The sequence below is a fragment of the Coregonus clupeaformis genome, chromosome 33 (assembly GCF_020615455.1).
Source record: "Coregonus clupeaformis isolate EN_2021a chromosome 33, ASM2061545v1, whole genome shotgun sequence".
NCBI lineage: Eukaryota > Metazoa > Chordata > Actinopteri > Salmoniformes > Salmonidae > Coregonus > Coregonus clupeaformis.
In genome coordinates this window covers 16,308,863-16,453,041 of record NC_059224.1, presented here as the reverse complement: position 1 = coordinate 16,453,041, position 144,179 = coordinate 16,308,863, and the positions used below count along the sequence as shown (strand labels likewise).

At 44.0% G+C, this 144,179-nt stretch overlaps 3 protein-coding genes across 7 annotated transcripts; 2 read left to right on the top strand and 1 right to left on the bottom strand.

Moving 5' to 3' along the window:
* Positions 1 to 59,138: 59,138 nt before the first annotated feature.
* On the top strand, positions 59,139 to 68,112 carry znf512 (zinc finger protein 512). 4 transcript variants are annotated; one of them, XM_041860539.2, is made up of 15 exons: positions 59,139 to 59,261; positions 60,010 to 60,163; positions 60,406 to 60,461; positions 63,044 to 63,102; positions 63,208 to 63,530; positions 63,635 to 64,054; positions 64,286 to 64,410; positions 64,508 to 64,594; positions 64,673 to 64,771; positions 64,972 to 65,139; positions 65,428 to 65,622; positions 65,731 to 65,832; positions 65,950 to 66,012; positions 66,210 to 66,308; positions 66,467 to 68,112. In XM_041860539.2, exons 2-15 carry the CDS (start codon positions 60,037 to 60,039, stop codon positions 66,899 to 66,901), a joined length of 2,358 nt encoding a protein of 785 aa, XP_041716473.1. In that variant the 5' UTR covers positions 59,139 to 59,261; positions 60,010 to 60,036; the 3' UTR covers positions 66,902 to 68,112. The 4 variants fall into 4 exon arrangements, with proteins under 4 accessions (XP_041716473.1, XP_041716472.1, XP_041716470.1 ...); XM_041860538.2 differs by having other exon boundaries at positions 59,139 to 59,502; XM_041860536.2 differs by having other exon boundaries at positions 59,139 to 59,826.
* Positions 68,113 to 68,321: 209 nt separating this feature from the next.
* Positions 68,322 to 94,397, top strand: gtf3c2 (general transcription factor IIIC, polypeptide 2, beta). 2 transcript variants are annotated; one of them, XM_045210163.1, is made up of 20 exons: positions 68,322 to 68,453; positions 69,194 to 69,645; positions 69,950 to 70,075; positions 70,220 to 70,550; positions 70,896 to 71,217; positions 71,385 to 71,479; positions 71,806 to 71,883; positions 72,011 to 72,109; positions 72,229 to 72,456; positions 72,600 to 72,711; positions 72,895 to 73,012; positions 85,239 to 85,270; positions 85,469 to 85,598; positions 85,776 to 85,920; positions 87,981 to 88,142; positions 88,349 to 88,436; positions 88,651 to 88,779; positions 89,262 to 89,432; positions 92,134 to 92,241; positions 93,522 to 94,397. In XM_045210163.1, the coding sequence occupies exons 2-20, from the start codon at positions 69,210 to 69,212 to the stop codon at positions 93,735 to 93,737; spliced, it is 3,126 nt and encodes a 1,041-aa protein (XP_045066098.1). In that variant the 5' UTR covers positions 68,322 to 68,453; positions 69,194 to 69,209; the 3' UTR covers positions 93,738 to 94,397. The 2 variants fall into 2 exon arrangements, with proteins under 2 accessions (XP_045066098.1, XP_045066097.1); XM_045210162.1 differs by having other exon boundaries at positions 70,199 to 70,550.
* An 8,948-nt stretch (positions 94,398 to 103,345) lies between these two features.
* Positions 103,346 to 135,456, bottom strand: LOC121548891 (zinc transporter 2-like). Its single transcript, XM_041860531.2, has 9 exons — positions 135,218 to 135,456; positions 133,288 to 133,397; positions 114,025 to 114,236; positions 106,602 to 106,748; positions 106,258 to 106,411; positions 105,819 to 106,062; positions 105,307 to 105,412; positions 104,969 to 105,103; positions 103,346 to 104,795 (listed from the first exon to the last, which is right to left on the bottom strand). The coding sequence occupies exons 2-9, from the start codon at positions 133,371 to 133,373 to the stop codon at positions 104,650 to 104,652; spliced, it is 1,230 nt and encodes a 409-aa protein (XP_041716465.1). The 5' UTR covers positions 133,374 to 133,397; positions 135,218 to 135,456; the 3' UTR covers positions 103,346 to 104,649.
* Between the last annotated feature and the right edge of the window lie 8,723 nt (positions 135,457 to 144,179).

The window sequence follows — 144,179 nt, the reverse complement described above, 5'->3', positions numbered from 1 at the left end:
TCTAAGAGAGGGGAGTGATGAGTACTTTAAAGCCTATTCAGCTGCAAGAAGATTTCAACCTTGAGCTAGGCCTCTGGTGCCCGAAGAGATAAGGAGCCAGCAGCAAATCACTCCTTTGTGAACTGTGAGAAGAGGAACACAAGAAAGTCATGGAAAATTACCAGTTGAATAGCACTATACAACTCAAGCATATTCATAGCATTTAAACTGTAACAAAACCATTTTAAATAGCATTTAGACTGTAACAAAACTATTTTACATAGCATTTAGACTGTAACAAAACAATGTTTTCCTCAACAACTTAAATCCGGTACACTCAGATTAGTATGATATGTTACAGTACATTTGGGATGGTTACATAAGACAGATGGTTTCTTAAGGCAAAACAAAATATAGAGTGGGTGGATTTGTGGACATATGACGCGAACATCTAGCAACCCAAAGGTTGTAAATACGAATCTCATCATGGACAACTTTTGCATTTTAGCTAATTAGCAACTTTTCAACTACTTACTACTTTTTAGCTACTTTGCAACTACTTAGCATGTTAGCTAACCATTCCCCTAACCTTAACCCTTTTAGCTAACCCTGCCTTTGAACCCTTTAACCTAATTCCTAAACTTAACCCTAACCTTAACCCTAACCCCTAACCTAGCTAGAATTCGTAACATATACATTTAGCAAATTCGTAACATATTGTATGTTTTGCAAATTCGTAACATATAATACAAATTGTAATTCATATAATACGAAATGGGTGATGGACATCCACAAATTAAATACATACCATACGAAACGTAACAAAGCAAACTAGATAAGTATCTCGGATTTACGTACAGAATAATATGAAATGCTCTGAGACCAGGTTGAATTAATGGGAACTGTACAGTAGTAAACCAGATTGTTCTTTATTCCACGATGCTGTTGATGATGAGTGATGATGACTTTGAAAACATAAAACGCATCCATAATTGCATCAGACACGGGAAGCTGGGTTACCCCTCCAAAATAGCATCTGGTTAGCATCACGTTAGCTAGTAAGCTAGCCTTGTTTGCTTAGCTAATCTAGCTAATGTTGATAACACTTTACCACAATTGATCAATGTGGATACGCAAGACCTGTAAACGCAACATGCAACAATTTCAAAGATTTTACTGAGTTACAGTTCATATAAGGAAATCATTCAATTGAAATAAATAAATTAGGCCCTAATCTATGCATTTCACATGACTGGGAATACAGATATGCATCTGTTGGTCACAGATACCTTTAAAAAAGGTAGGTGCATGGATCAGAAAACCAGTCAGTATCTGGTGTGACCACCATTTGCCTCATGCAGCGCGACACATCTCCTTCACATAGAGTTGATAAGGCTGTTGATTGTGGCCTGTGGAATGTTATCCCACTCCTCTTCAATGGCTGTGCAAAGTTGCTGGATATTGGCGGGAACTGCTACACGCTGTTGTGCACATCAATCCAGAGCATCCCAAACATGCTCAATGGGTGACTTGTCTGGTGAGTATGCAGGCCTGGAAGAACTGGGACATTTTCAGTTTCCAGGAATTGTGTCAAGATCCTTGCGACATGGGGCTGTGCATTATCATGCTGAAACATGAGGTGATGGCGGCAGATGAATGGCACGACAATGGGCCTCAGGGTCTCATCACGGTATCTCTGTGCATTCAAATTGACAAAAATAAAATGTAATTGTGTTTGTTGTCCATAGCTTATGCCTGCCCATACCATAATCCCATCGCCACCAACCCTCAGCTGGCTAAAAGTATTTCAATGGTACTTGTTGAAGAATTTTGTGGCAGTTATAGCTTAGAGATGTCTTCAAAAAAGTGCAACTCATATACAGTGGGGGAAAAAAAGTATTTAGTCAGCCACCAATTGTGCAAGTTCTCCCACTTAAAAAGATGAGAGAGGCCTGCAATTTTCATCATCGGTACACGTCAACTATGACAGACAAATTGAGAAAAAAATTCCAGAAAATCACATTGTAGGATTTTTTATGAATTTATTTGCAAATTATGGTGGAAAATAAGTATTTGGTCACCTACAAACAAGCAAGATTTCTGGCTCTCATAGACCTGTAACTTCTTCTTTAAGAGGCTCCTATGTCCTCCACTCGTTACCTGTATTAATGGCACCTGTTTGAACTTGTTATCAGTATAAAAGACACCTGTCCACAACCTCAAACAGTCACACTCCAAACTCCCCTATGGCCAAGACCAAAGAGCTGTCAAAGGACACCAGAAACAAAATTGTAGACCTGCACCAGGCTGGGAAGACTGAATCTGCAATAGGTAAGCAGCTTGGTTTGAAGAAATCAACTGTGGGAGCAATTATTAGGAAATGGAAGACATACAAGACCACTGATAATCTCCCTCGATCTGGGGCTCCACGCAAGATCTCACCCCGTGGGGTCAAAATGATCACAAGAACGGTGAGCAAAAATCCCAGAACCACACGGGGGACCTAGTGAATGACCTGCAGAGAGCTGGGACCAAAGTAACAAAGCCTACCATCAGTAACACACTACGCCGCCAGGGACTCAAATCCTGCAGTGCCAGACGTGTCCCCCCTGCTTAAGCCAGTACATGTCCAGGCCCATCTGAAGTTTGCTAGAGTGCATTTGGATGATCCAGAAGAGGATTGGGAGAATGTCATATGGTCAGATGAAACCAAAATAGAACTTTTTGGTAAAAACTCAACTCGTCGTGTTTGGAGGACAAAGAATGCTGAGTTGCATCCAAAGAACACCATACCTACTGTGAAGCATGGGGGTGGAAACATCATGCTTTGGGGCTGTTTTTCTGCAAAGGGACCAAGACGACTGATCCGTGTAAAGGAAAGAATGAATGGGGCCATGTATCGTGAGATTTTGAGTGAAAACCTCCTTCCATCAGCAAGGGCATTGAAGATGAAACGTGGTTGGGTCTTTCAGCATGACAATGATCCCAAACACACCGCCCGGGCAACGAAGGAGTAGCTTCGTAAGAAGCATTTCAAGGTCCCGGAGTGGCCTAGCTAGTCTCCAGATCTCAACCCCATAGAAAATCTTTGGAGGGAGTTGAAAGTCCGTGTTGCCCAGCGACAGCCCCAAAACATCACTGCTCTAGAGGAGATCTGCATGGAGGAATGGGCCAAAATACCAGCAACAGTGTGTGAAAACCTTGTGAAGACTTACAGAAAACGTTTGACCTGTGTAATTGCCAACAAAGGGTATATAACAAAGTATTGAGAAACTTTTGTTATTGACCAAATACTTATTTTCTACCATAATTTGCAAATAAATTCATTAAAAATCCTACAATGTGATTTTCTGGATTTTCTTTCCTCATTTTGTCTGTCATAGTTGACGTGTACCTATGATGAAAATTACAGGCCTCTCTCATCTTTTTAAGTGAGAGAACTTGCACAATTGGTGGCTGACTAAATACTTTTTTTCCCCACTGTACATACTTTGTGTCTTTCTCCACCACGGCGTTCAGGGGCATATTTTAGGACTTTCCAGAGGGCCCGCAAAACATCAACCTCCTGAGTTTTCTGGTTTTTCATGACACTTCCTGTAAGCATAAAAAGAGAAGAAAATAAATTAACGATTGGTATATTGTGGGCATGCAAGACACGACAGAACAATAACTTGTTATATGACGTCCAGACCAGATTTCAACCAGTAAAATATCGTCTTTATCACGTCGTATGCCTACTGGGATACGATTATATTGGAGACAGGTTTATAGCAGTGAATGTCATCTATTAATTTACTGTTATAGTATTTCTAGGTAGAAGCCATATCAGCCAGGGAAACTAATTGTTCTCACTTGATAGAACATGATAGAACATTCAGATTTTTCTGCCTGACTGTGGTGTTCTTTACCTGAATTGTTAGGATTTTCTTGTGATCACAACAAAATTACTTATTTTGCTCAAATAAACCATGTTTCCATCTTCAATAGGCTCTATGCACGCATCACTTCCGCATTGGTGTAAGGATGCTTGGGCATTGCCGGTTACCGGAAAAAAACATTAGACAGTGACAGTAGACCGTTATGATGGCAGAGATGAAGTTTGCTGGAGTTGCCTAAAGTATCTGTTAATGATATACGGAGGGTCGTCCGGACATCCAGTACGACACCACGTAGCAAACTGGATAAAGGCTTCAAATTTTACGTTTCTTCTTTTCTTTGCAACTTTGAAGGTAATATGCTAACGCTAGCTAGCCTGAGGTAGAAGCCTTGCTTTGGTGTTTTAAGTCATGACTCTGTCCTGCTTCAGGTTAATCATGCTTTAAATAAAGTTTAATCATGTGTATATACCTCTCACTTCATGTATTTGTACTTTTATGAAAGTATCAGGTAAAAACAGGGCTACAAATGAGATCTCTGTGAGAGCCCACTGCTACCGCTCAATGAAGATACTAAAGCCACCACACCAGCTGAGAGTAGGACTAGATTAAGTGACACGTTCAAAGTTCTGTTGAACTTGTTCAACACATGTTTTACTCGTTTAATATTACCACAGCTTTGATTGCCATTGCTAAGAGAACACTTTAGAACTTTAGTGGTTTTCACGATAGCTGAACAGTGGTAGCCTAATACAGACCAGGGTAGCTGAGTGGGAATTGCCATGCTTTGTTGTTGGGTCTGTTGTAAACAAATTGGAGTTTAGTTTGAAATGTAAACAATAATGAGATTACTACTTTTTCCTGACTTGATGACTGCAATGACAGTAACATATTCCACTCAGCTATTCTTCAAACTGCTGATGTTCTACTCAAAACTGTCCTGTCATCTTTACTTCTTTCTTTGTAAACATATGGCCCAACTTCCTTGCTTTTGTACTTGATGTTTCTACTTTTCAAGAGGAATTAGGAGCAAAACCTTCACTCTACTGTTGTTATTGGTACTAGGCTACAATGTTGCACCACTCACCTACTGCTCTGCCAATACTGTTTGAAGGTAGGTAAATGGCACAAGACAATAGGGAAGTGGTGGGAGACAGTATAGCCAAGTGGTGCAAGACAGTAGGAACGTGATGCAGAAAGCACAAAAGTGACACGAGACAGTAGATAAGTTGCTTACACCAGTAAAAAGTAGAAAGAACAAGTTTTGCTCCTACTCCTGCTGCTGCAGACCCTCGTCTTTCAAAACCCATTAAATTGTGCTTCTGTGTATTTCAGATGACATTGCGTGATTCACAGCCAGTTGTGCTTGTTAAAAGCTACTGTTCCTGTGTGGCTGGGTGTGGGATATGCAATCATTTGGTTGCATTACTATATCAGACTGCCCATTACTCTGAATGTGGCATGTCTGTCGTCCCTCCTGTACTTTCGTGCACTGAAACAGAGCAGAAGTGGCATAAACCACGAACAATGGTTTGTATCATTTCAATACCAGACAGTTGTGTCACATGCATACTAGCATCTCTCCTAATACCATCTCATAAATAAATAGGGAGTGAAGCCAGGACCTGTGGATGCCATGGTTGTAGTGAAGCCCAAACCAGATGCTACTCCGGCAAGCGAAATTAGGTATGCAGAGTCCAATTAAATAGGCAGACTACAATGTGTTTGCGAAATAAATGTTATTAATCGCTGTTAGATTCTGGTGTATTTCCTAGTGAACCCTATACTTTTCCTGATATTGTTATTGCTGATCTACACTTTACAAGGGCTACAGCGGTGAGCTACCAGACCCATCAACCCTCAACCCACTACCTGCCTATGCTGACATGTTACATTTCTATATGTTAAGTGTCCATACACAACATTAACTTGCAAGCATGTTAGCATCCTTATTGACAGTTATACAACATCTTAGAACATTTGGCACTAAGGTCAGAAACTGGACCACGCACACGTCAGTCCTTTTGCTTACTGCTCTTCTCAGTATTTTAAAATACAATTAATGCGCTAGTAGATAGCCTAGATCTAGATAGTTTTAGATAGATACTTTACTCATCCCGAGGGAAAAACAACACACATCACACATGCAACATTTAAACAGATAATAATCCTAGTCATTGTTGACAGCTCAAATACATAGGCCTATATATTAAACACATTGGACATTTTAATTTACCTTGTGAAAAACCTTATGTCATCATCAGATCCAGCAAACTGCTCCAAGCAGAACTTGCTGCTGATAGTTATCTCCTCAATTTGATTTCGGAGCCTTGCTATCTCTACACTAAGTTCTTCATTGTGGTCAAGGGACATATCCAGCGCAGCAGGTTTAGTACTGTTGCAGTAGTCATGGTCAGGAGGACAGTCCAATTCCACAGACGGATCATTCATGGTTTCTGTGTTGGGACGCTGTCTTGTTTTGTATGCTTTGTACAAAATAATAAAATGCAGGACGACAGGATATTTATAAACGTAGCTCTTTATTAACTAGCTAAAACTGCCATGTCCATGTGTCTCTGGCCATGATCATCTTTAGAATGACCTCACCACCTGGGTGGTCTTAACCAATCATAGCACAGTATGATATGACAGTATAAATGGATAAAGTAATCCTTCTACCCCCCCCCCTTAAAAAAATAAAATAAAATAAATAAAAATTAAAAAATAATAATAATAAATAAATAAAAATTGTGAAGTGGTTATCCCACTGGCTATAGGGTGAATGCACCAATTTGTAAGTCGCTCTGGATAAGAGCGTCTGCTAAATGACGTAAATGTAAATGTAAATGTATAATGCATCCAATTACAATTCAGTATGCTGACACATATGAATATTACATCCCCCTTCTTTTAAAAAAAAGAAAAAATATGTAGAACAATAAAGTGTTTATTTTGAATATATGCTCTGTAGTTTGAACTCGAGGTAAGTAACCATTTAAACTGCACCAACTGCATCAACATAACAGACAAACAATGATTCAGCATACTGTTACTTTTAGAACAAATATTTCTCAGCAACTCAGCTTTTCACTGTAGCAATGACATCTCAACATATCAAACAAATACCATACCAAAGCATTTCAAGTTAACTTTCAATAACAAGTTTACAGTCTGGAACTCTTTTAGGGCAGCGATCCGCCTACACCCTTTGACATTTCACAGGTCTAGGACAGCTCTAGGCTTGACCTCTCTTCCTGACCTTGTGTGATATGAAGCTGAGCATGCTTCTGTGTCAGTCAACAGTTCTTGTGGTGTTGCAGGTAAGTATGGTGTATGTTGTGTTGTGTCTGTGTTTAGTCCACCCCGTTCTCTTTCAGGGGAACAGTTCATCTCGTCAGTGTGTTGTTCTTTTGTGTTCAGTAGGTGACGACGATTGCGGCGGTACACCGCTCCTTCTGCGGTGCGAACGAGATATGAACGTTCAGTGTCAGCTGGTTGGATGACGACTGCTGGCTTCCAGTAGCCATGCTACTGGGGTCTCTCTTGTCTGCTTTTGCTTTGTCCATGAGTGATTTAGCGATCTGCACAGATTTTTCAGCAAGGCCATTACTTTGAGGGTAATGTGGGCTTGTGGTGACGTGTGTGAACTCCCATGCTTTTGTGAAGTATTCAAACTCATTTGATTTGTAACAGGGCCCATTGTCAGATATTAAAGTCTCTACAATGCCATGCCTGGCAAAGGCTGCTTTCAGCTTGTGTATCACAGCTGCAGATGTGGTGCTGTGAAGCTTGTCGAGTTCATAGTATCTGCTGTAGTAGTCCACTGTTATAATGTAGTCCTCGTTGTTCCACGTGAACAGATCGGTTGCCACGACCTGCCAGGGTCGGTCTGGGATACGGTGAGGTAACATTGGCTCTTTGGTGTTTGAGGGGCGTCGTTCAAGACAGGTGGGGCATTTACCAACCATGTCCTCTATTTGTTTGCACATTCCGGGCCAAAACAAAATGTCCCGTGCTCTCTGTTTGCACTTTTCCATGCCCATGTGTCCAGCATGGATCTTTGTCAAAATCTCTTCTCTGAGACTGGTAGGAATGATGATTTTCTCTCCTTTGAAAATTATTCAGTTGATCTGTGATAGTTCGTCACGATGGTTCCAGAACTCTGAGACGCTCTGAGGGCATTTTCTCCTCTCCTCAGGCCATCCTGACTGTATGACTTTCCTCAGCTGTGTGAGTTGTGTGTCTTTTTCTGTTTCTGCTCGGATCTCCTTCAGTTTTGTGTCACTAACTGGTAAGTTGCTGTACACAGTGTGCACCTGCATGTCCATGCCTTCACTGAGGCTGCTGTCCTTGTAGGTAAGAAACTTCCTGGAGAGTGTGTCTGCGACAGGGATGTCTTTGCCTGGACGGTGAGTGATTGTGAAGTCGTATTTTTGTAGTTGAAGGATCATTCTCTGTAGCCTTGGCGGGGCTGCGGCTAACGGTTTCCTCATGATTGACTCGAGGGGCTTGTGGTCTGATTCCACAATGACTTGTCGTCCATAGACATACTGATGGAAACGCTTACATCCGAACAGAATGGCGTACAGCTCCTTTTCGATTTGAGCGTAGTTGATTTCACAGTCTGTGAGAGATTTGGAAGCGTAGCCGATGGGTTTTCCTTCTTGCAGTAGCACTGCCCCTAGTCCATACTTTGACGCGTCCACCTGGAGTCTGAGCTCTTTGTTGGGGTCGTAGTAGGCAAGGATTGGTCCTGGTTCTCTCGTGATCAAGTCTTTCACTTTCTGGAAAACTATGTCGTGTTGGTTGTCCCAGAGGAACTCACTGGACTGCATTAGCAGCTGACGCAGGGGTGCATTAGCATTGGAGAGGCTGGGTGCGAACTTGGCTAAGTAGTTGACCATGCCAAGCACTGTTTCCAGCTCTGCGCGGTTCTTCCATGATCATCTTTAGAATGACCTCACCACCTGGGTGGTCTTAACCAATCATAGCACAGTATGATATGACAGTATAATGCATCCAATTACAATTCAGTATGCTGACACATATGAACATTACAGACGCTCGGTCCTTTCCCAAACTCCGGGCCGTGGGGCTGGAAGACTGAAATTGTTCCATTGAAACAGCACTGGAACAGCTCCCTTCTTCAGACGTCTGCGCCCAGCTGGAGTCGGAGGGTCTATCACATCTTAACTTAGAAAGTGTCGGCTGCAGACTCGTGTGTATGTTGTAAGAAGGTTGACTCGTCGAATGCTAATCACCCACCGTTTATGTAATTCACTGTCTTTGGGAAAAGTAAAAACACTAACAGAAGAATTGCATCTGGCAGACACTGTACATTGCGGCACACAGCAGTGATGGCTGGAAAAGCTGTCATCCCGTTTTTGAAAGGACACTTTCGTACGTTTACACGTCATCGTGTTATAAGTCAAGACAAAGTATTACAAGTAAAAACATTAACATAAATATTCAGATAAACAACAACAACGACGAAAATTAACCGTTTCGGATGTTTTTGACGACAAGCATTCAATGCTAGAATACGGTAGCACAGCATTCTACGATAACCGGAAGTTTACATCCATCCTGAGATTGAACCGGAAATACGTCATGCTCACCTGTGCATATCGCCTATTAAAGTAAAATCATACACTATAAAAAAAGATATTGAAAGCTGTGATGTAAACAGGAAGTTTCGGTACAATTTTATAAATGCCGACAGATAATTCCTTCGTTCGACATGGTGTGATCTTTTTGTGTCTGTAAAATTAATTATGCGAGAAATGGCAGTGGAAATATTGATATAATAACAACCATCACATCAATGTAAACTTAGAGTCACGCAATGATATATTGTGTGGTCTTCCCACTACGACTAGGGAAACCATGCAGTTTATTAGTTTACAGATTGAATAATTTATGATGAACTTCACAGGGCGGTGAAAGTGCACAGTGATCTTGATGCTCCTTTCCAATAAATATCGAGGGTCTGATTCTGGTGACATGATGATCGATGCTTGACTGCCGTTTGACAAATAAAAATATTCTTGCCCTTATTCATAATAATTTCATCATGTAGACTACTTGTATCTGCGAATTGGCTAGAGCACACGTGCCAAGACCAGAGTTTTTGTGACAAAACTATCTATAGAGTTAAAAATGCGATGGAAACACATTGAACTTTAGATTTTTATTCGGTACATGAAAACTTAAGCGAAAAAGTACATTTTGTGTGAACTACGTCATCACGCACTGATTTTTATCTACAAGTCTGTTTGGTGGAAAAATGCGCATATTTTCTTTATGCAGATTTTAGGATATTCGCATGAAAATATGTACCCAATTGGATGGAAACCTAGCTATTGAGTTATAATTACATTGTGTTTTCTTTGAAAAGATGGGCCTGGCTGAGAATATTCAATTTTTTGCCTGAGTGTGCCACTGTTTACCGCAATTTTCTGGATTATCTTGTGACCAGAACAAAACGATTTATTTTACTAATCTAAAGATTGAAATAAATGTTGCTTCTTTAAAAAGATGGGCCTGGCTGACATGGACTGTTTCCTCACCTTATTCCCATTGTGGTTATTCATGGTTGTTGGTTATTTACCAGGAAACAAGAAGTAAAAACGAAACAAGGACTGAAGCAATAGCCTCCTTATTTTACTCATCTAGATATTTAATTAAGGTGTTTCTTTGAAAAGATGGGCCTGGCTGACATGAAAACTACATTAAGGGGAAAGGATTCACAGACACAGAGGCTGATTATCTTTCTGCACATCTCTTTATTTACAATGCTGGCTGCCATGTTTAACACAAAGCCTGGACATTGAATGCTATCTCAATTTACTCAGAAAAGTAACATAAGTAGGCCTACATTATCACAGTGAGGTCAAACAGATGTGTGTGTGTGTGTTAGTCAGATTACCCAGTGTCCACAGCAACACTATTGATTATTCTGTATCCCCAGTGCATGCTCTCACTAACTGTCATCTTTTCTCTGTCTCCCCTTCCGGGGGGCCTGAGGCTCTTGGACCGCAACTGAGTGCACCCTGGCCTGACACCTGGACGTGCCTGGCCCAATCCCACCTGGCCCCCCTCTACCTGCTACCTGCCAGTTTCTGCCTCCACTGGTTATTTTCCTGGTTATTTTACCTCAAGTCGCTGACTCCCCCCACACACCCACACACCCAGAAACTTGGATTCCATGACTTACTATGACATCTTTATGAAAAGCCATCTGACCATAGGGTCTTGAATGTATACTTTTATACGGTCTGTATCTTTGTAATACAGCAAGTCAAATAAAGATGGTCTGAAGACAAACTCTTATTCCATCATGTAACCTTGCACTGTTGAAGAGCAGTCTCACTTTTGGATGTGATGCATTGGTGCAATTATTTATTTATCCCAGGAATTAAGGCATGTCAAGGAATTAAGGCTTAATGTCTGCTTATCTGCACAACACGCTATGTAGGATACTTACCATTCTATAGGCTACAGATTTGAGTCACCACTAGAAAAGTTATTTTTGTTATAGTGCATTCGGAAAGTATTCAGACCCTTTGACTTTTTCCACATTTTGTTACGTTACAGCCTTATTCTAAAATTGATTAAATCGTTTTCCCCCCTCATCAATCTACACACAATACCCCATAATGACAAAGCAAAAACGTTTTTTTAGAAATGTTTGCAAATGTATAATTTTTTTTGTTGTTGAAATATTACATTTACATAAGTATTCAGACCTTTTACTCAGTACTTTGTTGAAGCACCTTTGGCAGCGATTACAGCCTCGAGTCTTCTTGGGTATGACGCTACAAGCTTGGCACACCTGTATTTGGGGAGTTTCTCCCATTCTTCTCTGCAGATCCTCTGTAGCTCTGTCAGGTTGGATGGGGAGCATCGCTGCACAGCTATTTTCAGGTCTTTCCAGAGATTTTCGATCTCCACAGAGGAACTCTGGAGCTCTGTCAGAGTGACCATCGGGTTCTTGGTCACCTCCCTGACCAAGGCCCTTTTCCCCTGATTGCTCAGTTTGGCTGGGCGGCCAGCTCTAGGAAGAGTCTTGGTGGTTCCAAACTTCTTCCATTTAAGAATGATGGAGGCCACTGTGTTCTTGGGGACCTTCAATGCTACAGAAATGTTTTGGTACCCTTCCCCAAATCTGTGCCTCGACACAATCTTGTCTCGGAGCTCTACGGACAATTCCTTCGACCTCATGGCTTGGTTTTTTCTCTGACATGCACTGTCAACTGTGGGACCTTATATAGACAGGTGTGTGCCTTTCCAAATCATGTTCAATCAATTGAATTTACCACAGGTGGACTCCAATAAAGTTGTAGAAACATCTCAAGGATGATCAATGGAAACCGGATGCACCTGAGCTCAATTTTGAGTCTCATAGCAAAGGGTCTGAATACTTACAGAAATAAGGTATTTCTGTTTTTTATGTTATAAATTTGCAAAAAATTCTAAAAACCTGTTTTTGCTTTGTCATTATGGTGTACAGTGTGTAGATTGATGAGTGAAAAAATGATTTAATCAATTTTAGAATAAGGCTGTAACGTAACAAAATGTGGAAAAAGTCTGACTACTTTCTAATTGATCACATTATTAATTAACCTTGGTTTTCTGCACGTTAACATCAGAAGCCTCCTTCCTAAATTTGAGTAATTCACTACGTTAGCACACTCCGCCAACCCTGATGTACTAGCAGTGTCTGAATCCTGGCTTAGGAAGGCCACCAAAAATTCAGACATTTCCATCCCCAACTACAACATTTTCCGTCTAGATAGAACTGCCAAAGGGGGTGGAGTTGCAATCTACTGTAGAGATAGCCTGCAGAGCTCTATCATACTATCCAGGTCTGTGCCCAAACAGTTTGAGCTCCTACTTCTAAAAATCCACCTTTCCAGAAATAAGTCTGTCACTGTTGCCGCTTGCTACAGACCCCCCTCTGCCCCCAGCTGTGCCCTGGACACCATATGTGAATTGATTGCCCCCCATCTATCCTCAGAGTCCGTACTGCTTGGTGACCTAAACTGGGATATGCTTAACACCCCGGCCATCCTACAATCCAAACTAGACTCAATCTCACACAAATTATCAAGGAACCTACCAGGTACAACCCTAAATCCGTAAACATGGGCACCCTCATTGATATCATCCTGACTAACTTACCCTCTAAATACACCTCTGCTGTCTTCAACCAGGATCTCAGCGATCACTGCCTTATTGCCTGCATCCGTAACGGGTCCGCGGTCAAACGACCACCCCTCATCACTGTTAAACGCTCCCTAAAACACTTTAGCGAGCAGGCCTTCCTAATTTACCTGGCCCAGGTATCCTGGATGGATATCGATCTCATTCCGTCAGTAGAGGATGCCTGGTTGTTCTTTAAAAGTGCTTTCCTCTCAATCTTAAATAAGCATGCCCCATTCAAAAAATTCAGAACTAAGAGCAGATATAGCCCCTGGTTCTCCTCAGACTTGACTGCCCTTGACCAGCACAAAAACATCCTGTGGCGTACTGCATTAGCATCGAATAGCCCCCGCGATATGCAACTTTTCAAGGAAGTTAGGAACCAATATACACAAGCAGTTAGGAAAGCAAAGGCTAGCTTTTTCAAACAGAAATTTGCATCCTGTAGCACTAACTCCAAAAAGTTTTGGGACACTGTAAAGTCCATGGAGAATAAGAGCACCTCCTCACAGCTGCACTGAGGCTAGGAAACACTATCACCACCGATAAATCTACAATAATCGAGAATTTCAACAAGCATTTTGCTACGGCTGGCCATGCTTTCCACCTGGCTACCACTACCCCGGCCACCAGCTCTGCACCCTCCGCTGCAACTTGCCCATGCCCCCCCCCGCTTCTCCTTCACATCAATTCAGACAGCTGATGTTCTGAAAGAGCTGCAAAATCTGGACCCCTACAAATCATCTGGGCTAGACAATCTGGACCCTTTCTTTCTAAAATTAGCAGCCGAAATTGTCGCAACCCCTATTACTAGCCTGTTCAACCTCTCTTTCGTAACGTCTGAGATCCCCAGAGATTGGAAAGCTGCCACGGTCATCCCCCTCTTCAAAGGGGGTGACACTCTAGATCCAAACTGTTACAGACCTATATCCATCTTGCCCTGCCTTTCGAAAGTTTTTAAAAGCCAAGTTAACAAACAGATCACCGACCATTTCGAATCCCACCGTACCTTCTCCGCTATGCAATCCGGTTTGCGAGCTGGTCATGGGTGCACCTCAGCCACACTCAAAGTCCTAAACGATATTATAACCGCGATCGATAATAGACAGTACTGTGCAGCCATCTTCATCGACCTGGCCAAGGCTTTCGACTCTGTCAACCACTGCATTCTTATTGGCAGACTAAATAGCCTTGGTTTCTCAAATGACTGCCTCGCCTGGTTCACCAACTACTTCTCAGATAGAGTTCAATGTGTCAAATCGGAGGGCCTGTTGTCTGGACCTATGGCAGTCTCTTTGGGGGTGCCACAGGGTTAAACTCTTGGGCCGACCCTTTTCTCTGTGTATATCAATGATGTCGCTCTTGCTGCTGGTGACTCTCAGATCCACCTCTATGCAGACGACACCCTTTTGTATACATCTGGCCCTTCATTGGACACTGTGTTAACAAACCTCCAAATGAGCTTCAATGCCATACAACACTCCTTCCGTAGCCTCCAACTGCTCTTAAACACTAGTAAAACTAAATGCATGCTCTTCAATCGAACGCTGCTGGCACCCGCCCACCCGACTAGAATCACTACTCTCGACGGGTCTGACCTAGAGTATGTGGACAACTTCAAATACCTAGGTGTCTGGTTAGACTGTAAACTCTCCTTCCAGACTCACATTAAGCATCTCCAATCCAAAGTTAAATCTAGAATCGGCTTCCTATTTCGCAACAAAGCCTCCTTCACTCATGCTGCCAAACATGCCCTCGTAAAACTGACTATCCTACCGATCCTTGACTTCGGCGATGTCATTTACAAAATAGCCTCCAACACTCTACTCAGAAAATTGGATGTAGTCTATCACAGTGCCATCCGTTTTGTCACCAAAGCCCCATATACTACTCACCATTGTGACCTGTACGCTCTTGTTGGCTGGTCCTCACTACATATTCGTTGCCAAACCCACTGGCTCCAGGACATCTATAAATCACTGCTAGGCAAATCCCTGCCTTATCTTAGCTCACTGGTCACCATAGCAACACCCACCCGTAGTATGCGCTCCAGCAGGTATATCTCACTGGTCATCCCCAAAGCCAACACCTCCTTTGGCCGCCATTACTTCCAGTTCTCTGCTGCCAATGACTGGAACGAACTACAAAAATCTCTGAAGCTGGAGACTCTTATCTCCCTCACTAACTTTAAGCATCAGTTGTCAGAGCACCTTACCGATCACTGCACCTGTACACAGCCCTTCTGAAATTAGCCCACTCAACTACCTCATCCCCATATTGTTATTTATTTTGCTAATTTGCATCCCAGTATCTCTATTTGCACATCATCTCTTGCACATCTATCATTCCAGTGTTAATACTAATTGTAATTATTTTGCACTATGGCCTATTTATTGCCTTACCTCCATAACTTGCTACATTTGCACACACTGTATATATATTTTCTGTGGTATTTTTGACTTTATGTTTTGTTTTACCCCATATGTAACTCTGTGTTGTTGTTTTTAATCGCAGTGCTTTGCTTTATCTTGGCCAGGTCGCAGTTGTAAATGAGATCTTGTTCTCAACTGGCTTACCTGGTTAAATAAAGGTGAAATTAATTTTTTTAAAATTATCTAACAATTAAAATCCTTATTATTTTGTAAGAAATGTAAGGTATTTTTACATGTTGCAATGAAGTTTACTAAAGTAGAAGCTCATCTATTGTTTGTAGGTATTTTCACTTGGTAATCAGTAGTAGACCTAAGTAAATATATAGACATTTCTAAATCCTGTGTAACACCTAGTAACTACATTGTATTTATGCAGATATTACATGTACTCTGTGGTATACTAGTGTGTCTATTTTTCACTTGGATGGTGCTTTCAGAAGCTGACGATTAGATTGTCAGGATGGGTAACGTACTTTGCAGGTACACTATAATTACAAGTCAGTACCCCTCAAGATAAAATGAAGTGTAACTAACTAAATCCTGTGTAACAACTTGTAATTACAAGGCTTCCCTTGACACTTTTTTTGGGTGCGCCAGGACCATTCGCAGTTGAGCTTGCCCAGTTTAGCTCAACGCTGATTGGAATATTTTTAATACTTTTTTTGTCAAGAGAGGCCAGATGCTCGCTGGCTTCCCTTGCCTTCAATGCTACGGGCGGCAACAATGTCATACTTGTTTGGACCAGACAGCATTAGACAGATGGCTACACGTTGAGAGACAGAGGGGTGCTGTTTCGCTCGCTAGGATGCTTTGTCCTGTGAGATACATTCAGCCTCTTGTGAATTGAAGAGAAATTATGAAACACAGAGAGACGAAAGATTTTTATTTTTATTTTAATATTATTGGTAAATTTTTGGGGGAAGCCTGGCTTCCCTTGGCATCCATGAATGCACACCACTAGTTGTTACAGTTAACTACAATACTTGTTACAGTGTAATTACACATGTAATTACACTGTAATATGGACCTCTTAAAAGGAAGTGTTACCCAGTAGGCTATAGGCCCAATACATTATCACTGCAAATAGGCAGTGCTTGAATTGCCATGCTATTGTTGTTCTTCTCAGACCATTTTGAAATTATACTTTTAAAATGTAGCAGTGGAGGCTGCTGAGGGGAGGACGGCTCATAGTAATGGCTGGAATGAAGTCAATGGAATGATATCAACCACATGGAATCCACATGTTTCATACCATTCCATTGACTCCATTCCAGCCATTATTATGAGCCTTCCTCCCCTCAGCAGCCTCCACTGAATTGTAGGTATATGATCACACTGGTAATAGATCATTTGTTGTATTACTTGTGAGGCACAGCTGAGTTAGCATAATAATTTGCTTTATTTTTTACTGGACTGATGGCCTACATCTGATGGTCAGTCTGAGGAGAGGGAGCAGCGACTCACCGTCCCTCCGCTGAGAAAAGGGGACACAGTCTTCCAGCTGATGGAGAAACTCAAGTCGCACATCATTATTTTTGCCTCATGCACCAATTCATGTTGTTACTCCTATGACCAGAGAAAGTGAAATACTTATAGATATTAAAAAATACACAAGTCGCTAATAACAACACAAGCTTATCGGAACACTTTGCTATAGTCATTCATTGCAGCTGCAGTGCTGGTTGTAGCGTGGGTGGAAGTAGGGAGAACACGCATTGTATGGCTTATTAAAGTGTTGAACAAAGTGTAGACAGTGCTGAATAACAACTTAAACATGAACTTACTCATAAAAACAGCAGCTCTTTGCTGTATTCGTTGAGTCTCTCTCTTGTCATGGTTTTAAAAGTTTTGAAATCGCAGTATCAACTTTGCTGTGCGTTCAAGCTTCTTTTATACATTTACAGTCTATGGCTCAGGGAAACTGTGCAGACACGGTGATCTGCGCTATCTGATTGGCCAGCGGTAGCCCTACAGGTGCACTTGATTTGCTCTCCGAGCCTGCCAGATAGGCGGAGTTCTACCTTCAGACACATGAAATGGTTCAAAATGGGAACACTTTACCTTCCCGGCGCTAGGGCTGCTGAATCAAGTGCACCTACTGCCAACAGCGCGAAACAAATACAAAAAATAGGACCGCAAGGCTTTATCATTGGGTTGGTGACCACTGCCTTATTCCAATCAGGTTATCTCACCACACCGGCCCTTTGATAATCTAGCTAACATTAGCTAACGTTGGTGATGATGTCAATGTGAAATAAGAACCTTAGCTAACTGCTTTCGGGACTTCAACATTTCAATGGATAACATTAAATGGAAAGTTCAATGTAATAGCCTACACATTCTTACCTTGGAAAGCGTACCTGCATGGTGTGTCTTTGTGTTGTGTGTCGTTGTCTTAAGTGTTTTCCTGATGGTCGGGATTCAGGAATGGGTGGTGGTGGTGTGTCTCTCTAGCTTCTTGGGACGTTTTACAATTGAGCTCGTTTTATAAATCATGAGCAAGTTTTACATCAATTCATGCACACATTTTAGTAATTTGTGAGCATGTTTTATAATTCGTGAGCTCGTGTTATAAAATCATGAGCATGTCTTTTTTGTATATACAGTGAGGGAAAAAAGTATTTGATCCCCTGCTGATTTTGTACGTTTGCCCACTGACAAAGAAATGATCAGTCTATAATTTTAATGGTAGGTTTATTTGAACAGTGAGAGACAGAATAACCACAAAAAAATCCAGAAAAAAACATGTCAAAAATGTTATAAATTGATTTGCATTTTAATGAGGGAAATAAGTATTTATATAAGGAATTTTTTGTTGTTATTCTGTCTCTCACTGTTCAAATAAACCTACCATTAAAATTATAGACTGAACATTTCTTTGTCAGTGGGCAAACGTACAAAATCAGCAGGGGATCAAATACTTTTTTCCCTCACTGTACTTTTGTTTTTATTGAAGAACACACACACAAAAAAACGGTCTGGCAGGTACAGCACACATCATACATACATCAGGTTAGTTACAGTAACATCATCTTTGAATTAGACAATTTTCAAGTACGAATCCCATTTTTCCAGTATTCCTGGCCACTCTCCCCATGTGTTCTTAAAGCAAAGGTCATACGCTCCATATAGTGTATTTCTTTAACAATGTCTACCCATTGTGTCACGGTCTTTTTGTAGCCATTTCCTGGTGATAGCCTTTTTACTGGCTGCCAGTAGGACCTTCAACAGTCACTTGTCTCTATTGTTTAAGTTATCAGGTATTTCACCCAAATACAATGAAATGAATGTTTGTTCTATGTCAAAACCCATTATATTTGCAATGTTAGATCTTATTTCTCCCCTCAATAGTGGGGCAGGACCAAAATATATGAGAGTGATCTGCCCTTGATAGCCCGCATTCTCTCCAACAAGGGTGTTGGGAGCCAGTCTGTTTTGATTTCAGTTTAGGTGTTATGAAGAAACGTATAACATTCTTCCAACAGAATGTGAGTTGGTAGAGCTTAATTGAGTCATAAATGTTTCATCAGTTATTTAAATGTTAAGTTCCTCCTCCCATTTCTGTTTAATATATTTTGTAGAGGGTTTATTTGAGGATAGAATACCCCGGTAAAGATTTGAAATAGTTTTTTTGATACTCCCCAAGTTGTATGCGTTAGTGAATATTTGGATCAATTTCTGAGGTGCCCGAGGGTCAATCACTTTTTTTTATTTTAAAAAGTAGTGTCGAACCTGCAGGTACCTGTAAAAATCGTGTTTTTCCAAGCCATGTTTTTTACTTTGGTATCATGAGCAGTGGCAATTTTAGCATGTAAATCTTGGTGTGGCAAACTCAAAATAAATGTTTAAATGAATGCCAGCAAAGCCACAACACAACACTAAACAATACATTAATTGGACTATAACGGTGACAAACGGTGCCCACAAACTGTTAGAGCCTACATAATGCTATCCCAACAGCAGTCCCAACACCTTACCACTGCTACACCTGGCTACCAGCGGAGCCTTGTCTGGCACTGAAACAGTTCATTCAGCCTCATTTACTGCCTTTTAAGAAAACATAGCTGATATGGCTGACCTGCTTAAACAAATGTGGTTTCTACTGACCATTGAGATGTACAAACTATGGCATAAGGGGACCACGAGCGGATAAGAGGCAATCTGTAATTTTGATTAAGACATGAATGAGCGAGCTAGGACGGACGTAGTCAATATAACTATGTTTTCAGCACTTTTGAAATGTACAGCGACAGAATTCAGAATATGGGCCGTTCTTACAGTATACTCCCTGTACACCAAGTCAGAACCATATGATAAATAAAGAGGGCATATAAGCAGCCAATGAAAGCTCTTACAATATTCGATGATGACATTTCTCTAAAACAGGCTATAGGCTACATGTGCACCACCAAGTCAGAACAGCAGGCTAAGTTATGAGGGGAAAAGGGACCAAATGATTAGGGTGAGGCACATGGGCTACTAACAGCTTACTACACAACATACACTTAGTATTACTTTCTTAGCTACAGTATAAATATCTCCTTGGCATATTACATAATTTATGCAGCAGCATACAATACATTTTTGGACTCACCTTGATGTGCTGTGCTCGCACAGGAAGGTGGGCCAGCGGTCCTTCGTGGGCAAATTTTGTCATCAAACTTTGTTATCAAAGTCTGGCATTCTCTGGATTTATGGTGCTCTCAAGACAACTGGGAAATCTGAAAAAAAAACAAGGTAGAATCATGCCGATCTTCAGGTCGGAGCTCTAGAAATAGGCCTGAATTCCCGACTTGGAATTCCGAGTTCAAAACGTATTTTCTCAGTCGGAGTTCGTTGTTTTGCAATGCTTGCAGTTAGCCACTGATTCCTTCCAAACCACTCATTGTTGAATTTGCAATTTCCAACTTGTTGTGTAATGTTTATGTCCAATGGCCAATGAGCACCAATATGTTTTATGTATAATTTCTCTTCATAATTTCTCTTCATAAGGATTGAAAAGGATTTGCCAGTAGATTGTCTACTTGATTCATGATGATGACTGCAAGCTTGCAAACATTTTGAAAGTATGATGTTGACATGATCAGTCCAATCAAAGCTACTGTAGATGTAACGTGATTTGACGTACTTTTATCTGTGGCAATGACCTTGAGCCTTCTTGGATGGGCACTTCCAAAGTAACTCAATGGCAGCACACAAGGGGTTTGAATTTTTCTGCTCTCCCCGTGATTTTGCTGTGACGTAGTGTCCCCATGAGTGACACAAAACTGAGCCAATCACGGCGCAACTAGAGAACATTACCAACCCCTACGCTCTGTATTTCCGCTGGCTGCCCCACCACCACAGAAAGCACTGAGCTAGGCTGAAACACCTGCATTTTGGAGCTGCCTTACTCAAGAAAGCAAAAAAGAGCCCATGCGGCTTTATTATCTCAATGATTTATTTATTTTTACATTGTTTGCAAACTGATATGTGACACATATTAATTGCAAAATAACATGCAAAACAGGCAACAACAAATCAAAAAACGATTGTATTTTATTTATTTTTTAGCTAAACAGGTGGGGCTCAAAACAGGCTCTGCCCCACCTGCCCTGAATGACAGGTCGCCACTGATCATGTGCATGTTTTATATCAATTCATGCACACATTTTAGTAATTCGTGAGCATGTTTTATAATTTGTGAGCTCATATTATAAAACATGAGCACGTTTTATAATTTGTGCGCTAGTTTAAAAAAACATCTCAGTCAATGTCACCTCCAGGGTGCCGTACATCTCTCAATTACTAAAGATTTTAAAATGATGTGTCTAATATGTGTTTCTTCGGTGAGTAAACTACTTGAAAGTAAACAACTTGGAAAAAGATCACTGTGGTAATTTCTGCTATTTGAGATTAATATGTTCATAGACAAAGTAATATGCATTCAAACAAGAAATTACTGGAAAATGTACTTCCTACCATTGATTTCATTTAGTTTATCAGTCACTGTCACAGAATCCCTTCCAAAAAGCCAATGTGTGAATTATTGAATCATACAATAATTAGAGTGATGTTTATGTATTACTGCTGATCACAGTGTCTCACCCAATCATCACACACTTCTAAAGACAGATTGGTCTTGTCATCTTTTCATCTTCAGGTGTGAGTGTGCAATTCCTCATTTCTTGGACCTTTCATCAGGAAATGCTGCAGCAACTGGCCTTCTTCTGTGTCTTAGTTAATTTTCTCACCTTAGAAGAGAGTATATAGGTCAACATTATTTTGAAAGTATTTATTGACCAAGAACTTTGACAAACACTACTAGTACATGACTATTCTGTCATATCACTCATGTAACCCTTCAGTCTCCTACCTAAAAATATATTAGTTGATTACTCACAATCTCGTTTTGCAAAGCCCATGAGAGGTCAATTATTTATGTATATTTAAAGTAAACAGTGTAAAATGAGAATACACATACAGGTGTAGGATCTTAATTTGATCATCATGTTCTAGGAGAACTTGTAGTGTATTTTAGGTTTAAAAAGGCTTTCAGACTTGATTTTCCCTTTGAAAAATGTATCAACCCCTACAAAAATGTCCATTAATTATAATCCACATAATAATTCACATTTCCTGCTGTAGCAAACTGGCTCAAATTAAGATCCTACATCTGTACCATCCCAATTGTCCTTGGCTCAGCAATTTTCATGGTATCATTTACCTATGAAAGTGATTAAAAACCCTTAGGGCTGTTTTCCCAGATCCAGATTAAGAATTCTGGACTAAAAAGCATGCTCATTACAGAATCTATTGAAAGTGCTTTTTAGTCCAGGACCAGTGTTAATCTGGAAACCCAGTCTTTAAATGCCAATTATCACTGTAGATATTGTAGAATTGTTGGTCATCTCATCAGATTGATGAGAAGTAAAAGTAAAGCTGTAAAATATAAATACATATCATATCGTAATTATCGAGACATCATTCACCTGTGAATGCATTTTGAATAAAAACACAAAGCCATGTATGACAGTTATACATAATGAGGCTTCTGTAAGTGGTTTCATTCTGTGTTGACAAAACAGACTAACTTCAACTGCAGGCCTGTATGTAATGTATGACCAAACATGATCATTAAACACAATAAAAGTAAACTACCTTTGGCTGTTTGTTTTTCCTCCCTCTAATTTTTTTGATCGCTTTCTTATTGCGTGGACACTCCAGTAGTCCTTTGCTCTCATGGAAGAGACAGTCCACTGTGAGTATTACATCACCTCTGGTCACTAGTCTGCTACTGTCAGATACAACACACTCTGGATCGAAGGTGTGATGCAGCACTACCAGAATGACAGGTTTACCAGCTGTCAAGAGAGTGAGGGACAGACAAGAATAGGTAATAGTATCGAGTATTAACTACTGTAAACAGTAAATGAAAGTGTAATGAAAGTGTCAATCATTAGCATAAAAAAATGCTTCATTAATATTGATTACCTGGGATCTGCTGCAGTGCTGCTTTAATATCAGTCCCAGCACGAGAGACGATGGGACAGAAAGCCAGGGTCACATCCCTCTCCTCTAGTGACGTCACTTTAGTTAAGCCTCTTTTGGAAGTGAGACGATCAATTAATTCCTCATGAGACCCGAGAGTATTCCCAGTCAAAACAGAGAAGAATTTCTTAATCCTTGGTTCTACAGAGATAAAGGAAATGTCCATATTTTAGACGCTAACTGCCTGTTTAGATAGAAAACATGTGCAAGAACAACTTTATAGCTAGCTAGCAGTAACTGTGATTACAGGTTAGATTTTGTCTTTTGAATTTGAGATAATTTGTGTCGGTGTTGGTGGGAAAGATGACACAAAGCAATTCACTGGTCCTCTATGTTCTTTTATTATTTTTCAAGGATATCACATTGGAAAATTGATATATGATGTGAAATGTTTACAACTGGCACTCCTCCTACAGCTGTGTAGTTATCATAGATTCATGTATAAATTGGAAACGTTTAATTGCCATAAGGCCAAGCATATTTCTATGAAATCGTTCTGTAAGAAGTGTATATGCCTCAGTATATATACACCTGTTCTGAAAGGCCCCAGAGTCTGCAACAACACTAACCAAGGGGCACCACAAAGCAAGCGGCACCATGAAGACCAAGGAGCTCTCCAAAAAGGTCAGGGATAAAGATGTGGAGAAGTACAGATCAGGGTTGGGTTATAAAACAATATCAGAAACTTTGAACATCCCACGGAGCACCATTAAATCCATTATAAAAAAATGGAAACAACAAACCTGCCAAGAGAGGGCCGCCCACCAAAACTCACAGACCAGGCAAGGAGGGCATTAATCAGAGAGGCAACAAAGAGACCAAAGATAACCCTGAAGGAGCTGCAAAGCTCCACAGCGGAGATTGGAGTATCTGTCCATAGGACCACTTTAAGCTGTACACTCCACAGAGCTGGGATATACAGAAGAGTGGCCAGAAAAAAGCCATTGCTTAAAGAAAAAAATAAGCAAACACATTTGGTGTTCGCCAAAAGGCATGTGGGAGACTCCCCAAACATATGGAAGAAGGTACTCTGGTCAGATGAGACTAACATTTAGCTTTTTGGCCATCAAGGAAAACGCTATGTCTGGCGCAAACCCAACACCTCTCATCACCCCGAGAACACCATCCAGTGAAGCATGGTGGTGGCAGCATCATGTTGTGGGGATGTTTTTCATCGGCAGGGACATGGAAACTGGTCAGAATTGAAGGAACGATGGATGGCGCTAAATACAGGGAAATTCTTGAGGCAAACCTGTTTCAGTCTTCCAGAGATTTGAGACTGGGACGGAGGTTCACCTTCCAGCAGGACAATGACCCTAAGTACACTGCTAAAGCAACACTCAAGTGGTTTAAGGGGAAACATTTAAATGTCTTGGAATGGTCTAGTCAAAGCCCAGACCTCAATCCAATTGAGAATCTGTGGTATGACTTAAAGATTGCTGTACACCAGCAGAACCCATCCAACTTGAAGGAGCTGGAGCAGTTTTGCCTTGAAGAATGGGCAAAAATCACAGTGGCTAGATGTGCCAAGCCTATAGAGACATACCCCAAGAGACTTGCAGCTGTAATTGCTGCAAAAGGTGGCTCTACAAAGTATTGACTTTGGGGGGATGAATAGTTATGCAAGCCACTGTACATCATCTCTGGTCACTAGTCTGCTACTGGCAGATACAATGTAGTCTGAGTTGAAGGTGTGATGCAGCACTACAAGAATGACAGGTTTACCAGCTGTCAAAAAGGAAACACGTGTGTCAATAGCCATTGATGAAATTTCAATTATAATATAATACAATAATAAATCACTCAAGGAATCTACTTTCCACATATTTAAGTGCTGAACATATTCAGGATTCTGTCCCGATGCCTAAATGAATTACCTGGAATCTGCAGCAGTGCTGCTTCAATATCAGTCCCAATACTAGAGACCATGGGACAGAAAGCCAGCATGACATCACTTTTCTGAAGTGACATCCCTTTAGTTAAGCCTCTTTGGGTGAGACGCATTGTAAAGTCGTCTTCAAACGTCCCAGTATTCCCAACCACAAAAGTGATGAACTTCTTCTTTCCTGGCATTATAGACATAGAGTGCAGTAAACTCAAGAGGGGATGGGTGACCCTGACATGCTCTTTGACATTGTTTCTCAACCTCTTTAGATAACATTCCAGCCACCTGTTTCCTAGTTAGACTATCTTGGTATCGCCCTCAAACATTAGGCAACGTACTATATTCTACATACTGTAGCGACCTTGGTTTATAAGAGATCGCATATCCACTGGAGCATGCTTTTGTGGCACAGTCGATTTCCGCGGGGCTAGGGGCCAGAAGGTTGAGGGTTCGGGCCGCACTCTCTACCTGTTTCATTACACTGGGTCATTACACAGGGGACGCTACAATACTACTACACATATAGGCTTGTAGTATAAATGACACAATTATTAAATGAAATGATGTATTGATGAAAATTACCTCTGTGTTCCATTGTGGTTCTGTAGGAAAAATAAACGAATATTAATAAAGTATTCGTTTTCGCATAACAACCATTGACTGTTTCTGTGTGACTGTTTCCAACAAGAATCTTTCACTTTCACTATTAGGCCTAATCGTAAAAGCAATATCAGTTTAGATCCAATTTAGCCTCTTATCTAGGAATACATGTATTTATATTTCTACGCCAAACTGCAACATAGCTCCTTTACTCCTTTACACATTTTTTATGCATCGAACAGTTCAACGAATAAAATATGAATGTTGGATGTTTGAAGGATGTCCACCCGCTAAAGAATTTATAAACATTAAACCCTAGTCTAATTTAATCGATTTGACATTTCCCAGGACATACCGTCAACAACCATAGACACAGCCGAATGTTTAATAATTGCAGTAACTTTGATATTAATCACTTAGCTTAATGTAAATTGGAGGTGTGTTTGAGCAAATAAACATGCTTTACCTTGTTACAAGGTCCTTGTAGCTGTTCTTGCCAGTTGATCTCTTTGATAATAAGAGAAAGTGAAACTAAGAGCATATGTGAGTGAGGAGGGAGGGAGGGAGGAGCTGTGTAGCCGGTTGACGTTCATTTCATTGCGGTCAGAGTCGGAGTAATCTCAAACACCCGATTAGACTACAATCAACCCGTTAAAAGGTGGAAATAATTTTACCAATCACACCATTCATATGTGGTCTCCCACGCGCCACATACAGGGCATTCGGAAAGTATTCAGACCCCTTGTTCCACATTTTGGTACATTACAGCCTTATTCTAAAATGGATTACAAAAAAAAAGAACCCACATCAATCTACACATAGTACCCCATAATAACAAAGCGAAAACACGTTTTTAGAAATTTTTGCAAATGTAGAAAAAATAAAACTGAAATATCTTATTTACAGAACCTTTGCTATGAGACTCGAAATATAGCTCAGGTGCATCCTGTTTCCATTGATCATTCTTGAGATGTTTCTACAACTTGATTGGAGTCCAATTGTGGTAAATTCAATTGATTAGACATGATTTGGAAAGGCACACAAATCAAATCAAATGTTATTTGCCACAAGGGCAGAATACAACAGGTGTAGATCTTACAGTGAAATGCTAACTTACAAGCCCTTAACCAACAATGAAGTTTTAAGAAAATAAAAAGTAAAAAATAGATAAGTAAAACATATATATACAGGGGGTACCGGTTAGTCGAGGTAATTGAGGTAATATGTACATGTGGGTAGAGTTAAAGGGACCGTGTAGCTCAGTTGGTAGCGCATGGCGTTTGCAACGCCAGGATTGTTGGTTCGATTCCCATGGGGGGCCAGTATGAAAAAAAAAATTATGCACTCACTAACTGTAAGTCGCTCTGGATAAGAGTGTCTGCTAAATGACTAAAATGTAATAATAAACAGAGTAGCAGCAGCGTAAAAGAGGGAGGGAGAGGGTGGGTGCAATGCAAATAGTCCGGGTAGCCATGATTAGCTGTTCAGGAGTCTTATGGCTTGGGAGCGGAAGCTGTTAAGAAGCCTTTTGGACCTAGACTTGGCGCTCCGGTACCACTTGCCGTGCGGTAGCAGAGAGAACAGTCTATGACTAGGGTGGCTGGAGTCTTTGACAATTTTAGGGCCTTCCTCTGACACCGCCTGTTATGGAGGTCCTGGATGGCAGGAAGCTTGGCCCCAGTGATGTACTGGGCCGTACGCACTACCTTCTGTAGTGCCTTGCGGTCGGAGAACGAGCAGTTGCCATACTAGGCGGTGATGCAACCAGTCAGGATGCTCTCGATGGTGCAGCTGTATAACTTTTTGAGGATCTGAGGACCCATGTCAAATCTTTTCAGTCTCCTGAGGGGGAATAGGCTTTGTTGTGCCCTCTTCACAACTGTCTTGGTGTGTTTGGACCATGATAGCTTGTTGGTGATGTGGACACCAAGGAACTTGAAGCTCTCAACCTGTTCCACTACAGCCCCGTCGATGAGAATGGGGGCGTGCTCAGTCCTCTTTTTTTTCTGTAAACCACAATCATCTCCTTTGTCTTGATCACGTTGAGGGAGAGGTTGTTATCCTGTCACCACACGGCCAGGTCTCTGACCTCCTCCCTATAGGCTGTCTCATCGTTGTCGGTGATCAGGCCTACCACTGTTGTGTCGTCGGCAAACTTAATGATGGTGTTGGAGTCGTGCCTGGCCATGCAGTCATGGGTGAACTGGGAGTACAGGAGGGGACTGAGCACGCACCCCTGAGGGGCCCCCGTGTTGAGGATCAGCGTGGCAGATGTGTTGTTACCTGCCCTTACCACCTGGGGGCGGCCCATCAGGAAGCCCAGTATCCAGTTGCAGAGGGAGGTGTTTAGTCCCAGGGTCCTTAGCTTAGTGATGAGCTTTGAGGGCACTATGGTGTTGAACGCTGAGCTGTAGTCAATTCTCACGTAGGTGTTCCTCTTGTCCAGGTGGGAAAGGCCAGTGTGCAGTGCAATAGAGATTGCATCATCTGTGGATCTGTTGGGGCGGTATGCAAATTGGAGTGGGTCTAGGGTTTCTGGGATAATGTTGTTGATGTGAGCAATGACCAGCCTTTCAAAGCACTTCATGGCTACAGACGTGAGTGCTACGGGTCGGTAGTCATTTAGGCAGGTTATCTTAGTGTTCTTGGGCACAGGGACTATGGTGGTCTGCTTCAAACATGTTGGTATTACAGACTCAGTCTGTAATTATAAGTTCCCACAGTTGACTGTGCATGTATAAGGTCCCACAGTTGACAGTGCATGTATAAGGTCCCACAGTTGACAGTACATGTCAGAGCAAAAACCAAGCCATGAGGTCGAAGGAATTGTCCGTAGAGCTCTGAGACAGGATTGTGTCGAGGTAAGATCTGGGGAAGGGTACCAAAAAAAATCTGCAGCATTGAAGGTCCCCAAGAACACAGTGGTCTCCATCATTCTTAAATGGAAGAAGTTTGGAACAACCAAGACTCTTCTTAGAGCTGGCCGCCCGGCCAAACTGAACAATCGGGGGAGAAGAGCCTTGGTCAGGGAAGTGACCAAGAACCTGATTGTCACTCTGAAAGTGCTCCAGAGTTCCTCTGTGGAGATGGAAGAACCTTTCAGAAGGACAACCATCTCTGCAGCACTCCACCAATCAGGCCTTCATGGTAGAGTGGCCAGACGTAGACGGCGCTCCTCAGTAAAAGGCACATGACAGCCCACTTGGAGTTCGCCAAATGGCCCCTAAAGACTCTCAGACCATGAGAAACAAGATTCTTTGGTCTGATGAAACCAAGATTGAACTCTTTGTCCTGAATGCCAAGCGTCACGTCTGGAGGAAACCTGGCACAATTCCTACGGTGAAGCATGGTGGTGGCAGCATCATGCTGTGGGGATGTTTTTCAACGGCAGGGACTGGGAGACTAGTCAGGATCGAGGGAAAGATGAATGGAGCAAAGTACAGAGAGATCCTTAGTGAAAACCTGCTCCAAAGAGCTCAGGACCTCAGACTGGGGCGAAGTTTCAACTTACAACAGGACAACAACCCTAAGCACACAACCAAGACAACGCAGGAGTGGCTTCGGGACAAGTCTCTGAATGTCCTTGAGTGGCCCCGCCAGAGCCCGGACTTGAACCCGATCGAACATCTCTGGAGAGACCTGAAAATAGCTGTGCAGCGACACTCCCCATCCAACCTGACAGAGCTTGAGAGGATCTGCAGAGAAGAATGGGAGAAACTCCCCAAATACAGGCGTGCCAAGCTTGTGGCGTCATACCCAAGAAGACTCAAGGCTGTAATCGCTGCCAATGGTGCTTCAACAAAGTACTGAGTAAAGGGTCTGAAAACTTAAGTAAATGTAATATTTCAGTTTTTTTTTTATATAAATGTGCAAACAATTCAAATTTTTGCTATGTCAATATGGGGTATTGTGTGTAGATTGATGAGGGGAAAAAATCATTGTACCCATTTTAGAATAAGGCTGTAACGTAACAACACATGGAAAAAGTGAAGGGGTCTGAATAATTTCCGAATGCACTGTATGTGGTACGTCATACCTTTGAATGGTGATTCTGAACCATACGTCATACTGTGATTTTGATCGATTTTTCAGACTGAGTGCGCATGTTCACCATAGAAGCCAAAACCATAACATTTCGCATTCGTTTTTAGTTCAAAGTCCTGTTTTTTGAGCTTTTGATCGGCGGTGTACCGTGTTCTAACAACTTAAATATGGCATTGGCAAGTATAGTCTATTTTAGTAGTATTTAGTTTTAGCATGATTCTTATTAACGCCTGCTTGAATTATAACTTGGTGAGATGTTTAGACCCTGATTTTCAGTTTCATAGTATTAGCTAGCTAGCTAAGTTATCATGTAATTTCTATGTCATGTTCCCACTCTAGTCTGTTCCCACTCAGTTATGACTTCTCTCATCACTCAAGGTACGTTCAACAATTCCCTTCAATGTTTGTCTCAAAATAATAAGTAAAACGCTTCCTTCAACAGGTGGAATATTTCATCAGATTAAATCAAATCAAATTTCATTGGTCACATACACGTGTTTAGCAGATGTTATGGCGGGTGAAGCGAAATGCTTGTGCTTCTAGCTCCGACAGTGCAGTAATATCTAACAAGTAATATCTAACAATTTCACAACATATACCCAATACACACAAAACTAGTAAGGAATGGGATTTAAGAATATATACATATATGGACAAGCAATGACAGAGTGGCATGGACTAAGATACAGTAGAATATTATAGAATAGAATGTAGTATATACATATGAGATGAGTAGTGCAAGATATGTAAACATTATTCAAGTGACTAGTGTTCCATTTCTTAAAGTGGCCAGTGAGTTCTATAGGCAGCAGCAGCCTCTAATGTGCTAGTGATGGCTATTTAACAGTCTGATGGCCTTGAGATAGAAGCTGTTTTTCATTCCCTCGGTCCCAGCTTTGATATACCTGTACTGACCTCGCATTCTGGATGATAGCGGGGTGAACAGGCAGTGGCTTGGGTGGTTGATGTCCTTGATGATCTTTTTGGCCTTCCTGTGACATCGGGTGCTGTATGTGTCTTGGAGGGCGGGTAGTTTGACCCCGGTAATGCGTTCGGCAGACCGCACCACCCTCTGGAGAGCCCTGCGGTTGTGGGCGGTGCAGTTGCCGTACCAGGCGGTGATACAGCCCGACAGGATGCTCTCAATTGTGCATCTGTATAAGTTTGTGAGGGTTTTAGGTGCTAAGCCGAATTTCTTCAGCCTCCTGAGGTTGAAGAGGCTCTGTTGCGCCTTCTTCACCACACTCTCTGAGTGGGTGGACCATTTCAGTTTGTCGGTGATGTGTACGCCAAGGAACTTGAAGCTTTTCACCTTCTCCACTGCGGTCCCGTCGATGTGGATAGTGGGGTGCACCCTCTGCTGTTTCCTGAAGTCCACGATCATCTCCTTTGTTTTGTTGATGTTGAGTGAGAGGTTATTTTCCTGGCACCACACTCCCAGAGCCCTCACCTCCTCCCTGTAGGCGGTCTCGTCATTGTTGGTAATCAAGCCTACTACTGTTGTTTCGTCTGCAAACTTGATGATTGAGTTGGAGGCGTGCTTGGCCACGCAGTCATGGGTGAACAGGGAGTACAGGAGGGGGCTGAGCACGCACCCTTGTGGGGCCCCAGTGTTGAGGATCAGCGAAGTGGAGATGTTGTTTCCTGCCTTCACCACCTGGGGGCGGCCCGTCAGGAAGTCCAGGACCCAGTTGCACAGGGCGGGGTTCAGACCCAGGGCCTCGAGCTTAATGATGAGCTTGGAGGGTACTATGGTGTTGAATGCTGAGCTATAGTCAATGAACAGCATTCTTACATAGGTATTCCTCTTGTCCAGATGGGATAGGGCAGTGTGCAGTGTGATGGCGATTGCATCATCTGTGGATCTATTGGGGCGGTAAACAAATTGAAGTGGGTCTAGGGTGACAGGTAAGGTAGAGGTGATATGATCCTTGACTAGTCTCTCAAAGCACTTCATGATGACAGAGGTGAGTGCCACAGGGCGATAGTCATTTAGTTCAGTTACCTTTGCTTTCTTGGGTACAGGAACAATGGTGGCCATCTTGAAGCATGTGGGTAACAGCAGACTGGGAAAGGGAGAGATTGAATATGTCCATAAACACACCAGCCAGCTGGTCTGCGCATGCTCTGAGGACGCGGCTAGGGATGCCATCTGTGCCGGCAGCCTTGCGGGGGTTAACATGCTTAAATGTCTTAATCACGTCGGCCATGGAGAAGGAGAGGCCACAGTCCTTGGTAGTGGGCCTTGTCAGTGGCACTGTGTTATCCTCAAAGCGGGAAAAGAAGGTGTTTAGCTTGTCGAGATTAGCTAGCTAGTTGTTATTAGGCTTTTAAAGGGGAAATCAGCAGCGGTTTCTACATCTATCTTTGGACTTATAAATTAATATAACATAAATAAATGCCTTATGAGCTTAGTTCAACTGTCCTAACCCATCAGAATCCAAAATATAAGCTTGTTTTACACCAATGTTTGTAAACAAAGTAAATGTAAACAAGGCAACAGTAAACATGTCACCCCCCACAAATGATACAGGACTACCTGTGTCTGTAGTTAAGGTATGAAATGGAGGGAAGGGGTATATGGGGGTTTGGGGGGGTGAGAGGAAGGTGGAATTATGGACATGTGACTACATGGTTGGTGGGTTTGGAGGGTTAGTGGCAAGAGGGGATTGGGGGGGACAAATTGATTTAGGGGAGAGTGGGGAAAGAAACAGGCTGTGTTCCCTTCATCCAGAAGTGTTCACACGTTTACTTCACCTCATGCATTTAAAAGCATTGGATTGGTGCAAGCATACTGGGGAGATATTCCACCACAGCACCAGACCACTGGACGACCACGTGTTTGCTTTCCTAACCCGGTATTATTTGAATATTGTGAAAAAAAAGAATCATCAATTCACCACCTAAAACACTGCAGATGAGGCAGAATCAGGCAACAGTGTAAAATCATGTTTATTTAGAGTACTGTAAACGGCATTTAATCAACACAGAAGTTATATAGTGTTATGTTTGAATGGTGTTAGTTGAGTTACATCTAATGACAAATTACAGAAATGGATTGGTTACTATGCAACAACCGGCGCCGCAAAGCTGCTGGTTATAAGCACAGTGTGTCTGCCTACAACTTATTTTGCGCAGAGGTGCTGAAGGGGAAAGGTACTGTATTCTCAGATTAATGGGTATTCCAACATAAAAAATGTAATCCTACATTCTGATGTGAAATGTTTCATCTCTCCATTCCATAATGACACGCGTCTTTCCACAGTAATCCTTTTTTTGTGAGAAAAATATTATATTTTCCTCATTTCAAATAAGACTGTTTCCTGCTGGATTATTTTTTTAAAGGGGTTTTAAAGTAAGAGTATTATTGCAAAAATGATATTAACTGGCTAATGACATCCTTTGTTTTTTGTCTTTAATTTTTTCAATACAGTAATAATAATAATACATTTTATTTGGCGGACACTTTTCAGGACACTCAAGGAAACTCATTAAAAGTAGGCCTACATAAAATCAAGTGCAATACATAAAGTCATAAAATCAAGTGCATTAATCAACAGTGCAATAAAAAATCAAAACAATCTCAAATCAAAAGACCAGACAAAACAGGACAGATATAAAGAGGGAGGGGTTGGGAAGAGGATACAAACCCAGTTTAGGGTAAGGGTTTTGTTTAGGGGGTAGGGTTGGGAATAGGATACGGACCCGGTTTAGGGTAAGGGTTTGGGTTGGGGGGGACACATAGTGTCACGCCCTGGCTCTGGGGACTCTAGTATGTTGAGCCAGGGTGTGAGTTTTCATTTGTTTATGTTCTAGTTGTTGTATATCTATGTTGGCCAGGGTGGCTCCCAATCAGAGACGGCTGTAGCTCGTTGTCTCTGATTGGGAGTCATACTTAGGTAGCCGTTAGGCATTCATTATTGGTGGTTTCTTGGTCCGTGTTGGTTCGTGTTTGTAACCAGGGACGTCACGTTTTCGTTTTGTTGTTTTGTTCGTGTGTTCATTCTATTAAATAAAATGTTCGCATTCAACGCTGTGCCTTGGTCCTCCTCTATGAATGACGATCGTGACAGAAGAAACCACCAAGATGTGACCAAGCAGCGTGTCCAGGAGCCATCGCCAGGGAGATCCCTAACAGATCTCCTTCGCCTCCTCGACTGGGTCAAGCCGAGTGAGGACGAGAAGGGCTTGACATTGTGGCAGAAGGGCGAAAGGCTGGCGAGGGACATGGAGACCTGGTCCACGGGTAGGGGAGACGCCCAGAAAATGTTTAGGGGGGGGCTAACGCCGTGGACGACGGGCCAGCAGGAGACCGCGGCAGAGCGGCCCAGCGGATTGGCAGAGGAGGCCGCCAGGTTACGGGGGCCACTGGTCGAAGAGGGGGTGGAAGATGTAGAGGCACGGCGAGAGGTACTGGCGTGTGTTGCCAGTCCGGTCCGGCCTGTTCCTGATCCCCACGTAGGGCCAGTGGTGTGTGTTCCCAGTACGGTCCGGCCTGTTCCTGCCACTCGCACCAAGTCTACGGTGCGCATCGCCAGCTTCGGCCCGGCCCATTCCTGCTCCCCGCACCAAGTCAGTGGTGCGTTTCGTCAGCCCTGTCCGGCCCGTTCCTGCTCTCCGCACCAAGTCTGTGGTGCGTTTCGTCAGCCCTGTCCGGTCCGTTCCTGCTCTCCGCACCAAGTCTGTGGTGCGCGTCGCCAGCCCAGTCCGGCCCATTCCTGCTCCCCGCACCAAGTCTGTGGTGCGTTTCGTCAGCCCTGTCCGGCCCGTTCCTGCTCTCCGCACCAAGTCTGTGGTGCGTTTCGTCAGCCCTGTCCGGTCCGTTCCTGCTCTCCGCACCAAGTCTGTGGTGCGCGTCGCCAGCCCAGTCCGGCCCATTCCTGCTTCCCGCACCAAGTCTGTGGTGCGTTTCGTCAGCCCTGTCCGGCCCGTTCCTGCTCTCCGCACCAAGTCTGTGGTGCGCGTCGCCAGCCCAGTCCGGCCCATTCCTGCTCCCCGCACCAAGTCAGTGGTGCGCGTCGTCAGCCCGGCACGGCCCGTTCCTGCTCCCCGCACCAAGTCAGTGGTGCGCTTCGTCAGCCCGGTCCGGCCCGCTCCTGCTCCCGCACCAAGTCAGTGGTGCGTTTCGTCAGCCCGGCTCGGCCCGCTCCTGCTCCCCACACCAAGCCAGTGGTGTGCGTCGTCAGTCCGGCACGACCCGTGCCTGTTCCACCGGTGGCGGGTCCGGCACCGGTCAGGTGCTGCGTCACGCCGGAGCTAGAGCAATCCGCTCCACCAGTGTTCAGTTCAGCTCTGGTCAGCAGGGCCAGACCGGACCAGGGGTACTTTGGGGGGTTAGAGAAGGAGTGGGGGTCATGTCCGGAGCCGGATCCGCCGCCGAGGCGGAGTGCCCACCCGGTCCCTCCCCTGTTGTATTTGGTTGGCGTGGTCGGAGTCCGCGCCTTTAGGGGGGGGTACTGTCACGCCCTGGCTCTGGGGACTCTAGTATGTTGAGCCAGGGTGTGAGTTTTCATTTGTTTATGTTCTAGTTGTTGTATATCTATGTTGGCCAGGGTGGCTCCCAATCAGAGACGGCTGTAGCTCGTTGTCTCTGATTGGGAGTCATACTTAGGTAGCCGTTAGGCATTCATTATTGGTGGTTTCTTGGTCCGTGTTGGTTCGTGTTTGTAACCAGGGACGTCACGTTTTCGTTTTGTTGTTTTGTTCGTGTGTTCATTCTATTAAATAAAATGTTCGCATACAACGCTGCGCCTTGGTCCTCCTCTATGAATGACGATCGTGACACATAGGATACATAGGCATACAGGGAAGACACAGAAGCCCCCCCAGAGCAAAACATAGACCACCTGTAACGATCCCGGCAGTCTGAGTCGGGTCCTGTCTGTGTACTAGTCTTTCTGCTCGTGAGCTCCAGTTTCCCGAGGGTTCTGGAACGCTCCCTGCCTGGTTGCCGGGCAACGTTGCTAGGCGGGAGCTCTCTTGATTTCCGCACCTGCATCCCATCAGCAATCTGCACACCTGGTCCTGATCATCACCCTTCTTAGGCTCTGGCCTAACATCCATTCCCTGCCGGATCGTTAGCCATGAACAGTATGTTTATCAGCGGATCTAGTCTTAGAGCTTAGAGCATTAGTTTTGTTGTTTTGCACCTTGTTTGCTTGTTGTATGCTTACCTCCGTTTTGTTCTCCCTGCAGTCACTCGTCCGGAACCTTCACCCAACCTCTGCCTGATGGTCGGCGGCTGCCGAGCCATCATTGGACCAACTACTGCACCCTCAACAACTCATCCACGCCGCCCGCTCTGTTCCCTGGATTATTCAGCTGCACTCGTGGATCAGTTAAATAAACACTCACCTTTGACACCACTTACCTTGTCCTGGTCTGCTTCTGGGTTCTGGCTTAGTAAACTGTGACAGAACGATCCGGCCACTAATGAACCCAGCGGACCTGGACTCTGTTCGCCATGCCATTACCCATCAGGAGAAGATGTTGGGCCATCATAGCACGGTACTACAGGAGATCGCGTTGTCAGTTCGGAACCTTTCTACCGGTCTGACGGAGGTCCAGAACCAGCGCAAGTTTCCGGTGGAGGATCCACTACCGGTTTCACCCATCTCGCCTGCCGCGTCTGGAGCTGTGCCCTTCCGTGAGCCCAAGGTTCCGACGCCGGATAAATATGAGGGGGAGCTGGGAAGATGCCGTTCCTTCCTTATGCAGTGTGGATTAGTGTTCGATCTACAGCCCTACTCTTATGCCACAGACAAAGCTAGGATAGCCTTTGTGATTGAGTTGCTGCGTGGTCGAGCGCTGGAGTGGGCTTCAGCCGTTTGGGAACGACAGGATCCCTGCATGGCTTCATACCAGGGGTTCACGGCCGAGATGAGGAAGCTCTTCGACCATTCCGTCTGAGGGAGGGACGCAGCTAGGCGCCTGTTTTCGCTTCGCCAAGGAACTCGCAGCGTGGCCGACTTCGTGATCGAGTTCAAGACGTTGGCTGTGGAGAGTGGGTGGAATGAGGAGTCTCTGCAAGCGGCCTTTTACCAGGGTCTGTCGGAGCAGCTCAAGGATGAGTTGATCTCCTATCCGGAGCCTAGTGACCTGGACAGCTTGGTAGCCTTGTCTATTCGGGTGGATAATCGAGTCCGAGAGCGAAGGAGGGAGAAGCAATGGGTTCCGTCCAACCGATCAGCTTCTCAGGTGCCAGTCGGGTCGGGGATTGGACCAGAATACGTCGATCATCGTCCACCACACAGGATTAGTGGAGAGGTCCTGTCTCCCGATTCTGAACCCATGCAAGTGGGGCGGCACGGGTTAACCAAGGAGGAGCGCCAACACAGACGTAGGGACTAACTGTTGCCTCTACTGTGGTGGTTCGGGACATTACCTCGCCACTGGTTCCCGGCGGTCGTCAAACTGCGCGGCTCGCTAAAGTTGGGAGGACTTTTAGCGAGCCAGTTTCGACCTCTCAATACCTCTGTCAGACCCCGTTTCCCGGCTACCCTTATGAACAGGAATCAGAGCTTAGCGATTAACGCTTTTATCGATTCAGGTGCCGATGGAAGCTTTCTTGATGCCGAGTTGGTGGAACAGCTGGGGCTTTCCAAGGAGCAATTGCCGGAAGCCATTGAAGCTACCACTCTGGACGGCAGTAGTCTGGCACGTATCACGATGAGGACTGAACCGGTTAAGATGCTGTTGTCGGGGAATCATTCTGAGATGATTTCATTCTTCATTCTGCCGTCTTCCCATGTTCCTCTGGTCCTTGGATACCCCTGGCTGAAGGAACACAATCCCACGTTCGATTGGGTGACGGGCAAGGTAACGAGTTGGAGCCTTGATTGTCATGCTAACTGTCTCAAGACTGCCTGTCCCCATTCGGTTCCCAGTCAGGTGATTGAGGCTAAACCCCCAGATTTGTCCCTGGTTCCCGAGACATATCACGATTTGGGGGAAGTGTTCAGTAAGCAGAAGGCTCTGTCACTCCCTCCCCCACCGACCATATGATTGTGCCATCAACCTGTTCCCTGGAGCTGTCTACCCTAAGGGAAGGTTATACAGTATCTCCCGACCTGAACGTGAGGCTTTGGAGACCTACATCAAGGAGTCCCTAGCTGCTGGTCTCGTTCGTCCCTCGTCATCACCCCTGGGGGCAGGATTCTTCTTTGTGGGTAAGAAGGATGGCTCTCTTCGACCGTGTATTGATTATCGGGGGTTGAATGACATCACGGTCAAGAACAAGTATCCCCTGCCCTTGATGAGTTCTGCCTTCGACTCCTTACAGGGTGCTACGGTGTTCACCAAGCTAGACCTACGCAATGCGTATCACATGGTCCGGATCAGAGAGGGGGACGAGTGGTTGACGGGTTTCAATACACCGATGGGCCACTTGAGTATCAGGTGATGCCGTTTGGACTGACCAATGCTCCAGCGGTATTCCAGAGTATGGTGAACGACGTCCTGAGAGATATGATCGGTCTCTTTGTGTTTGTTTACCTGGATGACATTCTGATCTTCTCGAAGGAACCTTCCGACCACGTCCAGCATGTCCGGCAGGTTCTGCAGCGATTGTTGGAGAATCGCCTGTTCGTGAAGGCCGAGAAGTGCGAGTTTCACGCCCACACGACATCCTTTCTCGGGTACATCATCTCCAGGGGAGAGATTAGGATGGACCAGGAGAAGGTTAGAGCGGTTCTGGAATGGGCCCAGCCCGGTACGAGATTGCAGCTCCAGAGATTTTTGGGGTTTGCGAATTTCTACCGCAGATTCATCCGGGATTACAGCCGTGTGGCCGCTCCGTTAACTGCCTTGACTTCCAGTATCAGGACCTTCAAGTGGAATCCGGAGGCGGATCGAGCGTTTCTGGATTTGAAGAGGCGATTCACCAACGCACCGATTCTCTCTCAACCGGACACGGCCCGTCAGTTCGGCCGTTGAAGTGGACGCGTCTGATGTGGGAGTTGGCGCCATCCTGTCGCAGCGATGCTCCACGGACAGTAAACTCCATCCCTGCGCCTACTACTCTCGTCGCCTTTCGCCTGCGGAGAGGAATTACGATGTGGGTAACCGGGAGCTTCTCGCGGTGAAACTTGCCTTGGAGGAGTGGCGCCACTGGTTGGAGGGGCGGAGCAACCGTTTATTGTCTGGACTGACCACAAGAATCTTGCTTACGTGCAATCGGCTAGACGTCTCAACTCCCGTCAGGCCAGGTGGGCGTTGTTTTTCGGACGATTCAAGTTTTCCCTGACGTTCCGACCTGGATCTAAGAACGGCAAGGCGGACGCCTTGTCCCGGATGTTCTCCAAGACGGAAGAGAGTGGGTCCAAGACCGAGACAATTCTCCCCCGGAACTGCGTCGTGGGAGCAGTTATGTGGAAGATTGAGGAGGAGGTGATGGCGGCCCTTCGGACGCAGCCCGGTCCCGGTAACGGTCCACCCGGTCGGTTGTTTGTGCCTGAGTCGGTTCGTCCTGCTGTCCTCAAATGGTCCCACGCCAGCAAGATGGCTTGTCACCCTGGCGTGGCTCGGACGATGGCGTTTCTTCGCAGACGCTTTTTGGTGGCCTGCCATGGCCGAGGATACTCGGGGTTTTGTTGCGGCCTGTCCAGTGTGTGCGCAGAATAAGAGTACCAATCGGCCCAGCTCTGGACTACTTCACCCCCTTCCTATTCCCCGGCGACCATGGTCGCATCTGGCCCTGGACTTTGTCACTGGGTTGCCCGGCTTCTGAGGGGAACACGGTCGTTCTGACTATCGTGGACAGATTCAGCAAGTTCGCCCACTTTGTGCCTATTGCCAAGCTTCCCTCTGCCTCGGAGACGTCCGAGATCCTGGTTAGGGAGGTTTTCAGGGTCCACGGTTTGCCCAGTGATATCGTTTCCGACCGTGGCCCTCAGTTTACCTCTGCTGTCTGGAAGTCCTTCTGTTTGGCCATTGGAGCTACAGTCAGTCTCACATCTGGTTTTCACCCCCAATCTAATGGTCAGGCGGAGAGAGCCAACCAGAAGATGGAATCCACGCTACGCTGCCTGGTCTCTTCCAACCCCACCTCCTGGGTCTCTCAGTTGCCTTGGGTTGAGTATGCCCACAATACTCTCCCCTACATCTGCCACTGGGATGTCTCCCTTCCAGTGCCTGTATGGCTACCAACCTCCCTTGTTCCCTTCTCAGGAGAAGGAGCTCTCAGTGCCTTCTGTTCAGGCCCATATTCGTCGTTGCCACCGGACCTGGCATCGGGCCAGAAAGGCACTCCTTAGAGTTTCGGACCGGTATCAGCTCCAGGCGAATCGTCGCCGGATCCCCGCTCCCACCTATACCATCGGAGATAGGGTCTGGTTGGCCACACGGGATCTTCCTTTACGGACTGAGTCTAGGAAGTTGTTACCGAAGTTCATTGGTCCGTTTGTGGTGGAGAAGGTGATCAATCCGGTGGCAGTTCGACTCAAACTACCGAGGACGCTCAGAGTCCATCCCACCTTTCATGTCTCCGGCCTCAAGCCTGTTTTCCTCAGTCCTCTGTTGCCTCCTCCGCCTCCTCCTCCTCCTCCTCGGATGATCGGAGGTGGTCCTGCCTACACGGTGCGACGCATCATGGATTCCAGACGGCGGGGCCGGGGTTTCCAGTATCTCGTGGACTGGGAGGGGTATGGTCCTGAAGAGAGGAGTTGGATTCCGCGGCGACAGATCCTAGATGCTGACCTCATTCGTGACTTCTACCGCCTCCATCCTGGCGCTCCGGGGAGTCCGCCCGGTGGCGTTCGTCGGAGGGGGGGTACTGTAACGATCCCGGCAGTCTGAGTCGGGTCCTGTCTGTGTACTAGTCTTTCTGCTCGTGAGCTCCAGTTTCCCGAGGGTTCTGGAACGCTCCCTGCCTGGTTGCCGGGCAACGTTGCTAGGCGGGAGCTCTCTTGATTTCCGCACCTGCATCCCATCAGCAATCTGCACACCTGGTCCTGATCATCACCCTTCTTAGGCTCTGGCCTAACATCCATTCCCTGCCGGATCGTTAGCCATGAACAGTATGTTTATCAGCGGATCTAGTCTTAGAGCTTAGAGCATTAGTTTTGTTGTTTTGCACCTTGTTTGCTTGTTGTATGCTTACCTCCGTTTTGTTCTCCCTGCAGTCACTCGTCCAGAACCTTCACCCAACCTCTGCCTGATGGTCGGCGGCTGCCGAGCCATCATTGGACCAACTACTGCACCCTCAACAACTCATCCACGCCGCCCGCTCTGTTCCCTGGATTATTCAGCTGCACTCGTGGATCAGTTAAATAAACACTCACCTTTGACACCACTTACCTTGTCCTGGTCTGCTTCTGGGTTCTGGCTTAGTAAACCGTGACACCACCAAACTCATAGGCTTCCTGGAAGAGGTGTGTTTTCAGAAGGTTTTTGAATGAGATGACTATCTGCATGTCGTATGTATGGGGGGAGTGCATTCCAGAGCCTGTGTGCCGAGCAGCTAAAAGCCCAGGCACCAATGGTGAAGAGGCGGAATGGGGGGTGATAAGGAGACCAGGAGAGGAGGAGCGTAGGGAGTGTGAGGGGGCATAGGCTGGGAGAAGGTAAGACAGGTAGGTGGGTGTCAGATTGTGGCGGGCTTTGTAGGTGAGGAGGGGTGTCTTCAAGTTAATACAAGATTACACAGGGAACCAGTGTAGATCGATGAGGATTGGTTTGATGTGTTCAGTTGATCTAGTGCGGGTGAGGATTCTGGCAGCAGAGTTCTGGACCAGTTGGAGTCTGTTGGTGTGTTTGGTGGGGATACCTGTGAGGAGAGTGTTGCAGTAGTCCAGTCTGGAAGTGGCAATGGCATGGATGAGGGTTTTGGTGCTGGAGTGTGACAAGGAGGGGCGGAGCCTGGATATGTTGCAGAGGTGGAAGAACGCTGTCCGGGTGATGGTTTTTATGTGGGATTCGAATGAGAGGGAACTGTCCAGGTTGATACCGAGGCTTTTGACTTGTCTTGACAGAGGGACTGGGAAACCATCTATGGTGATACTGAGGTTGTGCTGTTTGGAGAGAGTGGATTTGGAGCCGATGAGCATGAGTTTGAGGAGGTTCATGCTCATTCAGCTCCAGATGTCTTGGAGGCAGCTGATGGGTGATGGGTTTGGTGGAGCAGTAGAGATGGGTGTCAGCATAACAGTGGAAGTGAACTTTGTGATGTTGCATGATCTTGCCCAGGGGTAAGAGATATACGAATTCTTCTGACAATTAGCATTCATGGTTGAGGAAGGTTTTTGCACACTTTTCATCCCAAAAATGATTTACAAGAGTGAGGTTCATGCTATGAAAGCGAAATGTGTTCAGAAATCTATTACTTAGAACTATGCGGTTCACTTCAAATCACTTATCAATCCATAGTCATTCAGCAGCTGTGAGATGGATGCCTATGTCAGTACTAATGACAGTGTATCTAGTCACACTACATCAAGTTGCCCTTAAACCTATAGAACTAGGACACAGTAATAAATGCAGTATCAACATTGTTCTAAAACATGTTGGCTGGAGTTGTACTGTTATCCAACAACCAATACCGCTATACTGTAATTACATAGCAGTTACATAGCATTTCTTATCTAAGTCCAAAGTGATAACATGTTTCCCAGAAAACAGTAAGATTTGTTTTTATCCAGCCCAGCACTATCACACATGAATTGACTGGCCAACGAATCACAAAGTTGTATCTGATGTGCCTGATATAGATTGCAAATAAACAGCTGATTTATTTTCTGAAGCACCAATATCTTTCAGCACCACTATCTGAGATTCACAAATCAATAATCACCATTGGAGCGCTCAGCAATAATATCACACAATCTTCACACTCACGCTCATACAATGATCCTATTACCACAATATAGTTATTAGCTTTCAGTATCAAATAGAAACAGCAATACATACAAAGTGCATAGGTTTAGAGAGACAAGCCCATGAAGAAGGAGAGCTGATCCTGGCTGGACGTCATACTATTGCCATACTTACGATTTGACTACCAGGCCGCCATTACTGGAAATGTGGTCTAAGGAACATTCACTGCTCTTGTCCTCTCGAGCCACGCCACCCTTTGCAAATAATGGGAATCTTGTGCGCACAGAAAACACTGCCAATTTATAGGGAAAACCCCACCCACCAATAATGAGACGCACCTGACGCATGTCACACCAATAAAACAGTTGACTTGGGTATTCGGTAAATGTTTAATTTGAGAATAAATTAAAAGTGAATTGTCTTATTACGCATGTACTCTTCATTTCATTAAGCTATTTGTTTTCCAACATATTTAGAAAGAGCTTACGCTACGCATGACTAAGTCGCATGACTAAGTCGCGTAAAAGTGTCTGCTTAATGGCGTATACTATTAGATAATATTATATTTGGACTATAATATCTTTATAATATTGATAGTCATGGGTCACGTGTGTTTATAACCTACTGTATCTGGCCTGTAAGTCAGTTGAATGTCTGGTTAAATAGTGAAACAACATGGTGTGCTCGCCATAGCGCTCTGTCACGGCAGAACTGTACACATGGCGCTGGAGCAAGCGTGTCCACTGTCTTGTACCACTGCAGCTGTACAGGTTCGTGCCAGTTTATATCAGTTGTTGTTTGCTGTTTTGGGGGGCTGCACGGCTAAAAGCACAGTCTCCCATGGACTGGAACCTGGTGAAACGGATGCTGAGGAGGCCAGTGTCAGAGGAGTACAGCGAGCAGGTCAGTATGTAGGGGTGCAGGAGGTCAGTAAGGTATCTGGGCCCAGTCCATTGAGTGCTTTGTAGGTGAGCATAAGCAGTTTGAATGTGATCCTGTGTTGATCAAGTAAGCCATTAGCTCACGACACTTGTCACCACGACAATATCCTCTTTTATGGTCGACATCAATAGACAATATTCTCATCTCAGGTTACCTGACAACCCTCAGTGGCAGGTGGGGGAGTTTAGGAGATTCCAGAAGATGGCTGAGGAGTTCAGGGAGTCAAGGGATAAAGGACAGATGACTGAAGACATTAGGGCAAGAAGAGTTGATGACCACATAAAGTCATTTAAAGCCCAGGTCAGAGTAACAGACGTTAGGATGGCAGTCTAACACTATATTTTAGCCCACAATGTTTAGGGACTCATTTGTAGTTTATAAGTGTTTCATAGGTAGTTTATTGGACCCTTATTATGTATTCAGCAACCTTCCTGTCGTTGCCTAGCGGCCAGGGATTGAACCAGCGACCTTGCAGCTACTGGCTCTTACAGCTACAGATTAGTGCCTGATAAGTGTGGGCTTAAATAGTGTTATTGTTTTAGAACCTCCCATAGGTTAAGGTAAGAAGGATGAAAGAAGAGAATAGTGCCCTACCATGCAAAAAGGCAGTAACTGCTCATAGCGTGGAACTGAGAAAAATTGCTTTTATTTACCTTGGTTTCACAGTAACCTTATGCAGTTACTGCTAACATGACCCCCATTTTCTCCAAAACACAATACAATAGAGGCATGATACTTGTCCATATGATTAAGCATGTATTTAATGTAGCAAAAATGACATTAACTAATTTTCGGACCAAATGAGCAGTTACTGCCTTTTTGCTTTGTAGGGCAGAATAGTAAAATAAAGGTTCAGATATGAGTTAGACAGATTGATTATGTGATACAAATCAGTCAGCTGTTTTCAGTATAAAAAGTGTACAATTTACTATTTCTTATTAAATAAATGTAATGTTTGGTTCCTCCTTATGTAGTTTAATAGATTTTCTACTAAGATGTCTGATTTGGAGGATCTGGGGGTGGAGGCTGTTGTCTTAATCTTGAAGAAACATGGAGAACAAAAGGAGGTGCAGCGCCTGGCCACTAGTGGAGCGCAACAGGTTGTCATGTGAACAGGTAAAGTGTTATTGTAAAACATATTAAAATCCACTCATTGTAATGCATGTTTCACAAGATGTTGGCAAGACAATGTGGTTGCTGTGTTGCTTGTTTTCCTAAGCATATTTGCCATACATACCAATAATAATAATAATAATAATAATGTGGTTGCTTATACTTGTCCTATGTTATGTTACATGTCACTCTGCACCATGTTCTTTTAATTGTTCATAGGTGTGAACACAACTGGACCACAGGAGGGACGGAGGAGCCAAGCAGATCGAATTCAGGTGGTTAAAGATGTCTTCAATTCTCAATTTGATGTGATTAATGTTTTTTCCTTTCTCACAATAGCAAACAACTGAGAAATGTAGTCACAATCAATAGATTACAGACAAAATGTAATGTAGGTAGTCTAGCAGGTAAGAGTGTTGGGTCAGTAACTGAAAGGTCGCTGGTTTGAATCCTGAAGCCATTAAGGTAGAAACATCTGCTGTTCTGCCCTTGAGCAAGGCAGATAACCTCCAATAACTGCTCCCCGGGTGCCGATGACATGGACGCCGATTAAGGCAGCCTCCCGCACCTGTCTGATTCACAGGGGTTGGGTTATATGCGGAAGACACACTTCGGTTGAATGTGCAACTGACTAGGTGTCCCATGCCAAGCTCTCTATCTCTTCCCTGTTAGATGAATCTGGTGAAAAAGGTTGGTCCCCCTACAGTGCTTTTGAGGAGGGGACCATCGTCATTAGATGTCTGGGGCATGAGCTAACCATCAATATCCAATTAAATTATTACTTGAGATGACTGAATAGATATTGAAAGCCGCGCCAGCCCCCAAAATGACTTTTAACAACAATGCAAGAGGTTTTATTGTGTGGCAGTAGTGTTATGTAACTTATGGTTTTGACTTGTTATTCAATGTTCACCTTTGATATTCATCTCTCAGACCTTTCTTGATAGCCTATTAGTGTAACTCAACAATAGTCCTCTTGCACATTGCTCCAGTCCCCCCCCCAGATGTGGCAAGGGCCAGCCGGGCCACAGTGCACCTCAGCGAACATCTGGGGCCCCCCAGACCCCTAGTTCAATCCACAGCTGATCGGCCGGTGGGTCTACATTCTCCCCAATAATTTGATGGACATTTTCAAAAGTCTGTCCAAAATTGCAACTAGCCAAGAACCTGAACCAACAACAAAATCTGGGTTGTTGACACCAAAATGTTCAGTTGAGACAAATCATATTTCAGCTACATTACTGTAGGGGAGGTGTTGAGGGGGCTGAGCTACAAAGTTGTAGTGCCTACCTGTCTGTGAACGCAGGGAAGGCTATGGGCAATATACAGTGGGGAAAAAAAGTATTTAGTCAGCCACCAATTGTGCAAGTTCTCCCACTTAAAAAGATGAGAGAGACCTGTAATTTTCATCATAGGTACCCGTCAACTATGACAGACAAATTGAGATTTTTTTTTCAAGAAAATCACATTGTAGGATTTTTTATGAATTTATTTGCAAATTATGGTGGAAAATAGGTATTTGGTCACCTACAAACAAGCAAGATTTCTGGCTCTCACAGACCTGTAACTTCTTATTTAAGAGGCTCCTCTGTCCTCCACTCGTTACCTGTATTAATGGCACCTGTTTGAACTTGTTATCAGTATAAAAGACACCTGTCCACAACCTCAAACAGTCACACTCCAAACTCCACTATGGCCAAGACCAAAGAGCTGTCAAAGGACGCCAGAAACAAAATTGTAGACCTGCACCAGGCTGGGAAGACTGAATCTGCAATAGGTAAGCAGCTTGGTTTGAAGAAATCAACTGTGGGAGCAATTATTAGGAAATGGAAGACATACAAGACCACTGATAATCTCCCTCGATCTGGGGCTCCACGCAAGATCTCACCCCGTGGGGTCAAAATGATCACAAGAACGGTGAGCAAAAATCCCAGAACCACACGGGGGGACCTAGTGAATGACCTGCAGAGAACTGGGACCAAAGTAACAAAGCCTACCATCAGTAACACACTACGCCGCCAGGGACTCAAATCCTGTAGTGCCAGACGTGTCCCCCTGCTTAAGCCAGTACATGTCCAGGCCCGTCTGAAGTTTGCTAGAGTGCATTTGGATGATCCAGAAGAGGATTGGGAGAATGTCATATGGTCAGATGAAACCAAAATAGAACTTTTTGGTAAAAACTCAACTCGTCGTGTTTGGAGGACAAAGAATGCTGAGTTGCATCCAAAGAACACCATACCTACTGTGAAGTATGGGGGTGGAAACATCATGCTTTAGGGCTGTTTTTCTGCGAAGGGACCAGGACGACTGATCCGTGTAAAGGAAAAAATGAATGGGGCCATGTATCGTGAGATTTTGAGTGAAAACCTCCTTCCATCAGCAAGGGCATTGAAGATGAAACGTGGCTGGGTCTTTCAGCATGACAATGATCCCAAACACACCGCCCGGGCAACGAAGGAGTGGCTTCGTAAGAAGCATTTCAAGGTCCTGGAGTGGCCTAGCCAGTCTCCAGATCTCAACCCCATAGAAAATCTTTAGAGGGAGTTGAAAGTCCGTGTTGCCAAGCGACAGCCCCAAAACATCACTGCTCTAGAGGAGACCTGCATGGAGGAATGGGCCAAAATACCAGCAACAGTGTGTGAAAATGTCAGTAGCTGAGTGTAGATGCGGTGAGGAAATCAAGCGCAGGAAACACGGGCGTTCGTCAACAGACTTTAGTTAACAAAATGCAGCACCAAACAGGCGAACAGCCAACCCAACCGGGAGGCAAAATACAAATTACGCACAACACACACAGTGCGTAAAATGAAGATAGCGCACACAGTGCGGACTCTCGGAAAACAACAAACACGAGAGTAATACAAAAAGAGCAACAGCTTGACAATAAACAATACCACATAACACCTGCCCCCACACACGAAAACGAAATAGGCAACCAAATCAAACACTAACAAGGGACAGGTGTACAAACAGACAAAACCAAACAAACATGAAACATCGAATGGTGGCAGCTAGTACTCGGGGGACGACGACCGCGAAGCCTGCCCGAACAAGGAGGAGGAGCAGCCTCGGCCGAAACCGTGACAGTACCCCCCCCTTGACGCGCGGCTCCAGCCGTGCGCCGATCCCGGCCTCGGGGACGACCAGGAAGACGCGGAGCAGGGCGCGTAGGATGACCCCGATGGAACTCGGTCAGCAGGGACAGGTCTAATATGTCCCTCCTCGGCACCCAGCACCGCTCCTCCGGGTCGTACCCTCCCACTCCACGAGATATTGGAGACCCCCATCCGGCGTCTCGAATCAAGGATGGACCTCACAGTGTACGCCGGAGCCCCCTCGATGTCCAACGGGGGCGGAGGAGTCTCTTCTATCTCATAGTCCTGGAGTGGACCAGCTACCACCGGCCTGAGGAGAGACACATGGAACGAGGGGTTAATATTCCTGTAATCAATAGGCAGTTCTAACCTGTAACACACCTCGTTCAACCTCCTCAGGACTTTGAATGGCCCCACAAACCGCCGACCCAGCTTCCGGCAGGGCAGGCGGAGGGGCAGGTTTCTGGTCGAGAGCCAGACTCGATCTCCAGGTGCGTACACAGGCCCCTCACTGCGGTGGAGATCGGCGCTCGTCTTATGCCGACGGATGGCCCGCTGCAGATGAACGTGGGCAGCGTTCCATGTCTCCTCCGAGCGCCGCACCCACTCATCCACCGCAGGGGCCTCGATCTGGCTCTCGTGCCAAGGTGCCAGAACCGGCTGGTACCCTAACACACACTGGAAAGGGGTTAGTTGGGTGGAGGAGTGGCGGAGAGAGTTCTGTGCCATCTCGGCCCACGGAACGTATCTCGCCCACTCCTCCGGCCGGCCCTGGCAATAAGACCTCAGAAACCTACCCACATCCTGGTTGACACGTTCAACCTGCCCATTACTCTCCGGGTGGTAACCCGAGGTAAGGCTCACCGAAACCCCCCAACCGTTCCATAAACGCTCTCCACACTCTGGAGGTGAACTGGGGGCCTCGATCAGACACTATATCCTCGGGTACCCCGTAATGCCGGAAGACATGGGTAAACAGAGCCTCAGCGGTCTGTAGGGCAGTAGGGAGACCCGGCATGGGAAGGAGACGACAGGCCTTCGAGAACCGATCCACAACGACCAGGATGGTAGTATTCCCCTGTGAGGGGGGAAGGTCTGTAACAAAATCCACCGAGAGGTGGGACCAGGGTCGTTATGGAACGGGCAGGGGTTGTAGCTTACCCCTGGGCAAATGTCTGGGCGCCTTACACTGGGCACACACCGAACAGGAGGAGACATAAATCCTCACATCCCTGGCTAACGTTGGCCACCAGTACTTAGTGCTAAGGCAGTGAACTGTCCGGCCGATACCTGGATGTCCAGAGGAGGGGGACGTATGAGCCCAATAAATGAGGCGATCGCGTACCTCGAGCGGAACGTACGTCCGACCCACTGGACACTGTGGAGGACTTGGGTCGGTGCGTAACGCCCGCTCGATCTCTGCATCGACCTCCCATACCACCGGTGCAACCAGACAAGACTTTGGTAGTATGGGAGTGGGCTCAACGGACCTCCGTGTCATACCGCCGAGACAGGGCATCTGCCTTCCCGTTCTGGGACCCAGGGATGTAAGTGATTTTAAACACAAACCGGGCTAGAAACATAGTCCAGCGGGCCTGGCGAGGATTCAGTCTCCTAGCTGCCCGGATGTATTCCAGGTTACGGTGGTCAGTCAAAATGAGGAAAGGGTGTTGAGCCCCCTCAAGCCAATGCCTCCACACCTTTAGGGCCTGTACCACGGCTAACAGCTCCCTGTCCCCTACGTCATAATTCCGCTCCGCCGGACTGAGCTTCTTAGAATAAAAAGCACAGGGGCGGAGTTTAGGTGGTGTGCCAGACCGTTGTGAGAGAACGGCCCCAATACCGGCCTCGGACGCGTCTACCTCTACCTGGAATGGTAAAGCGGGATCCGGATGCGCCAACACCGGCGCCGAGGTAAACAGGTCCTTCAGTCTCCCAAAAGCCCTGTCCGCCTCAGCTGACCACCGCAAGCGCACCGGACCCCCCTTCAACAGAGACGTTATGGGAGCTGCCACCTGTCCAAAACCCCGGATAAACCTCCGGTAGTAATTCGCAAAACCCAAGAACTGTTGCACCTCTTTCACAGTGGTTGGGGTTTGCCAATTACGCACAGCTGACACCCGGTCAACCTCCATCTTCACCCCTGACGCAGACAACTGATAACCCAAAAAGGAGACCGACTTCTGAAAGAACAGACATTTCTCTGCCTTGACATATAGGTCATGCTCCAACAGCCTCCTCAACACTCGGCGCACCAGGGCTACATGCTCTGCTCGGGTAGAACTGTACACCAGAATATCGTCTATGTACACGACTACTCCCTGCCCCTGCATGTCCCGGAAAATCTCATCGACGAAGGATTGGAAGACTGAGGGAGCATTCATTAACCCATATGGCATGACGAGATACTCGTAATGACCGGAGGTCGTGCTAAACGCTGTCTTCCATTCATCGCCCTCTCTAATGCGCACCAAGTTATATGCGCTCCTGAGATCCAATTTTGTGAAGAACTGAGCACCGTGTAATGATTCCGTCATAGTCGCAATCAGAGGAAGTGGATAGCTGTACTTCACCGTAATCTGATTGAGACCGCGGTAATCAATACACGGGCGCAGACCTCCATCCTTTTTCTTCACAAAAAGAAGCTCGAGGAAGCGGGAGAAGTGGAGGCCCGTATGTATCCCTGTCTCAGAGACTCGGCGATGTAAGTTTCCATCGCCTTCCTCTCCTCTTGAGACAAGGGATACACATGGCTCCGCGGGAGGGCTGCTCCTAACTGGAGATCTATCGCACAATCCCCCTGTCTATGAGGCGGCAGCTGCGCCGCCCTAGTCTTACTAAACACCAGTGTCAAATCCTCATACTCGGGGGGAATATGCAGTGCAGGCATTAGATTCGGACTTTCCACCGAGGTCGCCCCTATGGAAACACCCAGACACAGCCCCTCACACTGAGCAGACCACCCTTTAAGAGCTTTCTCTCGCCACGAAATAGTAGGGTCATGGGTAATCAACCAGGGAAGCCCCAGCACCACAGGATACGCAGGAGAGTCAATCAGATAGAGCTGAATCGTCTCCTCATGACCCCCCCTGCGCCTCCATCTTAAGGGGCGCTGTGACCTCCCTAATCAACCCAGATCCTAACGGACGGCTATCTAGGGCATGTACAGGGAAAGGCTTATCAACGGGAAGGAGAGGAATCCCTAATTCTACACAGAACTGGCGATCTACAAAGTTCCCAGCTGCGCCTGAATCGACTAGCGCCTTATGCTGGGAATGAGGTGCTACCTGTGGAAAACAAACAGGCAAGGTTATGTGAACGACAGAAAGCTCTGGGTAAGTAGGGCGCCTACTCACCTGGGAGGACTCCCCAATGCGTGGCCTGCCTTCACCTCCACCGGGGACCTTCCCCAACACCTAGCCGCGGTGTGCCCTCCACGGCCACAGTTGGTGCAGGGGACGGCCCCCCTCGGGTTCCTACTCCTCCTTTCTCTAGCGCCAGCACCTCCGAGCTCCATAGGGCTCGGCTCGGAGGTGCTGGAGGGTGAAATGGGCGACCCCCATCCGGGACGTCCACGGGTGGCGAGCAGGGTGTCCAACCGAATGGCCATGTCGACTAGTTGGTCAAACGTCAACATGGTATCCCTGCATACCAACTCTCTTTGGACGTCCTCCCGGAGGCTACAACGGAAGTGGTCTATGAGGGCCCGCTCATTCCACCCTGCATCTGCCGCTAGAGTCCGGAACTCCAGGGCAAAATCCTGTGCGCTCCTCATCCCCTGTCGGAGGAAGAACAGAGCGCTCCCCGCCGCCTTCCCTTCTGGTGGATGGTCGAACACGGCCCGGAAGCGGCGGGAGAACTCCGCATAGGTGATGGTAGCGGCGTCCATTCTCCTCCATTCGGCGTTGGCCCACTCCAACGCCTTGCCGGTGAGACAGGAGATGAGGGCGGAGACGCTCTCGTGTCCCGAGGGCGCCGGGTGTACGGTGGCGAGGTAGAGCTCCACCTGTAGCAGGAACCCTTGACACCCGGCAGCGGAGCCGTCGTACGCCCTCGGGAGCGAGAGCCGAATCCCACTGGGTTCCGGAATGTGGACAGGAGGACTGACCGATTCGGATGGTCCGGTAGGTGGGGGCGTGGGTACCCCGCTGCTTTCCCATCGGTGGAGAGTGTTCATCACCCGATCCAAGGCGTGACCGATCTGGTTAATCCGGTCCTCCTGTCCACGAAGACGGTCCTCCATGACCTCTGTCGGCGCGGGTGCTCCTGCTGACTCCATGATGTGATGTGGTATTCTGTCAGTAGCTGAGTGTAGATGCGGTGAGGAAATCAAGCGCAGGAAACACGGGCGTTCGTCAACAGACTTTAGTTAACAAAATGCAGCACCAAACAGGCGAACAGCCAACCCAACCGGGAGGCAAAATACAAATTACGCACAACACACACAGTGCGTAAAATGAAGATAGCGCACACAGTGCGGACTCTCGGAAAACAACAAACACGAGAGTAATACAAAAAGAGCAACAGCTTGACAATAAACAATACCACATAACACCTGCCCCCACACACGAAAACGAAATAGGCAACCAAATCAAACACTAACAAGGGACAGGTGTACAAACAGACAAAACCAAACAAACATGAAACATCGAACGGTGGCAGCTAGTACTCCGGGGACGACGACCGCCGAAGCCTGCCCGAACAAGGAGGAGGAGCAGCCTCGGCCGAAACCGTGACAGAAAACCTTGTGAAGACTTACAGAAAACGTTTGACCTGTGTCATTGCCAACAAAGGGTATATAACAAAGTATTGAGAAACTTTTGTTATTGACCAAATACTTATTTTCCACCATAATTTGCAAATAAATTCATAAAAAATCCTACAATGTGATTTTCTGGATTTCTTTTTCTCATTTTGTCTGTCATAGTTGACGTGTACCTATGATGAAAATTACAGGCCTCTCTCATCTTTTTAAGTGGGAGAACTTGCACAATTGGTGGCTGACTAAACACTTTTTTCCCCCACTGTATATTATGCTCCCCCATCGGGGGCTCTGGCTTTGTAGGACCAACCCTGCCAGGCAGGCTCAGAATCTTGAGGGGGCGGTGCTGCTCAAGTAGGTCTCTGACCGCATTTATTTCTCTGTTTAGGCTGCATCTAGGCAATTCACAGCAGGTCCATAAAACAGATGGGAACTTCTCTTTGGTGTATGGGTCGCTCAGATGGGTGTCCAGGATATAGGGTTGGGGATCGTTCCATCATGATAGGACAATAAAAAAATAGATCAGATGTATACTATATTTTAAAATGTATATCCCTCATCTACACTAAATTGAAAGCTCCCTCTCACAACCCCTGCTCATAGACACCCGTTGGTTCTGGGATATGCAACCATTTCCCCTTTCACTCACTTAACGCCAGACTTTTCCAAACACAAAAACGCACACCACATGGCTGATTGCGGAGGATAGGGGCCGAGCGAGCGCCTGCATCCCACACCTTTCCCCACACAAGGGGGAAAGGACGCCAGGGAGAACACAGGACCAACCACAACAACCGTCCGCCAAAACAACAATTGCCTGCCAAAAATGCAATGTTCTAATTAGTTGTATTTGAAGATGTATTATTCTGCTTGTTATCTTTTCTTGTTATATCGTCTTATCCTTTTATAAAATACTATACATGTTCTTTAATATTACAATCCCTATCATGGCTAGTATTGGGTGTTCCATTATTCGACTCCTCTATTAGAACTTTCAGAATAGCCATGGAGTAATCTTTGTGTCTCGGAACATTTGGTTGTCAATATACAGTTTATCGACAACGAGTTTCCTTGAAGATTGGATACAGAACTTTGCGCCTTTCTGCAATCTCCCTCGGAAACTGATCATTCGTGCCTATTTTCGTGCCAGCAAGTCTTTTACCTTTTAACCATTGCTTTATCCTTAAAAAAAGCAAATTTGCAACGATTGGACGCTCTTATTTTTGTCCGCTTTGTACGAAACGGTGTACACGTTCGAGTTGGATTTTATCGACAGCCTCGAGTGGAATCTGCAGCGCTGTAAGAAATAAGTCCTTCACAATATTCTCAGTTACTTCTCCCTCTTTTTCCTGAATACCCGTAAGTACTAGATTTTCTCTCATTGATCTAGTTTGGATGTCTAGTAAGGATTCTCTCAGAAGGTTGTTCTCCTTTTTAAGTTCCCTAACGTCCGTTTCCATCTTAGTGACTGTCACTTTTAATTTTTTGGTTTCTTTCTCCATTATCGCAGCTTTTTCATCACTCATTTCAAGACTAGCTGTCACCTCCTTTACATCCTTACTGACCAACTCTAGTATGCCCAGTTTGTCATTTATCGACTTCAACAGGTCGCTTTCCACACTTACCAGCATAAATCATCTGTATCAGTCGACGAGTCGCGTTTTCTCTTGGAGATTGGTTCTCCTCGTTTATCTTCCGACATGTTTGGCTGTTGCGTGTTGTAATATTTGTCGATATATTTCTCAAGCCTTATGATTTGTTTTGTGTTATTATCCAGATTGAATTTTATTAACTGCGAATATATGAAATGCTAATATTTAGTCTAACTTTCTGATTTTGAATATTATGTTTTTATCTTGAGGTGATTTGTACCACTGTCTATTCAATACGCCATCTTGTCTACGTGCGCGCCATTTCACATTCTTTGTTTCAGACCTTTGTGGTTTCTTCTGGGTATCCTGCCTTGGAGACTTTTCTGGTGGGTCCACTTCTCTTCACTCCGCTGATAACCAAAAAGCCATATATTTCCTCATCATCCTTGCTGGTTCAGCTAGTAGTCCACTACACCTGTCACTCCTATAAACAACCCTGAACCTTTGTATTCCTCTGACCAAACCTTTACTGAAGTAGCACTTGAAGTCTATTTGCATGTAAAGAATTTACTGATGTCGAGCTAACACATTTTTAGCTGTATTTTGTCTAACCTAGGAATTAAAATGTTCCATTTTATCTATGTTGTCCTTTATGACATCTTTCAGCAGTTTAGTCAGACAAATATTTATTTATTGACCATTATTTTACAAAGTAAGTTGACTAAGAACACAAACTGTATTACATGCATGGGAAGGTGAGGGGTTGAATGGGCCAAAATGAAGTGTACAATAATCAAGATGTCTTCTCCTGTGTTTTTTTGTGGGGTAGGGGCTGCCTGTCTTGCCTGGACACCCCGGGCCCCCAGGTCCTGCAGTTGCTGGGTCAGTGGGATCCATAACTGACAGTCTTGCCCAGTCCATGCTGGTGTCAGATGTGAGTCCTAAAAATTGGGTTATTTGCTGTGTTTTTAATGGTGAGATTTGAGTCACAAAAATATATTGAGTGTCTAGTACATTGAAATGAAATGCTTCCATCTCATGGGAATAAGTAATCTTCCTGCTGTTTATGCGAGACAGAAATTAATTGCTCTGTGTACATGTTATGCATGTGATAGTATTTAACTGCATGGCAGTACATGTTAGTATTTTAGTAAATTCCATAACTATACATTAAATATGCAGTTGGTTTCAATTAGTCCTAATACATACATTTGTGTTACAGATATCCCCAGACACCCTGGTGACATTGGACATCTCCCAACTTTGTGAACATTTCAAATAAAATAAAAATCTTCATATAAAAATGGTTAGTTTTGTATTATTATTTTGGTCTTTAATATAGGGCAGACAGACAAGTTCCCTACTTTCTCCCCTTTTCACTTGCCTCCTCCATTTATGCTGCAATCAGTTGGTTATAACTTTGGATAGAGCAAACATTCCCATATATTTTTGATAGCTGCATGCATTACAAAACTTCACCATTCCTATTCATAATATTGTTAATAAAGATTATAAAAGTTTTAAACATAATCTGCCCATTCTTTGTTTTTGGTGTTATGTAAGAATGTGTATTGCTCATACCAACTGAGCCATATGTTTAAAACTGTCACTCCTTACATCCATTGTCCAGATAGACTGAAATGTACTGTAAATGTTGATATAATACTCTGGCAGAATAAATTCTGGAAGCAGTAGGCATAGCACACATGCATACTACCTTTACTCTGGTCACTGTCCTTATTGTCATTACTTAAACGGCTGTGAAAACAATGAAAATGTCACAATATATTTAGGGATGCAAAAACCAGATATGAATCATGTGTTCATCTATAGAGATGGATGTAGCATCTTCCTTTCCCAATCCATTGGCAAATGCCTTTAAACTGAATGTTTCTCACATGATGATTTATGAGGTTAACTTATGGGTTAACCCATTTGCGACCAAGCTTTAACTTCCTGACTGATGTCTTGAGATGTTGCTTCAATATATCCACATAATTTTCCTTCCTCATGATGCCATCTATTTTGTGAAGTGCACCATACCTTCCTGCAGCAAAACACCCCCACAGCATGATGCTGCCACCCCCGTGCTTCACGGTTGGGATGGTGTTCTTCGGCTTGCAAGCCTACCCCTTTTTCCTCCAAACATAACGATGGTCATTATGGCCAAACAGTTCTATTTTTGTTTCATCAGACCAGAGGACATTTCTCCAAAAAGTATGATCTTTGTCTGTGCAGTTGCAAACCGTAGTCTGGCTTTTCTATGGCGGTTTTGGAGCAGTGGCTTCTTCCTTGCTGAGCGGCCTTTCAGGTTATGTCGATATAGGACTCGTTTTACTGTGGATATAGATACTTTTGTACCTGTTTCCTCCAGCATCTTCACAAGGTCCTTTGCTGTTGTTCTGTGATTGATTTGCACTTTTCGCACCAAAGTACATTCATCTCTAGGAGACAGAACGCGTCTCCTTCCTGAGCGGTATGACGGCTGCGTGGTCCCATGGTGTTTATACTTGCATACTATTGTTTGTACAGATGAACATGGTACCTTCAGGCATTTGAAAATTGCTCTCAAGGATGAACCAGACTTGTGGAAGACTACACACAAATCTTTTTCTGATGTCTTGGCTGATTTCTTTTGATTTTCCCATGATGTCAAGCAAAGAGGCACTGAAGGTAGGCCTTGAAAAACATCCACAGGTACACCTCCAATTGACTCAAATTATGTCAATTAGCCTATCAGAAGCTTCTAAAGCCATGACATCATTTTGTGGAATTTTCCAAGCTGTTTAAAGGCACAGTCAACTTTGTGTATGTAAACTTCTGACCCACTGGAATTGTGATACAGTGAATGATAAGTGAAATAATCTGTCTGTAAACAATGGTTGGAAAAATTACTTGTGTCATGCATAAAGTAGATGTCCTAACCGACTTGCCAAAACTATAGTTTGTGAACAAGAAATGTGTGGAGTGGTTGAAAAACGAGTTTTAATGACTACAACCTAAGTGTATGTAAACTTCCGACTTCAACTGTATTTTCACCAGGTCATGCTTTTTAGCCATGGCCAAATCATTGAAACCAAGCCCAAACTCTTAACCAAAAGGAGCCTGCCGTTTGCTTTCGAATGGCACTGGAGGCGGAGAGATGGCCATAAGTGCTCACTCTACCACAGTAGACGAATGAGGGTATTTGATGACTTTGGTAAGTAATAAAGCATTTGTTTGTAATATCATAATAGTTTAGGAAATGAGAAAGTGGTGGGTGTGGTTTTGCACCTGAAGTCAAAGTCTGCTTTTCTTAGAGGCATCAACATTAATCCATCATAACAGTTTTCTTAAATTATAAAGGCATGTAGATTAAGATTAAAATCACATTATTGGTCAATTGCACATTAGCAACCCCTCCGAAAGACACACATACATACACCGATTTTTGGAGAGGTGCTTGGGGCTGCCACACTGGGTGCACGGGTAGCTGTTGTTGTGGGGGGGTTAAGTGCCTTGTTCAAGGGCACAATGGCAGGCAATGGCATCTAGGATTTTTGATACCAGCAACCTTCTGGTTGCCAGCTCACTTCCCGACAGATTTTTTATCCAGTTTCTGGCTTGCCTCTCTAACTGCTAGGCTACCTGCCGCACATACATTGATTTTGTTAGTCACTCTCACTCAGATATCATATTAAAAACTGCAAATATTTCTCTCCACCCTGTGGCAAAATGTTTAGAATTGCAGGAATGTAGCTGTTAAACTGCATCATGATGAGTTCAGATTTTTTTGTGGCCCCTACCCCCAGCAAAGTTTCCCATCCCTGTACCACGGTAATATGGAATATGTAACCTAGGGTAGAAGTAGCTGATCTGGAATCTGTTTTGCGTCTTCTCAAGAAAAACCTGTTCGTACTGGTTGTCCGCAAGAAACCGCCCCTTTTTACAGTCGTGGTAACCTAACGTAGCAGGCGTAAAAGAAACGACTGAAACTAAATCTCCTACATTTACATTTTACATTTTAGTCATTTAGCAGACGCTCTTATCCAGAGCGACTTACAGGAGCAATTAGGGTTAAGTGCCTTGCTTAAGGGCACATCGACAGATTTTTCACCTAGTCGGCTCGGGGATTAGAACCAGCGACCTTTCGGTTACTGGCACAACGCTCTTACCCACTAAGCTCCTACATCAGGGATCATCAACTACATTCAGCCGCGGGCCAATTTTTTATTGAGCGGATGGTCAGGCGGCCGTAACATAATAACAAATTATTTGTAGACTGCAAATTGACCGCAAGAAGCCAACATTTGTTTACGGCAAATAAATCTCTCTATTATGCGTGGGAATACTTTGGAACAGATTTCCTAAATTAAGATCACTTGGAGCTCATTTGCTGGTGTTTTTACAGTCTTATATGTCGAACAATAAACTTGGGGTGGGGAGCGGGGCACAAATAAAATCACCCCTGGGCGAAATTCGTCCCGCAGGTCGCCAGTTGGGGAACCCTGTCCTAGATATTGGTCTTGACGAGAAGAAAAATAACTTTTGGGTGAGGTTCTCTTCTTCACTGTTCAACCAATCCAGTAAATGTGGAGGAGGATTTAAGATGGAGCGTTGCCTTGGCTGTATTCGAGAGAATCAAAACAATTGCAGGCGACTGCCGACTGACTGATATACAAATCACCTTGCATCATAAATAAAAACTCATTATTATTTGTAGATCAGTTAGTCAGTCACAATTTACCCATTATACATTGCGGTTTTGATCCTCTCGTAGACCGTCTACGTTAACGTCCAAAACCGGAAGTCGCGTCACAGGCTTTCTTTCCATTTCCCCTGAAAACTGGAACATATGGTTGTTGGGGACTCGGCCCGACTCGGCAGAGGCTACAGTCACAGATAGAGCAATGAGACAGATGTTTCATTTTATGTACAATGCTGAAGCATCCGGTTGGCGTTTCCACTCACCACCAAATATGGTGATAAGAGGAACCCCCCCCCGGCAGTGGGAGAAGATGGAGCGAGATTGATTCTGGCCGATATTCTGCTAATTTTCTCATCGATGAAACATTTGATCTCAATACAGTTTTCTGTTTCAAAAACTAGAATATTTTACGAACAGAGTGGACAACGTTTTGTAGACTTTACCCTTTGCCAAAGAAAAAAAAAAACTGAAATATGCAAATACATGCTGAAACGCGCCAATAGGATCTCGCTAGCTCGTGCTTGTCTCTGCCCACCTCCTAGATTGTTCTGCCCACTATGATTCATTTGCTCCCGATGGAAACGACAGGCTGTGGTCTATCTTGGGTTTGTTATAAAAAAATCTTTGCTACAGTCGTGTTGAATAAAATGGGAATCTCATTTGTTGTCTCCGCAAAGAGGGCGTTTCGGGAATGAAGTAATCTCGCGTAGGGTATGGAATATAGAGAATTGATACTGTACTGTTTGTGTAGTCAATATTTTTCATAAGTAGATAGCCTATTGAAAATGTCAGCATAGCCATTTGATGGTCTCTATTCGAATAACCGAGTCGATGCAAAGACTTGTTAGGCGGTTCGTTGTCGGGGGGAAATGACAGAGGGGGACTGAAACAGGGAGGAATGGCAGCTAACCTTGCTAATGGGAGTGTACTGTACGGGTAGACATTTCACAATGTAAGTGTATCAAACAATTAAATCAGTAGATGGCTACATTGTAGCCAAGTTGTTTGAGCGCGTGTAGTGCACGGTTATAATGGTTACATTGTATCAGCATCCAGAGTGTAGATTTGCTGCAACGTCGCTGCAAGGCAAGCGTTTCCCTTTTTTGTGTGGCTATCCGTGGTGGACAATGATGGTGGCTGGGACTCCGGTCACACACTGTTACTGCTACACTGCTCGAGTAGGCTACAATGTTGCACTGCTGAGCTGAATCAAACCGAACCAAGGAGTTCATATTACCTTTGGATTAAGACGCGGGCTAATCCTGTGTTCATAAGGGTTGGTATGCCACGTCATTTTTATTATATGTGCACGTCAAAATACAGTGGCCTACTACCAGAATATATGTTATCCAGACTAAATAATATTGAAGCCCTTTTGACAATTATGTGATAGGGATGATGTCTTTTGCATGCACTAAATGTCTAAAATTCAGGCCTGGTGTTGTGTTATGTGTTGCAGTACTGATCAGTGAGGTCTGCTGCAATTATGGATGATCATCATCACCATCATCTTCAACTTCATCATCACACACAAGGAAGCATGTCACCATCATATGTGCCAAGGAAGAGGAAGGCTTCACAGCCAAAACAAAAAAGTGGTGTTCCATTACCAGGTAAATGTCACTATCACTAGATGTTTGACAAATTGTCAGTTTACTGAGCAAACTTTAGAGTTGAATGCTAAATGACATTCTGTCCAAATCTGTCACTGGCCAGTTGCAATTGCAAATGTCTTTAATCTTGATAATTATTGCCTGTGTAGTCTCCATTTATGCATTTAATGCATATTGTCTCGGAAACTCTCTTTTAATAGTGGTTTGTAGGAACTAATGAAAATGTGCCCATAATCCAACAGCTATCCAGAGGATGCCAGATATGAGTGTGATGAGCATGATTGGTGCTCCACCTAAGGTAAGAATAAATACCCTAGTCAAAAAATCCTATCGGATCAGTGATTTTTCCAATAGAATCCTATAGGATTCTCACAATTCTATAGGATTTTGTGTCACCTCTATCAGAATCTTATTGGACTATTTTTTTCCTATTGGAAATCAAAAGTAATCCTAATGGATTCTATAGGATTCTCGCAATCCTATATGATTTTGTCACCTCTTTCAGAATCCTATTGGCTACTTTTTCCCTTTTGGAAAACAAAATTAATCCTATTGGATCCTATAGCTTTTTGATCAATTTTGTAGGATTTTGTCAACCCAATCAGAAGCCTATTATTTAAAAAATATCTTAATTGAACCCATTAAATCTTGTAATTTGTTACAGTAACATACAACAATATTAAGTACAACATTTCCGTTGATCGGAAACAACAGTTCTATATTCATTTTGGTTTTATTCACCACCACAATATGGGAGTGATTCAAGGCTGGAGGTTAATTTGCAGTATGACCACCTTTTTCAACAAAGAACTCACTTGAGTTATTTGATTTGATTCTTATTCATGCAATTTCCTGTCTTTGAATTAGACATTTCAATATGACATACAATTTTACAATAACACAAGATTTTGGGGAGTTTTCCCCTTAGAATGCACAGCATCTTTACATTGCTTATATGCTAATAAAAAGTAGAAGGAAAATACAATTTTAGGTACAGTAACATTTACATTTTAGTCATTTAGCAGACGCTCTTATCCAGAGCGACTTACAGTAGTGAGTGCATACATTTTCATACTAGTACCTCGTGGGAATCGAACCCAGTATCCTGGCATTGCAAGCGCCATGCTCTACCAAAGGGGGCACAAAGATATGAGTATTTTTTTCATTTAATATATAATAGTTAGCTATGCATACAAAACAGAGAATGTTCCCTTTACCCTCTTTATGTTAGGATAGGGAGAGGAAAAGAAAAACAAAGATAATGAGGGACCCCCCAACTCCTTGGCTCCCAAGGTTGTACCACCCCCTCTCCCTCCCTACCTGCCTCCCTACCCTTCGTCCCTCCCTCCCTTCCTCCCAGGGTTGTACCCCCTCCCCCGAGAGCTGTCCCCCCCACCCCCCTTCCATCCCTAGAAGGTACTCCCTCTCCATCTTTCCTATCTCCCTCCTGGATGTAACTACCAGTTCCCATCTATTGACCTCTTGGCACACCTGATCCAGGTATTATAACAAAATATTTTAAAAAATATATAAAAAATTGATGACCTGTGTCACATTAAGATTACATCAAATTGTTAATCTAGCTCTATGCGGTTTGCCTGTAATGCCACATAGCACACCTTTTTGACACGAATGTAAACAACCTTACGGACAATGTCAGTAGGTTTCACAGCTATTGTTGTTGCAGCTGGCACAATAATTTTAATGTGTGACGCAGATGCACCAGATGCAAATGTTTACTCACGTTGTGTCCCTTGGACCTTGTGGGGATGGGGCTGCACGAGATAGCTACTGGGTAGAGGGGACATTGCCGGCGGTTCCCCACTATAGGGTAGGGCTGGGAATTGCCAGGGACCTCACAATATGATATTATCACGATACTTACAGTAGGTGCCGATGCGATATATATTGCGATACTCACGATTCCATATGTACAGTATAATGATTTAATACTGTGATTTTTATTGCCATTCCATGGTCCAAATATATTGCTCACCATATGACTGCTGCAGATGGACTAGAGAACCATGAGAAAACTAGGTTTGATAAGTCATGGAAATAAAAGTGCTGAAAACAAATAGGCTCCCTATTTAAAAAGGAGATGGAGAACAAGCTATGAATGAGCTGGAGGGTGGGTGCTCCATATGTTATGCAGCCAGTGTAAATCAAATCAAATATAGTTTTGAGGATAAATTCTTTAGAATATAATGTAAATATCAATACAATTCCTTCTACAAAATGTATAGAAATCCTATAGGAGACAAAAATATGTAAATCCTATAGGATTCCAAAGCAAGGATCCAATTAGAATCTAATAGAAAAATTAAATCAGATATTGGAACCAGTTCTATTGGACTCCGACTATGTTCTTAACCACTCTCTACCCCTCTCTATATCTGTCTCCCTATCTGTACTTGCATCTGTCCTGTAAAACATTTTAATAATTTATAACATTTTACCCTATAGTATTCCAATAAAAAAAAAAATATCAGAATCCAAAAGAAAATCCAATCAGATTTTGGAACCAGGCCTATTGAAATTCTATAGGATTCGTTCCAAAAGATTTTCTATTCGATTCTAATAGGATTTATTTATTGGAATCCTATAGGATTTTTTGACTAAGGTAATACAGTATTTTGTTTCAGTTCTGCTTGGCCATTATGGGTGTTCTGGCCAAAGCATGGGTGCACTAGTCCAGTCCTTAATATGAAAACTGAAATAACAACCATCATATGATGATCTACAAATTATTTAGCATTAAGCACTTCTACATCAGTGTACAGTATGATGGTCCTTATTGCAGTTTTCACAATACAACCATGTAAGATCCCGTGAGGACACTGGATATCTGCTTTACAGTTCTGTACTTGAATATTATAGAATGATGACCCCCATGCCCAGGTGACTCAAAAGATGAAAAGAACATATGGTAGAAAAAGGTAAATGGGCCTACTGTGAGTTTCCTTTATTTTAATTGTCCATTTCTATAAATGTTCCCGCCCATCAGTGTAATGAAATCAACTCCTACCTGTCCAATCCTCTAGGTATGAGGATCTGCAGAATGTCTCCCTGGGCTCTGGTGTGGAGGATTCAACCAGCGAGACGTCCTGTTGCTCCGTGGTTTCTTCCAGCCTGGCTGTAGCCAACGGGGAGCTGCCTCCCCCTCCCCCTCCCTCTGCCAGACTGCCTCACAGGCTGGTGGCTAAAGACTGTTGGCCCAACCAGGCCCCAGACACAGGCAGGGCCCAGGGCCGGGGTCAGGAACCACCTCCACCCTCCGATTTTGCCATGAAGAAAATGCGGAGAGTGGAGGTGGACAATGGCACACCTTCTGTTACAAATTTCCCTCCGGAAGTGAGACAGACAGGTAGTTACTGTATCTTGCAACCATCAATCTCTTATTTTATTACCCTTACTCTTACATACAGGTATTCAAGTTTTAGTTCATGTTGAATGTTTCCTTTGATGCAGTTCCTGTTGGAGGTGGACATGTCCATAGCCATGTCCAAAGTGGTCACTCAGTCGGAGGTGGACATGTCCATAGCTATGTCCAAAGTGGTCACTCGGTTGGAGGTGGACATGTCCATAGCTATGTCCAAAGCGATCACTCGGTTGGAGGTGGACATGTCCAAAGCGGTCACTCGATTGGAGGTGGACATGTCCAGTGCAATCACTCAATTGGATGTGGACATCTCCAGAGCAGTTACCCTATTGGAGGTGGACTTGTCCAGAGCAGCTACTCTGTTGTAGGTGGACATGTCCATAGCAGTCACTCTATTGGAGGTGTAGCTATCCAGAGCAGTCACAGTCACCCAGCAGAGCCAACCGAGGAAGAGAAATCTAAAGTCTTTACCTTCACAACCAAGAAAGAACCTCCTGTCTACCCCCCAGGTGAGAGGACAAAGGATTAGCAAATAAAATGTCTCCATAAACACAATCTCTAGCAACACTAGTTGTTGATCATATACTTGTGTAATAACACTGTAATTACTCTAGTAACAATGTTGCATTAACATGATGTTACGTAATACTTTGATAATTGCATAGTAATGGAGTAGGGATTGTTCCATAACCCACATTTATATAAAATAAAATAAAAACTCTACTTCCTGTGTGTAACAGGAAGTCAAGAGGAGAGGTGGCAGCTGATGATCCTGGGGAAAGGGCGAGTCACGTGCCCCAAGTGTAAAAGTGTGAGCAGGAAGACTGTGGAGGGACTGAAGAAACACATGGAGAACTGCCGAGTGGTGTGTGTCTGCACCATACTCACAATAACAGCCTCCTATGTTGCGCTCACATTTGTTCAACTGAATTTCAAAAACTAAACGAATATGTTCTTTGTAGAATCCCTTCACATGTCAGCAATGCGGGAAACAACTGAAATCTTCCACGGGAATGAAGTACCACATCATGGCAGACCACAATAACCTGGTAAGGCCATTCTCCCATCTGACTCTGGTTTTGGTGTGCTTCATGTTGACGTTGGTTTTAACTCTCATATTTTGCCAGCCCTCGCCAGATGACATAAATGGCCTGGATGACCAGTCCATGAAGGAAAAACTGAGGAAGGTGCTGAAACGGATGGGGAAATTAAAATGCTCGAAAGAGGTATGATTCCTTGCTGGCGTCTGTATCTGAAATTCTAGTACAGATTTCACCTTAACCCATTGTTGGTTGGGTCCCTAGGCAGATGGGTTGCCTCCAACAATAACAATGTTCTAACAGGTCTGGGATTTCTGAGACTACATTGTTGGTGCATGGGAACTAAAGATGTGTTCCATTCTAAAAGACTGTGTGTTACTTTACAGGGCTGCACTGGTAGTTTCACCAGCATCATGGGTTACCTGTACCACATGAAGAAGTGTGGGAAGGAGGAGTCTGAGCTGGAGAAGCTGCTTCTCAACTGCCAACACTGTGGCAAGGTCTACAAGTCTAAGGCAGGCCTGGAGTACCACCTCAAGTCAGAGCACGCACCAGTGAGTTCTCCATTGCACTGCCTTTTACAGTATACACTTCTCCACTAATAAGGCAGTTGGTCTTTCAAGGTTACAATTCACTGGGAGACATTCCATCACACAACATGCCATTGTGCATACAATCTGTAGCAGTTACATCCTGGCAACTTCAATGTCACAAATATTTCTCAGTATATTCACCCTCATTCTCTCAAAACACCCCATTCCTTTGAGTCTCTTTTCAGTCTAATTTATTTGAGCTTTGCTTGAGAGGGAGATGATAGACAGCTGTCTCCTTCTCGCCCACAGGTGCCCCAGAATGCGGAGGAGGATGAGGTGAAGGCCCAGAGAGATCCCAACCCTGAGAGGACACCCAGCGGCCGGGTCAAACGCATGTCAGCCCAGGTGGCTGTTTTCCACCTACAAGAGATTGCTAATGACGAGCTGGCCAAGGAGTGGCCCAAGAGGAAGGTCATCGGGGACCTGGTCCCCGATGATAAGAAGGTGAAGGCACTTCAACACTAAGATGGTCCTAGATCTGTGCTCATGTATCTATTCCTGTAGATACATTGACCTCCAGATTAACCATTATTTTTCTCTTGGGTTCCACAGCTGAGATATGCCCGCCCAGGGCTGCCTGCCTTCAGTCAGGAGGTCCTTCGGAAGTGGAAAAATGAAGTGAAGCTGCAAAAGAAAGTGCAGTGCCCAAACCTGGTACGACCCATACGTTTCTAAATGATCTTTCATCCCATATTGCCTATAGTAGAGATTTTACTCGCTGTACTATACTTCGCTTATAATGTGACTGGGAAACTTTCTGGTTTCTCTCAGGGCTGTGGCTCGGTCTACACCAGTGTGTCTGGACTGAAGGCTCACCTTGGGCTCTGCGGAAGGGTAAGGAATAGTTCTCACACTGCTCCCCCTCTCTTTCACTTCCAAGTACTGCAACGTATCCAGAATAAAGTGAAAATTATTCCACTGAAACTGAGTCAATTCTTACATTTTGTTTTAGCATTCAACTCTCATTTTAGCACAAATGTAAACCATTATTAAGCATCTAATTCAACTGAATGTTTTCTCTATCGATGCAGGGGGACTTTGAAGCAGGGAAATATAAATGCCTGATCTGTAAGAAAGAGTTCAACTCAGAGAGTGGGGTGAAGTACCACATCAACTCTGTCCACTCCCAGGTCAGAAATTAATTTAAGACTTTTTACCACCTTGATGACCTACTCTATCATATTAATTTAGAATGTTTTGCCATATGAATACAGTATTGCAAAAATACACATTGTAGTGCTTTTTGGTGGCACACAATACTAATGTCCTTCGTCCTGCGTTTTCTTAGGACTGGTTTGCGGTGACCTCAAAATCCAAGAACTTTGATAAGGTTCTGAAGACCAAGACCAAGCCCAAGAAGAACCGCACCGTGGATGAACCCACTGACCAGCACCAGACTCTCCATGTCTTCACCCCTGTCCTGGAGCCCTGGCAGGACATGCAGATGGGACCCCCACCAGCGGTGCCCGAGCCAGCCCTGCAGGCCAACCCTGAGGCAGCAGAGGGGAAGAGGAGGGGGAAGGGGAGAGGGAAGGAGAAGGACTGCTATGACTTCACTGGCAGTGACCACTCCAGCAGTAGCAGCAGCGGCAGCTCCAGCAGCGAATCAGAGACAGAGGAGCTTGAGGGCCAGAGACACGACGTCGACCAATGGGCACTGCAGAGACCCAGTATCATCGAGACCCACCCTGATGTCGCCAAGCAAGCCAGATGCAACCCCTAGTTCGTCCGATCACCTGACTTCAGATCAGGGGTCTGTTCAGGAGGGTGCAACGTTACAGAACATTCAGATAGAAATGCATTGGTCCTGGGATGTGTAGTCTGTGTGTTTCAACTGTAACTATGAGGTTGTCTTAGCCAACGTTTAATGTGTTTTATTATTTTAATACGTTTGATAAGTCTTGTTTTGTTTTCTGACATGCTTACTTAGACTCATCTTTTAACCCCTATTATGACAAGTGCTTATGTGTTGGCTTGTGCTCCTCGATTCAGACTGTGCCTAGTGTATGGATCTATTATTTCATACAACTCCTTAATTATACCTTACATGTTATCAGACCTCTTCTTTACAATGCATATTTAACCAATAGCATGTGGTGTTAATGTAGTGTGCATTTTATATATTGGATAGTGATATATGATAACACAGGATGAATTTGAGATACAGTGGTTGTCGGTTATAGTTGTCAGTGATGTTTTTTAACGCTGCATTGTTTGTTGATGTACACAGTCCAGATGGAAATAGGTGCAGTTGTCATTTAATTTACTCCCTTTGTGCCCCTGTACTGTTTCTGCAGATGTATGAATGTGTTTGGTTTATTCTTCTGTTGATATTTCTGTGTCAGTGCACTTCTGTTCAAGCTAGGTTTTGAATAGATTCATATCTATTTTATTTAGTATTGAATAATGAACTGGCATTTGAACATTTAAGTGATCCCTAACAAATAATTATGTTAACAATAGCTTTTCCCTATTTTATGCCTTTTATAATTCTACTAAGACAAGTTAGACAACCAATGTCTTTCAGTTCAAAGGTTCTGGTCAGGTCCATGATTCCTGTGACCAAAACAAGAGGCATTGTGCATGCACTTTTATATTGAATGAAATTAAGTGCTCAGTCTAATGATAGGCATTCCCATAACCCAACCTTGTAAAGGGTGACAAGTGTGCTCTAATTTGTTATGTCTGCTTCTTGAGGTTAATTGTGTTCAGTCTTCACTGTTTTGAACCAAAAAATGAAAGGGATTACACTTCAATTCACCATTTGTGTACATTTGTATTAATGGAAAAACTATTGTTTCAAGTTTTAGAAAACAAAATGCATTATACCTTTTTTTTTTTTTTGAAGTACTGTAGGTCTAATGCGCTGCTATTTTTAACTACCAGGAGTGTTAGCTATATCAACAGGTGAAATAAAATATTAACATAATGCTACTAATTTTCATTGTGCCCTTCTTGCCTTACACAGTAAACAACTAATGCCTGCAGGTGTTGAATGAAAGAGGAGTGATGCACCAGCTCTGGTTGTATCCACTTCAGCACTTTGGGCCCCACCTGTGGCAGAAAGGTGTATCGCAGCCATGCACCAAGGCAATATTTAGTTTCGGACAGAAGGGGGCAGCAGTCTACCGGCCAATATCGTCTCTTTGGTCACAGCAAATATGGCGGTCTTCAGCTAGATCCACGCTATACAGACTACCGATTGAGAATATTACTGTTAAATTACGTTATTGTTGCTGTTGGCGGCGATAAGGACATTGAAGGAGTTTTAACCGGTAACTATAGATTCTAAATTATGTGACTTTTCATCTGTATTCCATCGTAACTGACCCATATTGGCACGAGCATGGGGATTCGAACCGGGGGTTAGAGGATAGGCGCGAGTCAGGCCAACTGGGAAACGAGGTCTATAAACCATGAGCCACGGAATAGTATAGACTCTTGGAAGAAATGTTCGATGTCTTTTGTGTTGTACGCGTCTGCGCGATTAGCTAACTTTTACCACAGACCCTGTCCTAGTCAGTATTATGACAGACATCTCAAGAAAATATATGTAGCTAGCTACATAGCTAGCTATTCTTGTAGCATATTGACATTAGCTAGCTAGCTAACGCCGGACACTTCCTACATAAACTTGCTGTAGCAAGTGTGTACGTAGCAAATTTAGCTAGTTATGCCATAAACGTCCAGTTCGCTAACGTTAGTTTTGTCATTACCAACTATTTTTCAGTTTTTTACGACTTTTAGTCGATTATCGATTTAAATCAATCAATCAGTCAATGCAAATCAGTCAGTGGCACATACTCCTACATGTGGGTTGGCTACATGTGCCCTCCAGTCATCTGCCAAAGATGAGTGATGTGATTAACTAGCCAATAACCAGCTTAGCTAACTAGCAAGCAAGAGTATCATGCAATATGCACTGCAGTCATTCTGTGAAATTTGCAAATAAACTATGGTATCCACTGTCCCATGTTTCAATTGGTGAATCTCTCTCTCTCTCTCTCTCTCTCAGGTATGCTGTAGGACGTATGCCTGTGACAGAGAGTTGCACAGTTAGGCTGTTAAGGCTGCCTCTCACCAAGAAGAGATGCTCAGTAAAGTTGTCTAGGCTTTCTGTGATAAAGAAGAGGTGCTCAGTAAGGCTGTCAAGGCTTCTTTTGACTGATAAGTGGTGCTCAGTAAGGTTGTGTAGGCTACCTGTGACAAAGAAGAGTTGCTCAGTAAAGTTATCTAGTCTGCCTGTGACGCAGAAGCGTTGCTCAGTAAGGTTGTCTAGGCTGTTGATGGCAACCATTGCCCAGAAGTTGGGCAAACAGGGTAGCGAGTCCATGGGCGTACCCCATGGAGAGGAGACAGAGGAGCAGACTGATCCACACGAAAAGCCTCGGGCAGAGGCGCAGACCAATCCACATGAAAAACCTCAGGACACAAATGGGGAGGCTGTTGGTGCTACATCTGAACAAGGTAAGCAGCAGAGAGAGTGACACTGTTTAATAAAGTTAAGTGTTCCATGTGACTCCCTAAAAACATGCCACTTCAATACAGCTACGACCAGAAGTTACTTTTCGTAGCAGGTTAGGAGAGCCTTTTCGCTAACCCTTTAACTAACCTTAACCTAATTTTCCTAACCTGCAACGATAATTCTCCTAACCTACAACGAAAAAAGTCACTTCATAGCTGGATCGAAGTGGCATGTTTTTAGGGAATTTTGCATTCCATACTGCATGTAGTGGAGGACAGACCCCACCACGTTCCTATGTTTCCTCAGGCCAGGAGCTGCCTCCAGAAGAGCTTCCTGTAACATCCTCCACCCCGGGAAATCGTCTGCAGAGAAAAAGAGTCCCTAATCCGAAATATCAGAGCGAACCAGACACCGACATGACCAACACAGACCGTGAGTGCCTGGTTATTAATATTGTGTACTAGTAGTAGCCTAATATATGCCTAGATGATAGCGCAAACCAACTTGCCTCTTTTGTTGCTCTGATGTATATTTTGGTCTATTTTTTCCTCATAGTACAATGTCCTGACTCAACAGAAAAGCCAAGGAAAAAGAGGGGCCTGAAAAAATCTGTCTCCAACACAGAAACTGACCAGCAGGAGCCTGCCAAAAAGACCCCAAAACCGAAAACCCCCAAAAAGACACCTGCCAAAAAGACACCACAGAAAAAGGCAGCGGTCTCGAGCATAAACAGTGAAAAGGGGCTTATCAAACAGACCCCTGCCAAGAAGACCTCTGCCAAGAAAATACAACAGGAAACACCACAGGTCAACTCCACGCCCCCCCCTGCAGTCCCGGAACTGAGGGAGACCCCAGAGGAGCCTGAAACCACCCCTGGTGGCAGACCCAAGCGGAGGGCAGCAAAAGCGTATGTGACATCATCTAGTCCCCCATCATTTTGATTCTGTTACAGCAAGTAAGCAGTCTCTGATGGTAAAGAAGAGATGCTCCTATACAGTATGCCTATTAGTGGAGATTTCAGTGAATGAGTAGTAGTATTCTTCTTGTTTGGCCAGTGTTTTATACAGCTACCTTTGGCTCCCAATGCTTTTTCAATATCTCATTCACTTTGGATGGACTCTATTATAAAACAATCATAAATGGCCACCAAATCAAACTTTATCTCTTCACATCAAAAGCAATTTCACATTTCAGAGTTTGGAAAAAGTAATGCTCAATTGACCCATTGTTGTATGTTTCTGTTCTATCTCAGTGCATTGCAGTACCTCCATACCCTGGCCAAGGAGGTATACAACCAATCTGACAATGCTACTAAGAACGACTGGGAGTCTAGCCCAGTCCCCAGCCCCAGCTCAACCCAGCCCCAGAAACGGACCAGAGGCAAGGGCAAGAAGAGGAAGGCCCCTGATTTTGACAGTGACAACGCCGCAGAGGATATGGACTTTGTTCCAGAAAATAAAGACACTGAGGAGGAACGTGAGGATGAAGATACTCAAGAAGACCTAGACTTAGACTTGGAGCAGAGGCACACACCAACGAAAGACCTTAGATCCAGACGCATTTCCAGAGGTCTTGTGAGTACCATTTTTTTTAACAGAAGATTGTGATAAATAGACTAGCAGACAAACCAAGAGATATTGGGAGGTATTTTTCCCACTAGACGACCACAGTCTGAGACCAATGACAAACTAAATGAAGACTTTTGTGTTACCGTTGTCATGTTTTATTTTTTGTCACTCAGTCAAGTCAAGCTCGATATCATGGTAACGCCCCCAATGGACTGACCAACATCGTGATGGGACCCATCTGGATGTGCACCAAAACCACCAAGACCTTGTAAGTGGCTCGCCTGCCTTCTATGGGGCAGGTAGCTTAGTGGTTAAGAGCGTTGTGCCAGTAACCAAAAGGTCGCTGGTTCTAATCCCCGAGCCAACTAGGTGAAAAATCTGTTGATGTGCCCTTGAGCAAGGCACTTAACTCTAATTGCTCCTATAAGTAGCTCTGGATAAGAGCGTCTGCTAAATGAGTAAATGTATGTAGCAATAAAAAAATGAGGTTTTATTGCTTACTGCCAGTAGGGGGTGCTCAATGCATTTACATTATTCACTCCTGGGTCTTTTGTCCTGGCTCTTTCTGTGGGTTTGACTGACTGTCTTTTGCAGCCGTGATGAACACTGTAACGAATGGGTCTTTGCTGAGTGGATACCTTCAGAGAAGGATTGGCATTGCTTGTCGGACAGGTAGAAATATCATTACACATTTGATTATTACATTATACTTGATCTCCCAGAAAAAATACTACATATATCTCACAAATCAAGTAACCCAAGAATACATCAAATGTTTGGTATGCATTTCCCCTCCCAGTGAGGCTGAGCAGTATCTACCGCAGGAGATGATGTCTACAGCCTTCAGCTTCTCCAGAGAGGGCATCAGAGAGGAGACTCCTCTGCACAGAATGAAGAGGTAGGTCCTTTGTAGCTCAATTTGTAATTGTGGTGCTAGCAACACCAAGGTCTTGGTCAAGTCCTTGATATATATATATAAAAAAATTTTTAAGTATCTTACTGTTGTTTGCTGTCCAGGTTTGAGTGCCTGCCACCTCATCCTGAGCGCTGGGACATGCTATTCTATACGGGCGGCCCGGTGTGGGCCATGGACTGGTGCCCCACCCCCGATGGCGCCCCTGCCAGCCAGTGCGCTGCCATCTACTGCCACAGGAACCTGGATGACCAGCACAGGATGAATGAGTTGTACACCAAACCTGGACTCATCCAGATCTGGGATATGGGACAACTCCAGTACAACACCAGGTAGGGACCATGGCAATGGCCAGTTAATGGGGATCAGTATCGTTTTTTTTCTTAAATAACTATATATTTTTCTATCTACCGCTACAATCTTCTTGATCTTTCTACCTTTCTCTGGGCCATCTCTCTGCTCCATCTCTCCCCAGTCCCCAGTCCTCTCCACGGCTGGCCTATGGTATTGCCCAGGATAAAGGCTTTGTGTGGAACCTGAAGTGGTGTCCAGGAGGAGCCTGGGAGCTGCCCACCACTAACAGGAAGGTAGGAACAGAAGCACACAGAGATACACAGGGACCTGACATGTTAAATCTACATCAGTAATGTCTGTTACTGCATAATGGCTAAACATGACTGTAAAAGAGAACTGTATAAAACATTAAAAAATAGAATGTATGACTCTCTTTGTCCCTCTCTTTCCTTCTGTCCTCCCCCTCTCTCTGGCAGGCCCCTCACATGCCCAGAATGGGTCTCCTGGCTGCCTCCACATCAGATGGTCACATCACCATCTACAGCCTGCCTCACCCCGACACACTACTAGCCCGCAGGAAACACACCGCTAAAGGTTAGCATGCTCATTTAAAGTGGAACTGACAGCGTTTTAACTACTTTGCAGATATGAAACAAACAGACAATCATGATATCAGTAAAAATATCAAATTCCCAGTTTATGCTACAAAACCAACTTTATTAGGTTTTAAAAATAGGTTATATTTGACTAAAAATTCCATGATGTAGATAGAGTAAGGTATTGCTGGCAGTTTAATGCATGATTAATATAATTCACCAATACATTTATTGTCAGTCCAACAAATATTGCTATCAGGTTGTAAATCACAGCTGGCCCGGTAAATTGTTTACTTCCTCCAGCCATTCGGGATGCACTGTTTCAGTTTCAATGACTCAATATTTTGGACAAAAACTGACGAATGTAACCAGGGCTGGGAATGTCAATACAATCAAACTAGCAAGGACAATGATCACAAGTCGGTCATAACGTGGCCAATAGGCTAGCTTATCTATTTATGTAGCTATTTATTTAGCAAGCTAAAAACACGGTGCCTAACGTTAGCTAGCTGCTGGTAGGATGTTGTCATTGGACGAGTGGTTGAGTAGGCGACTTTTTCCCCCAATATCGTTTTTTGGTGGCTACAGCTAGAGATGCGGGTGTCATTTGGTTAGCTAGCAAGAAATGTGAATCACTTTGCTAGCTAGCTATACTGAACTTGTACGACTGTTATCCACAGTTAGCATATTTCTTAGTTGTCAATCAAATGTATTTGGCATTGATCAAATGGGCGGACAGGCTGGCAAGTTCCCATTCAGGTGTCAAAACGTGGGTTGGGACAAGCATGCATTGGCAGGCAAGCTGCAGAAGAGCGAGCAGGCTACTTACTATTCCCCATCGTTTATCAGTGCAATTTGTACGGCCAACTACAAGCTGAAAAGGTTTGAGAGGATTTATCTACTGTTCCCTCGTTAAATTTTTTACATCTCGCTCCGGCTAGCATTAGTTGTTGATCTTGTTGTGCATAGGCAACTGAGGAAGAGAGCCTACGTTTTCATGGTTGTTTGATCAATAGGACTGTAAAGTTCCCAAATGTAAGAGGACTCACGTGGTATTTACATATTTGCAGAAATCCATTCAGGTGTATTTTGTGCCTTTTGGCAAACGCTTTCTAATGATCTAAAGTCGCGCTGTTGCTACTGCCTGTAAACACAGTGGGGCCCGTGTAAACAGCTGCATTTGTCTCTAGAATCGTTTACCAATATAAGTAACTGGAAGGGTCTGAAAACTCGCAAAATATTTTTGCCAACACTGTCGGTGTGGCAAATGGCTTATTTGCATAAAGGCCTACTGTAGCTCTGATTGGCTATGGTGCACGGGTCTGTGTAGACTCCGATCCTGGATAAGACACGTTTTTATTAGGTTTAATATACTGCAGTGTCTATTAATTGTCGAAAGGCATGTCTGCTTTCCCACTCTATATTGCTATAGAATTTTCTCAACGTCTTTCCCAAACATAGTATGAATCTATGAAACGTGAAAATGACCATATCGAAGTGCTCGCTTGTCAAAAATATAAGAAAAGGCATATTCTTCCTGGGGGTGTATTTTAATAGAAGATTTAATGTTGCTAAAACGCGGTCAGTTCCACTTTAACACATGATAGAACCAAAGCAACTGACAATTAAGACATATATTAGTAATTTGTGATAGAATTTTGATCTGTGACAGATATATAGTCCCCTGTAGCTCAGTTGGTAGAGCATGGCGCTTGCAACGCCAGGGTTGTGGGTTCGTTTCCCACGGGGGCCAGTATGAAAAAGGTATGCACTCACTAACTGTAAGTCGCTCTGGATAAGAGCGTCTGCTAAAAATGTAAAAATATTATATCAGTAATATATCCCGGAATCAAACCTACTCTGGTGTTGTAGTTGTATGTGCTGTTCCAGAAGGGAGCAGTATTGTCATTCAACAGCCTGAACTTGGTCCTGCAGAAAAGCTGGAAGTCTTTTTAAAATCAGTTTTCATGCTGCTCATTGAAGTGGCAAATATTTTTCGCCAAGTCAGATAAATCCGTATTCGTATTGTCTTCGTTTTTTGATGTAAGGGCACATTTTTGTTTTGTTATTATTAAATCTGATGCCTTAGGCTATTTACCATAAAAATCTATTGACATCTTCAGTTACAGGTGTGCTCGTGTCAGTGCATATGTTGTAATTTTCCTCCTATGTCCCATACACATTTCTGCCTGCCTCTCCAAATCTCCCCTGGGATCACATGATCTTTGACCAAGGTAATAGTCACTCTGCTGGGGCTTTCTCCCCCACTGCATTATTCTCCCATTGTTGTGCTGATGCATGGACTGTCCACACCACGAAAACTGCATCCTCACACATCTAACACAATGTGTCCGTGTGCGCACGCGCACGCGCACGTATGTTTGCGTGCGCATCCTTCTATTCATCTCTGCAGTAGAACGAGAGATGGAGGGAGGTGACAAAATGAAGGGAGGGGATGGTAGGGTGGATAGGGGCAGGGAGAGATAATTGCTTGCCTGGAGTCATCCTTCGATGATTCTAACCACAGTCTCTCATCCCAGTCTGTCTGTAAGAACTCTTTCACATTTACTGGAGAGTACAAATCTGTCTACAAGGTCATGCACTCCAACGTGCCATCGACATAGCGGTATCAAACTCTGCATTACAATGCGTTTATCACAGTGACTATAAATGAATGGACAAAACCATCGATCACGTGACACCATTCATTCCTACGCGAAGACTCAATAGCGCATTGAAGCCAAATGAAGTCGGTTAAGATGGCATCTCATGGAGACATAACATGGGCAGTTTGAACTACTCCAGGAAGTGACGTTGCAGGCTAGCTCAGTGCTGCCCCCCATTGAGTAACTTGAGTTGAAGGCCGACTGGGGTACTGCAGGCTGCCATTAGCAACTAAATTATTATTATGTGTACGATTTTAAAATAATCGGTCCAAGGACATGCATCTGGTGTATTGGAAGCAATTACCACGATTGTCTTCTAAAAAATGTGTTATTTACACGAAGATTGACCACGAAAATTGCCATTTTCCGTTCACTATAATTGGGGACCGCACCATATTCCTGCTGTGTAAACTAGTGGATTTCGTTATAGGAAGTATCGGGTGAAGTGCGTGGTCTAATGGCAGCCTGCTGTCTAATTTGGCAGGAATATGTTGCGGTTCAGACAAAAGTTTGATTCTGACGTTCCTAGAGGGTATTCATGTGCGTTTATTGACAGGAAACGTTTTTTTTTTTTTGTGGTATGGTTATTTTCTGACGCCAACCACCAGAATGATGCACAACTCGGGGAGTCCAACCAATACAGACTCCCGATGTGTCCCAAAGCTAGGGGATACTTTTTTATGTATGTGTGTGTGATATATATATATATATATATATATATATATATATAGCACCTTAGGGGTTTGTGGTATATGACGAATATACCACGGCTAAGGGCTGTATCCAGGCACTCCGCGTTTCGCATTAGAACTGCCCTTAGCAGTGGTATATTATGGCTTAATTATTATATATAGTAACCATATTATACCCCTAATCTATCTATATCTGTTATAACTGCCAAGTACTCACTGTTGCTACACACTACTAAGACATAACATCTACACTACTGGTCAAAAGTTTTAGAACACCTACTCATTCAAGGGTTTTTCTTTATTTTTACTATTGTCTCAAACGCATTAAGAAGGAAAGAAATTGACACACCTGTTAATTTACATTTACATTTACATTTATGTCATTTAGCAGATGCTCTTATCCAGAAATTGGTGCATTCACCTTATAGCCAGTGGGATAACCACTTTAAAAACATTTTTTTTGGGGGGGGTGGGGTGGGGTAAAGGGATTACTTTATCCTATCCCAGGTATTCCTTAAAGAGGTGGGGTTTCAAATGTCTCCGGAAGGTGGTGAGTGACTCCGCTGTCCTGGCGTCGTAAGGGAGCTTGTTCCACCATTGGGGTGCCAGAGCAGCGAACAGTTTTGACTGGGCTGAGCGGGAACTGTGCTTCCGCAGAGGTAGGGGAGCCAGCAGGCCAGAGGTGGATGAACGCAATGCCCTCGTTTGGGTGTAGAGACTGAAGGTACGGAGGTGCCGTTCCCCTCACAGCTCCGTGGGCAAGCACCATGGTCTTGTAGCAGATGCGAGCTTCAACTGGAAGCCAGTGGAGTGTGCGGAGGAGCGGGGTGACGTGAGAGAACTTGGGAAGGTTGAACATCAGACAGGCTGCGGCATTCTGGATGAGTTGTAGGGGTTTAATGGCACAGGCAGGGAGCCCAGCCAACAGCGAGTTGCAGTAATCCAGACGGGAGATGACAAGTGCCTGGATTAGGACCTGTGCCGTTTCCTGTGTAAGGCAGGGTCGTACTCTCCGAATGTTGTAGAGCATGAACCTACAGGATCGAGTCACCGCCTTGATGTTAGCGGAGAACGACAGGGTGTTGTCCAGGGTCACGCCAAGGCTCTTCGCACACAACGGAGTTGTCAACCGTGATGGCGAGATCATGGAACGGGCAGTCCTTCCCCGGGAGGAAGAGCAGCTCCGTCTTGCCGAGGTTCAGCTTGAGGTGGTGATCCGACATCCACACTGATATGTCTGCCAGGTGACTACCTAATTTATTTTATTTAACTAGGCAAGTCAGTTAAGAACACATTTTTATTTACAATGACGGCCTACACCGGACAAACCGGGCCAATTGTGCGCTGCCCTATGGGACTCCCAATCACAGCCGGTTGTGATACAGCCTGGAATCGAACCGGGGGTCTGTAGTGACGCCTCAAGCACTGAGATGCAGTGCCTTAGACCGCTGCGCCACTCAGGAACTCGTGAAGGTGGTTGAGAGAATGCCAAGAGTGTGCAAAGCTGTCATCAAGGCAAATGGTGGCTACTTTGAAGAATCTCAAATATAAAATATATTTTGATTTGTTTAACACTTTTTTGGTTAATACATGATTCCATATGTGTTATTTCATAGTTTTGATGTCTTCACTATTATTCTACAATGTAGAAAATAGTAAAAAAATAAAGGAAAAACCCTTGAATGAGTAGGTGTGTCCAAACTTTTGACTGGTACTGTGTGTGTGTGTGTGTGTGTGTGTGTGTGTGTATATATATATATATATATATACTGCTCAAAAAAATTAAGGGAACACTTAAACAACACAATGTAACTCCAAGTCAATCACACTTCTGTGAAATCAAACTGTCCACTTAGGAAGAAACACTGATTGACAATAAATGTCACATGCTGTTGTGCAAATGGAATAGACAACAGGTGGAAATTATAGGCAATTAGCAAGACACCCCCCAATAAAGGACTGGTTTTGCAGGTGGTGACCACAGACCACTTCTCAGTTCCTATGCTTCCTGGCTGATGTTTTGGTCACTTTTGAATGCTGGGGGTGCTTTCACTCTAGTGGTAACATGAGACAGAGTCTACAACCCACACAAGTCGCTCAGGTAGTGCAGCTCATCCAGGATGGCACATCAATGCGAGCTGTGGCAAGAAGGTTTGCTGTGTCTGTCAGCGTAGTGTCCAGAGCATGGAGGCGCTACCAGGAGACAGGCCAGTACATCAGGAGACGTGGAGGAGGCCGTAGGAGGGCAACAACCCAGCAGCAGGACTGCTACCTCCGCCTTTGTGCAAGGAGGAGCAGCAGGAGCACTGCCAGAGCCCTGCAAAATGACCTCCAGCAGGCCACAAATGTGCATGTGTCTGCTCAAACGGTCAGAAACAGACTCCATGAGGGTGGTATGAGGGCCCGACGTCCACAGGTGGGGGGTTGTGCTTACAGCCCAACACCGTGCAGGACGTTTGGCATTTGCCAGAGAACACCAAGATTGGCAAATTCGCCACTGGCGCCCTGTGCTCTTCACAGATGAAAGCAGGTTCACACTGAGCACATGTGACAGACATGACAGAGTCTGGAGACGCCGTGGAGAACGTTCTGCTGCCTGCAACATCCTCCAGCATGACCGGTTTGGCGGTGGGTCAGTCATGGTGTGGGGTGGCATTTCTTTGGGGGGCCGCACAGCCCTCCATGTGCTCGCCAGAGGTAGCCTGACTGCCATTAGGTACCGAGATGAGATCCTCAGACCCCTTGTGAGACCATATGTTGGTGCGGTTGGCCCTGGGTTCCTCCTAATGCAAGACAATGCTAGACCTCATGTGGCTGGAGTGTGTCAGCAGTTCCTGCAAGAGGAAGGCATTGATGCTATGGACTGGCCCGCCCGTTCCCCAGACCTGAATCCAATTGAGCACATCTGGGACATCATGTCTCGCTCCATCCACCAACGCCACGTTGCACCACAGACTGTCCAGGAGTTGGCGGATGCTTTAGTCCAGGTCTGGGAGGAGATCCCTCAGGAGACCATCCGCCACCTCATCAGGAGCATGCCCAGGCGTTGTAGGAAGGTCATACAGGCACGTGGAGGCCACACACACTACTGAGCCTCATTTTGACTTGTTTTAAGGACATTACATCAAAGTTGGATCAGCCTGTAGTGTGGTTTTCCACTTTAATTTTGAGGGTGACTCCAAATCCAGACCTCCATGGGTTGATAAATTTGATTTCCATTTTAATTTTTGTGTGATTTTGTTGTCAGCACATTCAACTATGTAAAGAAAAAAGTATTTAATAAGATTATTTCATTCATTCAGATCTAGGATGTGTTATTTTAGTGTTCCCTTAATTTTTTTGAGCTGTGTGTGTGTGATATATATATATATATATATATATATATATATATATATATATATATATATATATATACAGTGGGGAGAACAAGTATTTGATACACTGCCGATTTTGCAGGTTTTCCTACTTACAAAGCATGTAGAGGTCTGTAATTTTTATCATAGGTACACTTCAACTGTGAGAGACGGAATCTAAAACAAAAATCTAGAAAATCACATTGTATGATTTAAGTAATTAATTTGCATTTTATTGCATGACATAAGTATTTCATACATCAGAAAAGCAGAACTTAATATTTGGTACAGAAACCTTTGTTTGCAATTACAGAGATCATACGTTTCCTGTAGGTCTTGTCCAGGTTTGCACACACTGCAGCAGGGATTTTGGCCCACTCCTCCATACAGACCTTCTCCAGATCCTTCAGGTTTCGGGGCTGTCGCTGGGCAATACGGACTTTCAGCTCCCTCCAAAGATTTTCTGTTGGGTTCAGGTCTGGAGACTGGCTAGGCCACTCCAGGACCTTGATGCTTCTTACGGAGCCACTCCTTAGTTGCCCTGGCTGTGTGTTTCGGGTCGTTGTCATGCTGGAAGACCCAGCCACGACCCATCTTCAATGCTCTTACTGAGGGAAGGAGGTTGTTGGCCAAGATCTCGCGATACATGGCCCCATCCATCCTCCCCTCAATACGGTGCAGTCGTCCTGTCCCCTTTGCAGAAAAGCATCCCCAAAGAATGATGTTTCCACCTCCATGCTTCACGGTTGGGATGGTGTTCTTGGGGTTGTTTTCATCCTTCTTCTTCCTCCAAACACGGCGAGTGGAGTTTAGACCAAAAAGCTCTATTTGTGTCTCATCAGAACACATGACCTTCTCCCATTCCTCCTCTGGATCATCCAGATGGTCATTGGCAAACTTCAGACGGGCCTGGACATGCGCTGGCTTGAGCAGGGGGACCTTGCGTGCGCTGCAGGATTTTAATCCATGACGGCGTAGTGTGTTACTAATGGTTTTCTTTGAGACTGTGGTCCCAGCTCTCTTCAGGTCATTGACCAGGTCCTGCCGTGTAGTTCTGGGCTGATCCCTCACCTTCCTCATGATCATTGATGCCCCACGAGGTGAGATCTTGCATGGAGCCCCAGACTGAGGGTGATTGACCGTCATCTTGAACTTCTTCCATTTTCTAATAATTGCGCCAACAGTTGTTGCCTTCTCACCAAGCTGCTTGCCTATTGTCCTGTAGCCCATCCCAGCCTTGTGCAGGTCTACAATTTTATCCCTGATGTCCTTACACAGCTCTCTGGTCTTGACCATTGTGGAGAGGTTGGAGTCTGTTTGATTGAGTGTGTGGACAGGTGTCTTTTATACAGGTAACGAGTTCAAACAGGTGCAGTTAATACAGGTAATGAGTGGAGAACAGGAGGGCTTCTTAAAGAAAAACTAACAGGTCTGTGAGAGCCGGAATTCTTACTGGTTGGTAGGTGATCAAATACTTATGTCATGCAATAAAATGCAAATTAATTACTTAAAAATCATACAATGTGATTTTCTGAATTTTTGTTTTAGATTCCTTCTCTCACAGTTGAAGTGTACCTATAATAAAAATTACAGACCTCTACATGCTTTGTAAGTAGGAAAACCTGCAAAATCATCAGTGTATCAAATACTTGTTCTCCCCACTGTGTGTATATATATATATATATATATATATATATATATATATATATATATATATTATTTCTTAGATTTATACCCCAATTTTGTGATATCCAATTGGTAGTTACAGTCTTGTCCCATCACTGCAACTCCCGTACGGAGGTCGAGAGCCATGCGTCCTCCGAAACACGACCCTGCCAAGCCCCACTGCTTCTTGACACACTGCTCGCTTAAACCGGAAGCCAGCCGCACCAATGTGTTGGAGTTTACACCATACAAGTCGCTAGAGCGACATGGCCCGGGATCGAACCCGGGTCTGTAGTGACGCCTCAAGCACTGCGCCACTCGGGAGGCTAAGGTGCCTTTTTTCTATTATAAACGTTTAACAATGTAATTAGACTAGTAAGAAGTATTGTTTTTGTCATACCCATGGTAAACGGTCTGATATACCACAGCTTTCAGCATTCAGGGCTCAACCATCTGGTTTATAATATACCATAGACTGTAAGGAGTGACTTGAAGTAGCATCAGAGGTAAATGTCTGAGTGTTTTACTGTATCTCTTACAGATGACACTGCTCTGTCCTGTTAAGAGCATTGGTCAATTGCACACAAGGTCCAACCAAAATGTGACTTTTGCTTTTAACCCAATCCATCCGAAAGACACACATGCATACAGATACAAGTTGTATTGGAGAGGTGCGGGGGGCTGCAACACTGGGTGCCCGGGGAGCTGCTGTGATTTGATACCAGCAACCCTCCGGTTGCCAGCTCACTTCCCAACAGATTTTTCCTGTCGGACCCGGGATTCGAACTGGCAACCCTCCGGTTGCTGGCTCGCCTCTCTAACCGCTAGGCTACCTGCCGTACAGTCTACTCCCTTATGAGGTACATCAGCCTTGGGGGCGATGTGATAAAGACTACGGTCATTAGGTTGATGATGTTTATCTGGCCCATCCATCATTTACACTAAAAAATACCTGCTTCATCCCTCATAGTTGTGGCAACTATCACATTTTCGTGATATCCAATTTTGTTGGAGGAAACACCATACAACTGGCGACCGTGTCAGCGTGCATGCGCCCGGCCCGCTACAGAAGTCTCTACAGCATGGTGGGACAAGGACATCCCGGCTGGCCAAACACTCCCCTAACCTAGACGACGCTGGGCCAATTGTGCATCGCCTCATGGTCAAGGCCGGCTGCGACACAGCCCGGGATCGAACCCGGATCTGTAGTGACGCCTCAAGCACAGCGATGCAGTTACTTAGACCGCTGCGCCACTCGGGAGGCCAGTTAACTTGAATGTACGTTCTAATTATATTTTTCAAAGCAGAAGCAAATGAACCATTTCAGCAGGATACACTCATAACTGCACACATACCTATATATAACTGCACACATACATATATATATATCACACACACACACACACACACACACACACACACACACACACACACAGGGTAGCCAGCCAGGCAGGGCTCACTCCAGGAGATAAGAGCAGCACTGCAGAGAGGGTCTGATTCATGGACCTGTCTAGCATCAGGACCTTCCGTTTTTAGCCTATATTTTTTTCTATAGCACTGGTTGTCATTTATCCATCTGCCTCAAAGGTTTTATGTTTATAGAGTCACAGCTTTAAGTCTGTCGGCCCTATATAGGCAGCTCAGAAAGCTGGAGTCATTCACCATTGGGTTACAATGCTCCCTTCAGTATATCAGGTTGGGGTCAACTTTTATGGTGCTCTTTTTGAGCCGTTTGTGGATGCAGCATTGTTTTTGTTTTTTTAGTGCCCAAAATCCCTGACTTTTCTCTTCTTCTTTTAGTGCCCTTTTATATCGGTTAATTGTTGCCATGCCTCATTATACACAGTTCCACAGCAGCCTCTCCCCATCCCCCAGGTTCCGAGCTGGGGGATGAAAGGTTACAGTACATGGTCAGTGCCCTGAGAAGTTACATTTAGCTAGTCTGGGAGAGCCTAGCTGGGTTACTAAACTGAACTATGACCCCCTCAGAGTCACAGCAGGACGGGACAGCCACACCTGTGACAAGTGACATTAGAGGGGCCCTTGTGCTGCCTGTATGGAGGGCGAGGTGTGAGGCTAGGAGAGGGAATGTAGTGAACTTGAATGTACCTCAACTACCTCAACTAGCCGGTGCCCCCGCACATTGACTATGCAACGGTACCCCCCTGTATATATAGCCTCCCTACTGTCACTTTATTCTATTGTATATATAGCCTCCCTACTGTCACTTTATTTTTACTTCTGCTCTTTTTTTCTCAACACTTTTTTGTTGTTGTTTTATTCTTACTTTTTTTTGTTTAAAATAAATGCACTGTTGGTTAAGGGCTGTAAGTAAGCATTTCACTGTAATGTCTGCACCTGTTGTATTCGGCGCATGTGACCAATAAAATTTGATTTTATTTTATTTGAATTGTCTACATTTAGCCATAAAGCGAGAGAGAGATGGGGGAGAAATGGGGCCTTTTAAAAGACTGGATGAAATGCAAATTAGTTAATCAAAACCCCATTCTGTAATGCCGTCGCTGTAATTTATTATTATTGTGAGCCAGCCTTGTCTCTGTGCAAAAGTGACAGGGTTAAGGGTTCAGATGCTTGTGCACGTGCGCTCACCATCTGCAAGACTGTTTGGGGCAGATAATTACAAAAAGCTTTTGGTGTGCGTGAGAGTGCCCGTTAAAAAAAACCTGGCTAAAAAAACAGCCTATCTCCTCCTTGCTCAATGAAGATAATTTACTAGCTCATTCCATCAGACAAGGATCTATAATTGAAATGACAAAGAAGATGTATCGCTACGCAGTTGTTAGTGTTGGAAGCCATGAATTTCAGCCTAGTATCTGACACCTTGCTCCCCCAGACCTGTCACTCACACAGGCCTCAATCAGCCTATGTGGAAGGGAGGCTGCTGGGTTTGGGTGGAGGGGGTCGAAGGTGGGGTGGGGAGGCAGTGAGGCGTGATGCTGTATCGACCCCATCGACCTGTAGGGGGGGTGGAAGAGGTGGGGTAGAGAGGGATGAGACCAGAGGAGAGGTAGCGGAACCTGCAATCCTCCACAGACTAACACTACTCTTTCAGACACCCAACCTTTGCCGTATTCCTCCTGTTAGATATAAAGTGTCATGAACATTTCTCCAGTATTGTACATATTCAACAGTCCCTGTTCTTTTATCTATCTAACGCCATGCTGTTATTACAACCTTTTGTAATAAATAAATAAAGCTTCAGCCACATAAATGCCTCGGTATCAGGCCAGTTTAAGTGGCTGAGCTGATAGACCGACAGGGGCAGGATCCTAACAGTAGCCTGAGGGTAGCCAGATCTCTGGACACATCCAGGGAAGGAGACTGGTTCTCTGGGTCTGGGCCAGCAGGGTAGCCAGTCAGATAAGGGTTCAGTCAGATCGGATGTAATGCCAAGAGAAGGTTCAGAGTCCGACTCTTGAGTGTCTGCTTCTATTGAAAAACAGTAGTCAGACGGACAAACGGTACCATGTCCAGTCAGTGATTGAATGGCCCTGGGCCCCGTCCCGGCACATCCATCTTGTAGAGGAGACAGACACGGCCTGGGATTCTGACGGCCAGCCGATTTAACACCAGACTGGCTTTGGAGAGGGACTGTGATTCCTCAGCTCCCTGTCTCTCTCTGTCTCAGTGATGTCTGACTGCACTGACCGCAGGGTGAATGAGATTGTTGATTTAAGTGTGTGTGTGTGTGTGTGTGTGTGTGTTCGCACATCACATAGCCCAGTTTGTTAAATTACAATCCGTAATAAATCTGTGTTCATGTATTGAGTTATCTTCCCATTAATAATCATAGAGTTAATAAATACTATTTATGTGTTTCCCAATAGGTGGAGCCAGCCCAACGCTGATGATCTGCCAGGTAGGCTAATATCTGATCTCTCGTCCTCATCGAGAAGACTACAGATGTATGGGTTTTAATTAGCCCAAGTGTTATCTTCAACTCTCAGCAATTATGAGAAAGAGAAAACACTGTTTTATTTGAAATCTTATGAGATGCTTGTCCTGCTGGTGTGTACAAATCTCATTGTCTTTCGTCCGTGTGTGTGTGTGTGTGTAGGTACAGGGTGTGATCACTCTGAAGCGGGGCTCCTTCAAGACAAACCACGATGAAAAGAATAACCAGGTCCTCTCCATGGACTGGCTGCCTGTCAAACCTCACAACATCCTGGCTGCTGGCTTCTATGATGGTATGACTACCACACATCATAGTCCAGGATGCCTTTGAGGTGTCACTGTGAAACGGGTGTCCTGTGGTGTCACTGTCACTTTTGGCCCAACTTCAACCCTTTAGTCAGTGAGCCTACAGACTCGTATCCAGATAATCCTCCAGCTGTAGTACATGTCCTGTTGTCTTCCCGCTGCAGGTACGGTGGCCCTGTGGGACCTGTCCAGTAAGTCTATTCTGCAGCGGGTGCGTGCTCCAGACCGCTCCTTCACCCTCTACCCCTACCACTGCTTCATCGCCCACGACAATGCCACCCGTGCCCTCAGCTTCTGCCACGCATCCAGGTAAACAGCCAATCAGAGTGATGGATTCAAGGACCTGTCTCAAACCACTAGGTTCTGAAAGTCTGCCCTGCAACACGACCAACTGCACCAAAGCTGTAGCAAAAAACCCATGCAGTATGACTTCAATCCATAGTGTGAGACTTTTAATTTTTTACTTTTATCCGTTTTTCTCCCCAATTGGTAGTTACAGTCTTGTCCCATCGCTGTAACAACCCTACGGACTCGGGAGAGGCGAAGGTCGAGAACCATGCGTCCTCCCTAACACGACCCTGCCAAGCTGCACTGCTTCTTGACACACTGCTTGCTTAACACCGGAAGCCAGCCGCACCAATGTGTCGGAGGAAACAGCTTGCAGGCGCCTGGCCCGCCACAAGGAGTCGCTAGAGCGCGATGGGACAAGGAAATCGTGGCCGGCCAAACCCTCCCCTAACCCGGACGACACTGGGCCAATTGTGCGCCGTCTCATGGGTCTTCCGGTCACGGCTTATGTAGTCTCACACTATGGGGGCCTCCCGAGTGGCGCAGCGGTCTAAGGCACTGCATCGCAGTGCTTGAGGCGTCACTACAGACTCTGGGATCAAACCCGGATGCTGTGCCTTAGACCGCTGTGCCACTCGGGAGGCCCCCATAGTGTGAGACTACATAAGGCTCAGAGACCAGAGCCACCCGCCATCATTACCATTCTGAGCATGTAGAAGGTAAAAAGCAGTGACCTTCTGGCTGTGAGCTCCGCTCTGCGCCATGTGGCTGTCTGAGTCTGCTGGAGCGAAGCTGGGTGGTGCAGGGAGGGAGGGAGAGCAGGGAACAGTGGGAGGTGGATGAAGCCAAGTGTGACTCTCACCCCGTATCTCGCTACCGCTCCGGATTTCTAATAAACATACACTTTTACACACTCTCACGGCTCATGATGATAGCTACAGCTCTGCAATTGTAATAAACACACTCTCTCTCTCAGCTAAAACACATTCCCATTTACCTTATTGGAGGATGGAGGGGGAGCGGAGAGGTACACAGATGGTGGATCTGCGGGCAGAGAGGAGGGGAATGAAGATGTTGTTGTGACTTGTGTAAACATGTCAACGTGTGAGGGTAGAGGAAGGGAGTGGAGGGGGGCACTCAGCTGTCAATCCTGCCCCACTCCAGATGCTCTGTCGGGGACAGACTCTAGAGGGTACGTCCTTATGGCCAGGGGCCGGACCATCCTGGTCATATAGTCTCATGAAGTAAGTGGCAGCACGCTAATTGAGCTCCAGACACCGCCATACAAGACAGCCTCTCTGGAAGTTTCACACCTATCATGGGGAGAGTAATGTCTTAGAGCTCTCTGTTACCGTAACAGTGTGTTCATGATCACATCCCCATGGACTAAAGGGATGGGATCTACCCCTGGTCTGGTCTCAAACAATACCACTCAGTTTACTGGCTAGTGCTCAGTGCCTGCCCTTCCCTCTCATAGCACCCCCTGTAGGAAAGTGTAGAAGAAGCATGCCATGCATCTCCTATGTAACAAGAGCAGAGAAATCGAATTGGCTAGCTAGGAGAGTTAGAAGGCAAGGTGTTCCTCCTCTCATCTCACTCATCAGTCTGCTGCATACTGAACAACCACCAGCAGCTTATAAACCAGCTTTATTAGAACGCTGTACAGATCTGCAGCAGTATCATGAGTCACAGGTTAGAGTGCAACATTGATAGACCATAACAGCGGGTTATTCTCCAGTCTATGGGCTGGTGTTATGGAGACACTCGGGCCCCGCTGGGCTGTTTGGTAGGGGACAGACTGCAGGCATCCGTCTTATCTGGCTGGCTGGGTTTTAATGAGGGACAATGAAGAGCTACTGTACAGGACACTGGGCTGGCAGACTGGAGCTGTCCCCTCCCACCGTTCTTCCTCCTTCATTTCCCTCTCTTTTGTGATTAGACTGTCTGCCATCTTCTCTCTGCCTTTTCTACTCTCTATCAGCTCCACTAATGTCTTTCCTGTCCTCCCTCCTGCTGTTCCTTCCTTCCTCTCCTTATCCCCTCATCTCGTCTCCTCTCTCCTCTGCCCTTCCTTCTCCTAGAGACCTCATGGTGACGGCGGGTGATGACAGGTTGGTGAAAATGTGGGACCTGAGGAGGACCTGGGAGCCCTGCCAGTCCTTCAAGCGCTTCCTCTCCACCGAGGCAGCCTGGCCCCTGCATTGGGCTGGTGTCTTCATCTCTCAGGAGAGCGCCTACGCCACGTGAGTCCCTCTCTCCTCTCCTCCCTCCGATTCAATCATATCTTACCTCTCCATTGTCATCTCCTACCCCCCCTCTCTTTCCCCTCCGTGCGTCTTTTGCTTGTGTAATCAATACCTTGTGAGGGGTATTCTGTTCTATTGTATTGTGCTTTGTTCTTGGTCTGTTTTGTCAGGGGACATGTTTAATTTCTCGTGTCCCCCTTCAGGTTTGGCCAACATGGACTCAATTACTTTGACTCAGGGTATCTGGGCTTCAAGCCACTCTTTCTGGTGCCACGGAAAGGGACCATGTGGGTAAGTGGGAAACTGGGACAGAAACACGACCAATTCCACTGTAGTCCCTACCCCTATTCACTTCTATAGACTGCTTATACCTATCAAATCCTTCCGTATCTATTTTAGTGCAGAGGGAATAGGGACGAGGGGTTGAGTTGATATTGGGCTGCACAATATTTATTTGTCCAACCCCCTTCCTTGTGTTGATTGGTCCGTCTTGGTATTTCTGCAGAGCCTGTCTATCTCTGATTGGCTGAACACGGCTGTAACGGCAGACACAGTGGGAGATGTGATCATGGTCCTACTACCCAACCTGTTCAACAACCCCTGCTACCTCAAACGATCCATCGATCGCAGATTCGTACGTACCCTGTCCAGCCCGGCCTCGCACAACACATAGATATCTCCAAAAACGGCATTTCTAAAGTCACCATTACAAACCGGGTGGTTCTAGCCCTGAATGCTAATTGGCTGAAACCTGTGGTATATCAGACCGTATACCACGGGTATGACCAAATATTTATTTTTACTGTTCTAATTACGTTGGTAACCAGTTTATAATAGCATTAAGGCACCTCAGGGGTTTGTGGTATATGGCCAATATGCTACGTCTAAGGGCTGTATCCAGGCACTCCGTGTTGCGTCGTCCATTAAAACAGCCCTTAGCCGTGGTATATTGGCCATATACCACAAACCAACGAGGTGCCTTATTACTTAATTATACCTTTTGTATACTTTATATTTCATGACATTGACTTACACAACAAGGACTACAGTATGAATGTTTTTAATCGAAATGGGTCCATCTTTTCTCTTAAATCACATTTCTTTTATTCTTTTCAGCCGGTGTTCAGAACCGAAATGGTCCAATTGAAAGAAGGAGTTGAGGAGAATGAGGGTGGACTTGGAGAGGAAGGAAGTGGTTCCACTAGTAATGGAACGTCCCATCATATACCTCAGACCTACAGAGAGACAGCCAATAAGTACTACCTCCACTACCACGACATGGACATGGTGGGTCAGGGTTAAAACAGAGGAAGGAGATAGTGAAGATATTGTCTGTTGGGAGGGGGGGCTCTGTTCCTGCTACATCTCAGCGCAATCTTCGGCTGTTTGTGTGTGTTAAATGATGGGATACCGGGTGTGCTTGCTCTAAGCGCAAGACTGCCTAAGCTCTGCATTGTAGGGGATTGTGTGTGTTTGTGTGTCAGGACCAGACTGCAGTCTGAGCAGCTGATGACACACACCAATACACACAGTGTGTTTATGCACAGAGCACATGTGGCCTGCTAGGTCCAATAGATGTATTAGTTGAGTTATATCTCAGACACACCTGATGGAACTGGAGGGTCCAGGGCGCATCTGCAAACGCCATCCCTGCTCACACACTGGTGCCGTCGGTTTCCACGACAACCCAGCAGTGCACCTAGCCGTGGCCCTTAGTGACGGCCGACTCCTGGGTTAGGATTGATTAAGTGTTGCACCCTTCATTAATTTATACCGCCCCTCCTTCCCCCTCTCCCTTCTCTATGGCTCCTCCATCTGTTCCCCTGCCTTCCGCTCCACCGGCCCTGTCACTGCCCTGCACACACACACACACACACACACACATACCACCCCGAGTCGCCATGGCCTAAGCACGTCCATTACCCACAACCCACCAGGCCAGGGCCCACTTACCTCTGACGTATGTCACCTGACCAGGGCCTGTTGTTAGCGTGGGAGGTGGGGGATGTCGTGTCCAGGGCAGTGGAGTTTATTCCTGCTTCTTGACATAACGCTCCACTTACTCAAACCCTGAGAGAAGAGCTACAGTGGGGATAAAAAGTATTTAGTCAGCCACCAATTGTGCAAGTTCTCCCACTTAAAAATATGAGAGAGGCCTGTAATTTTCATCATAGGTACACGTCAACTATGACAGACAAAATGAGAGAAAATTTTCCAGAAAATCACATTGTAGGATATTTTATGAATTTATTTGCAAATTATGGTGGAAAATAAGTATTTGGTCAATAACAAAAGTTTCTCAATACTTTGTTATATACCCTTTGTTGGCAATGACACAGGTCAAACGTTTTCTGTAAGTCTTCACAAGGTTTTCACACACTGTTGCTGGTATTTTGGCCCATTCCTCCATGCAGATCTCCTCTAGAGCAGTGATGTTTTGGGGCTGTCGTTGGGCAACACAGACTTTCAACTCCCTCCAAAGATTTTCTATGGGGTTAAGATCTGGAGACTGGCTAGGCCACTCCAGGACCTTGAAATGCTTCCTACGAAGCCACTCCTTCGTTGCCCGGGCGGTGTGTTTGGGATCATTGTCATGCTGAAAGACCCAGCCATGTTTCATCTTCAATGGCCTTGCTGATGGAAGGAGGTTTTCACTCGAAATATCACGATACATGGCCCCATTCATTCTTTCCTTTACACGGATCAGTCGTCCTGGTCCCTTTGCAGAAAAACAGCCCCAAAGCATGATGTTTCCACCCCCATGCTTCACAGTAGGTATGGTGTTCTTTGGATGCAACTCAGCATTCTTTGTCCTCCAAACACGACGAGTTGAGTTTTTACCAAAAAGTTCTATTTTGGTTTGATCTGACCATATGACATTCTCCCAATCCTCTTCTGGATCATCCAAATGCACTCTAGCAAACTTCAGACGGGCCTGGACATGTACTGGCTTAAGCAGGGGGACACGTCTGGCACTGCAGGATTTGAGTCCCTGGCGGCGTAGTGTGTTACTGATGGTAGGCTTTGTTACTTTGGTCCAAGCTCTCTGCAGGTCATTCACTAGGTCCCCCCGTGTGGTTCTGGGATTTTTGCTCACCGTTCTTGTGATCATTTTGACCCCACGGGGTGAGATCTTGCGTGGAGCCCCAGATCGAGGGAGATTATCAGTGGTCTTGTATGTCTTCCATTTCCTAATAATTGCTCCCACAGTTGATTTCTTCAAACCAAGCTGCTTACCTATTGCAGATTCAGTCTTCCCAGCCTGGTGCAGGTCTACAATTTTGTTTCTGGTGTCCTTTGACAGCTCTTTGGTCTTGGCCATAGTGGAGTTTGGAGTGTGACTGTTTGAGGTTGTGGACAGGTGACTTTTATACTGATAACAAGTTCAAACAGGTGCCATTAATACAGGTAACGAGTGGAGGACAGAGGAGCCTCTTAAAGAAGAAGTTACAGGTCTGTGAGAGCCAGAAATCTTGCTTGTTTGTAGGTGACCAAATACTTATTTTCCACCATAATTTGCAAATAAATTCATAAAAAATCCTACAATGTGATTTTCTGGAGAGAAAAAAATCTCAATTTGTCTGTCATAGTTGACGTGTACCTATGATGAAAATTACAGGCCTCTCTCATCTTTTTAAGTGGGAGAACTTGCACAATTGGTGGCTGACTAAATACTTTTTCCCCCCACTGTACCTTGGCCTCAATCTGTCTCCCCAGCTGTCCAGTGTGGGAAACATGCTAAGGTTGATGCTTTGAGAGGGGTCACAGAGGGCTGTGGCATTTTACCATGGGCCACTGTTACAGTATCGGTCAGTGGAGATGTGGAGCATTAATGCAGAGATAGAAATAGTCAAAAAAAATAATTTAGAAATTCTTCTTAATTTAGTTTGTGATACAGTGAGTATTGTATGATAGCTCTGTGTTTGGGTGTTTCAGTTTTGTGGTGTTTTAGCTTGTAATTAAGACTATTGAACTCTTTCTCTTCCAGAGAACGTTTAAGAATGTCCAGAACCGAGCTCCTTGGAAGCACATGCAGGCTGCAGAGGCCAAAGGGGGACTGGGTCTGGACCTAATGCCTTTGGCTTCACTAACTAAGGTATGTCTAAGATCAAAAAACATGATTCTCTGACTGCATTCATTTACATTGACATTTTAGTCATTTAGCAGATGCTCTTATCCAGAGCGACTTACAGTTAGTGAATGCATACATTATTTTATTTTTTTCATAATGTGGGAATCGAACCCACAACCCATTCCACCTTGAACAGCTCTTTCATAGTAATGTTTTTCATTGCTGGAGCAGCCAAGCTGAAAGCTGTGTGAATGTGATCTCTGTGACTAAAGTTATCATCTGAAGGGCCACAGCGACTCCTTGACAAACATTTCCAGTGGAGGCGCTGTGCTATAACAGTGATAGCAGCCCATGGATTGGTCATGGAGCCAGGCAGTGACTCTAGATTAGTGGTAATAGAAATATCAGTAGTGGTGTTATCTAGTCTAATGATCCTGGCCAGGCAGGATTAAGCTGTGGATTGAGTAGATCTCCTGATTGGGAATCGATGAGCTGGGTAAAGAGTTGCATTGGAGCTCAACGCTGATGTCAGAGTGCATTAGCCCTCTCTAACTTAATTGCAGCCATGGCTTCAGAGAGCAGAGCTGTGTATTTGGTCGCATTAAAGTAACTGTCCAGTGTTTCCTATTTCTATGAAATATAACCTATCATTAATTACACTGAGTTAAATAGTTTTCCAGGCCAAAAATTGTGATTTAAGTATGTTAAAAAGCAGCTTTTCTGTATTGGAATGGTGTGGGCGTACCCTAAGAATGGTGTGGGCATATACCGGTCATAAAAAATATGAATGCGAGTATACCGCTGATTGGCCAGCTCATTCTCCCCAGGAGGATGACATCCTCTATGAAGAAATAGCAAGCAAGTTTGAGGGGATATTTTAAAAAGTGTTCTCCAATTTATGCTTTGGCTACAAATACGAGTATAGGATGAGTCCGCAATATAATCTGGGTATTAGTTAACAGAATATGCCCATTAAAAAATTTCACGGGACAGTTACTTTAACAACAGACTTAATCAATCTCCACTGTCTCAAGCACCTACACTATTATTTATTGGTTGACAGGCTCACCTTATTTCTAGTTGTGGATGTGTGACTGTTGAGTTGAGGACATGAATTCTCCTTGAAGGTCAATAAACATAATATTGTCATTTGTATCCAGTTAGTTGCACATGCAGAAATCCAACCTACAAGTCTGGTGTCGCAAACACCATGCTTCAAACAACTGAGCCATCTCTAAATGATCCTAAATCATAATCTGTGTGCTCTGACTGTTCCCACCATGTTCTCCTTCTCTTCTTTATAGATCCGTTTCAACCCCAACCTGTGTGCCCAGAGCTGGGTGTTGTCTGGGGGCCAGGCGGGCCTGGTAAGAGCCCACTGCCTCAGGGCCATGAACAGCTCTCACATTAACAAGATGGTGCAGGAGAGCCAGGCCCAGTTCAGCACCATGTTCACCCAGGACACCACAGACAGCCAGGGGGACGCCAGTGCCGTCAGACACACCACAGAAAAGCTATAGGTCTAGGTTCCTGGAGGTCTGCTCTCTGTAGCTCCCCCTCAGTGGACTGCAGTGTACACCACTCCCAACTTCCTAAAGACTAAAATTAGGGCTTCATTCTAACTTTGGATCCACACACAGAATTTACATGTCAAAGGGAGATTTACATGGAAGTTTGAGTTACAGGAGTGGATCTCAAGGTAGGATCCAGCTCCCAAGGAATGTGATTGGCTGCTTTGTTTGGACAGTAAGCCCACCGTGTTTTTATCTTCTGCAAGACCACAATGTTTTTATATTTAACTTATTTCAAGAAGGAAAAATAAATGCTATTTTGCTATAACTTGTTAATAAATGTTTTTATTATTTTTTATATATATTTGAAAAAAAGGTGTGAATACATTGAACTGAGGACTGACTTGAAGGGTTCTTATAGAACCCATACTCGGCGTCATTGCAAAGCTATAGCACTTTAGGGTTTTTCTGTTCATTCATTCTGCTTATATTCTGCCTTTCTTGCCACTGTTCCTTTTCCATCTCACACTTTCAGGTCCATGACTTCTGTATATCAGGTATAAACCATGTTTTAGATGTATTTGTCTCTGAGCCAATGAGTTTATACTTCTTTGTCTCTGAGGGTTTGTCTGTCAGTGTCTGTTTATTAAAATGATATTTTCTGTCTTTTCTAAATCTCATATTCCCATTATTCCCAAGTCTCTAGAGGAGTACCAGGGGTCTGGGTCAAGGCCTCTTGTAGTTAGTGAATGTACTGAAAGTCTGTTGTTAAGCGTGTAGTTACTGTGATGAAAGCCTAATGTGTGTAATCATGGGTTATCTCTGCAGTGATCCATCCCTGTCTGATAGAGGCTCCATTCTATGTGACTTATACGTAATTTAAGAGCTGATGATGGCGGGAAAAGGTCCAGAGAGGATGGGACTGGGCGGTAATAAAGCAGCAGCAGTATAAGACTTAGCAGCACTGCCTTATATAGACTCTACAGCATATCAGCGGTGAAGCATGATCTGTTCTCAGCAGATAGAATGGAGACTCAATGTTCTTTAGTTTATCATAAAACCGTTATGAAAATGTTCATGAATTTTACCACTTTAAAATGAACATTCATCAATGATTTCAAAGTCACTACATTAATTACAATTTAAAAGCCAATTTCATAGAGTTACAAACTGGACTATATTTAGTAACTTACTTTGGAGAGATTGTGATTGGTTATAAATTGGCGTTTGGTAGTCTAAATTCTGTCTTTAACTGCCATTCCTGAAAGTCAGACTCTTCCCACACTCCAACACATTTTTCTCAGCTTCAGAATCATCTGCCTTCACCACATTTTGTGTGGTTATTCTTAGACACATTCACCGGTCAGTTTATTAGGTGTACCCATTTAGTACCGGTCAGGTTATTAGGTGTACCGGTCAGTTTATTAGATGCACCCATCTAGTACCAACTCGGACACTCCTTTGCCTCCAAAACAGAAAAGTTTGTTGCTCAATTGGTATCAAGGGACCTAACGTGTGCCAGAAAAACATTCCCCACACCAGTACACCACCTCCACCAGCCTGTACCAGGCAGGGTGGTTCCATGGACTCATGCTGCTAACGCCAAATCCTGACTCTGCCATCAGCATGATGCAACAGGAACTGGGATTTGTCGGACCAGGCAATGCTTTTCCAGTCCCCAATTGTCCAGTGTTGGTGATCGCATGCCCACTGGAGACGCTTCTTGTTTTTAGCTGATCGGAGTGGAACTCCGTGTTGTCATCTGCTGCAATAGCCCATCTGTGACAAGGATCGACGAGTTGTGCGTTCCGAAATGCCGTTCTGCACACCACTGTTGTACTGCGCCGTTATTTAGAATAACGGGTAGAATGATTACTTTATCCTATCCCAGGTATTCCTTAAAGAGGTGGGGTTTCAAATGTCTCCGGAAGGTGGTGAGTGAATCCGCTGTCCTGGCGTCGTGAGGGAGCTTGTTCCAACCATTGGGGTGCCAGAGCAGCGAACAGTTTTGACTGGGCTGAGCGGGAACTATGCTTCCGCAGAGGAAGGGGAGCCAGCAGGCCAGAGGTGGATGAACGCAATGCCCTCGTTTGGGTGTAGGGACTGATCAGAGCCTGAAGGTACGGAGGTGCCGTTCCCCTCACTGCTCCATAGGCAAGCACCATGGTCTTGTAACGGATGCGAGCTTCAACTGGAAGCCAGTGGAGTGTGCGGAGGAGGGGGTGACGTGAGAGAACTTGGGAAGGTTGAACACCAGACGGGCTGCGGCATTCTGGATGAGTTGTAGGGGTTTAATGGCACAGGCAGGGAGCCCAGCCAACAGCGAGTTGCAGTAATCCAGACGGGGAGATGACAAGTGCCTGGATTAGGACCTGTGCCGCTTCCTGTGTAAGGCAGGGTCGTACTCTCCGAATGTTGTAGAGCATGAACCTGCAGGATCGGGTCACCGCCTTGATGTTAGCGGAGAACGACAGGGTGTTGTCCAGGGTCACGCCAAGGCTCTTCGCACTCTGGGAGGAGGACACAACGGAGTTGTCAACCGTGATGGCGAGATCATGGAACGGGCAGTCCTTCCCCGGGAGGAAGAGCAGCTCCGTCTTGCCAGGGTTCAGCTTGAGGTGGTGATCCGTCATCCATACTGATATGTCTGCCAGACATGCAGAGATGCGATTCGCCACCTGGTTATCAGAAGGACCGAGCCGGCCGGGAGGATAGGGGACACAGGGAGTCAAAGGATGCAGAAAGGGAGGAGAGGAGGGTTGAGGAGGCAGAATCAGGAGATTGGAGGGAGAAGGATTGAGCAGAGGGAAGAGATGATAGGATGGAAGAGGAGAGAGTAGTGGGAGAGAGAGAGCGAAGGTTGCGGCGGCTCGTTACCATCTGTGTAGGGGCAGAGTGAGTAGTGTTGGAGGAGAGCGAGAGAGAAAAGGATACAAAGTAGTGGTCGGAGACATGGAGGGGAGTTGCAGTGAGATTAGTAGAAGAGCAACATCTAGTAAAGATGAAGTCAAGCGTATTGCCTGCCTTGTGAGTAGGGGGACGGTGAGAGGGTGAGGTCAAAAGAGGAGAGGAGTGGAAAGAAGGAGGCAGAGAGAAATGAGTCAAATGTAGACGTAGGGAGGTTGAAATCCCCCAAAACTGTGAAGGGTGAGCCATCCTCAGGAAAGGAACTTATCAAGGCGTCAAGCTCATTGATGAACTCTCCAAGGGAACCTGGAGGGCGATAGATGACAAGGATATTAAGCTTAAATGGGCTAGTGACTGTGACAGCGTGGAATTCAAATGAGGAGATAGACAGATGGGTTAGGGGAAAAATTGAGAATGACCACTTGGGAGAGATGAGGATTCCTGTGCCACCACCCCTCTGACCAGATGCTCTCGGGGTATGCGAGAACACATGGTCAGACGAGGAGAGAGCAGTAGGAGTAGCAGTGTTTTCAGTGGTAATCCATGTTTCCGTCAGCGCCAGGAAGTCGAGGGACTGGAGGGTAGCATAGGCTGGGATGAAGTCAGCCTTGTTGGCAGCAGAACGGCAGTTCCAGAGGCTGCCTGAGACCTGGAACTCCAGGTGTGTGGTGCGTGCAGGGACCACCAGGTTAGAGAGGCAGCAGCCACGCGGTGTGAGGCGTTTGTGTAGCCTGTGCGGAGAGGAGAGAACAGGGATAGGCAGAGGCATAGTTGACAGGCTGTAGCAGATGACTACAATAATGCAGAGGAGATCGGAATGAAATGAACTAAACATCTGGGAAAGGAGAGAGCAGGGCCTCCCTCACCAAAAAAATATAACTCTCCCAACTTCCACCTCAGAAACTATAATTGTTTCACTGAACCACCCGAATAAAACTCTCCCAACTTCCACTTTAGAAATTAGAATTGTTGTAAACTACAGCGGTTCAATGTTTCAAGGAATGGACTCAACTTACTTTATTCAGCTAGCTAACTATGACGCCATAGCTAACTAGCATGCTAGCATCCAATAACACACAGTTTAGCACCAATACTTGGTTACAACAAACTACCAATAGTGTGTTAACACACTAAACAGATAATTCGTGTCCGTGTCTAGTTCTTTCATAACGCAGCAATAATTAAACGTTGGCTAGCTAGCACAAAGATATTGTATTTAGCTACTACAGTACAGCTAGCTGGTAGTGTTGGCTAGCTAGCAATGGCTGCTGTGTTGACTTTGTTTGAAAAACGGCGTCAGCTGCGAACGAATGTAGCTGGCTAAAAGGATATTGTATTTAGTAGCTACCGTTGCTAATAGCTACTCGCCAGCTAGTTCAGGAGGTGAGTTAGCTAGCTAGCTTCGTGCTACACCCGGCACCGCCGAATACAAAAGTAACCTACAATAACTACATACAACAACTACCCACAACAGCCCACGATGCCTACCTATAATACCTAATAATATACAGCCCACGATGCCTACCTATAATACCTAACTACAATCTAAATACATAGTTTAAGCCTTACTCGACAAAGCCCAAGCTATGTATAAAGCCAAACTTAGCTGTCTGGGTGGCAGACTGCAATCAGTAGCTGTAATTAAGTACAGCAGCTACCAACCACCTAACGTTAATGCCTCGGATAATGAGGTTAGAAACACAGCTGAATGGTAGGCAGCTAGCTGGCTCAATCACAGGTACTCTTAAGCGTGAAATAACATTGGAAACAACTAACCACAGTTGCTAAAAATTACCAGTAGCTACCCGCTAGCTAGCTAGCTTTGTTGGTCCAAGTAGTGGGTTAGCTAGCCTCGTGCTTCGCCGGGGTCCGCCGAATACAATACTTACCTACAATGATTACCTACAATAACCTACAATAACCTACAATAACTACCTAAGTAAGCTACCTATAATACCTAACTACAATACCTACCTACAATCTAAATACATGGTTTAAGCTTTACTCAACACCATATAAGAAGCCAAGCTTACCTCCTGCTAGAGAAAACACAACCTCTCCCGACCACCGTCAATTCTATACAGGCACACACCTGTATATTTAAGGTCACACAGTTGACAGAGCATGTCAGAGCAAAAACCAAGCCATGAGGTCGAAGGAATTGTCTGTAGAGCTCCGAGACAGGGTTGTGTCGAGGCACAGATCTGGGGAAGGGTACCAAACAATTTCTGCAGCGTTGAAGGTCCCCAAGAACACAGTGGCCTCTATCATTCTTAAATGGAAGAAGTTTGTAAACACCAAGACTCTTCCTAGAGCTGGCCGCCCGACCAAACTGATCAATCAGGGGAGAAGGACCAAGAACCCGATGGTCACTCTGACAGAGCTCCAGAGTTCCTCTGTGGAGATGGGAAAACCTTCCAGAAGGACAACTATCTCTGCAGCACTCCACCAATCAGGCCTTTATGGTAGAGTGGCCAGACGGTTGCCACTCCTCAGTTAAAACCTCTTAAATGTAAAGTCCCTATATATTTTTTTATTCAATTCAGTCTGGTATGAGAACGGTAGCCCCTATCTGCACAAGCAGGGTGTCAGCCGAAAGCTGAGTATATTGGCTATTGATCTGTGCCTTCAAATCATTGGTATGGCATACTACTATATATGGGCATACACATTTATAAGGGCAGGCCGAGCCGATGACCTCATTTCAAGATGGCGGCTACCTACTTTCCAGTTATTGTTGTGTATCATAAACTAAATAAACACGGAATACGTTAATACACACCGAAAGCCGGGACTCCACAGATCATGAGGATATCTTAGTTGTCTGCCTGTGACCTACCGTTATTCATACCGTATCAAATTAATCCTTAGGTTGGTAGAAACAAATCTAGCCTATTGCCAATGTTATCTGATGATGTATGACTTAATGGCAACCTCGAATGTCCACTGAGTGACTATATTCTTTGCGCATCAGAAATATGTTGCCTGTTTACACTGTAGGCATCCATATCCCATGTATGTCCCCCAACACCACCACAATGTTTGAGAGAGGTTGGTGTTGTAGAAATTTCATTTTTATAGTGAACAATAACTTTTAGGCACATCCAGTATGCCAAAACAGTGCAATTACCACATTCGGACACTTTGGAGAGGTTGAAAGGTCACTTGAATGTACCCCGTATACCCCATAACACCACCACTATGTTTGAGTGAGGTTGATATGGTAGAAATGGTGTTTTTATACTTAACAAATAGCATTTAGGGATTGCAAATATGTAATAGCACTGAAATTATCTAATTTACAGACATATGCCACTTTGGAGAGGTTTAGGGACACTTGGAAACGTCCCATGACCACACCTGACACCACTTACTAAATCATCTGCCCATTTCTAGTTGTTAGGTTCACATGTTGTGGAAGCCATCTGATGTGTTTCCAGCTCTAGCAATCAATAATTAACTTATAGACACAAGACGTATGTGGCAGGGTCTACAAAAACAAAACCAGCCACGTCTTGCTTCCAGACAAGCTAAACACCTTCTTCGCCCCCTTTGAGGATAACACAGTGCCACTGACGACACCCACTACCAAGGACTGTGGCCTCTCCTTCTCCATGGCCAATGTGATTAAGACATTTAAGCATGTTAACCCCCGCAAGGCTGCCGGCCCAGACGGCATCCCTAACCGCGTCCTCAGAGCATGCGCAGACCAGCTGGCTGGTGTGTTCATGGACATATTCAATCTCTCCCTTTCCCAGTCTGCTGTTCCCACATGCTTCAAGAGGGCCACCATTGTTCCTGTACCCATGAAAGCAAAGGTAACTGAACTAAATGACTATCACCCTGTAGCACTCACCTCTGACATCATGAAGTGCTTTGAGAGACTAGTCAAGGATCATATCACCTCTACCTTACCTGTCACCCTAGACCCACTTCAATTTGCCTACCGCCCCAATAGATCCACAGACGATGCAATTGCCATCACAATGCACACTGCCCTATCCCATCTGGACAAGAGGAATACCTATGTAAGAATGCTGTTCATTGACTATAGCTCAGCATTCAACACCATAGTACCCTCCAAGCTCATCATTAAGCTCGAGGCCCTGGGTCCTGGACTTCCTGACGGGCCGCCCCCAGGTGGTGAAGGCAGGACACAAAATCTCCACTTCGCTGAACCTCAACACTGGGGCCCCACAAGGGTGCGTGCTCAGCCCCCTCCTGTACTCCCTGTTCACCCATGACTGCGTGGCCAAGCACGCCTCCAACTCAATCATCAAGTTTGCAGACGACACAACAGTAGTAGGCTTGATTACCAACAATGACGAGACCGCCTACAGGGAGGAGGTGAGGGCTCTGGGAGTGTGGTGCCAGGAAAATAACCTCTCACTCAACGTCAACAAAACAAAGGAGATGATCGTGGACTTCAGGAAACAGCAGAGGGTGCACCCCCCTATCCACATCGACAGGACCGCAGTGGAGAAGGTTGAAAGCTTCAAGTTCCTTGGCGTACACATCACCGACAAACTGAAATGGTCCACCCACGCAGACAGTGTGGTGAAGAAGGCGCAACAGAGCCTCTTCAACCTCAGGAGGCTGAAGAAATGTGGCTTATCACTTAAAACTCTCACAAACTTATACAGATGCACAATTGAGAGCATCCTGTCGGGCTGTATCACCGCCTGGTACAGCAACTGCACCGCCCACAACCGCAGGGCTCTCCAGAGGGTGGTGCGGTCTGCCGAATGCATTACTGGGGGCAAACTACCCACCCTCCAAGACACATACAGCACCTGATGTCACAGGAAGACCAAAAAGATCATCAAGGACATCAACCACCCGAGCCACTGCCTGTTCACCCCGCTATCATCCAGAAGGCGAGGTCAGTACAGGTGCATCAAAGCTGGGACCGAGAGAATGAAAAACAGCTTCTATCTCAAGGCCATCAGACTGTTAAATAGCCATCACTAGCACATTAGAGGCTGCTGCTGCCTATTGAAATCACTGGCCACTTTAAGAAATGGAACACTAGTCACTTTAATAATGTTTACATATCTTGCACTACTCATCTCATATGTATATACTGCATTCTATTCTATAATATTCTACTGTATCTTAGTCCATGCCGCTCTGTCATTGCTTGTCCATATATGTATATATTCTTAAATCCCATTCCTTACTTTTTTGTGTGTATTGGGTATATGTTGTGAAATTGTTAGATATTACTGCACTGTCGGAGCTAGAAGCACAAGCATTTCGCTACACCCGCTATAACATCTGCTAAACACGTGTATGTGACAAATAAAAATTGATTTGAAAGATGACTTGATCTTGTGTATTCTGAACTATGTAACTCCTATCTATCTTCTGATCATTTCCTCATAATCTCCCAGATGTCTTCTTTCCAAATATACCAAGTTTTTGCATGTCAGAATCATGTAATTACACATAAATAGCAGTTACTTTTGGGTATGTCTATTTAGGCGGAAATTGACATTTTGTCAATACATTTAAGAGGTTAAAAGCCAAAAGGCACCTAAAGGACTCTAACCATGAGAAACAAGATTCTCTGGTCTGATTAAACCAAGATTGAACTCTTTGGCCTGAATGCCAAGCGTCACGTCTGGAGGAAACCAGGCACCGCTTATCACTTGGCCAATACCATCCCTACGGTGTTTAATCAATTTTAGAATAAGGCTTTAACGTAACAAAATGTGGAAAATGTGAAGGGATCTGAATACTTTCACCAACATTTCTTGGCTATATCTGTTTTTTGTGGTTGCTGATCATTTTTGCAGTCAAATGGATGTGCCCTTGAATGACAAAGCTTTGTGAAAATCTGGTGTGCTATATTTTCTGCTGCTGCTTTGTACAGTACTGAGGATGTAATTAGTTGTCTCTGATTGGGACAGGAGATTAACTGCCAATGAGATTCTCTGCATTATCTGGAATCACTAAGAATTTAGATTATTATTGGTAAAGCGGGATTTGAATGCAAAGCCTTGAAATATTGTAAAAGTTTAGACCTCTGAAAATAATGAAATAATTCACCAGTTATCTGCATACTTTTATTTCAGTTTTACAAAACCTTACCATACATATAAATGAAATATCAAACAAACATTTACACAGAGGACTTTAGACTTATTTTACACAATAAATCAAATGTATTTACACGTTTACACACAAGCATCCACAGGAAATACTGTTATTTGGCATATTTACAATTCTTACAGTACAAGACAGCATTCTGAAACATTACACTTAGTTGGTGAACAATAATTTGAGTAGACTCTTGCCTGTAATACATTGGTTGTAACAATCCTGTTATTTTATCTCTTTATAGTGGGATCTTTCTTTGTTCAATTTCAGTATGGTTTACAAATAATATTATATTTACATTTAATATATATACTTTCCAAAGTTTTATCAAAAGTGATCCAAATATAGATTTTTTTAATGAGGATTTGTGACATTAAGAAGTAGAATCCCTTTCAACTATTTGTATTGGCAGCATATGAAGATATCCTTATTACATAATCTGAATGATAAACAACACTCATGCAAGTGTTTGGTAAAGAATGTGTCAGTTTCTGCTCATTTTCTGTTCAGGTTACAACATTGACACTTCACTGCAGGCATCAAAATACGACAAGCATGGCGAGTGCATTTTATATTTCATGGTGTCAGCGTGTCACACTGACTTTTTTGAGGAGATGCGTGTGTGTGCATGCATGTGGTGGTAGGGGACATGTATGGAGTAGAAAGCTGACCGACTGAGGCTCTCTAGAATTTAGGAAGGTTGAGGCAGTGTGGAGGCACTGGATGGAACTAACAAACTACTGGTACAACAAACAGAAACCCTGTGCAAAGCTACAAGGCATGTAGGCCTATGCCAGTGTGGGAGTGGGTGAGGAGGGTGTATGGGTGTGCTTTTGGAGAGTGTAGATAGGGGAGAGTATAGAGATGGGTTTTGGTTATCTGACCCCTCTCTTCTGTGTCATCCCAAACCAGTGCAAGAAAACATCCGGCCTGGGGCTATGATGTCAATGAAACTGTACAACTCAAAGGATAATTGAACAACACATTTTCAACACATTCCAGTGTAGCCTATCTTCAGTGAGATTCAAATTAGGGATAGAGCACTGTCTGAGTATTAGCCAGTCTATTTGCTATCTCCGCTTAGGGCATATCCTGGGGCATAGATTAATACAGCCCACAATGCTAAAACTAATTGACCAACTCCTTTTGTAAACTGGCCAGTCATGAGGCTTCCTCCTCTGAGTGAGATGAGTGTGCTTGTAGGATGCTTTCTCACACTGACGTAATCCATTATTTGAACCGGAACTCTATTCAGTTATGAACAATATAATGCTTCCATTTGGCAGACACCCTCGCTGAAGCACATATAAAGGGCTGGGTAAGACAGAATTGGTTTTAAGGTTCTCACGTCAATATCAATGTATTACTCCAAAGAACTCAGACAAGTTATTACACAGTGCTGCTGCCCTAATGCACAGTGCCAACGAGGGAATGCTAAAGCCAAACAGCTGTCTAAAATCACACTACATCAGCACAAACTGGTGAAGTGATTGTATACAGTACTAAAAACATGTGCTGATACATTTACCATGATATTTTCATCTCTCCGTCTCCCTCCCTGAAATGCAGTTTCTTGTGATAGTTTTCTAATGAAAAGTGGCAGCTGTCCATTTTCTGAAGTATCAATATCTCCTGAATGAATGGTATTTATATGGGAATCTTTGGCATGATATGGTGTACATACAGACAGTACCATAGTACATTTGTTCGAGTCCTGTTAAGCTGATGATGGATCAGAAATGTTTCTTGGTTTCATGGTGATGCTTTCCCACAGTGTTTCCACTCTTAGCTTACATCCTCAATGATGCTTGTGTATGTTCTTTATATTGACTGGCAACTCTTTGGAGAACCCAAACCCAGCCCGCTCCCTTTCAAAATGGTGTCTCTCCCGTCCCCATGGTGACTGTGTCTGTTAGTCCATAGGGTCCTGGCAGTGTGTGCAGTAGGCCATGTCGTCAGAGTAGAGCTCCACCTGGATGGTGGTGCTGTAGAAACCAAACTTGGTTTGGAGGATCTCTGTAGCCTCCTTAAGGACACTCTGGGGATCAGCATTCTCCTCTGGAAAACAACAATGACCATAACAGATGTCAACAATCATGTAATGTCTAACTGTGAAGTTATGTATGATATTGTTTTTCTGTTGGCCACTTTTGGCAATGTGTGTGAATGAACATGGTAGATTGTGCACATACAATCTAAATGGATGTGCCAGACTAACGGTGATTTCTCACCGATGGCTACGTGGACAGAGACCAGGGTTTGTCCTGCCGTCAGGGCCCACAGGCGCAGGTTGTGCATAGCCTTCACCATCTTCAGAGACAGCAACACCTCTTTCACTGAGTCAAACTCTATTCCCTTAGGAGCCCCTGTAAAAGATGAGGACAGATGAATATTTAATCAACAGTTAATTAACTTCAAGGAACTCAAGGCCATGTTTTACTGATGTATTTTTCTATAAATACATTATTTTACAAACAGAGAAATGTCTGGAAAAACATTTTATTGTTTGAATTCACCTTGGCTCAGTTCAGAGCAAGAGAAACAGAAAAGGCTGCTGAGTTGAGTTTACCTTCCATGAGTATCCTGAAGACATCCCTGAGGATGGTGATCGTGGTCCCCAGGACAAACACGGAGAAGAGGAAAGTACAAATGGGATCTGCTACTTTGTATTCAGGCTGCAACAGAAGGTCCACAGGAGAGAGTATTAGGTGAGCAGAGGGGAGTGGTATCAGATGGTGATGAGGTGCTGCTCTACTGATGTCATAACACATTAGGCCACTCAGATCACAGGGAGGGTTTTTAATGGAAGAGGAATATATTGCTGGGCGATGAGACACATTAAACCCCTTCCTACTGAGACTGTAAACAGCATCAGTAGCACAACAGTTTTTCTCCAAATGGTGTATTGCTAGAGGTCAATTTCTAACTTTTTGCACAAGATATGCCCAAGAACCTCACATTCAGTGAACATAAATATATAAGGGATACACTTGTTGCACTGTAAATAAATACAGTATAACAATATGCCATAATGTATTTTGTACTGTAAGATGTATGTAAACACTAGTATTTGTTACTGACCCTGAAGAAGATGACAATGGCAGCCACTAGGACCCCAACACTCTGTAGGAGGTCTCCCAACACATGAATGAAGGCTGCTCTCACACTGGTGTTGCCATGGCCATGACCCAGAAGGGCATGGGAGTGGCCGTGACCCACATGGGAGTGGCTGTGACCCACAGGGCTCTGCCCATTCTCGTCTATCTGCTGGTAGCCTGAGCCTTGGGCATGGAAGGTGGTAGAGTGGTGGAGGATGTACGCCATGCTACAGGACAGAGGGAATAGAGAATGCTACATGTCAATAGTCTAAAGTGTCTTCTCTTAGTTTTTCTTCAATTCATATGCTCTGGGGGGAAAAAGACAGCATAGTTGAATGCAATATGGCTGACTCCAGCTAAGTTATTTGCATCACTATGTGTCGTTTTTTTCCCCATTGAAGCCGTGATAATGAACCACTCACATGATGTTTACTATGACGGCACAGCCAGAGGTGATGAGCATCGCTTGACTGTTGATCTCATAGTCGTTCCTGACTATCCTCTCGATGGCCAGGTACACCAGCACCCCAGTCACTATCCAGATGGACATCACTGACACCAGGGCTCCTAGGATCTCTGTGGGGGTTGGAGACAGTGACGATCAGTATCACACATCCAACGACACATGGAAAGGTCATTTTAGAGCATTGTGACCCTGGCTATTATCATTCAGCTATTACAACATTCTCCATGTTATCTGGAAGCTAAATGGTAAAAGCAAAAGTACATTCACAGATGTTTTCAGGTGGTATGTCATGGGCCTAACCTGAGCGGTGCCACCCAAAGGTCATGGTTTTGGTGGGCGGTCTGGAGGAGATCCACAGGGAGAAGAGACTGACCATCATGCTGCCAAAGTCAGTCAGGAGGTGAGCTGCATCTGTCATGATGGCCAAACTGTGCGCCAGGTAGCCCCCTATAGACACATTGACACAATGGAGACGTCTCATAGAGGCAGCCACACATCAGATCCATGTTTTAGATGCTATTGATGATGAATAGGTCTCATGAATGGAAAGTACAGACTATGTGTTTGAACAACTAAACAGGACTATACGTTTTGATTCCAATGACAGCTGAATCGAATTTCACTTAAAGGGCAGCTTTGATTTGGCCACATTTTAGATTTAGTTAATTAATAAATGCTAGCGGCCATGTCTGAATTCAAACGTGAGTTGGTTTCAGGGTGTGGCTTGATGTTGGTGTCTCTTGTGTGTGTTCGCAATTAGCTTCAGCTAGCTGGTGTGCGACTGATGCTATCCAGAGCCAAACCAATTTTGCCAATCTCAGGGGCTAGTTAGGGACCGTCAATAAATTACACAATGTAAATTTGACTATTTTCATGTTGCACAACTTTTAGTTCTCATTAAATGCTCTCAATGTTTGTATATACATTTTTACAATTTATAGTTGGTATGAGGTTTTTAAGTCATTGAAATTTGCTAACATATGGATTTTTTTTAAGATGGTCATACCATGGAACATTTAGCTATTTGGTTTTGAATTTTAGGACCCCTTTTACGTAAAACAAAAAAATAAACGTATTGAATAACATTCATAAATGTAAAAAAAGACAGTAAAAAGGAATAAGGTTTTGAAGCTCAGTAAATATATATATATATATATATATATATATATATGTATATTTTTTACACATATTAAACCCCTTATTTTTGTTGGAACAAAACCACCTCCATACTTCTATTAATTTGTGTGTGTTACCTTCAGATGAGTCCCATGACACTTGTGGGGGTCATAGAGCAAAATGGAGAACACAATGGTGTTCATGAGAGTCTCCCCTTTCCACACGGTTCGGCTGCTACAGAAGTATTTGTGAGAAGACCGGTTTTTGGGATGTCTCATGGTCTGACAAACACTGCTGTAGCTAGGCCACCTTCCACTGCAGATGCAGAAGGCAGGCATAGATAAGCAGATGCGGTGGATTGAGATTTATGAAGAAAACATGACGTCGCTATCTTAAACGGATAGATTTTGATGGGGATTTTCTTATTATGTTAGCAGTAGCGGTACGTGGGTAAAATCACTGGGGAAGCCAAGCTAAATAACAATGTATTAATTAATGGTTGGATCAGAATCGCCGTTATAATCATTGGCCAGTACGGAGAATTAAGTAAAACCACAAGTCCAAATCCTTTTCTCCATCCATGGCTAATTTAGGAAAGGGACAATTTTAGCTAGCTGGCTACCCACCGGAGGATAACACAACGAGATGCAACAATTCTAGTTTTTCTGTTAATGACGTATGCTCTCAAATAAGATTTGATAGGAGTGACGCCAAAATCCAAGATGGCTTCCCTTGACACTTGTTTTTGGTGCGCCAGGACCATTCGCAGTTGAGCTCACCCAGTTTAGCGCAACGCTGATTAGCACATGTTTTATACTTTTTTTGTCTTCAATGCTACGGGCGGCAACAATGTCATACTCGTTTGGACCAGACATTATCAGATAGATGGCCTACACCTAGAGAGACAGAGGAGCACTGTTTCACTCGCTCGGATGCTTTCTCCTGTGAGATACATTCAGCCTCTTGCAAACTGAAGGAAAATTATGAAACAGACTAAATATATATTTTTTGTGTTTTTATATTGTTTTTGTTGGTCAATTCTTTTGGGAAGCCTGGTTTCCCTTGGCATCCATTAATACATGCCACTGTATGTTAGTTAGATTGAGGCATGGGTGCTTCAATATACTCTTAATTAATCATCAGCAAAACTCTGAAATTCCCTATTGAAATTAGATTGAGTAGTAAGAAGATATGAGTTTCAGTTTCTCCCAGAGTAATAATCGCTGACTTGGAGATATCATAGAAGTTGAGAAGAAACAATTAACTTTTTACAGCAGTGTGAATAAAATTGATTAGTCAAAGCTCTGGCTGGGAACCTAGAATTTATATAGAATATTAAATACATAAAATATGGATTATAAAATGTAAATGTCATGCTTTTTTTCCTTCATATTTTACCTTATCTCTATTGTCCTTTGGGCTGACAGGACATTTGTCTTTTGGGAGGATTTCGACAGTAAAGGCTGGATGCATTTCAAGGAGCCTCTAAAGACCATTTACAGAGCAGAAGAGTTGCACAAGGTGCAAAGGCTGCTCAAGGTGCGACAGTGATTCAGAAACTCCACAAAGCTTCCCCTTGAATTTCAAGTTCAAGGAACCTACTCATAGTTATTCTAGATCTGAGTATTTGAGCAGAGTTGAGTGGTCGGAAGTCCCGCTCATCGCTCCGGCGCTCCACGTCCTTTCCAGCCGCTCTGCTAAAAACCGCTCCTCTCTCACAGGAAAGAAACTGCTGCTCCAAATTCGTTCCATTCATTTTTTATTTAAAATCACCATTTAACCAACACCCACCTATTTTTCTGACTACGTGGACCTACCATTTGGTTTTGAAGTATTGAAAGCAAACCTTATGATTTGACTTTAGGAAGCATTCATAATTTCAAATAGGCTACATGTCATATTAAACAGCATATAAACACTAAATAGGTCAGGAGCCAGACAGATAGCCTAAGAAGGAACAAAGATGAATTATTTAGGCTATATTATTAGCCTATAGCCTACAAATAAATACATTGTGAAGCATTTGCGAGTGCGACCCACTAGGCTGGGAGGAGAATTAAGGGCTCAGCGTTTAAACATTTCATTGTATTAAATCATTATAGTCTATTAAATGCACATATACAGTGTGGGAAAAAAGTATTTGATCCCCTGCTGATTTTGTACGTTTTCCCACTGACAAAGACATGATCAGTCTATAATTTTTATGGTAGGTTTATTTGAACAGTGAGAGACTGAACAGTGAAATCCAGAAAAAAGCATGTCAAAAATGTTATAAATTAATTTGCATTTTAATGTGGGAAATAAGTATTTGACCCCTCTGCAAAACATGACTTAGTACTTGGTGGCAAAACCCTACGTTTCTTGTAGTTGGCCACCAGGTTTGCACACATCTCAGGAGGGATTTTGTTCCACTCCTCTTTGCAGATCTTCTCCAAGTCATTGGCAACTCGAACCTTCAGCTCCCTCCACAGATTTTCTATGGGATTAAGGTCTGGAGACTGGCTAGGCCACTCCAGGACCTTAATGTGCTTCTTCTTGAGCCTCTCCTTTGTTGCCTTGGCCGTGTGTTTTGGGTCATTGTCATGCTGGAATACCCATCCACGACCCATTTTCAATGCCCTGGCTGAGGGAAGGAGGTTCTCACCCAAGATTTGACGGTACATGGCCCCGTCCATCGTCCCTTTGATGCGGTGAAGTTGTCCTGTCCCCTTAGCAGAAAAACACACCCAAAGCATAATGTTTCCACCTCCATGTTTGACGGTGGGGATGGTGTTCTTGGGGTCATAGGCAGCATTCCTCCTCCTCCAAACACGGCGACTTGAGTTGATGCCAAAGAGCTCGATTTTGGTCTCATCTGACCACAACACTTTTACCCAGTTCTCCTCTGAATCATTCAGATGTTCATTGGCAAACTTCAGATGGGCATGTATATGTGCTTTCTTGAGCAGGGGGCACTGCAGGATTTCAGGCCTTCACAGCGTAGTGTGTTACCAATTGTTTTCTTGCTGACTATGGTCCCAGCTGCCTTGAGATCATTGACAAGATTCTCCCGTGTAGTTCTGGGCTGATACCTCACCGTTCTCATAATCATTGCAACTCCACGAGGTGAGATCTTGCATGGAGCCCAGGCTGAGGGAGATTGACAGTTATTTTGTGTTTCTTCCATTTGCGAATAATCGCACCAACTGTTGTCACCTTCTCACCAAGCTGCTTGGCGATGGTCTTGTAGCCCATTCCAGCCTTGTGTAGGTCTACAATCTTGTCCCTGACATCCTTGGAGAGCTCTTTGGTCTTGGCCAGGGTGGACAGTTTGGAATCTGATTGATTGATTGCGTCTGTGGACAGGTGTCTTTTATACTAGTAACAAACTGAGATTAGGAGCACTCCCTTTAAGAGTGTGCTCCTAATCTCAGCTCGTTACCTGTATAAAAGACACCTGGGAGCCAGAAATCTTTCTGATTGAGAGGGGGTCAAATACTTATTTCCCTCATTAAAATGCAAATCAATTTATAACATTTTTGACATGCGTTTTTCTGGATATTTTTGTTGTTATTCTGTCTCTCACTGTTCAAATAAACCTTCCATTAAAATTATAGACTGATCATTTCTTTGTCAGTGGGCAAACGTACAAAATCAGCAGGGGATCAAATACTTTTTTCCCTCACTGTAGACTGTTACTTACTTAGAATTAAATACAAATGAGACGAAAAATGCCTTATTAAGCTCAGCACAGTTTCTATATTCGTTTTTAGAAACAAGTTTGGCCAGAGTCTGTGGCTTCAGGCTCACGGGAGAATACAATTGCAGACCAACTGGCAGGGCCAGCTCTAACCTTTTGGGGGCCCTACGCAAGATTTGTTTGGGATGCCCCCACTTCACAGCAAAACATTTTAGTGGCCCCCTTTGATGGTGGAGAGAGATTTTAGTTTTAAAGTTAGTTTCCTGCAATTCTACACATTTTCCCATTGGGCGGAGAGAAAACTTTGCAATTTTTTGACACATTCCGTGCAATTCTACTCATTTTGCCATGGGGCAAAGACAAAATGTTTGCAGTTTTACAGCAAATTTCCTGAAATTCTACCCACTTTGCCATGGGTGGAGAGACATTTTTTGCAGTTTTAAAGCCATTTTCCAGCAATTCTACACATTTTGTAATGACTTATGCCATGTTAATATGATAGAGTGAGAATGACTAACAAAATCAATGTGGGCCCATGGAGGGCACATTCCCTGCATGCCAGGTCTGTATTTGGCCATGATTACTACAAGTTTAGATAGCTGGCTAGACTAACTACCAATCTAAACATTGTTAGCTGACATTGCTAATTGAGTGACTGTCGGTGACTGACATTACAAGAGAAAACTGCTGATGCACAACCACATTAAGAAATTGCACCTGGTGTATTATACTATTCTTACTATCAATAGTAAGTTGAGACCCCGACTGAGTTCCTAAAAACTCTAAGTGTCTTAGCGCACTTATGCCTGGAACCAGCCCAGGGCACTGGGGATTTAACGAACTCCATGACAGTAGCTACAGCAAGGCGCAATAGCAGCATACAAGTAGCCTACAAATAAATGCTTGCTGAGCCGGGCATGCCCTGAGCTCTGAAGTTAGCACTACTGGAGCTGTACTGGAGCGGAATTGGAACAGGCGGGAAGGCCGACGCTCCAGCGTTTGGGAAACTCGCTCTATGCTCCAGCCAAATTGGGCTTCACTCCTGGCTCTGCTCCACTCACCTATTTTTTTTATTATTTTTTTTCACCTTTATTTAACCAGGTAAGCCAGTTGAGAACAAGTTCTCATTTACAACTGCGACCTGGCCAACATACTCTGGTATAGATGACAGTTTTAGGGCCTGGAGTTTTTCCTATGTGACCGGAGAAACAACATAGCTATAGAGAAAAACATTACCCTGATAGGCCTACCAGATAGTCAATAGCTTCTAATGAGGGACCAGAGTATTTCCTGGCCACGTCACATGGTCAGTAAAAGCTACTGGCCCTAGGTATGAAATAGCATTTTAGACTGACTAATAACACACTACTCAAAAAAATTAAGGGAACACTTAAACAACACAATGTAACTCTAAGTCAATCACACTTCTGTGAAATCAAACTGTCCACTTAGGAAGCAACACTGATTGACAATACATTTCACATGCTGTTGTGCAAATGGAATAGACAACAGGTGGAAATTATAGGCAATTAGCAAGACACCCCCAATAAAGGACTGGTTCTGCAGGTGGTGACCACAGACCACTTTTCAGTTCCTATGCTTCCTGGCTGATGTTTTGGTCACTTTTGAATGCTGGTGGTGCTTTCACTCTAGTGGTAGCATGAGACGGAGTCTACAACCCACACAAGTGGCTCAGGTAGTGCAGCTCATCCAGGATGGCACATCAATGCGAGCTGTGGCAAGAAGGTTTGCTGTGTCTGTCAGCTTAGTGTCCAGAGCATGGAGGCGCTACCAGGAGACAGGCCAGTACATCAGGAGATGTGGAGGAGGCCGTAGGAGGGCAACAACCCAGCAGCAGGACCGCTACCTCCGCCTTTGTGCAAGGAGGAGCAGGAGGAGCACTGCCAGAGCCCTGCAAAATGACCTCCAGCAGGCCACAAATGTGCATGTGTCTGCTCAAACGGTCAGAAACAGACTCCATGAGGGTGGTATGAGGGCCCGACGTCCACAGGTGGAGGACGTTTGGCATTTGCAAGAGAACACCAAGATTGGCAAATTCGCCACTGGCGCCCTGTGCTCTTCACAGATGAAAGCAGGTTCACACTGAGCACGTGACAGACGTGACAGTCTGGAGAAGCCGTGGAGAACATTCTGCTGCCTGCAACATCCTCCAGCATGACCGGTTTGGCAGTGGGTCAGTCAAGGTGTGGGGTGGCATTTCTTTGGGGGGCCGCACAGCCCTCCATGTGCTCGCCAGAGGTAGCCTGACTGCCATTAGGTACCGAGATGAGATCCTCAGACCCCTTGTGAGACCATATGCTGGTGCGGTTGGCCCTGGGTTCCTCCTAATGCAAGACAATGCTAGACCTCATGTGGCTGGAGTGTGTCAGCAGTTCCTGCAAGAGGAAGGCATTGATGCTATGGACTGGCCCGCCCGTTCCCCAGACCTGAATCCAATTGAGCACATCTGGGACATCATGTCTCGCTCCATCCACCAACGCCACGTTGCACCACAGACTGTCCAGGAGTTGGCGGATGCTTTAGTCCAGGTCTGGGAGGAGATCCCTCAGGAGACCATCCGCCACCTCATCAGGAGCATGCCCAGGCGTTGTAGGGAGGTCATACAGGCACGTGGAGGCCACACACACTACTGAGCCTCATTTTGACTTGTTTTAAGGACATTACATCAAAGTTGGATCAGCCTGTAGTGTGGTTTTCCACTTTATTTTTGAGTGTGACTCCAAATCCAGACCTCCATGGGTTGATAAATTTGATTTCCATTGATCATTTTTGTGTGATTTTGTTGTCAGCACATTCAACTATGTAAAGAAAAAAGTATTTAATAAAATTATTTCATTCATTCAGATCTAGGATGTGTTGTTTAAGTGTTCCCTTTATTTTTTTGAGCAGTGTATCTTCCAGCCTTACCTATGACCTCTCCGATCATGAAGATGAGGCACACAATGGAGGCGATGTACAGCTTCTTCTTAGCCAGCAGCTTGTCATGGTTCTCCTCACTCACTGCTTTGTTACCATGGCAATGGGCACCAACAGGCTGCTTCTTCAGCTTCATGGCACCAGTCACATCTCCGTTTTCAAACGGGAAGTTGGGATAGTCTTCTTTGGAGTCTGGAAAGGAACTGGAAAGGAAATTACACAACATAATTTACAGTGCATTCGGAAAGTCTTCAGACCTCTTGACTTTTTCCACATTTTGTTACGTTACAGCCTTATTCTAAAATTGATTAAATTGGGTTTTCCCCTCAATCTACACACAATGCCCAATAATGACAAAGCAAAAACATGTTTTGGAAAATGTATTGAAAATAAAAAACTGAAATATTACATAAGTATTCAGACCCTTTACTCAGTACTTTGTTAAAGCACCTTTGGCAGCAATTACAGCCTCTAGTCTTCTTGGGTATGACGCTACAAGCTTGGCACACCTGTATTTGGGGAGTTTCTCCCATTCTTCTCTGCAGATCCTCTCAAGCTCTGTCAGGTTGGATGGGGAGCGTCGCTGCACAGCTATTTTCAGGTCTCTCCAGAGATGTTTGATTGGGTTCAAGTCCGGGCTCTGGCTGGGCCACTCAAGGACATTCAGAGACTTGTCCCGAATCCACTCCTGGTTGTCTTGGCTGTGTGCTTTGGGTTGTTGTCCTGTTGGAAGGTGAACCTTCGCCCCAGTCTGAGGTCCTGAGTGCTCTGGAACAGGTTTTCATCAAGGATCTCTCTGTACTTTGCTCCATTTATCTATCCCTCGATCCTGACTAGGCTCCCAGTCCCTGCCGCTGAAAAACATCCCCATAGCATGATGCTGCCACCACCATGCTTCACCGTAGGGATGGTGCCAGGTTTCCTACAGACGTGACACTTGGCATTCAGGCCAAAGAGTTCAGTCTTGGTTTCATCGGGCAAGAGAATCTTGTTTCTCATGGTCTGAGAGTCCTTTAGGTGCCTTTTGGCAAACTCCAAGCGGGCTGTCATGTGCCTTTTACTGAGGAGTGGCTTCCGTCTGGCCACTCTCCCATAAAGGCCTGATTGGTGGAGTTCTGCAGAGATGGTTGTCCTTCTGGAAGGTTCTCCCATCTCCACAGAGGAACTCTGGAGCTCTATCAGAGTCACCTCCCTGACCAAGGCCCTTCTCCCCCGATTACTCAGTTTAGCTGGGCGGCCAGCTCTAGGAAGAGTCTTTGTGGTTCCAAACTTCTTTCATTTAAGAATGATGGAGGCCACTGTGTTCTTGGGGATCTTCAATGCTGCAGAAATGTTTTGGTCCCCTTCCCCAGATCTGTGCCTCGACACAATCCTTCGACCTCATGGCTTGGTTTTTGCTCTGACATGCACTGTCAACTGTGGGACCTTATATACAGTGGGGGAAAAAAGTATTTAGTCAGCCACCAATTGTGCAAGTTCTCCCACTTGAAAAGATGAGAGAGGCCTGTAATTTTCATCATAGGTACACGTCAACTATGAGACAAAATGAGGAAAAAAAATCCTGAAAATCACATTGTATGATTTTTAATGAATTTATTTGCAAATGATGGTGGAAAATAAGTATTTGGTCAATAACAAAAGTTTCTCAATAATTTGTCATATACCCTTTGTTGGCAATGACACAGGTCAAACGTTTTCTGTAAGTCTTCACAAGGTTTTCACACACTGTTGCTGGTATTTTGGCCCATTCCTCCATGCAGGTCTCCTCTAGAGCAGTGATGTTTTGGGGCTTTTGCTGGGCAACACGGACTTTCAACTCCCTCCAAAGATTTTCTATGGGGTTAAGATCTGGAGACTGGCTAGGCCACTCCAGGACCTTGAAATGCTTCTTACGAAGCCACTCCTTCGTTGCCCGGGCGGTGTGTTTGGGATCATTGTCATGCTGAAAGACCCAGCCACGTTTCATCTTCAATGCACTTGCTGATGGAAGGAGGTTTTCACTCAAAATCTCACGATACATGGCCCCATTCATTCTTTCCTTTACACGGATCAGTCGTCCTGGTCCCTTTGCAGAAAAACAGCCCCAAAGTATGATGTTTCCACCCCCATGCTTCACAGTAGGTATGGTGTTCTTTGGATGCAACTCAGCATTCTTTGTCCTCCAAACACGACGAGTTGAGTTTTTACCAAAAAGTTCTATTTTGGTTTCATCTGACCATATGACATTCTCCCAATCCTCTTCTGGATCATCCAAATGCACTCTAGCAAACTTCAGACGGGCCTGGACATGTACTGGCTTAAGCAGGGGGACACGTCTGGCACTGCAGGATTTGAGTCCCTGGCGGCATAGTGTGTTACTGATGGTAGGCTTTGTTACTTTGGTCCCAGCTCTCTGCAGGTCATTCACTAGGTCCCCCCGTGTGGTTCTGGGATTTTTGCTCACCGTTCTTGTGATCATTTTGACCCCACGGGGTGAGATCTTGCGTGGAGCCCCAGATCGAGGGAGATTATCAGTGGTCTTGTATGTCTTTCATTTCCTAATAATTGCTCCCACAGTTGATTTCTTCAAACCAAGCTGCTTACCTATTGCAGATTCAGTCTTCCCAGCCTGGTGGAGGTCTACAATTGTGTTTCTGGTGTCCTTTGACAGCTCTTTGGTCTTGGCCATAGTGGAGTTTGGAGTGTGACTGTTACTGTTTGAGGTTGTGGACAGGTGTCTTTTATACTGATAACAAGTTCAAACAGGTGCCATTAATACAGGTAACGAGTGGAGGACAGAGGAGCCTCTTAAAGAAGAAGTTACAGGTCTGTGAGAGCCAGAAATCTTGCTTGTTTGTAGGTGACCAAATACTTATTTTCCACCATAATTTGCAAATAAATTCATTAAAAATCCTACCATGTGATTTTCTGGAGAGAAAAAATCTCAATTTGTCTGTCATAGTTGACGTGTACCTATGATGAAAATTACAGGCCTCTCATCTTTTGAAGTGGGAGAACTTGCACAATTGGTGGCTGACTAAATACTTTTTTCCCCCACTGTAATAATATGCCATTTAACAGACGCTTTTATCCAAAGCGACTTACAGTCATGCGTGCATACATTTTTTTGTATGGGTGGTCCCGGGGATCGTACCCACTACCCTGGCGTTACAAGCGCCATGCTCTACCAGCTGAGCTACAGAGGACAACTCATCAGAGAAGATGACCTTACTCCAGTCCTCTATGGTCCAATCCTTATGGTATTTTGCAAACCTCAGCCTGGCTCTTCTTTGCTTCTCATTGATGAAGGGCTTTTTTCTAGCTTTGCACGACTTCAGCCCTGCCCCCAGGAGCCTGTTTCAAACCGTCCTCACCGTGCACTTCACCCCAGCTGCCGTTTGCCATTGTTTTTTTAGGTCACTTGATGTCATCCTATGGTTGTTGAGTGACATTCAAATGAGTTGGCGGTCATCCCGGTCAGTAGTGTCGTTTTCGCCCTCTGCCGGTCTGTAGCTTTGTTGTCCCCAATGTCTGCTGCTTGACCTTGTTCTTATGAACCGCCGTCTTTGAAATTTTAAGGATGGAAGCAACCTGACGCTCACTGTATCCCTCTGCCATTAAAGCCAGAATTGAACCCTTCTTTTCCTCACTCAAAACTTTCCTTTTCAACTCTTTTGGCAGGTCAATAGTTATTTTTTGATTAATATTACTTTTGAGGTACTATTAGCACTGTTTTTGCCATCCAGCTGGTCCTATTGCAAGAGGATAGTGATGACCACAGCAGTGGTTTTTATACTTTTCCTCGTTAAATAAGATTTGGTTCATGTGATCACCTAATCAGTACCTAATTCAGTAGAATGAGGTGTGCCTGTGTTGGAATTCAACAGACACTGGAATGTCATACATGTAGAGATGCTGATTTAAGAACAATTTGCAGTGGTCTCTTAATTTTTTTCACCGCTGTATATGTATTATACAATGGGTGGGTCTAATACTGAATGCTGATTGGTTAAAAACGCATTCCAGCCGGTGTCTATTTCACAAGTTACCACCGGCTAAATCTATGATGTTAAAATCCCTATTTACTCTCCTCCATCTGACGGCGCAATCCACTGTCTCATCAGCCCAGCCAGGCAATTTATACACTTCATCTCCACTATATAAAGCATCTAGACATTATCTTACATTTCTTTTAGACTAACATTTAGTTTTCAACAGCAGAGATTTGTATAAACCTTGCGGTCTGCCTCCAACATTTGCAACATTGTTTCAATATTCAAATTCAATCTCCAGCTGTCCCATAGTAATGAACGTGTCGGGATGAGACAGACAGGCAGGCAGCATTTCTCAGTCAGTTGAAATCATGAATCAGCTGGCATCATTTTTATGGATTTACAGTGGGGAGAACAAGTATTTGATACACTGCCGATTTTGCAGGTTTTCTTACTTACAAAGCATGTAGAAGTCTGTAATTTTTATCATAGGTACACTTCAACTGTGAGAGACGGAATCAAAAATCCAGAAAATCACATTGTATGATTTTTAAATAATTAATTTGCATTTTATTGCATGACATAAGTATTTGATCACCTACCAACCAGTAAGAATTGCGGCTCTCACAGACCTGTTAGTTTTTCTTTAAGAAGTCCTCCTGTTCTCCACTCATTACCTGTATTAACTGCACCTGTTTGAACTCGTTACCTGTATAAAAGACACCTGTCCACACACTCAATCAAACAGACTCCAACCTCTCCACAATGGCCAAGACCAGAGCTGTGTAAGGACATCAGGGATAAAATTGTAGACCTGCACAAGGCTGGGATGGGCTACAGGACAATAGGCAAGCAGCTTGGTGAGAAGGCAACAACTGTTGGCGCAATTATTAGGTCAATCACCCTCGGTCTGGGGCTCCATGCAAGATCTCACCCCGTGGGGCATCAATGATCATGAGGAAGGTGAGGGATCAGCCCAGAACTACACAGCAGGACCTGGTCAATGACCTGAAGAGAGCTGGGACCACAGTCTCAAAGAAAACCACTAGTAACACACTACGCCGTCATGGATTTAAATCCTGCAGCGCACGCAAGGTCCCCCTGCTCAAGCCAGCGCATGTCCAGGCCCGCTGAAGTTTGCCAATGACCATCTGGATGATCCAGAGGAGGAATGGGAGAAGGTCATGTGGTCTGATGAGACAAAAATAGAGCTTTTTGGTCTAAACTCCACTCGTCGTGTTTGGAGGAAGAAGGAGGATGAAAACAACCCCAAGAACACTATCCCAACCGTGAAGCATGGAGGTGGAAGCATCATTCTTTGGGGATGCTTTTCTGCAAAGGGGACAGGACGACTGCACCGTGTTGAGGGGAGGATGGATGGGGCCATGTATCGCGAGATCTTGGCCAACAACCTCCTTCCCTCAGTAAGAGCATTGAAGATGGGTCGTGGCTGGTTCTTCCAGCATAACAACGACCCGAAACACACAGCCAGGGCAACTAAGGAGTGGCTCCGTAAGAAGCATCTCAAGGTCCTGGAGTGGCCTAGCCAGTCTCCAGACCTGAACCCAATAGAAAATCTTTGGAGGGAGCTGAAAGTCCGTATTGCCCAGCGACAGCCCCGAAACCTGAAGGATCTGGAGTAGGTCTGTATGGAGGAGTGGGCCAAAATCCCTGCTGCAGTGTGTGCAAACCTGGTCAAGACCTACAGGAAACGTATGATCTCTGTAATTGCAAACAAAGGTTTCTGTACCAAATATTAAGTTCTGCTTTTCTGATGTATCAAATACTTATGTCATGCAATAAAATGCAAATTAATTACTTAAAAATCATACAATGTGATTTTCTGGATTTTTCTTTTAGATTCCGTCTCTCACAGTTGAAGTGTACCTATGATAAAAAATTACAGACCTCTACATGCTTTGTAAGTAGGAAAACCTGCAAAATCGGCAGTGTATCAAATACTTGTTCTCCCCACTGTATATACAAAGAAATGCCAATTGAAAAAAGCTGAAACGAAACAAAGTGCAGCTAGTTTGCAGTCTTTCCAGCTTCAGTTTGAAGTGATTATTATTATTTTTTTTTTTTTTTTGTCATTTAGCAGACGCTCTTATCCAGAGCGACTTACAGGAGCAATTAGGGTTAAGTGCCTTGCTCAAGGGCACATCGACAGATTTTTCACCTAGTCGGCTCGGGGATTAGAACCAGCGACCTTTCGGTTACTGGCACAACGCTCTTAACCACTAAGCTACCTGCCGCTACCTGCCGCCCTGATTGTGTTGTGTAGCTACTCTGAACAACAGTGTCCTGACGAGTGAGCACATTTTCTATGCCATGCGAAATCGAACCTCATTAGCTTATTGTTATGGATGTATCCAAATAAATGTCACTAGAAAACTGCTTAAACAAATGCAGCTACTTTGCTGTTATTCTGGCTGCACTTTTTGACATGACTGTAAGTTAGCCGTAGTTGGCTAGCTAGCAAGCAAGGCATAAGAATGTTGCCAGCCAGAATGGCAATGGAACATTTAGAAGGACAATAGATACAGAACAAAAAGACTGAACGAATGGGTCGCGTCTCTGGCAACCGAACAGATAGAACAAATGACCAGCCGGCTTGGGTAGCAACCCTAGATTTGTGTCGGGACTGTATCTTGTGGAATGATGAAATAGTATGAATAAATTCATCAAAAATAACGTTTTTTATTAAAATAGGTAAATCATTATTTGAATATGTTGGTAACCCGTTGTATAAATGTGATAATAACCTCGAAGCCGGTGTTTGGAGGATATACCATCCAAACACAGGCTATTCTGGCATTATCACTTAAATAGCCTACACATGGTTTTAGTAGGTTTGATATTCACCCCCTTCCCCAACTGTGTTTGTTTGTATCACCTGAGAATTACACAAGGAGCACACTCCCACGTTACAGTAAGAGATCAGATTAAAACTAAACCAGTATAGCAAATGCTGAGTAGGCCGTCCCCCCATTCCCCCCCTCTCTCTCTCCATGTGCAATGAGGATAAGCAGGATGATGAGACTAATGAGGTGGAAAAACGCAATTTTGGCTTCTACGAGATAACCCAGCTCTGGCCCGCTACTCCATCAGTCCAGAGCCCAGGGACACGCAGGCTGAAAGGAGTCGGCCGAGTGGAAAACAGCTTCTGTTTAATCACACCGTGGGGAGATGAGAGCAAATACACCCCCTCCCATCCTAACCCAACGCAGAGGCTATTCAAAACGTCCGTCTGTCACATCTACACACACAGAGACACCTAGAGAACATACACAAACATAACATATACCTCTCACTGTGAACACACACACTTTACATCAACACATAGCCTAACACTGCAGAGCAAGCATGATTGGTTAACCTCAGGATCGACTCCATTCAATTGAACAAATGGAGGGCTTGCCTTGAATTAATATGTTTTGGGGATTCCTATACAGCAGTTCTCAAAGAAGGGATCTATGTCAGGTAAAACCTTTCCAATTTCAATCAGTTGGGGTGTCCATGCCCATGTCATTAATAAAACGGTTTATGTTATCTCGCTTGTAACCATCTTCAAACCAGGATAAATCCTATGAGACCTGTCCATTTTCACAGCCATGTGAACTGGCCCATTTACAGGATATCTTCTGATTCAGTGCAGTATCATGTAAGTCATGGCATCTACACCATACTGTAGGCTACACTGACAAAACCTTTATGTCCTACAAAGAAAATAAAAGATGTAGATTTGACAAATCAGCATCACTGGCTCATTACACACATGGATGGTCTTATACACAGCCAATATTTACATATTGTCCAATCTGGAACCATTCTAGAACATATATTTAGAATGTATGTTAATGCAAGTGAGTTCAATGAACTCCAAGGGTTATAAAGCAGTGTCTTGTACAATATTGGTCTCTCTTCTTCCTCTAAAATGGTAACTATCACACTGTATTGAGTTCAACATAAACTTTCCCTGACTCAATTTAGTAAATGTTCTTGCCACTTTAAATCATCATGCAATTGTTTTTGTTTTAAAGTAAGTAAAGATACAAATCTCATACATTTGGTGTAGAATAACGTGAGCAAATGTCTCTCCAGGTTTCTGTGCTCAAGACAAGCTCACTAAAGGGCCTGAGGAGAGACTCAGCAGTGCATGAAATGATGTGAAATGTATGAGTATTCTTCAAAATCATTACAGAGTTGGCAATTGGCTATGAGCAAAGAAAATATATTTATATTGACTTTAATGATCATTTATTTCAGCCAAATATGATTGTTAGGCAGCATAAAAATAGCTATATGTAGGGTGTCCAATCAAAAACGCATATTTTGACCAATGGGTAAAATAATATGTTAATTGTGTAGATAATCCTCTAAGAAAAACCAATGGTCCAAACCTCATGTCTCTATCATAATCCGTTCAAAATGTATTGGATTGAGTTTTTACCCTTGTAGAATGGTCAAAATTAGGGTGACTAAATCCATGGAGCCAAGATAATTTTTCTGTCATAAATCAGGAAAATAGCATCGCATAATCTAGGCTGGATGCTGTGCAAGAATGAACGCTGCGGACAGGTTTATAACTCATGTTTCTTCTCAAATCAGGAGGACATAAAATACAATATGGAGATAAAATAGATATCGATTTTGATACATTACATGTAGTAGTGTTGTATACGGTGTTCATATTAATGCGAAGTTCCTGTTCTTTTTCGAAGAATTCTCACAAAAACAAGAGTATCTCTGTGAAATGTCAACAACGCACTGAGCGTACTTCAACATTTTTATTTGAAAAGACTTCTACATTTAATTCAGCTCGTGTCATGCTATTTTTGCTATTTGCGATCTGCGGAAACAACTTGGAAGACATGACAGACAAATGTAAAATCCTCAAAACTGCGCCTCTGTCAACAGCGCTGGGTGCTAATTAGGTATCAGATGTTTTAGGTTACAAAATCTGACTATATATATATATATATATATATATATATATATAGTGGGGAGAACAAGTATTTGATACACTGCCGATTTTGCAGGTTTTCCTACTTACAAAGCATGTAGAGCTCTGTAATTTTTATCATAGGTATACTTCAACTGTAAGAGACGGAATCTAAAACAAAAATCCAGAAAATCACATTGTATGATTTTTAAGTAATTAATTTGCATTTTATTGCATGACATAAGTATTTGACACATCAGAAAAGCAGAACTTAATATTTGGTACAGAAACCTTTGTTTGCAATTACAGAGATCATAGGTTTCCTGTAGGTCTTGACCAGGTTTGCACACACTGCAGCAGGGATTTTGACCCACTCCTCCATACAGACCTTCTCCAGATCCTTCAGGTTTCGGGGCTGTCACTGGGCAATACGGACTTTCAGCTCCCTCCAAAGATGTTCTATTGGGTTCAGGTCTGGAGACTGGCTAGGCCACTCCAGGACCTTGAGATGCTTCTTACGGAGCCACTCCTTAGTTGCCCTGGCTGTGTGTTTCGGATCGTTGTCATGCTGAAAGACCCAGCCACGACCCATCTTCAATGCTCTTACTGAGGGAAGGAGGTTGTTGGCCAAGATATCGCGATACATGGCCCCATCCATCCTCCCCTCAATACGGTTCAGTTGTCCTGTCCCCTTTGCAGAAAAGCATCCCCAAAGAATGATGTTTCCACCTCCATGCTTCACGGTTGGGATGGTGTTCTTGGGGTTGTACTCATCCTTCTTCTTCCTCCAAACACGGCGAGTGGAGTTTAGACCAAAAAGCTCTATTTTTGTCTCATCAGACCACATGACCTTCTCCCATTCCTCCTCTGGATCATCCAGATGGTCATTGGCAAACTTCAGACGGGCCTGGACATGCGCTGGCTTGAGCAGGGGGACTTTGTGTGCGCTGCAGGATTTTAATCCATGACGGCATAGTGTGTTACTAATGGTTTTCTTTGAGACTGTGGTCCCAGCTCTCTTCAGGTCATTGACCAGGTCCTGCCATGTAGTTCTGGGCTGATCCCTCACCTTCCTCATGATCATTGATGCCCCACGAGGTGAGATCTTGCATGGAGCCCCAGACCGAGTGTGATTGACCGTCATCTTGAACTTCTTCCATTTTCTAATAATTGCGCCAACAGTTGTTGCCTTCTCACCAAGCTGCTTGCCTATTGTCCTGTAGCCCATCCCATCCTTGTGCAGGTCTACAATTTTATCCCTGATGTCCTTACACAGCTCTCTGGTCTTGGCCATTGTGGAGAGGTTGGAGTCTGTTTGATTGAGTGTGTGGACAGGTGTCTTTTATACAGGTAACGAGTTCAAACAGGTGCAGTTAATACAGGTAATGAGTGGAGAACAGGAGGGCTTCTTAAAGAAAAACTAACAGGTCTGTGAGAGCCGGAATTCTTACTGGTTGGTAGGTGATCAAATACTTATGTCATGCAATAAAATTCTAATTAATTACTTAAAAATCATACAATGCGATTTTCTGGATTTTTGTTTTAGATTCCGTCTCTTACAGTTGAAGTGTACCTATGATAAAAATTACAGACCTCTACATGCTTTGTAAGTAGGAAAACCTGCAAAATCGGCAGTGTATCAAATACTTGTTCTCCCCACTGTGTATATATATATATATATATACACACACAATGTCAACGATATGTTATAAAAAGACCCCACTGAACGATTCAGAACATGAAGGATCGGATTTGTCGTGGTAAAATGAATTTCATTACACAAGGAAGTGAAATGTCATCACCAAAGGAGGGCTTTTACTACTCTGGGCAGAGTGGGTGGACACCCTACTATATGCTTTAAGCTTATGTGAGCAGCATTAACAAAATACATTTGCAACAGACTATAGCCTGAAGACAAACAGTTTTTATTTGTTTAAATGATTAGTTAGCAAAAGTTTAATCAGCTGGAGAATGAACTAAATTATGTTTGCTTTGCTCATTCTGGAGAGCTGTTGGCTCTAGATCAATGACACTAGATGCTTTGGCACATCACATGTCATGTTAGGAGGATGTTAATTATTTCTTAAATCAATAAATGTGCTCTATTAAATAGAGTAATATACAGTGAGGGAAAAAAGTATTTGATCCCTTGCTGATTTTGTACGTTTGCCCACTGACAAAGAAATTATCAGTCTTTCATTTTAATGGTAGTGTCAGGTCGTGTTGTAGGTGTGGTGTAGGAATCAAACGCAGGAAGCAGACTGAATTCCAAAAGCTGTATTCCTGCCTAAACACAGGCAACAGGACGAAATAAGCCTGACAGCAAAATACGCACGAAGGCGAAAAGACAATGCGCACAAACAGGTGCGTCAGGATGAAATAAGTGCACACACAAGTGCAACGAACGCTCCAGCAAACAGTGGAGAAAATAACGCTCAACCGAGCAATACACAGACTGACGGTAACAATCACACACAACACAAGACAAACACAACGAGAAACTTATAGGACACTAATTACTACAAAACAGAAACAGGTGTAGAAACAAACAGACAAAAGCAAACGAACATGAAACATCAATCGGTGGCAGCTAGAATTCCGGAGACGACGAACGCCGAAGCCTGCCCGAACAAGGGAGAGAGGCAGCCTCGGCCGAAACCGTGACAGGTAGTTTTATTTGAACAGTGAGAGACAGAATAACAACAACAAAATCCAGAAAAACGCATGTCAAAAATGTTATAAATTGATTTGCATTTTAATGAGGGAAATAAGTATTTGATCCCCTCTCAATCAGAAAGATTTCTGGCTCCCAGGTGTCTTTTATACAGGTAATGAGCTGAGATTAGGAGCACACTCTTAAAGGGAGTGCTCCTAATCTCAGTTTGTTACTTGTATAAAAGACACCTGTCCACTGACGCAATCAATCAATCAGATTCCAAACTCTCCACCATGGCCAAGACGAAAGAGCTCTCCAAGGATGTCAGGGACAAGATTGTAGACCTACACAAGGCTGGAATGGGCTACAAGACCATCGCCAAGCAGCTTGGTGAGAAGGTGACAACATTTGGTGCGATTATTCGCAAATGGAAGAAACACAAAAGAACTGTCAATCTCCCTCGGCCTGGGGCTCCATGCAAGATCTCACCTCGTGGAGTTGCAATGATCATGAGAACGGTGAGGAATCAGCCCAGAACTACACGGGAGGATCTTGTCAATGATCTCAAGGCAGCTGGGACCATAGTCACCAAGAAAACAATTGGTAACACACTACGCCGTGAAGGACTGAAATCCTGCAGCGCCCGCAAGGTCCCTCTGCTCAAGAAAGCACATATACAGGCCCATCTGAAGTTTGCCAATGAACATCTGAATGATTCAGAGGAGAACTGGGTGAAAGTGTTGTGGTCAGATGAGACCAAAATGGAGCTCTTTGGCATCAACTCAACTCGCCGTGTTTGGAGGAGGAGGAATGCTGCCTATGACCCCAAGAACACCATCCCCACCGTCAAACATGGAGGTGGAAACATTATGCTTTGGGGGTGTTTTTCTGCTAAGGGGACAGGACAACTTCACAGCATCAAAGGGACGATGGACGGGGCCATGTACCGTCAAATCTTGGGTGAGAACCTCCTTCCCTCAGCCAGGGCATTGAAAATGGGTCGTGGATGGGTATTCCAGCATGACAATGACCCAAAACACACGGCCAAGGCAACAAAGGAGTGGCTCAAGAAGAAGCACATTAAGGCCTAGCCAGTCTCCAGACCTTAATCCCATAGAAAATCTGTGGAGGGAGCTGAAGGTTCGAGTTGCCAAACGTCAGCCTCGAAACCATAATGACTTGGAGAAGATCTGCAAAGAGGAGTGGGACAAAATCCCTCCTGAGATGTGTGCAAACCTGGTGGCCAACTACAAGAAACGTCTGACCTCTGTGATTGCCAACAAGGGTTTTGCCACCAAGTACTAAGTCATGTTTTGCAGAGGGGTCAAATACTTATTTCCCTCATTAAAATGCAAATCAATTTATAACATTTTTGACATGCGTTTTTCTGGATTTTTGTTGTTGTTATTCTGTCTCTCACTGTTCAAATAAACCTACCATTAAAATTATAGACTGATCATGTCTTTGTCAGTGGGCAAACGTACAAAATCAGCAGGGGATCAAATACTTTTTTCCCCTCACTGTATCAGATGGTGCTGTGTTGTTCACAGTGGTGGTCACAATATGAGTACCCCATTTCCTGCAGTCAAATGACCAAATCGTCCTCTAGTGGCCTCATGGGTGGAATGTTATTAATATGTTTCATAATTAATAAACATTATATTTTTTTATGCTGAAAATCCTGTGTTTCTATGTGAAACGTTTATATTTCTGTCTTCTGTGATGTATATAAAAAGTGTAATATTGGGATGCAAACTCAAAATTGAATACATTTCAACTCTATATCTGACATGGTACAAATGTCTTCTTTTTTTAAGCCCATAACCATTTGTTTAAGACTACCAAGAAACACTGTGTGACCCTGATTTAGCCCACTGGAGTAAAAGGTTTAGGTTAATCCACTGAAGTCTGAAATTGAGTATTGTTTTGACAGCCCTTTTTACTGTCATCTGAAGATAAGAGAGAGAGAGGGGGCAGTAGTGGGGCGCAGGAAAGTTTGGGGTAATTTGGTGAAGAAATGTGGCGCTAAAGATCTTGATAATCTGAAATGTGATACCAGAGTGTTAGCCTATATAGGCAGGGTTAGGGAGTAACGGGTTACATGTAATGGATTACAAAAAAAACAATATACATTACTTTACCAGCAAAAATATTGTAATCAGATCACCAATACTTTTGAAAAAGTAGATAATTACTTCTAGAATTACATTTCATATTAATGTCAGTCATTAACTGAAAAAGTGCTACTTTGATCTTCCCGCCTGAGCAACATACATGGTAACAAAAGAAAAAGCAAGGCACGCCAACGAAGTGCATTTTTTTGATGGCGTTTCAAATAACAATTTGTGTTCAAAGAAGAAAATGGCAGGAATGTGACAGTTCAATGCAAACTGTTTGCCCACGGTAAAGCTGCTGTCGACATCCAAAGACTCCACTTCGAACCTGAAGAAACACTGAGATAAGGATGACGATTGGCAGGTGTGGCGCGTTAGCTTGCTTAGCTAGCTAGCTAGAGACAGACTTTACAATGTTACCATTGTTCCAGCATAGGTCGGAGATTTTAGAGAGTACTAGCTAGCTTGTTAGTCAGATTTTAATGGAAGACCCTGAGCAGGAAAAGGCAGCCAGATGACAAGGAGGAGTGCAGAGATGCACAGCCATCTACAGATGGCCAAAAGGGGACATCTTGTACACCATTGAAACAAGCAAAACTACAACCAGCAGAACCACACACCTCACAAAGCCGGGTTAATCAACTGGTATTTTACTTCATCATAGAGGATGTGCAACCCTTTTCACTAGTAGAGGTGCCTTCATTCCACAAGCTAGTAGAAGGAATCAGTGGTGGGAGAAAGGTCATGTGTAGAAAGACTTTGATGCAATGAATTGAAAGGGAATTTGAGTCCATGAAAGAAGCTCTCTCCACCAAACTCCAGAGTGTAAAGTCAGTCTGCACCACAGCAGACATCTGGTCTGCCCATAACTTCTTCGGCATGACATGCCAATGGATCAAGGAGGACACCTTGGTGAGGAAGTCAGCTGCTTTGGCTTGTGCGAGACTGAGAGGACGTCATACCTACGATGTGATTGCTGCCAAGATAAGTGAAATACATGCAGACTTTAAAATTCAGCACAAAGTGAGTGCCACAGTGACAGACAATGGAAGCAACTTTGTAAAGGCATTCTGGGAGTTCAGTGGAAATGAAGAGGAGCAAGATGAGACGGATGATGGAGTGAGGTTTGATGATGTGGGTGCGATTCTTGAGGAGGTTGAGCAAGAACTGAACTTTTTTCTCCCTCCACATCAACGTTGTGTGGCACACACCCTCAACCTCATCGCCACCAATGAGGTGGACAAAGCTGCATCCCAAGGTCCATCACGAAAATGATACAGAAGTGCAATGTTAAAATGTTCCAGCATTTGGAACAAAGCACACAGGTCCACATTAGCTTCAGAGGCAATAGAGGACATTGTAAGCATGAAAGTAACTGTGACAAGATGGAGCTCAGAGTACCGTGCCATCTCCAAACTCATAGCCCTCACAGATGATCTTCGCTTTCTTATCCCAACAATCCTAAGATTGAAGTCTAAGCTCTCAGAGAAAATAGCTCTTGCGACATTCTCTGCACACATCATCACTGCGGTCATTGAGGCTATAGACTGCCGGTTTGGACCTATGCTAAGCAGCCATGAAGCAAAAATGGCAACTGCTACCGTGCCAAAGTTTTGACTGTGTTGGCTCAACCCTGGAAAGAGAGAGGAGATGCGGAGCACAAAGAAGCAGCTTCTATGGAGAACATGCACTCTGAAGAGGTTGATGAGGGAGCACAGAACGAGTCTGATGAGTCAGAAGACCATTTTTGTGTGTTCGGAGGTGCAACAACAAGGGGCAGTGGCACTGCAGAGGATGAGGTGAGGAAGTAACTCGAAGACAAAGACAAGTCTTCCCCATTGTCCGGAACTTGTTTCTGAAGTACAACACTACACTTCCCTCCAGTGACCCAGTTGAGCGCCTTTTCAGCTATGATGGAAACCTGTTTACCCCTCAGCGAAACAGGATGTCTGATGCTCATCTAGAGCATGTCCTCTTGCTGCGATACAACATCAATTTCTGCCTTCAATCATCTGAGTAGGCTAGCTTCAGAATAGGCCTACTGCAATACCATGTATGATATGTGGGTTTATTGCACCTAGCTGAACTTTTTTTGCTTAAACTTTTTTTTTAACTACTTGGTGGACTAAATGTGTGATTACATTGTGCATTTTGTTAAAAAAAAAATATATGTTTTCTTCATATTTCTATTTCTCATTTTAGTCATTTTGCAGACGCTCTTATCCAGAGTGACTTACAGTAGTGAGTGCATACATTTTCATACTTTTTTGTACTGGTGTCCCTTGGGATAAGTGTTTAGCGCCATCCATGTTGCTGTGTTACTTATGCCCTTACTTTATACCTGGTTTTAACATGTATCCTTTGTCCTGCACATTGTGTTTGTGCCCACATTTTTAGACAGGTGTACATGATTAAAAGACGCATTGTGGTCTGACTGTGATCAGATCTTATAGGTGTAAATGGACAAGATCAGGATGAAGGACATGTTATAGGCAGGTATACAGGGCTTAAATACATTTTTGTCACAATGTTTTGTGATGTGTTCTAATGTGGCTCTGCTTAGTGGCTCAAACATCCTGCAATAAATGCTGTTAAAATGGTAATAATATTTTTTTTCTTCTTATATATTTTACGGGTGAAGTAATCCAAAAGTAACTGAAAGTAATCAGATTACGTTACTGAGTTTAGGTAATCCAAAAGTTACGTTACTGATTACAATTTTAGACAGGTAACTAGTAACTAACGGATTACATTTAAAAAGTAACCTACCCAACCCTGTTTATAGGCTACATAATTGGTTATTACCTTAGTGTCTTCTATTGAGAGGGATGTTCGAAAAAGGTCTGTCATCATAAGGCCAATAGCATTACTGTTAGACAGACTGGCGAGGCCCCTTTTCAAGTGTTATTAATCAAAAATAGTTTCCTATCTACCATTTCTCAGACACAAGGGACTGGCCCGTTCAGCCTGCCTACAAACCCGAGTCTGAATCCCAGCCAGTATAGCCTTCACTGCAACAAGGATCTGCTGTTGCATCCAAAATTGTATAGGCTAAAATTGTTCTCTCCTAATTCAATTTATTTGAATTTCATGTTCATTCATCCATTCAAAAACAGATTATTGACTCCAGTTCCATCCACTTCCAAATGGTCATCTTGTTTTCAAGAATAGGCTCCATGCACAGCTTGCAGCGATGATTTCCAATGCATGGGTGGCTCTGTGACTGTAGAACAACCATCCTGCTTTGCTGATCTGGCATGAAGACATGGTGACACTGCAACAACCCCATCCCACCCCACACCAAATAACTAGAATGAGATGATAGGGTCTGCACACTCAAACAAACATGCCATAAACATTCTCCATTTCATGCTGCAATACTTTCCAGGGGTTAGTGGTTCCTGAAACATCAGTCTATCTCATAGCTATTACCTCAGGCATGGCGCTGTCAAACAACCTAACTACTTAATTTGTACTCCTGTCTAACAAATTTTATCAAAGATCAGAAAGATTGTTTCGAAGTCCTCGTCACAATTAGCCTAATCATCTGCACAGTTTTTGTCACTTGTTTAGTAAGAGTGAGCAGAATGGCAAATGTGCTGGTGCATATGGAGGGTCGAAATCAATGACCATTAAAAAAAATTAAATTAAATTAATGTTATTAAAATGTAATATTTGTAATAGTTTCGGTCTCGGATCATTACATTTAGTTCGAAGTAATTGCAGACATCGAAACCGTTATTAGGCTATATCAAATCTGCGACCTATATATAATACAAGGCTATTATTGGCTATTTTTGATTATATTTTCCAATACTGATAATATTCGTTACAAAATATAAAATTCCATTATTGGAAATGAAATGCTGTAGGCGGGAACATGGTGGGTGCAGCTACGGGGTTAATTAAGCGCAGGAATATTGCCATAATTTACTGCAATTTAACACATTTAACTAACTAGGCTACACAGCATTCACACAAGGAAAATATATTAATATCGGGTGCATTTCAGATATTTACGCCATCCAACTAAACAATATTTTGGATAGTGTTTAACACATCTAATTGGACATAGTCAGGTTCCACCCAATCCAGTATAGGCCTAATGACCCTTGTGATGATCCACATGCACTTCCATAACGTAGGCCTAACGTTATTATTAATTGTATTGCAATACATCCCCAAAATCAATAAAACATCAAGGATTCTATATGACTTGCTGCGACAGAGGTACATTCTTTATATTCACGTAAAATAGCGAACTTGAGTGCCACAAAACACGAGCATTTGTCAAAATGTTCTTTCTTCCCTGTCCATGCTGAAATCGAATACACTTCACTTATTTGTGTTTTCGCGTTAAGTAATTTGCCTTGATTTCGGGAATCGATTATCAAATCCGATACTCAAAGAATAGACTGGTAGTTTTAGATGAAATTGAACAAATGTAACACTCATTATAATAGCTAATAATGTATTTTGCTTTGTTATTTTCAATATAGGCCTAAATGTTGAATATAACTAACTAAACCTGACTTTCCCCCCCATGGAATAAATATGAAAAGACGATTAGATAATTAGATAAGTACTATTACAAGGATTATATTTTTTTGTTGACGTTCTTAAATCAATTTTCTGTTTTCTTTGGCAGGACATTGTAATGCGTTTTTTCATACGAAGAATATAGCCAATAAAAGTCTATAGCTACAATATTGTATCTGAACATTTCAATAGTGGCTATTCCCCAGTAACACGTACTGTTTTTTTGTTTTGTTTGTTTTGTACTATTACTTAGCAATTATATTACCCCATTTTTAAGGTCTCAGGGTGTTTCACCAGTCCCCCATCAGATCTCGTGCTCAATTAACTTCCCTCGGACCATCCGTCAAACAGCCTACTGTCCAAAACGAAGCCAAGCATGGAAATACATTTGTTCATTCCCATAAAAAACATTCCACACGGACAACATAAGAAAAGACTCGGCGTGAATAAAGCAACGTTAGGCTACTACAGATATAAACAGTTCAATTATACTGTATCCTTGGAAATTATAGGCTGTGTTAATGTCTTATATTTACATAAGCTTTCCCAGCATTGGATGGGCAGCGGGCACTTCATGGTAACATGCATTTTCGTTGCAATACCGATTGTTTTCAAGAGACAAGAGTACTCATTCTATCAGTTTGATTTTGGTAGCCTACATATAAGTCTACAACAATTACAAAAGCTACACTAGCCACATTATTTGTTTTATTTTTTGTACATTTACATCACAAGATAAATAGCCTATACATCTTTTCAGTTTAATAAACCCTTATGTCTGCATTTAAAAAATATATAGAGAGAGGGCTACACAATTATGTCTGTATAATTGTATTTACAAATAAAAATGAAATACTCCCTCTTTGAAGAATGCTGATAGAATGCAAACTATCAGCATATGGCATCTACAATAAACCTAGAACCTATAAGTCCCATGATCAAACACCAAATATCTTCACATCTATTGAGCATTATTTAGTTTGATATAAAATAATCACAGCTCAAACATGTAAAAAAAATGTGCATTACCTTTTCAGTGAATACATTTTGGCATTCTTCTCGCTAACGAGGTGAGATTTCTCTGAATTTATTTCTGAATTCACAGTGGTATCCATGGCCGTGTCTTGTCACCGTTGTATCTGGCAAATGAAGCAGAATCTGAAGATGTGCAGGAGTTTCAATGTGATCAGTCTTACTGTATCTTAAATGACACTGATAAAATTCGTCCAAGCCATTCCAATTGTGCTAATACAATGAATTAAATGATTCATGGAAATAAGTATCACCAGTGGCAAATATGGGACCCGAAACAGACTAGTAGCCTGCTCTCAATTCCACTGCTGTGGTATAGGCAATGGTAAACTTGGCTCTGAATGTGCAGGCTTTGCTTTGGTGCAGCTACAAAGAACAGCTGACTGGAAACAGCCAAACCCATAAAGGTATCGAAAGCATATGTGTCGACGTCAAAAAAGTGCAAGATGTTTCTGCGGCTAGACTATGCTAATTGAGAGGAATAGCACGTTTAGAATTGTGATTGGGTCCTTAGGTGCTGTGCAACAGCCTGTAGCTACAAGTAGCCTACCTATTATTGAGAGCTCAATTAACGTCGTGTATATTGACCATAGCCTATAGTTTTTTCAACGACGATTTCCAAATTAAACGACATTGTCATGACACGTAAATAGCATAAGACATTCAGAGGTTAAATTCAATATCAAGTTGCAACTAGGCCATTGACAGCAGCACACCAGAGTAAAACCATGCAGCATTTTCTTCTAATGCCGTGTCCAGAAAAAGAATCTGAGTCATATCCAATGATGTGTATAAACTCTGGATGACTAATAGGGGACGCTGTATTGAAGCCACCACGCAGCCATCTTGGTACTCCTCAATTGTAGGAAAATATTTTGGAAGCTATATAAATGCATTTATTAATGTCTACATTCGTTTTTGACACGTATTATATTACAGACATCTTAATGCATACTTTTAAATTATATTATGTGAGCTAAACATAAAAATATTTTCCTTAAAGTATATATATTTTATTTTTTTGAAAGTACTAATGTTACTGTCCCCACTACAAATACTTCAATACATGTAATTTTGTTCTTGAAACATTTAATAGACATAATGTAGAATTCCATTCATTCCTATGGAGGACTGCTCCTACTAGGGAGTGCCAATATGGCCGGACCGGTGGCTTCAAAGCCTCTTAGTGTCCAATACAAAGCATCAGCAATCCACACATCAAGTAGTGAGGCTAAACCCAGTCGGTAGAGATACACATGGCGAGGCAGGGTTTAACGTGACCACGCCCCCGAGTAGGGTACATCGGTAGGGTACTCTCACTCCTATGTTAAATTGCCTACTTTCCTCATAACCCAACAACGGCTGTATTCTTTTATTTTTATTTTTTATCATTCTATAAACATTTTGGATATGCTTGGTTGGCCATTTTTAACATACTTCCATGCTGTCTTAATCAACAAACTACATCATACCTAAAAACACTTTCATTCTAAACGTAAAAATGTTAGCATGAACAGATAAGACGGTCGTACGGAGAGTACATCAAAATTATCAACCAAAGAGACGATTCCAACTGACTTTCTTAACTAGCTAGCTAACCCTGTTTTTAAAATGCCGATAAGCGGTTGTGTACCATTTTGTTTTAATAGTAGGAGAAAAAGACCACCAAATTAAGTTTAATCAACTGCCCAAGGACCAGGTTAAAAGCACTTCATGGTTTCAGACTATTATGCCGCGCTGATGATGGAAAGCTGTGGGCTCCAGTTATTCAATACATTTGTGTGTTCGAAGCACTTCACTGGTAAGTCGCTAACACTTCTTTGTATCTCACTAGCTATGTGTATTGCACAACGCTTGCTAGTTCGCTTGTAGTAACCGTCCAAATAACAGCTATAATATTCTTATGCATTTGGATATTTATGCAAACCTGGAGATTCCACCAAGTAGGTGTAGATATAGCCATAGGCTACTTGGGCCATTGGTAGGGTTGTCTCCCCAGCTGGTTTACGGCAAATTGAAAGGACATATAGGCAAGTCAAGAAGACTCAACATTTCTATATAAATACCTAGACCGTTAAAAAGGCAGGCAAAGACTGTAAGTAGTTACGCGACATATCGAAGACTAGCAAATTAGATCGAGATTAATTTATCTCGCTAGCCAGCCAGATAACGTCAGCTAACTGGCAAAAAAAAAAAAGCTAGGTGTAAACAAACAGTGACGTAGGTATAACGCGACAACTTTACTAGCTTTACTGTCAGTGTTAGCAGGTCGGGTAACAAATTAGTGGCAGAATAAGTATCATGCAAATCATATGTTGTTGTGACAGCCAAGTATGTTAATAATGACACGTGAGGCTGCTGAAAACGTTTATTGAAACAACAAAAAAGTATCAGTAATTTGCTGAGGATGCCGCCAAAGTTTGGCTAATTACGCGGGGGCATGGTCACATTAAGCCACGCTTCACCGTGTGTATCTATTATAGATAGAACGTCGCGGCACCTGCCGGCATGTGGAGAAACAACCTGTGGTTACCCCATTGGCTCACAGCAAATAATTGGCCATTTTCAAATGCAATTTTTTTGGTCTGCTTGTTTTAGTCAATTACATAACTAAATTTAAGCAAAGTACAACATGTCTAAAGATTGCCTGCTCCTGAGTATTCCCACTACTTAGAAAAAAATAATTTTTCATGGCGGTGCTAGCCGCCACATGAGTGAGTGCTAGCTATCCAACCAAGTTGCTCATAACGGCGTATGTACACCACACAGAAATACTTTTCAAACCTTCTGGAATACACACGCCAAAATCACTTTTGGCAGCCCTCAGTACGTACTTTACCCCTTATCCACTACAATGGGACAACAAAATCAATTCAAATCTATGTTGGTGACATCGGCGCCCAAATTTTGCATTCCCAGATGAACTCCGAAGTGTAATGGAGACTGGATTCCTATCAAGGTAAGGTTAGCCAAGCACAAAACATATCATTTATGATCATTATTTTAATTTTAAGACACAGTTACAGCATCATGGTTTTTCAAAATATGTTGTTGGTTCAGCTTGGTTACAACCTTGTTTACCTTTACCATGAGAAAGCAGCACTAAACAAATTAGCTAGCTAGGTGTCTAGCTAGCTGGAAGCTACATCAGCACTTAAACACTGGTACAGGATCAATTGATTAATATTGGGGATTTATTATTCTCCTAAATTGATGGGATGACTAACTTAGAAAGACTGGGCTAATGTAGGCTGTGACACCTGGCAGGCTGTGATTGATGTGAAGAGCTGTTTTAGGGGGTAAAATGAGATAAGGATTGTATCTCCAAATGCTAGACTATACTGGTTCTTTGTGATCTGTGAGCCTTCCTTGGACGTAGGAATGATGTCTAAGGGAGCTGGCTCTTCTCACTATGATAGGTTGTTATGATGAACGTATGCCTGGTAACAGAAGAGGCTGGCAACAGGGGTGCATCAACGGATTGGCTGAGTAAGTTTAAACCACGCTCAAGTCTCTACTCTAATTGGCCAGCAGAGAAGTGGGAAATTTTCTCTGTCAGAGTATTTGAGTATTGGATCTGAAACAATGTGTTAGTTCTCTGGGGTGCCCTGCGAGGTATCGCAGAGAGCCCGTATATACGAAACATCATATTTACCATTGAAGGTTTTTGCATTAATTAAAATAACTAGTATATCTTAGAAGTCGTGTTGACCTCTTTTGTTCCTAATACCAGATTTGAATTGACGCGACTTTGACATTAAGTTATTCACTTTCTGTACAATAGATGTTCAAACCCAGACAGCTTTTAGGGAAACACTTGTGACCTTCTCTCGTTGGATTAAGCCACGGAAGAAGAGTAGCCAGCCGTTTCTGCGTCAGATTAAATTAATTGCAAACAAGACACACTGATTTGGCATTGGAGAAATGTGATAAAATGAACACATTGGCCTATCTCTCTGTCCATTCTTAGACTGTAATTTCGTAAATTTTTGTGGTATTAAAAAAATATATTCTGCTCATATGTAAAATTACTTAGAATTGCATGAAATGTTTATAAAAGGCGTTTTTTCTCGGGCCTGCAAATACAATGATAGACTCATGCAATTATTTTACTATAAAGGAGACCTTAGCATCCCTACTCTTGTCGCTGGTAGTCTATGAACCCACAACCTTCTGGCCCGCAGCCCTGTGTACTATCAAAATTCCTGCTTTGCCACGTAATGCTCACTAGATGGAAAACAGTTGCTAAAACTGCATATGTAAGGCTCTGGTCTGTCCAAGAAGTGAGGGTAAATGGTAGACATGTTCTCTGTTATCTGCTTTGTTTTAGTTATTATTTTGGGTATAGGGTAGGGTCACTTGTTTTTTTTTCAAGTGTTCAGGGAGGGTTTAGATAAAATATATTTTGCATTTTCATGTTAGAGAGGTCCGATTTTCTCCATGTAAGCCTTATTATGAATAACGTTCACTCCCTAACAGATCAGAGATCTGCATACTAATACACTCAACCACGATCAGGGCTAGCCTGATCTGTAGAACCGATCTTGGACCAGTGTTTATGTGCTGCTGCTTCCAGCTAGCTATAGCCACCTAGCTAGCTAGCCAATTCATTTAGCTGATCTGCTTTCTTAAAAATGTGTTTATCATTACACAGGTGCACCTTGTGCTGGGGACAATAAAAGGCCACTCTAAAATGTGCAGTTTTGTCACACAACACAATGCCACAGATGTCTCAAGTTTTGACGGAGTGTGCAATTGGCATGATGAGTGCAGGAATGTCCACCAGAGCGGTTGCCAGAGAATGTCTCAGCCACCTTCAATGTAATTTGAGAAATGTCTGTAATAAAGTGTTTTTGTGGGGGGAAAACCTCATTCTGATTGGCTGGGCCTGGCTCTATATATATATACAGTGGGGGGAAAAAAGTATTTAGTCAGCCACCAATTGTGCAAGTTCTCCCACTTAAAAAGATGAGAGGCCTGTAATTTTCATCATAGGTACACGTCAACTATGACAGACAAAATGAGATTTTTTTTCTCCAGAAATTCACATTGTAGGATTTTTTATGAATTTATTTGCAAATTATGGTGGAAAATAAGTATTTGGTCACCTACCAACAAGCAAGATTTCTGGCTCTCACAGACCTGTAACTTCTTCTTGACAATGATCCCAAACACACCGCCCGGGCAACGAAGGAGTGGGTTCGTAAGAAGCATTTCAAGGTCCTGGAGTGGCCTAGCAAGTCTCCAGATCTCAACCCCATAGAACATCTTTGGAGGGAGTTGAAAGTCCGTGTTGCCCAGCGACAGCCCCAAAACATCACTGCTCTAGAGGAGACCTGCATGGAGGAATGGGCCAAAATACCAGCAACAGTGTGTGAAAACCTTGTGAAGACTTACAGAAAACGTTTGACCTGTGTCATTGCCAACAAAGGGTATATAACAAAGTATTGAGAAACTTTTGTTATTGACCAAATACTTATTTTCCACCATAATTTGCAAATAAATTCATAAAAAATCCTACAATGTGATTTGCTGGATTTTTTTTCCTCATTTTGTCTGTCATAGTTGACTATGATGAAAATTACAGGCCTCTCTCATCTTTTTAAGTGGGAGAACTTGCACAATTGGTGGCTGACTAAATACTTTTTTCCCCCACTGTGTGTGTGTGTGTGTATATATATATATATATACACAGTGAGGGAAAAAAGTATTTGATCCCCTGCTGATTTTGTACGTTTGCCCACTGACAAAGAAATGATCAGTCTATAATTTTAATGGTAGGTTTATATGAACAGTGAGAGACAGAATAACAACAAAAAAATCCAGAAAAACGCATGTAAAAAATGTTATAAATTGATTTGCATTTTAATTAGGGAAATAAGTATTTGACCCCCTCTCAATCAGAAAGATTTCTGGCTACCAGGTGTCTTTTATACAGGTAACGAGCTGAGATTAGGAGCACACTCTTGAAGGGAGTGCTCCTAATCTCAGTTTGTTACCTGTATAAAAGACACCTGTCCACAGAAGCAATCAATCAATCAGATTCCAAACTCTCCACCATGGCCAAGACCAAAGAGCTCTCCAAGGATGTCTGGGACAAGATTGTAGACCTACACAAGGCTGGAATGGGCTACAAGACCATCGCCTAGCAGCTTGGTGAGAAGGTGACAACAGTTTGTGCGATTATTCGCAAATGGAAGAAACACAAAAGAACTGTCAATCTCCCTCGGCCTGGGGCTCCATGCAACATCTCACCTCGTGGAGTTGCAATGATCGTGAGAACGGTGAGGAATCAGCCCAGAACTACACGGGAGGATCTTGTCAATGATCTCAAGGCAGCTGGGACCATAGTCAGCAACAAAACAATTGGTAACACACTACACCGTGAAGGACTGAAATCCTGCAGCGCCCGCAAGGTCCCCCTGCTCAAGAAAGCACATATACAGGGCCGTCTGAAGTTTGCCAATGAACATCTGAATGATTCAGAGGAGAACTGGGTGAAAGTGTTGTGGTCAGATGAGACCAAAATCGAGCTCTTTGGCATCAACTCAACTCGCCGTGTTTGGAGGAGGAGGAACGCTGACTATGACCCCAAGAACACCATCCCCACCGTCAAACATGGAAGTGGAAACATTATGCTTTGGGGGTGTTTTTCTGCTAAAGGGACAGGACAACTTCACCGCATCAAAGGGACGATGGACGGGGCCATGTACCGTCAAATCTTGGGTGAGAACCTCCTTCCCTCAGCCAGGGCATTGAAAATGGGTCGTGGATGGGTATTCCAGCATGACAATGACCCAAAACACACGGCCAAGGCAACAAAGGAGTGGCTCAAGAAGAAGCACATTAAGGTCCTGGAGTGGCCTAGCCAGTCTCCAGACCTTAATCCCATAGAAAATCAGTGGAGGGAGCTGAAAGTTCGAGTTGCCAAACGTCAGCCTCGAAACCATAATGACTTGGAGAAGATCTGCAAAGAGGAGTGGGACAAAATCCCTCCTGAGATGTGTGCAAACCTGGTGGCCAACTACAAGAAACGTCTGACCTCTGTGATTGCCAACAAGGGTTTTGCCACCAAGTACTAAGTCATGTTTTGCAGAGGGGTCAAATACTTGTTTCCCTCATTTAAAATGCAAATCAATTTATAACATTTTTTACATGCGTCTTTCTGGATTTTTTTGTTGTTATTCTGTCTCTCACTGTTCAAATAACCCTACCATTAAAATTATAGACTGATCATGTCTTTGTCAATGGGCAAAGGTACAAAATCAGCAGGGGATCAAATACTTTTTTCCCTCACTGTATATATATATATATATATATATATATATATATATATATATATATATATATATATATATATATATATATATATATATATAGTACCAGTCAAAAGTTTGGGAAACACTTGACCTTCTCTCGTTAGATCAACCAAATTGAGATTGTTTTGGATGAGTCGGACCGCAGAGTGAAGGAAAAGCAGTCAACAAGTGCTCAGCATATGTGGGAACTCCTTGAAGACTGTTGGAAAAGCATTCCAGGTGAAGCTGGTTGAGAGAATGCCAAGCGTGTGCAAAGCTATCATCAAAGCAAAGGGTGGCTATTTAACACTTTTTTGGTTACTACATGATTCCATATGTGTTCTTTCATAGTTTTTATGTCTTCACTATTATTCTACAATGTAGAAAATAGTAAAAAAATAAAGACAAACACTTGAATGAGTAGGTGTTTTAATTTTTTTTGACCGGTAGTGTATATAAATACTTTTTTTTTTTTTTTTCCCCACACCAGTTACAAACATACAAATATGAACAACAATTTACAGACGCACACAAACAACGACTTAATCTCATCTGCCCAGACCCACATGCTCACAACCCCATCCCTAGTGCCTGCATTATTGTTTGCCACATGGCCTTAAATTGTACCAATTTGTTTTTCTCGGACGCCCATGTTATTTCAATACTTCAATAATAAATCATTAGATTTATCCATTGTGTTAACGATGGCAGATTGATTGATTTTCAAGTTTTTAGTATACGTTTTTTCAAGATGAGTGATGAGAAGAGAATCGTCCAGCTCATTGGGTATCTCACTACACCCCCAAATGCCATGTCTTGGGATATGCAGACAGACGGATTAAAAGTACGTTTACATTGTAATAGTTCTGACAGCCAACTTCCTAGCTCCACCCATAACTTTTGGACTTTATAGACATTTACATTTTAGTCATTTAGCAGACGCTCTTATCCAGAGCGACTTACAGTTAGTGAGTGCATACATTATTTTTTATTTTTTTATTTTTCATACTGGCCGCCCCCCGTGGGAATCAAACCCACAACCCTGGCGTTGCAAACGCCATGCTCTACCAACTGAGCTACATCCCTGCCGGCCATTCCCTCCCCTACCCTGGGCGACGCTGGGCCAATTGTGCGCCGCCCCATGGGTCTCCCGGTCGCGGCCGGCTACGACAGAGCCTGGATTCAAACCAGGATCTCTAGTGGCACAGCTAGCACTGCGATGCAGTGCCATAGACCACTGCACCACTCGTGTTTAACATGCTTAACACCCCGGCCGTCCTACAATCTAAACTAGATGCCCTCAATCTCACACAAATTATCAAGGAACCTACCAGGTACAACCCTAAATCCATAAACATGGGCACCCTCATAAATATCATCCTGACTAATTTACCCTCTAAATACACCTCCGCTGTCATCAACCAGGATCTCAGCGATCACTGCCTCATTGCCTGCGTCCGTAATGGGTCCGCGGTCAAACGACCACCCCTCATCACTGTCAAGCGCTCCTTAAAACACTTCAGAGAGCAGGCCTTTCTAATTGACCTGGCCCAGGTATCCTGGATGGATATTGACCTCATTCCGTCAGTAGAGGATGCCTGGATGTTCTTCAAAAGTGCTTTCCTCTCCATCTTAAATAAGCATGCCCCATTCAAAAAATTCAGAACTAAGAACAGATATAGCCCCTGGTTCACCCCAGACTTGACTGCCCTTGACCAGCACAAACACATCCTGTGGCGTACTGCATTAGCATCGAACAGCCCCCGCGATATGCAACTTTTCAGGGAAGTCAGGAACCAATATACACAATCAGTTAGGAAAGCAAAGGCTAGCTTTTTCAAACAGAAATTTGCATCCTGTAGCACTAACTCCAAAAAGTTTTGGGACACTAAAGTCCATGGAGAATAAGAGCACCTCCTCCCAGCTACCCACTTCACTGAGGCTAGGAAACACTGTCACCACCGATAAATCTATGACAATCGAGAATTTCAAGAAGCATTTTGCTACGGCTGGCCATGCTTTCCACCTGGCTACCCCTACCCCGGCCACCAGCTCTGCACCCTCCGCTGCAACTTGCCCATGCAAGTTTCTCAAATGACTGCCTCGCCTGGTTCACCAACTACTTCTCAGATACATTTACATTTACATTTTAGTCATTTAGCAGACGCTCTTATCCAGAGCGACTTACAGGAGCAATTAGGGTTAAGTGCCTTGCTCAAGGGCACATTAACGTCATTTAGCAGACGCTCTTAGCCAGAGCGACTCACAAATTGGTGCGTTCACCCTATAGCCAGTGGGATAACCACTGTACAATTGGGGGGGAAATAGAGTTCAATGTGTCAAATCGGAGGGCCTGTTGTCTGGACCTCTGGCAGTCTCTATGGGGGTGCCACAGGGTTCAATTCTCGGGCCGACTCTATTCTCTGTGTATATCAATGATGTCGCTCTTGCTGCTGGTGACTCTCAGATCCACCTCTATACAGACGACACAATTTTGAATACATCTGGCCCTTCATTGGACACTGTGTTAACAAACCTCCAAACGAGCTTCAATGCCATACAACACTCGTTCCATGGCCTCCAACTGCTCTTAAACGCTAGTAAAACTAAATGCATGCTCTTCAATCGAAGGCTGCTTGCACCCGCCTGCCCGACTAGAATCACTACTGTCGGCAGCTCTGACTTAGAATATGTGGACAACTACTAATACCTAGGTGTCTGCTTAGACCGTAAACTCTCCTTCCAGACTCACATTAAGCATCTCCAATCCAAAGTTAAATCTAGAATCGGCTTCCTATTTCGCAACAAAGCCTCCTTCACTCATGCTGCTAAACATGCCCTCGTAAAACTGACTATCCTAAACGATCCTTGACTTCGGCGATGTCATTTACAAAATAGCTTCCAACACTCTACTCAGAAAATTAGATGTAGTCTATCACAGTGCCATCCGTTTTGTCACCAAAGCCCCATATACTACCCACCATTGTGACCTGTACGCTCTCGTTGGCTGGCCCTCACTACATATTCGTCGCCAAACCTCCTGGCTCCAGATCATCTATAAATCAAATCCCCGCCTTATCTTAGATCATTGGTCACCATAGCAACACCACCCGTAGTATGCGTTCCAGCAGGTATATCTCACTGGTCATCTCCAAAGCCAACACCTCCTTTGGCCGCCATTCCTTCCAGTTCTCTGCTGCAAATGACTGGAACCAACTGCAAAAATCTCTAAAATTGGAGACACTCATCTCCCTCACTATCTTTAAGCATCAGTTGTCAGAGCAGCTTACCGATCACTGCACCTGTACACAGCCCATCTGTAATTAGCCCAACCAACTACCTCATCCCCATATTGTTATTTACATTGTTATTTATTTTGCTAATTTGCACCCCAGTATCTCTATTTGCACATCATCTTCTGCACATCTATCACTCCAGTGTTAATACTAAATTATAATTGTAATTATTTTGCACTATGGCCTATTTATTGCCTTACCTCCATAACTTACCACATTTGCACACACTGTATATAGATTTTCTATTGTGTTATTGACTGTACGTTTTGTTTATTCCATATGTAACTCTGTGTTG

Bases quoted from the DNA above. Each gene is read 5' to 3' on its own strand.
- znf512 (XM_041860539.2), top strand. From the start codon at position 60,037: ATGGATGATCATCATCACCATCATCTTCAACTTCATCATCACACACAA. The intron at 60,462-63,043 runs GTAAGAATAAAT...TGAATATTATAG, and splicing joins TGATTGGTGCTCCACCTAAG to AATGATGACCCCCATGCCCA. The intron at 65,833-65,949 runs GTACGACCCATA...GGTTTCTCTCAG, and splicing joins AAGTGCAGTGCCCAAACCTG to GGCTGTGGCTCGGTCTACAC.
- gtf3c2 (XM_045210162.1), top strand. From the start codon at position 69,210: ATGCCTGTGACAGAGAGTTGCACAGTTAGGCTGTTAAGGCTGCCTCTC. The intron at 69,646-69,949 runs GTAAGCAGCAGA...ATGTTTCCTCAG, and splicing joins TGGTGCTACATCTGAACAAG to GCCAGGAGCTGCCTCCAGAA. The intron at 73,013-85,238 runs GTTAGCATGCTC...GTTTCCCAATAG, and splicing joins CAGGAAACACACCGCTAAAG to GTGGAGCCAGCCCAACGCTG.
- LOC121548891 (XM_041860531.2), bottom strand. From the start codon at position 133,373: ATGGATACCACTGTGAATTCAGAAATAAATTCAGAGAAATCTCACCTC. The intron at 106,749-114,024 runs GTAAGGCTGGAA...ATGTGTCTATAG, and splicing joins CATGATCGGAGAGGTCATAG to GGGGCTACCTGGCGCACAGT. The intron at 106,412-106,601 runs GTTAGGCCCATG...CAACCCCCACAG, and splicing joins CTTTGGGTGGCACCGCTCAG to AGATCCTAGGAGCCCTGGTG.